This window comes from Pinus tabuliformis, chromosome X (assembly GCF_031772625.1).
Source record: "Pinus tabuliformis cultivar Carrire ecotype Pingquan chromosome X, CPIR1, whole genome shotgun sequence".
Taxonomy (NCBI): domain Eukaryota; kingdom Viridiplantae; phylum Streptophyta; class Pinopsida; order Pinales; family Pinaceae; genus Pinus; species Pinus tabuliformis.
This window is the reverse complement of record NC_142308.1, coordinates 835,498,605-835,642,783: the sequence shown is the minus strand read 5'-3', so window position 1 is coordinate 835,642,783 and position 144,179 is coordinate 835,498,605.

Here is a 144,179-nt window from a genome sequence, read left to right as displayed (position 1 = left end):
CTTTTATCACATAAGCCTTTTCAAAATGTTTCCATGCCAAGTGTTTCAAAAAGAACAAAAAAAACTAAAATGAAAATGGAACAATGCTGTTGCTGCTTTTGTCTGTCAGAGTGCCCTGCTTTGACTTGAGTTGACCGCATACATAGGAGGCTCGATTTGGCTGGGAGATAGGTGTTTGTCCATGCTTGGACATTCTGCTTTTCGCCCATGCCTTTCGTTCTAGCTCATTTGCTGCGCCACATGTCAAATGATAAGCTCATTACAGGATGTGGGTACTTCCTGTAACCAAGTCATCAAAAACTTCCAATTCTTGAACATAAAACCCCTAAATTAATTTCTATGCAATTTAATAACTATAAAACGATTAATAATCAATATTCAAGGATTTTGAGGGATATATGACGAAAATGTATGGATAAATGACATGTTTTTGGGAAGGAAAAAGGGTCTTGGAATGATACCAACACCACACATCAGGAAGCAGAAAGCATACAACAGAGGAGATACAAGCATGTAACAACTGAAATATGAGCATGTAGCAGCAAAGGAACCAAAATGCACCACAACACGAACATTCGACTTGCAGGTAAGTGTCTAACCCTCTCCTATGTTGCATCTGTGTAATTGGAAAATATACATGAGAAAATGAGATGGTTAGGTTGAACGAGAAAATGTGGCCAGTTAACTGGCCACCCTCATCCAGTTGACTGCGCTCATCTGGAGATGCGACCACACGTGTGCCTAGTCAATTCACAAAAAAATCTAAAGGACAAGTAGTGGAGCACCTAAAATCTTCGATGCAATGATGGGAAGTGATTGCGGGAAAGAGCCATGATGACAGGGTAGTGGGGACCAATGGTCCAAATTTGGCAACGTACATTTTTGCCAGCTCACCCTATCACTAGAAATATCTCAAAGAAGACATAAGTACTCCTTGAAACTCCTTCACCACCTTTTCTTCCATTTCATCCTCGTCCACTTAGCTGCAACAAGCTCTATACCACCTCCATAGCCTCTAAACCATCATTCTCTATCATTTTCATCCATCCTCCTACTATCAGCTTTCTACGGGAGCAGTAACAGGTTCTACAGGAGCACCTACAACCAGTTCTACAGGAGGGGCAGTAAGTAGTTTTTAAGGAGAAAACAAGGGGTTTTTGCTCGAATTATGGCTTAAGGAGGTATGTTATATGCATACCCACCTTGATTATTAATATTTGCAAGGAATGATACAGTTTTAAAGAGGAATTGAGCCTGTAGAAGAAGAGGAATTCCATAAAAAAATTTATGCTCGTTTTCCTAAAAAAACACAGTTTTTCTTTGTTTTCCTGTTTCCTTAAAATTATTTTCTCCATCTCTACCTTGGGTGTTCCAAAGGGGTATAAGCACAATGACAAGAGGATTCATGATGAAGGAACCCACAAATTCATCCAGGCTCCATGAACATCCCGAAGTAGTGGCCATTTACACCAAAGCAAATTGGATGCCATTTTTTGAAAAATTCTGAGGGTTTGATGAAGAAGTGGCTCAGGAGTTTGCCATTTCTTTAGTACCTCACTCAAAGACCCATGCCACTGTTAGTTTTAGAGGTATATCCATGGAAATCACCCCAAAATTTATTAGTAGGGTTACTAGCCTTCCTCTTGGATTACCTTGGAGAAAAGATGGAAATCCAATTGGACAATCTGCCAAGAAAAACTTCTTCCAACCCAATGAACATCCTGTAGAAGAGAAAAATGGCATTAGAAGAACAAGCATAACTTACCCTTTGGATGAGTTCAGTTACCAAATTATCAAGTATATTTCCTGTGAAGGGAGGTATAACATAGTTTATGGCTACCATTTTAGACTTCTCCATGAGCTGAGATATGGCATGGACACTCCAACACCTCAGAAACTTAGCATCCCCTATTTTCTCCTGCAGTAGCTCATAGATTATAGCATTAAGTTGAAGGCAGGAGGTCCAAATCAGTTGGTTCACCATGGGTTGATTAAGATATTAATTGAAGAAGCCCTCCATACCTTCACAATCCCCCTAGCATGGGAAATCTTCATAAACATGACATAAGAAGATGATATAAAGGCCCTCACATATGATGACAGTCCTTCTGATAGTGAGGGGGAAGAGAAACAAGGGGAATAAGGGGAGGAAACTGAGGAAAAAATAGAGGAGGAAGACACCAAAACAGAGAAGGAGGAAACTAAACCAGAGGAGGAAGAAACCAAAATAGAGTAAGAGGGAACAAAACCAACAGAGACAGAGAAGACAAAAGGAGAGGAAAAAGGGGCATAAAAGATAGAATTGTCTCCTGAGACCCTAGAAAGAGAGGCAGCAGCTACCCTCACTACCCTCAGCACCCCAATGAAACCAAAACAAAAGAGGAAGAGGCAGAAATCAATGTATTTTAGGGCTTGGAAAAGCACAACGATAAAAACAAGAAAACCACAACCATCTTCAACAGTGCCTATTATACTTGAAGATTCACCCATTGTCAAAGGGGAAGAATATCCCTCCTAAACCCCCATCACATATGAAAGAGGAAGTTCCAGATCTTCCACCTGGAAGGAAAGAGTGCAACTACAGGACTCAAAAACATCTCTACATGAGGCACAAACTATTCTACAGGAGACCCTAACTAAGCTACAAGAGACGAAAAACTTGAGAAAAGGGTAGAAGAACAACCAAAGGGGAAGGAGGAAGCATCATAGGCACAAGAACCTGAGCCCCAGCCTAGTTTGGGCTCTTACTACAATCTTCTTGAGGGGGGAAAAATCATTCCACAGAAATTTGCAATCCCACTTTTATTTGAGATAGAGAAAGAAAGGATAAGGAGCCATAGATGGATGCAAATTGCCAAATCCAAGGGGGTAGAGGATATTGGCCACATGGAGAACAAGCTTAGAGAAATGGGCAAGGAGTTAAGTGTTGTAAGACATAGGGAGGCAATCACAAGAACTCACTCAGAAATAGAAAATGAGTTGCTAAGAAGACATCTACAAGAAAACGAGACAAAATTGGAATGCATGACCAACTGGTCTATGGAGGCACTACCGTGCAGAATACCACCAAAATCATATGGATTATACCTCAAAGACCAATGGCCACAGTTTCAGATCAAGACTTCGGCATAGAGAGGCACAATGCCTTTTTAGGATTATATATAGTTCATGGACCTATGTGACCAAAGCTCTTCAGAAGACAAGGCAAAAATAGCAGAGTTCTATTTGCATAACATGGCCCTCATAGACATGAACATGTGGGACCCGAATGCTAGACTAGGGGACCTACAACTAATGGCCATGGCCTCATGGATGAATCATGAGGAGAAAAGGGCAACAAAAATAAAAATGTTGATAGCAAAAGAGAAAAATGAACCCTTAATGATCAGAGCTGAGCCATCAGACCGCATGACTCTCATCAGCACACGCCAGCTACTTGCAAATAATACTCAAAGTGCCCCTAAGTATATCAATGATTAGGATCAGGCCATTTTGAGGAGATGAAAGATTACTTGGGGAAGACTGTATTCATGCTTGTATGAGGAGGTGGAACACTCTACCACACAGTCTACAAATCAGGGAGTATCACTCCCCAACAAGGATGATGAAGCATTAAGGAGAGTGCCACTATACAAGTGCTCTATGCAGAATTTGAGGTTCAATTGGATTGGACTTAAATTGAGTCCCCCACTACTGATAGGCATGCTGGAAGGTAGAAAAGAGGAAGAAGAACAACAGCAGTGGGAAGAGGTGGACAGAAAGGCAGGATTCCATGACAAAGAAGAGGACCTCACATTACAAGCGTGGGATGTTAGGGAGGCCATCAAGGCCATCAAAGATGAGGAGATGGATTGAGTTGCTCAGAGGATGAGCAACACCTTCAGTAGGGGGGTGATGATGAGCCCCATAAATGGGTAATTATATGGGCTCATTTTGCCTCTTAACTTAGCTTAATCCACCATTCTCATTAGTTTATTGCATGTTCTTTTATTATATTTATGTTAATAGAGTGAGTTGGGTTGGTCATTATGCCATCAAGTCTAATGTGTGTTTATGCATATTTTTGCTCAATTTTGAAGATAAAGTCAAATATTTAATGGATAATTAGTAGCAATAATTTGAAGTAGACAAGGGAGAGGATTTATAGGAGGGTATCCCCTTCATTTATGAATTTCCACTTCGAATTATCCATCATGCAGCTCGGAGCACAAGCAGCCACATCAATGCACCAAAGAGGCAACCGAGCAAGTGGAAGATAACTTCTATTTATCTCAAGTTTTGGGAGCCAAGCCTCCATGATTTTAAGGAATCTATTGGGAGCTTCAGTTGTATAAGTATAGAGGCCTAGGGCTTTATTATGTTGTTGGAAGTTAGTCAAATTTTTGAATTTTTGTTGTAGCTTTGCTCTGCTCAACTTCAAGCTTACTTTTGTTGAGAGTTTCATGTAATCATATTATTATTTTTGATAACGAAGATGAGATAGTGTTCGAGCTAGCACTGAGTTACCTCAGAGGGCTGAAGCTCTTGGGTTAGGGCCCAATCCAAGAAGCCAAGCTCCTCTTGTTTTGTATTCATATGCTTTGTTTTAGTTTATGAATTAGTTGCAGTTAGATAGATTTCTTTCTTGGTTAAGAATAGGTTGCTTTTGGTGATTTAGAAGGATGTTTCCATTTCAGTTTGCTGTAGCAGGTTGAACAGTGATAGGAAAAAGATATAAAAATGCCATCAATAGAGCCTTGGACTTCTTTCCTTCCTTTGGGACCATGAACTGAGGCCAAGACCCTCCTGCTGCCACAAAAAAACACAGATTTGCCTTTTCCATAGGATTTCTAGTGTTGCAGTTTGTTAGAAGGTTAATGCTTTTCTTTAGATCTATTTCACCATGCTCATTTATGTCTTGCAATAATTTTCCTTCCATGCTTTCTCTCATTACAACATTCTTCAACATTTCCTTCCATAGCTCATGATCTAGATTAGCTTGATGCGAAATTTTGTTTTTTTGATGTACTTAGTTTCCTTGCTTGCTTAATCACATTGTTTGATTTTCAATTTTTTGCAGCAAATCTCTCCTCACAACAAGTTAGCCAATCAAACATCACAATTCCTCTTTGATCTATACCCCACAGGTCACCCATAGTTCATATCAAATCTACCTTAGTTTTCTGCACATTTCCATAGACTTTCCTCTCTTTCCTTCAACAAATCCGATCATATTTCTCTCTCCTAATCATTATTGATGGACCCTAGACACCTTAACACATCATCTTAGCCTTCACCTACCCTTTCCACCCACTTTCCTACCTTCAAAACCTCCAAAAATTCTCTCGGCATCCTCCTGTAGACCTCCTATAGACCTCCTGTACATCCCCTGCAGCCTCATGTAGATTTTCCTGTAGGTTTCTTTTTGAAGTCAGATTACAGTAAAAGCCTCCAGAAGGCCACCTGAGCCGTCCTAGGACCCATCCACACCTTCCTAGACCTTTACAAACTCCAAAGTCGCCCTCCATCGCTACCTAATCACTGCCACATTCACAAACAAATAAATTACATGCATGATAATTTCACCTAAAAATACATAAAAATCCAAAAAGATGTTTTTTTCTCATTTCCTTATAGAAATAGCTTGAGTAGATGTTGTTTAATTCCTAAGTAGGTAATGGAATTAGTTGGTTAAGTAGGGTTTTCTAGGTTCACTTCACATTTCAGTCTTATTTCTCTTTATGCAAGTAGAGTAGCGTCTGTAGAGTAAAATTTCCTTTCTTTCATCACATATAAAGCTTCTTCTGGAATTCATAGAATTTGGCTTGAGCTCTTAGTGATCTTGCACTAGTTGACCAAGTGACAGTCTACAGTAAGAAATAGTACTTGTGCATACAACACCGTCGCTTCCAAGTTTGTTACGAACTATCGGGTTGATAAAAGTAAAGTAGGAAGCCAAGGAGTTGCAACATTATTGCTGCAATACTGGTGCTCACCAACATCATCTTTAAACCACGAGATCTATCATTGAATGCATAAACCTGTGGATTTGGGGAGACATGAACAGAGTAAATACAAGAGGTGGTCACTCTTGTTGGACTCCCTTGTAACTCTTGTGGGTATCGCTTTGAGTAGTAGCACATTAGACAGAACCACACACGGACTACCTTCCATGTACCCTCTGGGTATTTTGGAAGCCCCCTAGGCTCACCTAAAACCTTGCCTTATATAAACCGTCAGCTGTCTTACTGTTACAGTACACTAAGAACAACACTTGAGGAGATTACTTGTGTGTATGATAGGGTAGTTAGATAGTACGGCTAAGGGTATGGTTGATCCTCCTTAGTTAGTGCCATGAAAGATTGGGTCGACTATTATTGTTGGACCCTTATGTATATTTTGATCTGTAGCACCTGACACTCCTTTGAGACCATAGTTCCCTCAACTCTCTGAAGATCACCCATTATCTTATTTTCCAGATTAGATCTAGCAGTTGGGGTTATGTCACCACCACAACAATTGATCCACCAATATGAGGTTCTACCGCCACAGTACCATTCAAATCTAGCAGTTGGCATTCTGTCACCACCGCATTCCAACTCACATTTAGTAGTTGGGGTTTTCGTAGGTAGATCTGACCATTTGCGCAGTGAGGCTTATGGCTCCTATAGCCTGGGGAAATTCTTGCAGGACATTGGGTAGGATCAAGTTTTCTGGAATTTGGCCACTGCAATATTGATAAGTGGGGATTAAAACTCTATTCAGAGTAAGAAATAAAAAACGGGGCGCTTATAAGAGACTTAGCCCATAAGAATCAAGATGACGAGCTAATCGTAGTGGTACCATTCACTTGTCAACTTCAATTTTCGGGCATCCCAAATTTTTTCAAAGTGACGACAAGTGACCAAGATCTGTGTATGGTAGAAACCAGAGCTCAAGCCATGTCCAATGAGAAGATTGAGTGCCTTGAAACACAGTTGGATTCTTTCAAGGAACTAGCAGAACAGATGCAAAAATTCATGGAAAATTTAAAAGTGAGCACATTGGGGTTGCATCTGGAGGCACATGGTCTTAATGAAGACCTTGAAAGAGAATCTAACCATCATATTCACTTCCATGGAAATCACCAACATTCCCACCCTCAGCCACCTAAGCTGGACATGTATAAATTTGATGGCTCTAATCCAACAGTATGGGTATCACAAATGGAAAATTATTTCCTTCTTAATGATATCTGAGAGGATCAAACTAAACTACGTGTGGGAGCCCTTTACTTGGACCAAGAGAGATGGAAATGGTGGTAGTGGGATCATAAATTCTATCTCGGGAACATAACTTGTTAGGTGTTCTCAAAATCTCTTTGTGACTCCTTTGATAGAGGCTCTAATTTTTTGGGTCATCTTACTAAGCTCCGACAGACATTCACAATAAAAGAATACATTGCATCCTTTGAGCCTTTCGCCATTTGCACAAAAGGTATAGGAGATGAATTCTACATGGAATGTTTTATAAGTGGTCTCAAAGAAGCCATCCAAGCACATGTCCGGATGCACCACCCACCTACATGGACAAACACTTGCAACAAGGCTATTGAAGTGGAATGTGCTTTAGCTACCCAGTCTCCTTGTCCAAATTTCATAGGCAAGGGATGCCCCACCCAAGCTCAGGGTCCTACCCAAACACTTAAGGTTCAAAAGGTTTCTGCAGCAGAAATGGCTAAAAGAAGAAAATAAGGATTGTTCTACTACATCGACGACAAATACTTCCCGGGGAATAAGTGCAAGGAACCAAATTATTTCAAATTGATGTTACTGATCACAACTTATCTGAGGAAGCCCCACCTCTTGAGGGACCAGTGGATGAAGTTGACGAAACCCAGTAGGACAATGAACTCCTAGATATGCTAGAGGAACCAATTATCTCGCTACATGCTTTGGCGGGCATTTCTGCACCCCAAACTCTGAAAATCAGAGGCTTTATTAAACATCGCCCTATAGTATTGATTGATAGTGGCAGCACTCATAAATTTATCCATCAACGAGTCACCGAAGCTATTCATTATTTTGTCATGGCAGCCTCTAATTTCCAGATCTAGATTGCTAATGGGGGAATAATGAAATGTGAAGGCCACTGTGAAAATATCAAACTTCAGATGGGAGAATACCACCTCAATACCCACATGTTTGCGATTAACATGGGTGGTTGTGACTTTGTCTTAGGTGCTGAATGGACTCGCACACTAGGCCCAATAACCATGGATTTTTAGGAGCTATATATGAGCTTTAAGAAGAATGACCACATGCATACTCTCCGTGGACTCTAGGTAGGTGCTCCTTCTATCATCAACTCACACAACATGGAAAATTTGTTGAAAAATGGCCATCATGGAGTCATCACCCAGTTTAATGCCATCTAGGCCATCGAGCCCACTACTCTTCATATTCATCTTGACATGCAACAGGCCTTGAATTGACACTTGAAGGTATTTGAAAAACCTAAAGAGCTTCCACCCTCTAGAGGGGAACATGATCATAACATCACTTTCATCCCAAGGCACAACTGCAATGAGTGCTAAGTGAACTATTCAAAAAATCATGAGAAATTAGTCAGTTACGACTACCTCTCAAGGAAATGGTCATACGTGAATGACTTACTTAACGCAGTTGAATCCCAAAATGATATCTAACATATTGATATCCTTTCACCCAAAAGAATGAAATTGAAAAAATCATTAAGGAACTCCTTGAAGTCGATGCCATTCATCCTAACATTAGTCCTTATTCATCACCAGTGGTCATGGTGCTCAAGAAAGATGGGGAATGGTGCATGTGTCCAGACTTCAGGGTCCTCAAAAAGCTCACGGTCAAAGACAAATTCCCTATCATGGTTGTTTATGATCTATTGGATGAACTACATGGTGCTCAATTCTTTACTAAGCTAGATCTTCACTCTAGCTATCACCAAATACGCATGAAAGAAGTAGACATTCCCAAGACTTCTTTCCGAACTCATGAAGGCCATTATGAATTCTTGGTCATGCCATTTGGTCTCTGTAATGCCCCATCCACTTTGCAAAGCATCATGAATCGCCTGTTGAAACCATATCTTCGAAAATTTGTCCTCATTTTCTTTCATGACATTCTCATCTACAACCTCACCTGGGAAAAACATCTTCAGCATGTAGACTTGTTCTTGTAACTGCTCCGGAATCATAAATTATTTGTCAAATTGTCCAAGTGCTCTTTTGGCATGGAATAAGTTGAGTATTTGGGCCACATTGTGGGTCATGAAGGTGTTCGAGTGGATCCCAAAAAGATACATGCAATGAAATATTGGCCCCAACCAAAAACCTTGAAGAGTTTGATGGGATTCTTGGGACTCACTGGCTACTATAGCAAATTTGTCCGCAATTATTGTGCATTGTTAGACCCCTCACTAACCTTCTCAAGAAAAAGTCATTCCTCTGGACAGATGTAGCACAACAGGATTTTATGGCTCTCAAACAGGCCATGTGTTCCACTCCCATATTGACACTAACTGACTTCACCAAATCTTTTGTGATTGAATGTGATGCTTTAGGTACTCGTATTGGTGATATCTTAATGCAAGAAGGCCAACCCTTGGTTTTCACCAACCAACAACTGAGTGGGAAACATCCGAGACAATCTACCTATGTGAAGGAGATGATGGCCATCTTACATGCAATATATACCTGGTGACCATACCTATTAGGGTGGCATTTTGAAAACCTCACAAACCATCAAAGCCTCAAATACTTTTTGGAGCCATGTCTATCCTCACCCCAGCAAAATAAATGGCTGGTCAAGATGCTGGGAAATGATTATGAGATAATTTACAAGAAAGGGCGTGACAATGTAGTAGCGAATGCTTTATCATGCCAATTTGAAGATGAAAGCACCCCGCTATCAATCTTTCTTCCCATACTAGATTGGATTGAAGAAGCTCGCAAGGAATGGTTTTCACATCCCTCTCTCTCAAAAATCATTAATAACTTGAGAGAAGATCCTAATTCCTCAGTTGGCTACTCTTGGAAGGATGCGATTCTTCGCTACAAGGATAGAGTATTTATATCGCTGACATCCACCATCAAAATGCACATTTTCGGAGGGTTGCACTCATCTCCCACTACAGGCCATGTTGGCTTTCAAAAGACTTACGCTCACACTTTTCATTATTTCTTTTGGACAGGCATGAAAGCTTGCATTCTTACTTTTGTAGCTAAGTTAGATGTGTGTCAATGCCATAAAGGAGAATCAATCAAGTCACCAAGCACCTTATAACCATTGCCCATCCCTGCCTCAATTTGGATGGATGTTTCTATGGATTTCATTACTGGTCTTCTGAAGTCAGGCAACAAGTCAGTCATGATGGTGGTGGTGGACAAACTTTATAAATATGATCATTTTTTGTGCTCTACCCCACCCATTTACCCCGACTTTGGTGGCTCAAGCTTTCATGGACCATATCTTCGAATTGCATTGCATGCCAACTTCCATTGTGTCTCATCGTGACACGACTTTCACCAGTAACTTTTGGCAATAACTTTACAAGCTACAAGGCACCCAACTCCAACTAAGTACTTCCTATCATCCCCAAACTGATGGTCAAACTAAAGCAATCAACAAATGTTTGGAGACACACCTAAGGTGCTTCACTTTAGAAAAGCAACATCAATGGGTACAGTGGCTACCTCTAACTGGATGGTGGTATAATAATAACTATCATGCAACCACCAAGATGACTCCATATGAAGAAGTGTATGTCCAACTCCCACCTTCACCTACTTCTTATCTCTAAGGTGCAAGCAATGGATCAACTCCTACAAAAATGTGTAGCCATGATAGCTCGTCTCAAAGATAATCTCCATCAAGCTCAGAATCGTATGAAGAAATAGGTAAACCAACATTGTTCAGAGCACACATTTCAAGAAGGGGATTAGGTATTCCTGCGACTGCAACCATATAAGAAAACACCACTCAAAGAAAAGGGTTGCCAAAAATTATCTCCAAAATTCTATAGACCTTATCAAATAATTCAGTGCATTGGAGAAACAACCTACAAGCTAGGCTTGCCACCAACTTCAAAAATCCATCCAGTCTTCCATGTATCATGCCTCAAGAAAGTGGTGGGGAACAATTGCAGAATTCAAACTAGTTTACCTGAATTGGATGAAGAAGGTTCACTCTAGCTCCAACCTGAACAGGTCCTCAATACACGAGAATGACATCTGCATGGCTGCATGATCAAGGAAGTCCTCATCAAGTAAAAAGACACCTCTCCAGAAGATGCGACTTGGGAACCAACCACTATTCTTCAACAATTTCCGTAGTTTCAGCCTTGAGGACAAGGTTGTTTTTTATGGGGGAGGGCATGTTAGGGTCCAACCCTAACCCCTTTATTTATTTAATAGGGTTGAGTCATAGTTATCATTATTTAAAGAGTCAATGAAGCCCATATTAATAATTTTAAGTGGTTGATCCGCATTTAATAAAGGGACCACAGTTAGTTGCAAATGGGCCATGGTATTAAATAGACGGTATTGAGAGAACCATGGTAATGACCCATGGTATTGTATGTATGAATCCCATATAAAGGATAGAGACTCCCCATTGAGGAATATCGAGTCTTATTTTGTAATCGAGCTCTGTTTTGCTAGAGGTTTCCCCCTCAAAGAGGCAAGTGAACATTGCTTTCATCTCTAAATAATCAAACACTTTCTATTTTTCTCATTTTGTTCTTTGTTCTGGGTTGTATTTCTTTGCATATTTGGTATTCTGGAATTTCTCACAGGTCAAGAGCATAACAAGGCCCAATTGGGACAGAGGACAAGGAAGTTAGTGTAGGATGATCATAGTAGTTAGCGTTGTTTTCATACTTAGTGGTAGTATATGGACCAACAATGTCTTGAAGATGGACATAATAATTCATGGGGTAATCTGAACATCTAGTTTTGGGTATTTTGGATGAAGAAGTGATGATTTCCTTTTTTTTTGTTATGGATTAATGCAATAGGCATAGTGTTGAGTGTAGCTTCTTTGGAAGGATTAATATTATGGATTCTTTGGAAGCTTGTAGATGAAGAGAGGATTAGTATTATTTGAGGTTCTCTGTATAGGGAAAGGAGGCCTTCTTATTCTATTGTAAGGATCCTAATTTTTCCATGCTTTTGGACACTCCACCAACTGAATGTTAACTCTCAATTAGTTCCACAAATAGTTTGGAACTAATTTAACTGAACTTAACTCAGTAAACTGAGTTATCTAATTACAACTCACTATTAAACTCATACTGGACCCCTAAAAATTTGGGAGAACGTATACATGACTTAAAAAAGACTTCAAACTCGAAAATCCCAAGCTAATTAAGTTAATTAAAATTAATTAACTATTTACAAGTTGTTATGAGAATAGAATTCAATTTTAATTCAAGGACAAATTAAACTAGAATTTCTTGTTGCCATTTCTCAACACTCCCTCTCAACAAGAAATGGATTATCAACTACGCCGATCTCATCTTTGTGAAACTCGAATTTACATTTTGACAATGCCTTTGTCAAAATGTCAGCATCTTGCTCCTCCATGGGAATGTACTCTAACAACATAATCCATCTCAATACACAATATCTGAGATTCTGATATCACATATCGATATGCTTGGACCGATAATGAAAAACTGGATTTTCAGAGAGTTTGATACAACTCTAATTATCGTATTAAACCATAGTTGGATCCATCTACTGACCAAACAAACCAACCAGGATCTTCCTCACCCAAATGGATTCACATGTCGCCTTACTGGCATCCATGTACCCTTCCTCTTCCGATCTGAGTGCAACCGATCTATGTTTCCTGTTGTACCAGGAAACTACTGCTGACACAATATTGAAGATCCCTCCTGATGTTCTCTTCCTATCAAATGGACTCCTTGCCCAATCTGCATCAGTGAAGCCCTGAATCTTCACTCCCTCTTCTCGTATGTACCATAATCCATACTAAGAAGTGCCCCTCAAGTATCTCAACACATGCTTTTCTGCCTTCCAATACAACTTGGTAGGCCTAACCATCGCATGACTAAGTTGGTTAACTACATAGCATATATCCGGTTATGTGTTCACCCAGTACATGATTGAACCCACAAGATGTCTGTAAACAGTAACTTCCACTACTTCCCTTGAAGTAACACCCTCCTTCCTCTAGTTACCTGCTAGAGGAGTCTCCATGGGTTTGTTGCTCTCCACGTGGAATCTCCTAAGTATCGCATTGGCATACTTTCCTTGAAACACAAAAAAATTCCCCTTCTCCTTTCCATACCTCCATGCCAAGAAATTAATGCATGAGCCCCATGTCCTTCATCTCAAACTCTCTTGCAAGGTCCTCCTTGCAATATTTGATCAACTGCTCATCACATGTGAGTATGAGATCATCAACATAAAGTACAATGATAAAAAAACTTACCTTCCACCACTATGTGGTATAGGTTCACATCTGCTTCACTCTTCGTGGAGCCCAACCCAGTCAAGTAGCTATCTATCTTGGTGTACTAAGCACAGGGTGCTTACTTCAGCCCATACACTACTCTCTTGAGCCAGCACACATGCGACTTGACATGACCAAAGGTTTCAAAACCTTAAAGTTACTCTATGTACACCTCCTCCTCAATCATGTCATTAAGGAAGGTTGTCTTCACATCCATTTGATGTATATTCCAACCCATCTATGTTGATAGTGCCAATATAAATCTGATTGACGAGTACCTTGCAATAGGAGCAAACATCTCAACATAGTTAATCCCTTCTACCATTGACATGACACGGGCCACAAATCTAGTCGCATGCTTCTCCACACTACCATATGAAGCTTGCTTTACCTTGTAAAGTCAACTGAAGCTCACCATTGACTTGTCCTTCGGTCTCAGGACTACATCCAAAACACTGTTATGAACTATGGAGTCATACTCATCCACCATGGCATCAACCCAAACCGACTGCTACACTGCTTCCTTAAAGGAAGATGGTTCTATCACAACAAATTCACCCATAACAACCATGTATCTAGTGTACCTCTCAGGTGAGCTCCTCTACCTACGCTAAGAAGTAGGTGCTCGCACATTCTCTCGAGCATCATCCAACAATCTGTCAGCCTCTCTGGTGTGTTTTCTTCCATCTATGGAAGACTCTACCTGAGTGGATATCTCCACTCCTGGATCCTCTGCATGTGGTTGCTCCACATCAATCTAAGTCTCCTCAACCTTAGGAACTAAAATCTCCTCATTCACATGTATCTCAATCTCTCTCTCAAGGGAAACTCGCATGGCCTTCTCCTCATCAAATCTGACATCCTTGCAAACCACTATCATCCTACTGGTCGGCAAGTACACCCGATAGTTGTGAGGTGTATCAGTGTACCCCACAAATATCCCCAAATCTGTTGTCAGCTTAAGCTTCTTCTGTACATCTTTAGTCACATGGAAATATACTGATGACCTAAAAATCTTGAAGTGACTAAAATCTAGCCTCTTACCGTAATATGCCTCCTATGGTGTCTTCATCTCAAGTATCCAATGTGGGCTACAGTTCTAAACATAAACCGCTGTGTTTCATGCCTCAACCCACAAGTGTAGTGGTAGGCCCTGATCATGCAACATTTCCCTCACTACCCCTATTATGCTTTTGTTCTTCCTCTCGGCCACCCCATTCCGCTAAGGGTTATGGGATGCCATCAACTCCTGTTTAATCCATTCCACTGCACATAAGTTTTTAAAATTGTTTTAGACATACTCACCACCATTATCACTCCGTAGATCTTTAACCTTCTTACCCGACAACTTTCTCCATGAATTCTTTAAAATCACAAAACGTTGTGAAAGTTTGATCATTTTTCTGCATGAAAAATATCTAGCATTTACGAGAATGGTCATCAACAAATATAACGTAATATATGTGTTTGGCCATGGATGTTGTCGAGAATGGTCCACACACAACTCAATGGATTGTCTCTAGAATAACCTCTATTTTACTGTGTCTATTGTGAAAGGAAGACTTGTATTTTCCAAAATTACACCCCTTGCATGTATCAACTTGCTCAAGCATACCTTTGGGAAGAATGGTAGAGATCTGCTACAATATCTTCAAAGCTCCATGATGCATGTGGCCAAATTTCCTGTGCCACAACTCACCAACATCCCGGCTTTGTACCCTTTCTAGTTTTGAGCTCGAAGCAACACACTCCTCTACCTCTAACTTATAGATATTATTCACTTGAATACCTATATTCTTTACTTGACCCGTGGCTATGTGTCAAAGGAACACATTTCATTTTGAGAAGATCACATCATAGCCTCTATCCTCAAGCATGACAATGGATACCAAGTTCTTCTTCAACCTTGTTACACTAAAATTTGTCACCATGACTATTTGCAGTTAGTATGGCTCCATCAACTGTCATACTATCCTCCTCGGAAAGCCTCATACCTCTGCTCTCCATGTCAAACTCCAAGAAAGAGAGAAAGTCATTAAAAATCTATATATCTCTGGGTACGCAGTTTCTCTTAGCCTTACCTGTGTGTACGCACCCCAAGTTCACAATACCTGCGTACTTGTACGCTCTGTCTGTAAAGCAATGGGTGCGTACTCCTGTAAAGGTCAAAAGGCGCAAGTTTCACTCCAAAAAAGTTACTTGTGGTCATTTCTAGAGCATTCTAGAAGCTTGTTTGATGTGTATGAAGCGCCTCCAGATGGTTCATGTATCCCTACCAAAGAGGAACTTATCCCATCAAGAGGGGAGCTATCCCATCCAAAGAGGGGCTTATCCCATTGATGGTGGACCTGAATAACTTCCTCTAGAGCACTATAAATACAGGCATTGGGCCAAAGGGAGGGGAGGTTGAAAGCTAAACATTCCTAAGGGTAGATGCTGCTGGAATTAGGACTCCCTTGTAAAGCTTGAGAGGAGAGATTCCCATCCTTTCCTAGCCTTATTTGAGAGTGGGTGAGCTAATCAAAGTAAAGGAAAACTCTTGCTGGACCCTAGGAGGGACTTGCACAACACCAAGGCTCAGGTTGTAATGGTTCCTTTTGTTACCTTTTAATGCAAATGAACTTATTTTTCTGAACAGATTGTTATTCATGGTTTGTTTCATATACTCCTTGGTCTGTATGATGGATATGTATTGTTTTATGAGTTTATCAGGTGCTATTTAATCTTTTGGCTTGTTAGTGAATGCAGGTTTCAAAGAGAAGGAGGAGCTCATCCGGATCGGCGAGGCTGGACTACTACAAAGCGTTGGACTTAAGGTATGTTAAAGATCCCCTGATTACTTGTATTTGCAATGCATGTTTAGAGAAAGGTAGCTTTATTTGTCTTGTTTGTCACTAGAAAGCTTTTGCTTCTAGGGAGGTCGGTTGTGTCCGCACTAACGATTGTTTCCGCATGACAAAATGGCGACTCCGCTGGGGAATCCATTGATGTGAATGTGTTTTCCTTTGTATGAAATTTTGATCTGAGAAAAGTCGTTTGTTTTCTGGTTTTTGGCTGTCTGACTGTGTTTTTGGGTGGGATAGCTTAGGGTTAAATTAGATTTTAGTTTTTCTTGGTTTTGCTAGAAGTACGCAGCCTCTGCGTTGAGCACAGTGCGTACCTATACACACTGCAGTTTTGTACACAGAGCGTACCCGCACCTGTGCAAACAGGCTGCCTGCGTACCCCTGTCAAAAGCTTAGAAAATTTCAATTTCTTCTTTTTTATCTTTTAGATTTTGTTTATAATTTGTTTTTGCTACCCAGATCCACTGGTTACCTGCCATAAATCTTCACCTAAGCTTGTTTCATTGGCATTCCTGCTTTAAGCTTTCATCAATTGGGTGTTTTGAGTCTCTTTTTGAGAAATTCTTGATTTGTTTTCCTTTGGTCATTACTTGGAGGTTTGTCTCAGTCTTTTCACAATTTTGCATCTTTTTGCTTTTGTTTTTGCAAAAAAATTTCCCCCTCATTCGCCTTTGAGTGTTAATCGCCTTTGAGTGTTTTTATTTGATCTTTGGAAATCTCACCCAATTTTCTCGACTTGCACTTGATTGGTTCTTAGATTACATTAGAATCGTCTTGTGTTTGAGAATTCTCTTGCATAGATCACATTTGCATAAATAGAGTTCTCATTTTCAGAATATTAATGAAAAATGTGCATAGATTACATTTGCATACTTTTCAAGTGAATTGTGCATAGATTACAATTGCATAGTTTACATTCTGAAAATCGTAGATTTAGATCAGTTTTCTTTGATTTGAATTTACACAAAAATGAAAATAAAAAAATTATTTTGGAATTGATTTGCATTAGTTTTTCTTGATAAAATTAGTGCATTAGAGAATTTGTTATATTTTCTCTTAGTGATCAATTTTTGCATTGTTGGAAGTGAATGGAAACTCTCTCCTTACTTTAGTTAGGATTCATCGAATTGAAAAGATTACATTATCATATTTGATTGCATTCAGTTGAGTCGGGTCATAACACCATTGGTTTCATATCCATTTACCCATTTGAGTAATAACAGCCTTAATAACACAGCACTTGATTAAAATTCATCTAGTAATTTTTACATTTCTAGGGCTCTGAAACACCAATATAGCTTAGGCTAGTGTCTTGGAGTAGGAGAGTAATTAACTCTCCAAGACAGCAAAACCAAACAAGTAGCTCATCTTGTGGGAGGATAAATCCAACTGTTACATTTATGCTCTGGGAAAGCTCCTCTTAAAGGAGAAGCACGAGACCGTGTCCAAACCAGTGAGGGGATCAATCCTCCTTCATTGGGAAAGACGCCAGATACGCATGTACTACAAACGGTAAACCTCGGATTATTGTCGAGGAGCCTAGGGTCACTTGTCGGTAAACCTTGGATTATTGTCAAGGAGCCAGCAAGGGGATTGAGCTTGTTACTCTGCCCTTGTGTGCTATCGGGTCGTAGACTGTTCCCCCAGGTGTATTTGTGGCTGTTGGTGACCTTAGTGACCATTATCTTTCGGGTTCTACCCAAGGTGATGGTGGAGGGAAGATCCCACTGTACCTGGAGCAGACGTCAGCTAGACTCACTTGGATTTTCTGGGGGGTTCACTTCACTCGAGACGGTTAAAGTGGAGGAACTTGGTCCAGTCTATTCATTAAGCAGGTTGTCGGGGTAACTGTTCCACCCCGCCACTTCTGTACTGAATTCTGCGATGTTGGATTTCATCACCAACTAGTGTTTTCTGTCCGGAAGGCTACTGTTTGTGTGTGGTTTGACTCCTAGATTTGATAGCGCGTGTTAATTTGTTTGTTTTTACTTTTAGAGACCATAGGTGTGAATTGTGAATTTTACTTGTTAGGTGTGAATTGTGAATTGTTAATTTTAGTTTTAAATTGTTAATAAAATTCACTGAAGTTGAATATAATGGCAAATGTTCCGGAATTTACCAACCTAGGAACCCCTCCTAACGAGAATCCTAGTACTTTTCCTTACTTTGGAAATGTTGGTCCTCCTTATATGGCTACTTTGTCATTACCTGGATTTACAATAGGTTTACCGATATGGTTATTTTCAACTTCGTTGGCCCAAAATACTCCAATTGTTCCATCTCAACCGGATGCTTCACCTCAACAGAGTTCACCATCTCAACATCACCAACCTTCTGTTGACCCTTTACCTTCTTCGCCTAATTTTTCTACCTCCATTTCTTCCTCTTCGCCTGGTAAACACCTTGATGCTAGTAACCAGGAGGCTAAGAAGAAGAAGAAAGGGAAGAAGAAGAAGAAGAAGAAGAAGCAAGATAAGAAAGAAGTCAACCAACCAACCACGATTGTAAGTGTTAGTGGTGTTAAGGAAAACTCCAACATGCATCGTAAACCAAAATACCCTTGCAGGCTTTGTAAGGGTGACCACTTCCTTGTCAATTGTCCTGGTATTCCAAAGGTCTTGGAAGTATGGTCAGAAAAATCTCATCAACTTTCCATTGATCCATCAACCAGTGATAGTCAGGTTCTTGGGAAAAAGGGTAAAGTTAGGTTTCCTTGTAAGTTATGCAAAGGGAGTCATCAAACTCACATTTGCCCTCACATGGATGAAGCCTCAACATTGTTGGAAAAACTTACTGTTCCACAGCAAGAATTTCCAACTGGTTACCGTAAACTTTCTCCCAACCTATCGTCAACTGACGGAGTGTTTGATCTAAATTCAAGTACAGTCAATCACACTCTTCCATTGGAGAGTGAAACTCATGTCACTCAGGTTGATGATCAATTAGTTGATCAAGTGGTCGATTCAATTTCACATTCGGTCGATCCCACTTTCCCTTTGGAGAGTGAACTTCATACCGCTCAGGTTCTTCTTGTTACATTAGATTCTTCTATGCCGGGGGGCATTTCACCTGTTTCTACAGAACCCCCTCCAAGTATTGAGGTCTTTTCCTTTGATTGGAATAGACTGTCAGAACCTCGTCTTCCTTCCTCTATCCCTTTCCAAATCATTGTCAAGGCTGGTAGTAGAGACATACATCGTACTCAGGTAGATGAAGGTGCTTCTGTCAGTATTTTATCCTCAACTGTTTGGAAAGCTTTGGGTTCCCCTCAGCTTGCGCCTATTACGCAGAATCTGAAAGCTTTTAACAGAACCATTTGTGAACCTTTAGGGATCCTTCCTAAGTTTTCTATTACCATGGAAGGTAAAACTGTCCGTATTGATCTTATGGTAGTTCGAGGTCCCTTGGATTTTAATTTACTCCTTGGGAGAGACTATGTTTATGCAATGAAAGCTGTCGTATCGACACTATTTCGCGTGATGTCTTTCCCTCACAATGGCAGTATTGTGACTATAGACCAACTTTCGTTCCCTAGTCTTGTTTCAACTACCAATAATATGACACCCCTAAATGTTCCTGATTCTAAAGTGGTATCTACCCTGCCACGGGTTAATTATGTGGCAACAGGTCCCATGTTTTCAGTTACTGATGTAAGTGAGCCTCTCATTGTTTGCTCATCTTCCTTTGATTTAGATCCGGTAATTGACATGGAAAACTCTATGGGATTATTTGAACACAATATTCTTATCCCTTTTGAGTCCCTTGACATGTGTTCCTTCCAAAGAACTATTCTTCCTTCTGATGAAGACCTCTTAGAAGCCATGATCAAGGTGTGTCCATTGACATGTCTTTCTTCCAGTTGGAAGCTATAATCAGTGAGTGTGAGGAAAGTTCCTTTTACTGTGTCAACCTCGTTAAAAAATGAATTAGTGAGGTGCGAGGATAGTTCCTTTTACTGTGTCAACCTCGTTAAAAAATGAATCAGTGAGTACGAGGAAAGTTCCTTTTACTGAGTCAACCTCGTTAAAAGAAGAATCAGGTTTGAGGATAGTTCCTGTTACTGAGTCAACCTCGTTAAAAAATGAATCAGGTATGAGGATAGTTCCTATTACTGAGTCAACCTTGTTAAAAAATGAATTAGGTATGAGGATAGTTCTTTTCTTGTGTCAACCTCCTTAAAAATGAAACAACTCCCTTTTCAAGTTAAATATTGAAAGTAAACCTTCATTCCATCCATTTGGTTGAATGCAATGAAGCCTGGGGGGCATGTACCTCGCTTTGCATCATTATACTGGGGGCATGTGAACTTTTTGAGCATAGTTCCTTGTCTTGTGTCGAGCTCGTTAAAAAATGAAACAAAGAGTCTTGAGCATAGTTCCTTGTCTTGTGTCAAGCTCGTTAAAAAATGAAACAAGGGTAGGTTAAGTAGGTAGATTGTAGAGAGTAGTCATGAGCATAGTTCCTTGTCTTGTGTCAAGCTCATTAAAAAATGAATCAAGGATTTTAGAGCACAGTTCCTTGTCTTGTGTCAAGCTCGTTAAAAAATGAATCAAGGTTTTTTAGGTATAGTTCCTTGTTAGGTAGATTGTAGAGAGTAGTTATGAGCATAGTTCCTTATCTTGTGTCAAGCTTGTTTAAAAAATGAAACAAGGGTTTTGAGGATAGTTCTTTTCCTGTGTCAACCTCACTAAAAAATGAAACATCTCCCACAAGTCTTTCCAAGATCTTGAAAGTAAAGCTTCATTCCATCCACCTCATTGAATGCAATGAAGCTTGGGGGGCATGTACCTTGATTTGCGTCATTATGCTGGGGGTATGTGAACTTATAACAAGCATAGTTTTTCGTTTCAAGCTTGTGTAAACATGAAACTGAATCCGAGCATAGTTCTTTTCCTGTGTCAAGCTCGTTAAAAAATGAAACAAATCCTCCTCTACTTGAATCAAGAGTTTGACTAGATCTCGTAAATGTTAAGTTGTATATTTAGGTTAGTTATTTCAATTTTTTGCATAATTTTCTTACAGTTTTAGGTCGAGTCTTTCAAATGATCTCGTACATGAACATTCATTCCATCCAGGTTGTACTTAGTTGAATGAAATGAAGCTGGGGGGCATGCGCTCTAGCAGTTATGCTTAGGGGGCATCAAGCACAGTTTTCTCTCTGTTTCAAGCTTGTGTAAAAATGAAACTACTTTGAAGCATAGTTTTTCTCTGTTTCAAGCTTTTGTAAAAATGAAACCTTTTTCGAGTCAATTTCAGTTATTTTCAAGACTCGTTAAACTCATGAAAATACCGAGATTATTTTGCTATCTTTCGTTCTCGTAAAACAAATGAAAATGCCGAGTTCTTTACGTCTTTTCTTGCTCGTAAATTAAATTGAAAGTCGGCCATATGAGTACATTTTTTATCATTTTTTCGAACTCATTAAAACTTACGAAAAAATGAAAACCATGAGTACATTTTTTATCATTTTTTCGAACTCGTTAAAATTTACGAAAAAGTGAAACCTTGGAGTTCTCTTTTAAGCCCTTTTCTCACTCCTAAAACACGAAAAGATTGTCGAGCATTTCTTTTACACTCGTTAAAATGGAATTAAAAGACGGTCCCCTTATAGCCCTTTTCTGACCGTAAAAACAGGAAAAGATTGCCGGATTTTTGTCGTTTCAAATTCGATACTGGAAATAAAACGACGTGTCCTTGATCGCTTTTTACTTTTTAGGTCAAAGACACTAGTTATGAAAGTACTCCTTGGTCGTAAAGATCAAGCGGTTCTCTCAAGTATTATTTTATACTTTTTCGGGCTTGGGAGACACAACTTTACGAAAAAGTTCAACCTGGAGTCTTCTTAAGTTTTTTCAGACTCTCTAAACATGAAAAACGCCGAGTTTCTCCTATACTGGACTCGTTAAAATTTCACAGTAAAGGACCTGTTCGATTACAAACAGGAACGGACCACTCCTTCTTAGGGTTCGAATCAAAACTAAGTTGGACTCATCCGAAGGATGAGCTTATAATCAAGCATATGTTATCCTCCTCAAGCTTGTAAAAAATAAAGAGGTACTTGCCAGAAATGGTGGGGGAAAAGAGAGAAAAATGAGCCTATTTGTTATCCTTTGTCTCAGAAGAAGCCTTATCACCACTCTTGAACACGACACTTTTCATTCACCTGGGTTGGGAAATCCTTTGCCTCACAGTTGATCAAACCACATTGAAAGTCTTTAGCCGGTTATTAACTTTGGGTCAAATGTCACCAAGCCATCTGTCGTGTCGTTATGTGTTCAAGAGGTCTCTGCAATAAACATTCATCTGCAAAATAACCGTCATCCATTTTGACCATCCCTGAGTCAGTCCTTACAACTACATTTCTTCAACTTGATCTATGATTTCGTGTTGTGGGCTTGCCTGCAACGGGTCACTTTCTATCGACATCAGCACATTATCTAGAAAGATGACCTAGGAATCGTCAGTACCTTGAAGTCTGCATGCATCAATGGCAGGTTTCTCACCTTCGACGACAGTTTACATCATTGACTTTTGATTGAAGGATTCCGTGAAATGTTCGACATCAACTCATTCATTCACATCTCATGGATTGTACTGGGTAATTTGAGAACCATTGACATCACTGGTGGTTTCTCTCACGCTTGTTAACAGTTTACATCATTGACTGGTAATCAAGTGGTTTCTACCATGTTCGACATCAACTCATTTTGTTCGCATGGATAGAATCGTACCTGTTCGGGAAGTAGAAATGAAGACCCTGGATCTAGTTTCCACCATCCAGGCTGCGAGGAGTTTTGTATTCATTATACAGTAGACTAACTATAAACAGATGGCTGCGTCCATACTTTGTCTACAAAAGTCTATGATTATGATGTACTGCAGAATCATTCCTGTATCAGAGCAGTAGATAGTCAATTAGTTAAAGTTTTCAATCTGAGTATGGGAATGCCTACCTCAGCGATGATATGATCATATATATGTATTTTGTGTTGAATACTTGGAGGTTCCGACTGGGCTCTCCACAAGATAATCCTTGAAATGATAAAGTACTTCACCCTTCCTAGAAAATATGAAACCCTAATCTACTTCAGGCTTCGCACTTTAGGGGGCAATCTGTTACACTAAAATTTGTCACCATGACTATTTGCAGTTAGTATGGCTCCATCAACTGTCATACTATCCTCCTTTGCAAGCCTCATACCTCTGCTCTCCATGTCAAACTCCAAGAAAGAGAGAAAGTCATTAAAAATCTATATATCTCTGGGTACGCAGTTTCTCTTAGCCTTACCTGCGTGTACGCACCCCAAGTTCACAATACCTGCGTACTTGTACGCTCTGTCTGTAAAGCAATGGGTGCGTACTCCTGTAAAGGTCAAAAGGCGCAAGTTTCACTCCAAAAAAGTTACTTGTGGTCATTTCTAGAGCATTCTAGAAGCTTGTTTGACGTGTATGAAGCGCCTCCAGATGGTTCATGTATCCCTACCAAAGAGGAACTTATCCTATCAAGAGGGGAGCTATCCCATCCAAAGAGGGGCTTATCCCATTGATGGTGGTCCCGAATAACTTCCTCTAGAGCACTATAAATACTGGCATTGGGCCAAAGGGAGGGGAGGTTGAAAGCTGAACATTCCTAAGGGTAGATGCTGCTGGAATTAGGACTCCCTTGTAAATCTTGAGAGGAGAGATTCCCATCCTTTCCTAGCCTTATTTGAGAGTGGGTGAGCTGATCAAAGTAAAGGAAAACTCTTGCTGGACCCTAGGAGGGACTTGCACAACACCAAGGCTCAGGTTGTAATGGTTCCTTTTGTTACCTTTTAATGCAGATGAACTTATTTTTCTCAACAGATTGTTATTCATGGTTTGTTTCATATACTCCTTGGTCTATATGATGGATATGTATTGTTTTATGAGTTTATCAGGTGCTATTTAATCTTTTGGCTTGTTAGTGAATGCAGGTTTCGAAGAGAAGGAGGAGCTCATCCGGATCGGCGAGGCTGGACTACTACAAAGCGTTGGACTTAAGGTAAGTTAAAGATCCCCTGATTACTTGTATTTGCAATGCATGTTTAGAGAAAGGTAGCTTTATTTGTCTTGTTTGTCACTAGAAAGCTTTTGCTTCTAGGGAGGTCGGTTGTGTCCGCACTAACGACTCTTTCCGCATGAAAAAATATGTACCTTGATTTGCGTCATTATGCTGGGGGTATGTGAACTTATAACAAGCATAGTTTTTCATTTCAAGCTTGTCTAAACATGAAACTGAATCCGAGCATAGTTCTTTTCCCGTGTCAAGCTCGTTAAAAAATGAAACAAATCCTCCTCTACTTGAATCGAGAGTTTCACTAGATCTCGTAAATGTTAAGTTGTATATTTAGGTTAGTTATTTTAGTTTTTTGCATAATTTTCTTACAATTTTAGGTCGAGTCTTTCAAATGATCTCGTACATGAACCTTCATTCCATCCAGCTTGTACTTAGTTGAATGAAATGAAGCTGGGGGGCATGCACTCTAGCAGTTATGCTTAGGGGGCATCAAGCACAGTTTTCTCTCTGTTTCAAGCTTGTGTAGAAATGAAACTACTTTGAAGCATAGTTTTTCTCTGTTTCAAGCTTTTGTAAAAATGAAACCTTTTTCGAGTCAATTTCAGTTATTTTCAAGACTCGTTAAACTCATGAAAATACCGAGATTATTTTGCTATCTTTCGTTCTCGTAAAACAAATGAAAATTCTGAGTTCTTTCCGTCTTTTCCTGCTCGTAAATTAAATTGAAAGTCGGCCATATGAGTACATTTTTTATCATTTTTTCGAACTCATTAAAACTTATGAAAAAATGAAAACCATGAGTACATTTTTTATCATTTTTTCGAACTCGTTAAAATTTACGAAAAAGTGAAACCTTGGAGTTCTCTTTTAAGCCCTTTTCTCACTCCTAAAACACGAAAAGATTGTCGAGCGTTTCTTTTACACTCGTTAAAACGGAATTAAAAGACGGTCCCCTTATAGCCCTTTTCTGACCGTAAAAACAGGAAAAGATTGCTGGATTTTTGTCGTTTCAAATTCGATACTGGAAATAAAACGACGTGTCCTTGATCACTTTTTACTTTTCAGGTCAAAGACACTAATTATGAAAGTACTCCTTGGTCGTAAAGATCAAGCGGTTCTCTCAAGTATTATTTTATACTTTTTCGGGTTTGGGAGACACAACTTTACGAAAAAGTTCAACCTGGAGTCTTCTTAAGTTTTTTCAGACTCTCTAAACATGAAAAACACCGAGTTTCTCCTATACTGGACTCGTTAAAATTTCACAGTAAAGGACCTGTTCAATTACAAACAGGAACGGACCACTCCTTCTTAGGGTTCGAATCAAAACTAAGTTGGACTCATCCGAAGGATGAGCTTATAATCAAGCATATGTTATCCTCCTCAAGCTTGTAAAAAATAAAGAGGTACTTGCCAGAAATGGTGGGGGAAAAGAGAGAAAAATGAGCCTATTTGTTATCCTTTGTCTCAGAAGAAGCCTTATCACCACTCTTGAACACGACACTTTTCATTCTCCTGGGTTGGGAAATCCTTTGCCTCACAGTTGATCAAACCACATTGAAAGTCTTTAGCCGGTTATTAACTTTGGGTCAAATGTCACCAAGCCATCTGTCATGTCGTTATGTGTTCAAGAGGTCTCTTCAGTAAACATTCATCTGCAAAATAACCGTCATCCATTTTGACCATCCCTGAGTCAGTCCTTACAACTACATTTCTTCAACTTGATCTATGATTTCGTGTTGTGGGCTTGCCTGCAACGGGTCACTTTCTATCGACATCAGCACATTATCTAGAAATATGACCTAGGAATCATCAGTACCTTGAAGTCTGCATGCATCAATGGCAGGTTTCTCACCTTCGACGACAGTTTACATCATTGACTTTTGATCGAAGGATTCCGTGAAATGTTCGACATCAACTCATTCATTCACATCTCATGGATTGTACTGGGTAATTTGAGAACCATTGACATCACTGGTGGTTTCTCTCACGCTTGTTAACAGTTTACATCATTGACTGGTAATCAAGTGGTTTCTACCATGTTCGACATCAACTCATTTTATTCGCATGGATAGAATCGTACCTGTTCGGGAAGTAGAAATGAAGACCCTGGATCTAGTTTCCACCATCCAGGTTGCGAGGAGTTTTGTATTCATTATACAGTAGACTAACTATAAACAGATGGCTGCGTCCATACTTTGTCTACAAAAGTCTATGATTATGATGTACTGCAGAATCATTCCTGTATCAGAGCAGTAGATAGTCAATTAGTTAAAGTTTTCAATCTGAGTATGGGAATGCCTACCTCAGCGATGATATGATCATATATATGTATTTTGTGTTGAATACTTGGAGGTTCCGACTGGGCTCTCCACAAGATAATCCTTGAAATGATAAAGTACTTCACCCTTCCTAGAAAATATGAAACCCTAATCTACTTCAGGCTTCGCACTTTAGGGGGCAATCTGTTACACTAAAATTTGTCACCATGACTATTTGCAGTTAGTATGGCTCCATCAATTGTCATACTATCCTCCTTTGCAAGCCTCATACCTCTGCTCTCCCTGTCAAACTCCAAGAAAGAGAGAAAGTCATTAAAAATCTATATATCTCTGGGTACGCAGTTTCTCTTAGCCTTACCTGCGTGTACGCACCCCAAGTTCACAATACCTGCGTACTTGTACGCTCTGTCTGTAAAGCAATGGGTGCGTACTCCTATAAAGGTCAAAAGGCGCAAGTTTCACTCCAAAAAAGTTACTTGTGGTCATTTCTAGAGCATTCTAGAAGCTTGTTTGACGAGTATGAAGCGCCTCCAGATGGTTCATGTATCCCTACCAAAGAGGAACTTATCCCATCAAGAGGGGAGCTATCCCATCCAAAGAGGGGCTTATCCCATTGATGGTGGACCTGAATAACTTCCTCTAGAGCACTATAAATACTGGCATTGGGCCAAAGGGAGGGGAGGTTGAAAGCTGAACATTCCTAAGGGTAGATGCTGCTGGAATTAGGACTCCCTTGTAAATCTTGAGAGGAGAGATTCCCATCCTTTCCTAGCCTTATTTGAGAGTGGGTGAGCTGATCAAAGTAAAGGAAAACTCTTGCTGGACCCTAGGAGGGACTTGCACAACACCAAGGCTCAGGTTGTAATGGTTCCTTTTGTTACCTTTTAATGCAGATGAACTTATTTTTCTCAACAGATTGTTATTCATGGTTTGTTTCATATACTCCTTGGTCTGTATGATGGATATGTATTGTTTTATGAGTTTATCAGGTGCTATTTAATCTTTTGGCTTGTTAGTGAATGCAGGTTTCGAAGAGAAGGAGGAGCTCATCCGGATCGGTGAGGCTGGACTACTACAAAGCGTTGGACTTAAGGTAAGTTAAAGATCCCCTGATTACTTGTATTTGCAATGCATGTTTAGAGAAAGGTAGCTTTATTTGTCTTGTTTGTCACTAGAAAGCTTTTGCTTCTAGGGAGGTCGGTTGTGTCCGCACTAACGACTCTTTCCGCATGACAAACCTAGACACATACATAACATTATTCAAGGTGAGTGGAGCCCCATGCTCCCTCTCAAAAGTAATCATGCCTAATATAGAAACACTATACTTCTCATTGTCACCCATCTCGATATGAATCTAGAGATCTTTCTCCTCTAAGTCACTGAATAAATATTTGTTGCCAATCATGTGCAAAGAAGCTCCACTATCTAAGTACCATACACTTCTCATAATTGATGACACCATGCATGCAATGAGGGAAAATTCCAATTCAAATTGTGAGGTCAAAGCATCACCAATTCTCCTCTTGAGGACTTATTCTTAGGATTCTTGAGTGGAATGTTTTTAGCAAAATGGCCCAGCTCATGACAATGAAAGAACTTAACTTTCATAATGCCTTTCTTCTTATCTCCATGATAAAAATTCGATTTGTAATTGGAAGCTTTCCCTTTCCCCTTATTCGCCTTAATCGCTAAGGCACAGTTCTCTTCACCATTAGTCTTTTATGAAGATCCATCCCTGGTGTCCTCTTGATCTCATCCTATATCAAATCTAACCACAGTTGTTCCCAATTTGGCAGCTTCTCCAAACCATTGAAAGAGTCCTGATAACTGTGCCAACTCTTTAGGAGTGCTAGAAGAATAAGACTCACCATATCATCCTTGGAAACCGTGATTCCAACACTTCCAAGTTCATCATGACATTGAGTGAACTTGGTCAAGTATTTTGGAATAGTCTCGCCTCTCTCCATTTTGATTTTTCGAAGTTTGTCCTTCAGTGCCAATTTCCTTTGGTCACTGTTGTTCCTGATACAAGTCTGTCAATGTTTTCCACACAAAATACAGAGTTTCCGTGTAATGAAGACTCGAGACAATGTGGTCTTGAACTTCCTCAAGGATTATCCACCTTGCTTTCGCCACACACTTCTTCCATTTAGCCAAATTCTATGCATTCGATGATGTTGGCTTAGGAATTTCTTGATCGACGAATTCCTTCAAGCCATTATCCTCTAGCACATCCTCGATTCTATTCTTCTAAATTCAAGTTTCCTTCCTGATGCAGGTAAAACTAACAATATTTCAAAATCCCTTAATAAATACTGGAAGCAAGCAATAGGTGTGCACATAAACTCTCAAAATAATTAATTAAAGAAAATATTTATAGAGAAATCATGGCCTAATGATTGGCCTCTCATTCCTCACACTCACTCACACACTTCTACATACATGCCTCATAGGCCCTTCTCAATTTATACAAATGGATCTTAACCAAAAATAGGTTCTAGAGCCTAAACAAACTCTGAAAATATCTCTCATGATCCCTAAAATCTCTCATCTTATCTCTTATCCGTAGATACGAGCTAACTAATTCATAATCTTCTCAAACCTTCCACAATACTCTCAAATCTTCTCCTATTTACAGGAATTATCATTTTCTCTTAAAATCTATGTTAGGCCCCTATAATACTAGTGATTCCCCCCTTACTATTGTCATTGTATCCCTTATTGTTATTAGTGTGCTCCTATTGTCCCAATATTGTTATTAGTATGCCCCATAGAAACCCACTATTGTTATTTTTGTGCCCTTATGTTATTACTGTTATGTCGACTTGATTATATTGTGACCCCTTAGACTCCTATATATCTAAGGGAGGTTTAGTCATTTATATCATCCAAGAATTATTCATTTGTGTAATTTAAAGGAGGTTGCCCCCTCGAAGAGGCTGAATTCTAAGGCGTTGATCTATCTTTTCTATCTTTTTGTGAGCTGGTTTCCTAATATTTGGTATTAGAGCTTGGGATTCTTGGGTTTCGCTGCTCCAAACAGGTCATCATGGAATTTTCACTATAACATTTGTTCTGTGATGTTTCAAAAGCTATAACAAAAACCCATGTGAGTTGCCATCATTTCGTACTTCGGGTCCAACTTTCAGAGCTTGTCTCGCTATATTTGCAGAAATATGATCTGAGGAAGTTAGGGTTTTTACAGACTCCTGAATTACATTCCAAATAGGTGACTTGGGGAAACTTGTCATAACTTTTGTTTTCAACATCAGATTGAAATTTGGTAAGAAGTTTCAGAAAGAGGCCATCCTGTAGTTTTCTGTGTATCAGTTTCAGGTACTAATTCGAAATAGTGACATGGGGCCCATTGTACATGTTCGCCTACTAAACTAGTTTATAATCAGGTCACCGTGGGAGATTTGGCATAACTCTTCCTTGGAGAATCCAATCTTGATTAGACTTGTAGGGTTAGAAAGAGGACTCAAAGGGCTACGACAGGACGTGATTTTAGATATTTGAGAACCATAGCTACTGAGACACAACAGATTCAATATCGAGCTCTTACAAAGTGAAAAAAAGGTGTGTAGTTTTTTTAAAACTTTGCATGAGATTGGTTTGAAAAGTTAGTTTGAAGGAATTCAAAGGGAATAGTGAAGAATTATTAGCATTAAATAATTCCTTGAAGAAAGAAAATGGAAACACCTTGTACTTGAAAGCTCTAGCAAAACTCATGAAGAAGAGGAAGAAATGCAACATGATATATCAAAATTACAAGACCAAGTACAATAAATTTCAATCTCACTAAAGGTAAATGAAGCCATGATGAATGGTGTGGAAGCTAATATGAATGGCATGAAAGTTACGATGGATGGCATGGAAGCTAAGATGGATGGCATGGAAGCTAAGATGAATGGCATGGACGATAAAATGGAAGAATTAAAGATGAATTTGAACACGTTTCTACAAGAAATGGTCACTAATGGTGAAACGGTAGTAAAGGAAACTCATGATGAGAACAAAATAAATGTTAATCATTATTTCATAGACTCTAATGTTGGATTGAAGACCCACCATGTTCTAAAAATTGATATGAGGAAGTTTGATGGCAAGGATCCCAGAACATGGATACTATAGATGGAGGAATTATTCGATCTCCATAATGTGAAAAACACACAAAAGGTACCCATTGCAACTTTTTATTTGGAACCAAATCAATTTGTATGGTAGCAATGGCTTTGCTCTCGTAAAAAAATTGTCACTTGGGCAATTTTTATGGAAGAAATGATAGAACATTATGAGGATACAAAAAGCAACACCCTTTTTAGCCAATTGATAAATCTCAAACAAAAGGGTTCAATGATGGAGCACATTGAGGACTTCCAAAAATTGAATGTAAGGGTAAAAGATATTTTAGAGAAGCATAGGATTGATGTGTTCATAGGGTCTTTAATGGATAATATCAAACATGAGGTTCTCCATTGGGAACCTAATTCATTGGAGAAGGAATTTAGGTTAGAAAGAAAAATGGAAAGAAAAATTATGGAAACCAGGAAGCCTACCACTCACTATAAACATGGAAGTGTTGTTTCCACTAGCCTTCCACAACCTACAAGGTTGACACCATAACAATTGGAAGAAAAAATAGCAAAATGGATTTGTTACATTTGTGATAGCAAATACACTGAAGGTCATAAGTGTGTTGAGAAGAAATTATTCTACATAGATTGTGAAGAGGAGGAAGAAAAGGAACAATAAATTCCATAAGAAGAGGATATACTCCAGGAACAAACCCTAGATAAAGAAGAAATGAATCCAGCCATATCTTGTAATGCATTGGCTAGAATTACCACTCCTAAAACTATCAATATAGAAGGACATATCAAGAAGAAAAAGGTAATAGTGTTGATTCATTCAGGAAGTACCCATAATTTTATTCATTGTAAGATAGCAAAGGAATTGAATTGCTTCCTATATCCAGCACCAGAGTGTGAAGTGATGGTTGCAAGTGGAGGAACCCTCTAGAAAGTGCCATAATATCAAGCTATCCATGGGACAATATGTATTGAATAGCCCAATGATTTCCATTCCAAGAGGTGGTGTTCATGTTGTACTAGGAGTCCAATGGCTACAATCCTTGGATACAATAGATTTTAATTTCAAGAACTTTTCATGAAATTTTGTGGATGGAAAGGAATTTGAATTAAGGGGTATTGTAGGGAAACCGAGAAAGATAATCAGTTCTAATTGTATGACAAAGCTTCTAAAGAAGGAACAACGAGGTGTAATTTCACAATTATGTTTGCTAGAGGTTCCCACATCGAAATCATCTATTTCTCTAGATATCCAAAAAGTCTTGGGCAATCATTCCAAGGTATTTGAGACTCCCAAAGGTCTCCCACCTATTTGTGATCATGATCATGCTATTCATTTGATTCGAGGAAGTGTTGCTCAAAATATCATGCCGTATAGATATCCCTATGCCAAAAAGAGTGAAATTGACCGTATGGTTGCAGAAATGCTAGAAGTTGGTATAATTCAACCTAGTCAAAGTTCTTTCTCTGCTCCAACAGTATTGGTGCACAAGAAATACGGATGATGGTGCATGTGTCTGGATTATAGGGAGCTCAACAAGCTCACTATTAAAGATAAATTACCCATTCCTATCATTCATGAATTATTGGATGAATTGCATGGATCAATTTACTTCACCAAGTTGGACCTTCGTTCAAGATATCACCAAATCAGAATGAAGACTAAAGAAATGTCGAAAATAGCATTTAGAACTCATGAGGGTCATTATGAATTTTTGGTCATGCATTTTGGCCTTACCAATGCACCTTGTACATTTCAAGGTTTGATGAATTCCATTTTCAAACCCTTCCTTAGAAAATTTTTGTTAGTATTTTTTGATGATATACTAATCTAGAACAAGTCTTGGAAGGATCCTCTTGAACATGTTGACAGGGTGCTCAAGCTATTGGAGGAGAAACAATTATATGCAAAAATCTCCAAATGTTTCTTTGGAGTCCAAGAGGTGGAATATCTGGGTAATATTGTATCTCATGAAGGTGTTAAGGTAGACCCTAGCAAAATTAAAGCCATTAAGGAATGGAAAATCCCTACATCCATAAAGCATATGCGAGGATTTCTTGGGTTGATAGGGTATTATCACAAGTTTGTTAAGAATTATGGGAAAATAGCAACACCTCTAACAACATTATTGAAGAAAGATGCATTTTCATGGAGTCCAAAAGCAACAAAGGCCTTTGAATATTCTAAAGAGGAAATGTGCCAAGCACCGGTGTTAGCTACGCTAGACTTCACATAAACCTTTATTGTGGAATGTGATGCTTCAGGAAATAGAATTGGTGTTGTTTTAATGCAAGATGAAAAACCCATTACTTTTGAGAGTCGTCAAATCAAGGGAAAGTATTTACACAAAGCTATTTATGACAAGGAAATGTTGGAAATACTACATGCACTTAAGAAATGACAACCCTACCTAATGGGAAGACACTTGAAGGTAAAAACGGTTCATGATAGTCTTAAATACCTTTTAGAACAAAGATTATCCTCTAACGAGCAAAAAAAATGGGTCACAAGGATGTTGGGTTATGACTTTGAAATCATCTACAAAAATGGGAAGCAAAATATTGTGGCAGATGCACTCTCAAGAAAGGATGAGGATGTGAAAGCATTGTTGTGTGCCATTTCTATTATCCAACGAGATTGGATAAACGAATCAAGGAAGGAATGGAAGAATGACGAAGAAGTGTGGGCACTCATTCAAAAGTTACAACAAGATCCCAGTACATTTGATACATTTAGCTGGAAAAATGATTCATTGTGGTATAAAGATCTCTTATACCTATGTAAGAATTCCCAACTCAAACAAAAGATTGTTATGGAATTGCACACTTCTCCCTTACGAGGGCACTCAGGATTTTTAAGAAGGAATTATTTTGGGATGGTACCACAGGGTTAAGAAGGAATTATTTTGGGATGGCCTTAAATCGGATATTCAAAAGTTTGTGGTGGAATGTTTGGTTTGCCAACAAAATAATGTTGAAACAATTAAGACCCCAGGTCTATTACAACCTTTATCCATTCCAAGCCAACGTCAGGAGGAGGTTTCAATGGATTTTATCATAGGTTTACCCAAGTCTAAAGGAAAGAGTGTCGTCATGGTGGTAGTTGACAAGCTTTCCAAGTATGCACACTTTTGTGCATTATCACATACATTTAAATCCAGTACAATTTCTACTGCATTTATGGAAACAATTCAAAAGCTACATGGAAACCCAAAGATTATTGTAAACGACAGAGATCCCATTTTCACTGGAAATTTTTGGACAAAATGATTTTCCTGTCTCAGTACTTAGTTAGCTCATAGCTCATCTTATCATCCTTAATATAATGGGTAAACTGAGATAGTAAACAAATGTTTGGAAGGATATCTTCGCTACTTTGTATCTAATAAACAGACACAATGGGTCAAATGGTTTCCTCTGGCTAAATGGTGGTATAACACTTCCTTCCATACTACAACAAAAATGACTCCATTTATGGAACTTTATGGATATCATCCACCATCCATCACATCATATTTAAGTGAAAATTATAGGGTTCAAGTAGTGGAACATCACATCGAGCATCAACAATAAGTTCTCCAAGTCTTAAAGGATAACCTCACATTGGCACATAATAGAATGAAACAAAAGGTAGATCAACATCGCAACAAAAGAAGTTTTGATGTAGGTGACTCGTTATTCCTATGGCTACAACCATATAAACAAATGTCCCTCAAGCAAGCTAATAAGGATAATAAATTATCACCAAAGTATTATGGTTCGTACAAGGTGTTGCAAAAGATTGGTAGTATGGCATACAATTTAGAGCTGCATGCAGCTTCCCGAGTGTATCCAGGTTTCCATGTTTCATATTTAAAGAATGTTATAGGTGATAAGCTCCCAGTTCAAACAATATTTCAAAAACTTGATGAGGAAGGAAAAATCATATTGGAACTGGAAGCAGTCACAAAAACAAGAAATTGACAACTATGAAATCGATCAATTTCAGAGTATCTCATCAAGTGGAAGAACTTATCTGCTGAAGATTCCACATGGGAGGATGAGAATTTTACACAGAAGCATCCAAAACTACTCAAGAGTTGAGGACAACACTTTTTAGAAGGAGAGGGGTATGTTAGGCCCCTATAATACTAGTGATTCCCCCATTACTATTGTCACTGTGTCCCTTATTGTTATTATTGTGCCCCTATTATCCCCATATTGTAATTAGTATGCCCCATACAAACCCACTACTGTTATTTTGTGCCCTTATGTTATTACTGTTATGTCGGCTTGATTATATTGTGACCCCTTAGACTCCTATATATAGAAGTGGGGTTTAGTCATTTGTATCATCCAAGAATTATTCATTTATGTAATGTAAAGGAGGTTTCCCCCTCGAAGAGGCTGAATTATAAGGTGTTGATCTATCTTTTCTATCTTTTTGTGAGATGGTTTCCTAACAAACTATAGGAAAAATACATTAATTGATTAATTCATAGCTTTGTAAGCTAACTCCTCTAATAAACAAATGACCCAAGTTATATGCACCTGCATCAGACTCCACAGGTAAAATAAAATCATGGTCTCCCGACCATTCGTCTTCATAAGATGATAAAAATCCTCCCAGATATCAAACTTTAGTTTGTCACTGATCATGTACTATGTTATGTTGTTGATGTTTTGTCGTTGTCTTTTCTTGTCTTCCAGGTTTCCAAAATTTATGTTGTAGCTATCCTCCCTCTGTGCTTATGTCTAATTGTTCAAACATTAGTAATTTATCGTCATCTCTTCTTTTTATTTATTCAATGAATATATCCTGAGATTCTTTTAACACCAGTTTCTTCATATCTTCAATTTAAATATCTAATTTGTTTTCGGGTTGGTGTACATTATTGTTTGTTTGCTGAACTTTATTGTCGATCGCTTTGCTTTTGTTGCACCATATTGCTTGATTTGAAGGTCTGTTGTCACACACTGACTTTGGATTTTCCAACCATTCTTCTAATAACTTTAGTTCTGATACAATATCTCTCATGTTGACATTTGGCCCATCATTTCCAATTCATTAGCAACTTGCTTCATTTATGTATCAATTTGTTGTTCAACAACATATTCTACATCCACACAGCAATGGTTAGATTTAAAAACGTGAGGTTTGACAGATGAGTTTGTCTTTAGGTCTTCATGCAGGTCTTATGAACGATTCGTAGTTCCGTTTGTGGGACTAGAACCCATGTTCATTTCATCACTGTTGTCACCAAGCAATGATCCTTGCTCTGGTTCATAAATGTATATATTTGTCTGGAGTTTCTCTGCTTCTAAAACTTTCAGTTTAAGCTTCTGTCTTCTTTCCACCAATTGTTGGATTGACAATTTAACTGTTCGCTTTATTACCCATTCTCGTCTCTGTCTTTGTAATAGCTCTAGCAACACATCAAGTTGTACCTTTAATTCAACAATCTCTTTCTCATCATCATGAATGCCAATTTCTATGGCATCATCATGTATTTTTTTTGGAATCTGCATCTTTTGTCGTGAACTTCACCTTGTTCACTTTAACTTACAACTTCATCACTTTTCCAAGTTATCTCCTCTGAGCTTAGTCAATGGTTCACTTCACTTGAACCTTACTCCTAAGCAATCCTTGCTCCTCTTTTTACTGCAAACAACAACTGAAATAACTCTTCTGATTGCCTTTACAATTAATAGACTTTGGGTGTCGGGCTCCACTGATCATACACCCATTACAATCAAAGACTCAAACCTCTGAGTTGACTTATGACTTTAAATTTCCTTTTGACTCCAGACTTGTAATTTGACGTCAAATTTTAATGGACCCTCGGTATCGGTTACAACCAAGAATGCACCCTTTTGTACATAACTCAAATTTGGCTCAACTCAAAATAAATCTCAAATTCACTTGTGAAAAAAATGTCAAAACTTTCCATAACTTTATTTTATTTAACTCAACCTTTATAACATAACTCTCCTTTCCTGACTCAGTGTTAACAATCCCTTATGATATCACCCTTTACAAAAGTGCTTTAAAACAAAGAACATAACTCTTTTACAAACTTCCATATAAATCCCCTCTCTCATAATTCTCCTACTTGGAACACATAATTAAAAAAAAGAAATTACACTTTTTAATCACTTTTGTGTCCCGTACATTTATCATCTTCCCTTTTTCTAATTACTCCCAAAACTCATAAAAGACATACTCTTAAATGTACGTTTTATATGAGTGCTTAAGTGCTCATTAACTCTCATAACCTCAAAAACCTTTTTATTACTTCAAAATACCAATAAAATATTAACACTCATAACCACTACTTCAAAATACCAATAAAATATTGCAAGTGCTTTATTGTCTACGATATATATATATATATATATATATATATATATATATAATTTTATTAATATGGAACATTTTCCATATACGTTCCTTCCTTAAAAACACTATGAAATATATATTATATTGTTTCTTACACAATAACTTCTAACTCCACGAACTTCAAAATGGTCAACATTGCACTTACAGTTTCTCTCACGGCACATTAAACCAACATGGGATGGATAGGAGAATACATAGAACTGGATTACAGAACAAGAAGGTAGGCAGTAGGATTTATAGGGCTTGAATTTTTCACCATAGCGGGGTACAAAAGCCTATCTCCAAGGATGAAGCCTCTTATGGATTCTTTAATTATAATTCCTTTCTTCAAATTCTGTAAATTCCTCACGCATAACTGCTTCATGGAGTTATGATGCCATCCAACACTTCATATGTAGGTTCGTTGTTCATTGGTTGATCATCCGCTAAATGAAAACCTCTTTTTATAACAATGTCTCACAAAATTGTTGTCGGCCCAGCAATCGCACATGGTTTTTTTCCTCACAACATGAATTCTTCCACCAAACTCTGGTATGACAGCACCTATAAGCTCAACCTCTGTAAGAAATGACTTTCAGTCTCGACAAGTGAAGAGATGTCGATACTCTGTCTTCAACACATGGCACCCTGGAGCTTCACGATGATTTGATTTCAATCACAGTTCCTGCATAATCCTTTAGTGCCACCGATGCCCAAAGCCACTGGAAAATTTCCGAGCTCTGATACCAAAACGCAGGTACAATTAATCATATTTCAAAACCCCTTAATCAACACTGAAAGCAAGTAATAGTTATGCACATAAACTCTCAAAATAATTAATTAAAGAAAATATTTACACAGAAATCATGGCCCAATGATTGGCCTCTCATTCCTCACCCTCATTCACACACTTCTACATACATGTCTCATAAGCTCTCCTCAATTTATAAAAATGGATCTGAACCAAAATGGGTTGTAGAGCCTTAACAAACTCCCAAAATATCTCTCTTTATCCCTAACATCTCTCATCTTATCTCTTATCCCTAGATAAGAGCTAACTAATTCATAATCTTTTCAAACCTTCCACAATACTCTCAAATCTTCTCCTATTTACAAGAATTATCATTTTCTCTTGAAAACTATAGGAAAAATACATTAATTAATTAATTCATAACTTTGTAAACTAATTCCTCTAATAAACAAATGACCCAGGTTAGATGCACCTGCATCACTTCCAAGGCATACTCGAGCCACAAACTGTAGAATGCCATCTTCCGATCCTGAAGTATGTACTGAAAACTCGAATTTCACTTGTAACCAAAAACTCAAAACTTCCAAATATCCTCTACTATGATGTTCTCAGCTCCGATACCATGTATAAATTCATGTAGATTCACAAGCTCAGGAAATGTACTAAATAAAAAGACAAGAATATACTTCTACCTTCAACAAGGGGAAGCCAATGGATCGATGAAAACAATAATCGACAAGAGGAAGATAATCAAAGACACATAACACAATATTTATCTAGGGAAATTCACATCTATAGACTCTGCTATCTGTATTGCATATATCAGAAATCAAATATGATAATACAATGCTTGTTTTCACAAGAACAATACCAACACTTAGTATAATCAATCCTCAACTCACAAGCAAGCTCTTGGCCAACACTTAACCAATTCTGCAGCTCTCCAAGCCCTTGTTTGCTTGTGCAATTCCTATGGCCGAATAGCTCATATTAATGGAAATCTAGAGCATTCAAAACTTCACAATCCATACAAGGTTCAGTTCCTGATTGCATGCATGATCTATACAACTCAGTAAATCATACTACTAATAGTACACTGTCCCTACACTCTAGTCTCAATTGGGTATTTCTTAGAATCGATATGCATGAGTTTCTGATGTGGGAATCTTCAGTTAACTGGAGTAGCACTAGTGAATGCATTAGTGAACCAACTGATTGTTAGCTCTCTATTAGTTTCACAAACAATTTGGAAGTAATTTCACTGAAATAAACTTAGTAAACTGAGTTATCTAATTGCAACTCATAATTAAACTCACACTGGACCCCTAAAACTTAGGGAGAATGTATACATGACTTCAGAAGGACATCCAAATAGAAATTTCTAATGTAATTAAGTTAATTAAACTTAATTAACTATTTACAAGTTTCTATGAGAATATAATTCAAATTTAATCTCAGTTTCATTCAAGGACAAATTAAACTAGAATTTCTTGTTGCCATTTCTCAACAACAGGATCAAGTGACTATAGCGGGATTACTTGTAGGTATCGATTTGTATGTATGATTTCCTTGCTAGTTTTTTCATGCATGGTACATGCATGTTTGTTTTTGGTTATCTTGTTGTCATTGGCATAAGTTTTGCCAAGTGTGATAGTGGTTTTCAACCTTTCCTTCCCATTGTTGGACAACCATGGTGTGATTAAGTTTCTCTTATTTTGTTGAGCTAAATTTTCAGATGGTTTCGAAACTAAGCGGGGTGGTCTTAGGGGAGAAAAAAAAGGCCTAGGATTCCTTGGACTGGTGAAGGTGGTATTTTGGTAAAGCCTAATTTTGTATACCCTCGTTGGGCCTACTAATCCTCGATCAGTGAATGCCGAGATATATGGTAAATCCTAGAGGGCGAAGATGAAAAAATTCCTCATGGTTTAGGTGGAGATATCTAGAGGCATTCATGCTTTTATAGTCCTAGTGATCCATGGACTAGTATATGGTGGGATTCTGGTAAATCCTAGTAGTGTATATTTCTTATATGGGCCTAGGAATCCCTTGGTTGGATTGTAGTAAAGCATGGTTGTATAGATGAGGGCTTGGGCCTAGTAATCCCTTGGTGGATTGCGGTAAAGCCTGAGGAAGCCCTAGTTTTTTTTGTTGGCATTCTCACATTCATGCTTGGAATATGGCGTGGGATTAATTTTCTAAAAGAAATATATGGTTCAGACCAATCTATGGTCAGGTGGTATGTGGAAGTCCTCGACCTGGTTGCATTTTTCATATGTTAATAAGAGCTAATTTCCTCTTGTGTATTATGTGTAAATGTGTTTGTTATTACGTGGTTACAATGATTGTTCTATCATTTTCATTTTTCTAGTTATATGTTGGTTATAAGCATTGTTTATGATAGAATTGAGTTATGGGTCTTATCTTGTTTTGTTTCATAAATGAAAATTTCATGAATATATTACCTAATAGATGATAATACTTCTAATGTGAGAGGCATCAGACCTTCTTGACGATTCTCAGATAAGTATGAAGTCCCTACGTTTAGATGTGTTTATATGACCTATAGATTACATGTTCATGATGAATTTGATGAAATTTCTGTCATGGCTAGGCCTTGTCAGGTCATGTCCTTGTTCAAGTTTTTCATTAGACGCATTTTAGTCATGTTATTTATCATTTATGTAAGTTTCAAGAAGTTTTGGGTAGACGCTTGAGTCCTAGCACTGAAAAGTGGCTCAAAATTCGGGTTCACTAGCACAACAATGCTTGAAAAAGGCCACAGTCACATGGAGGCCTTGTTGTGGGAGTGACTAGAGGGTCCCAGTCACATGGAAGGATTTTCATGGAAGTGACTAGGAGTTTAGCTTTGTCAAGAAGCAAGTTCTCTCGAGGCTTGGACACCTAGAGGGGTTGGTTGGCTCCTAAACGTTCTGTAGCTCCCGAGGAAGGTTAGTTTGGTTTTGGTTTGTCGATTCCACTTCGTTAATTATACATGGGGATTTGAATCATATGATCATAACTCTTTGGCACATGTTTACCTTGGTGGACCATTTAGCTTTGGTAAATGTGGGAGGAGGGTCTTACAAAGTGGTATTATAGCATGGTTCACCCCTTGGATTGGATGGGAAAAATGTGTTTGTCATGCATACATGTTAGTTGCATATGTTTTCTTTATGCTTATGGCATATGTGCTTCTTGTGTATGCATGGTGGTGGTGATTTTTGTAGTTGTGTCACCATGTGGAAGATTATGGTGATTGTTGTTGGATGTGGTCGTCATGAGTGCATGTTGGTTATGCATTTGTTATGCATGTCAGTGTCTATATGGTGTTATGCACGCATTGTCATGGTTATGGTATAGTCATGCATGGTAACTAGATAATGGTTGAAATGATGTCTATATACTGATATTATTATGTTTATACATGTATTGTGTTGATCTGGTTGATATTGCAGACAAGGTATCCTATCTTTAACTATACTAAGGTATGTTGATTATGTTTATATTTTGGTTTATCTGACATGGTATACTTGAAGGAAGAAGATAAAATATGACTAGAAAGATGGTAGACTATAATACATGAGATTCTCCCTATAGATCAGATGAGCAACATGGTGATGGGAACTCTTTTGACATAGAAGATACATTGAGAAGTTTGAAGGCATAAATAAGAAGTTGCAAATCAGATAATGATATAATCATTAAGGCATGGGAGAAAAACAAATATGTTAATGCATTTATACTTTCAATTTTGTTAGATTTGTAGAGACAAGGATTTCTTAGCATTAAACATGGACACAAGGACAGGAAAACTGAGGCATATGGAAATATGTGTCATGGTTGGCACAAGTAAGATAGGGATGAAATGATTAGAGATCACAGGTTCTTGGAAAATCCTGATAAGAGAGGTGATGGACAGAGGTCCTATTCTAGTTCTAGCTCTTACAGGTACCATTGTCATTATCATTATCATCCTTACAGGAGGAATGATAGGGGCTATTTTCTAGATGATTCCAAGAAAGCCAAGCCACCTACCTTTGATGGATATTTGAAGAAAATTGAAGATGCAATAGCATGGTTACTTGGGATGAAGAAGTTCTTTGAGCTGCATGATTACAAAGAGAACATAAAGTCTGAGATAGCTATCTCCGACCTCATAGGGAAAGAAGACATCTGGTGGGAAGATGTGAAGTGGGTTAGACATCAAGACAAAAGATGAGTTAGCATGAATTCAAGAGACTTTTTAAAAAGACATATTTGTCAGAGAAGTACTATGAGAGTAAATCTAAGGAGTTCTATGAGCTAAAGATGGGATTGATGATGAATGAGGAGTATAGGACAAAGTTCTTGGAGTTGTTGAGGTATGTACCATATCTTAAGGATGACAAAGCCAAAGTTCAGAGATTTGTCAATGGATTTCCATTAGCATTTAAATATTGGATTGAGTATGATGAGCCTTGGTCACTTGAATAACTCATTGGGAAGTTGAGCACAGTTATGAGAAACCAAATTGCAAGATAAAATCTCAGCAATGTTGGAAGGGGAAATACAAGACTAAAGGTAAATGGTTGTCGAAAAGAGAAAGACCCCAGGATGTAGGTGCTGGGTCCCTATAATACTAGTGATTCCCCCATTACTATTGTAGTTGTATCCCTTATTAATATTTTTGTGCCCCTATTGTCCCCATATTGTCATTACTGTGCCCCATAGAATCCCTCTATTGTTATTTTTGTGCCTTTATATTATTATTGTTAGGTCGTATTGGTTATATTGTGACCCCTTAGACTCCTATATATAGAAAGGAGGTTATGTCATTTGAATCATCCAAGAATTGTTCATTTGTGTAATGTAAAGGAGGTTGCCCCCTCCAAGAGGTTAAATTCTAAGGCATTGATCTATCTTTTTGTCAGTTGGTTTCATAACATTTGGTATCAAAGCTTTGGATTCTAGGGTTTCGCTGCTCCAAATAGGTCATCATGCCATTTGCGCTATAATGTTTGTTCTGCAACATTTCAGATGCTAAAAAAAAACCATTTGGACTGAAATCGTTCTGAACCTTGGGTCCAAAATTCAGAGCTTTTCACGCTATATTTGCGGAGATATGATCTGCACAAGTTGGCCTTTTTACAGACTCCTGAATTACATTCCAAACAGGAGAACTGGGGAAAATCGTCATAACTTTTGTTTTGAGAATCAAATTGAAATGTCATAAGAAGTTACAAAAAGAGGACGAACTGTAGTTTCCTATGTATATTTTTTAGACCTAAAGGTCAAAACAGTGACACGTGGCACTTCATACAAGTTTTCTCTTCTAAAAAGGTATATAATCAGGTCATATTGGGATATTATGCATAACTCTTTCCTGGAGAATCTAAATTCGATCAAACTGGTGGCATTGGAAAGAGGAAGCAGAGGGCTACTACAGGTCGCAATTTTAGAACTGGATGATTCGAAATTACATAGATACATCAGATTCAATATCAAGCTCCTACAAAGGGAGAAAAAACATTAATTAATGCCTTGAAGAAAGAAAATGGAAACACCTAGTAAGAAAACTGAAAGCTTTAGCATGACTCGTGAAGAAGAGGAAGAATTGCAACATGATATATCAAAATTAGAAGACCAAGTAAAACAAATTTCACTCTCACTAAAGGTAAATGAAGCCAAGATGAATGGCGTGGAAGCTAGGATGAATGGCATGGATGCTAAGATGGAAGCTAAGATGAATGGCATGGACGATAAGATGGAAGAATTGAAGATAAATTTGAATAAGTTTATAAAAGAAATGGTCACTAATGGTGAAAGGGTAGTAAAGGAAACACATGATGAGAACAAAAGAAATGTTAATAATGATTTCATATACTCTGATGTTGGATTGAAGACCCACCATATTCCAAAAATCGATATGAGGAAGTTTGATGGCAAGGATACTGCAACATGGATATTACAGATGGAGCAATTTTTCGATCTACATAATGTGCAAAACACACAAAAGGTATGTATTGCAACTTTATATTTGGAACCAAATTCATTTGTATGGTATCAATGACTTTGCTCTCATAAAAAAATTGTCACTTGGGAAATTTTTACGGAAGAAATGACAGCACATTACGAGGATACAGAAAGCAACACTTTTTTTAGCCAATTGATAAGTCTCAAACAAAAGGGTTCAATGATGGAGCACATTGAGGACTTCCAAAAATTGAAAATAGGGGTAAAATATATTCTAGATGAGCATAGGATTGATGTGTTCATAGGGACTTTAAAAGATAATATCCAACATGAGGTTTGCCTTTGGGAACCTGATTCATTGGAGAAGGCATTCAGGCTAGCAAGAGAAATGGAAACAAAAATTATGGCAACCAAGAAGCCTACCACTCACAACTATAAAGATGGAAGTGTTGTTGCCCCTAGCCTTCGATAACCTATAAGGTTGACACCAACAATTGGAAGAAAAAAGAGCAAAATGGCCTTGTTACAGTTGTGATAGAAAATACACTAAAGGTCATAAGTGTGCTGAGAAGAAATTATTCTACATAGATTGTGAAGAGGAGGAAGAAAAGGAACAATAAATGTCAAAAGAAGAGGATATACTCCAGAAACAAACCCTAAATAAATAAGAAATGAATCCGACCATATCTTGTAATGCATTGGTTGTAATTACCACTCAAACTATCAAGAGAGAAGGATATATCATGAAGAAAAAGGTAATAATGTTGATTGATTCAGGAAGTACCCATAATTTTATACATTGTAAGATAGCAAAATAATTGAATTGCTTCCTATATCCAACACCAGAGTGTCAAGTGATGGTTGCAAGTGGAGGAACCATAAATTGCTCTGGAAAGTGCCATAATATCAAGCTATCCATGGGAGAATATGTACTGAATAGCCCAATGCTTTCCATTCCAATGGGAGGTGTTGATGTTGTACTAGGAGTCTAATGGCTACAACCCTTGGGTACAATAGCTTTTAATTTTCAAGAAATTTTCTATGGAAGGAAAGGAAGTTGAATTAAGTGGTATTGCAGGGAAACTGGGAAAGATAATAAGCTTTAATGGTATGACAAGGCTTCTAAAAAAGGAACGACGAGGTGTAATTTCATAATTATGTTCACTAGATGTTTCCACATTGAAATCACTTATTTCTCCAAATCTTCAAAAAGTCTTGGACAATCATTCCAAGGTATTTGAGACTCTCAAAGGTCTCCCACCTATTCGTGATCAAGATCATGCTATTCATTTGGTTCCAGGAAGTGTTCCTCAAACATCAGGCCGTACAGATATCCCTATGCCCAAAACAGTGAAATTGAATGTATGGTTGTAGAAATGCTAGAGGCTGGTATAATTCAACCTAGTCAAAGTTCTTTCTCTACTCCAATAGTATTGGTGCACAAGAAGGATGGATCATGGCACATGTGTTCGAATTATGGGGAGCTCAACAATCTCACTATTAAAGATAAATTTCCCATTCCTGTCATTGATGAATTATTGGAAGAATTGCATGGATTAATTTACTTCACCAAGTTGGATCTTCATTCAGGATATCATCAAATCAGAATGAAGACTGAAGACATTCCAAAAACAACATTTAGAACTCATGAGGGTCATTATGAATTTTTGGTCATGCCTTTTGGCCTTACTAATGCACCTTATACATTTTCATGGTTTGATGAATTCCATTTTCAAACCCTTCCTTAGAAAATTTGTGTTAGTATGTTTTGATGATATACTAATCTACAACAAGTCTTGGAAAGATCATGTTGAACATGTTGACAGGGTGCTACAACTATTGGAGGAGAAACAATTATATGCCAAAAGCTCCAAATGTTTCTTTGGAGCACAAGAGGTGGGATATTTGGGTCATATTGTATCTCATGAATGTGTTAAGGTAGACCCTAGAAAAATTAAAGCCATTAAGGAATGGAAAATCCCCACATCCATAAAGCATTTGCGAGGATTTCTCGGGTTGGTAGGGTATTATCACAAGTTTGTTAAGAATTATGGGTGAATAGTAGCACCTCTAACAACATTATTGAAGAAAGATGCATTTTAATGGACTCTAGAAGCAACAAAGGCCTTTGAACATCTCAAAGAGGCAATGTGCCAAGCACTGGTCTTAGCTACATTGAACTTGACAAAAACCTTTATTGTGGAATGTGATGCTTCAGGAAATAGAATTGGTGTTGTTTTAATGCAAGATGAAAGACCCATTTCTTTCGAAAGTCGTCCAATCAAGGGAAAGTATTTACACAAAGCTATTTATGAGAAGGAAATGTTGGCAATACTACATGCACTTAAGAAATGGTGACCCTACCTGATGGGAAGACACTTCAAGGTAAAAACAGATCATGATAGCCTTAAATAATTTTTAGAAGAAAGATTATCCTCTGAAGAGCAACAAATATGGGTCACAAAGATGTTGGGTTATGACTTTTAAATCATCTACAAAAAGGGAAGCAAAATGTTGTGGCAGATGCACTCTCAAGAAAGGATGAGGAAGTGGAAGGATTGTTGTGCGCCATTTCTATTATCCAACCAGATTGGATAAATGAAGCAAGGGAGGAATGGAAGAATGATGAAGAAGTGTGGGCACTTATTCGAAAGTTACAACAAGATTCCAGTACATCTGATACATTTAGCTAGAAAAATGATTCGTTATGGTACAAATATTGCTTATACCTCTATAAGAATTCCCAACTCAAAAAAAAATTCTTATGGAATTGCACACTTCTCCCTTAGGAGGGCACTCAGGATTTTTAAAAACTTACCCCAGGGTTAAGAAGGATTTTTTTTGGGATGGCCTTAAATCAGATATTCAAAATTTTTTGGCTGAATGTTTGGTTTTCCAACAAAATAAAGTTGAAAGAATTAAGACCCCAGGTCTATTACAACCTTTATCCATCCAAGCCAACATTGGGAGGAGGTTTCAATGGATTTTATCATAGGTTTACCCAACTTTGAAGGAAAGAGTGTCATCATGGTGGTAGTTGATAGAATTTCCAAGTATGCACACTTTTGTGCATTATCACATCCATTTAAAGCCAGTACAGTTTCTATTTCATTTATGGAAACAATTCAAAAGCTACATGGAAACCCAAAGATTATTGTAAGTGACAAAGATCCCATTTTCACTGGAAATTTTTGGACAAAATTATTTTCTTGTCTTGGTACTCAGTTAGCTCATAGCTCATCTTATCATCCTCAATTTTATGGGAAAACTGAGATAGTAAACAAATGTTTGGAAGGATATCTTTGTTGCTTTGTATCTGATAAATAGACACAATGGGTCAAATGGTTGCCTCTGGCTGAATGGTGGTATAACACTTCCTTCCATACTACAACAGAAATGACCCCATTTGTATCACTTTATGGATATCAACCACCATCCATCACATCATATTTAAGAGAAAATTCTAAGATTCAAGAAGTGGAACATCACATCGAGCATCAACAACAAGTTCTCCAACTCTTAAAGGATAACCTCATGTTGGCAAAGAATAGAATGAAACAACAGGCAGATCAACATGGTAGTGAAAGAAGTTTTGATGTAGGCGACTGGGTATTCCTACGGCTACAACCATATAAACAAATGTCCATTAAGCAAGCTAAGAAGGATAATAAATTATCACGAAAGTATTATGGTCTGTACAAGGTGTTGCAAAATATTGGTACTATGGCATACAAATTGGAGCTTCCTGCAGCTTCTTGAGTACACCCAATTTTCCATGTTTCATGTTTAAAGAAGGTTATAGGCGACAAGCTCCTGGTGCAAACAATATTTCCAGAACTTGATGAGGAAGGAAAAAATATATTGGAACCGGAAGCAGTCACAGAAACAAGAACTCGACAGCTACAAAATTGATCAATTTCAGAGTATCTCATCAAGTGGAAGAACTTATCCGCTGAAGATTCCACATGGGAGGATGAGAATTTTATACATAAGCAAGCATAACTACTCAAGCCTTGAGGACAACACTTTTTTGAAGGAGAGGGGCATGTTGGGTCCCTATAATACTAGTGATTCCCCCATTACTACTATAATTGTATCCTTTATTAATATTGTTGTGCCCCTATTGTCCCCATATTGTTATTACTGTGCTCCATATAATCCCTCTATTGTTATTTTTGTGCCTTTATATTATTATTGTTAGGTCGGCTTGGTTATATTGTGACCCCTTAGACTCCTATATATAGAAAGGAGGTTTTGTCATTTGAATCATCCAAGAATTGTTCATTTGTGTAATGTAAAGGAGGTTTCCCCCTCGAAGAGGTTGAATTCTAAGGTGTTGATCTATATTTTCTATCTTTTTGTGAGCTGGTTTCATAACAACAGGTAGGAAAGAAAATGTTGCACCTTAAAATAAGCTTAATGGACCTTATCCTAGAGGGAAATAGAATAAAGGTGATGGTAAGAGATATTTGCAGTGTTGGATATGTGACAAGGAGAATCACAAGAGATATTTCTCGTAGTATTAGTGTGGTAGGACTTAGATTTATAGTGCATAGGAAGCACAAACAGTTGGGGATGTTGGCAGAACATTCCATGGATATATGCAACATTGGATAGTAGGAAGGTAGATCACTAGACATCTATTATTGAGATGGAAGGTAAGATTTATGATCAAGTTGTTTCTATTTTGATTTACTTTGGATCTAATTATTGCTATGTTAATCCTAACCCGGTGGACAAGTGTGGTTTGAATAAATAAGTGCATGCAGAATATTTGTTAGTGAAATTGGCTATAGGTACAAAGAAAATAGTTCATAATTCAATAAGATCATGTGCATTTGATTTGAATGGTATGCCTACACCAAAGAATTTGAATGTGCTTCTGTTGGGACCATATAATATGTTGTTGGATATGGACTGGTTGTATCTTCAGAGGACCAAGGTGTATTATTATAACAAGGCCATTGAGTGCTTGGATAACAATGGAGAACAAAGGATCTTGCAAGGTAAGAAGGCAACATCAGTTAGAAGGGTTACAAATATTCATGAAAAGTGCAATCGTGGGAAAGGGTGTGCGTTATTTGTAATACATATTTCCAGTGATAAAGGTAAGATGTTGGGGATGTAGAGGTATTAAGGAGGTATCCAGTTTTACAGTAGTTTTATGATATGTTCTCCACAAATATTTCAGAGTTGCTTCCTATCAGGGAAGTGGACCTTTCTATTGAGTTGGTACAAGGGGCAACATTAGCATCAAAGGCACAATACAAGATGAACACACCAACGTCAGTAGAGTTGAATTTAGAATTGAAGGAAATTCTTAACAAGGGATACATCAGGCCAAGTGTATCACCATGGGGTGCACCAGTGTTGTTCATAAGGAAGAAGGATGGTATTCTCAACCTATTCACTGATTATAGGTAGTTGAACAAGTTAGCCATCAAGAATAGGTACCTGTTGCCAAGGATTAATGATATGTTTAACCCGTTGAAGGGAGAAACAATGTTCTCAAATAATGATTTGAGATAAGGATACCATCAAGTACACATTAAAGAAGAGGACATATACAAGATTTCGTTCCAAGCCAGGCATGGGAATTATTAGTTTGTTGTAGTTCCTTTTGGTTTTACTAATTCTATAGCTACTTTTATGTGCTTGATGAATAATGTATTCCATCCTTATTTGGACAAGTTTGTTATTATGTTTATTGATGATATATTGATATATTCTAAGAATGAGGAACAACATGTTTAAAATTTAGCAGCAATACTAAGATTGCTAAGAGATCACCAGTTGCATGCCAAGCTTAGCAAATAAATTTTCTTTAAGAAAGATGTACATTACTAGGGACATGTTGTTTCCAAGTAAGACATAACAATGGATCTGGAAAATATAAGAGTTATCACGGAATGGGAAGATCCTAGGAATGTGGATGAGGTAAGGTCATTCATGGGGTTAGTAGGTTACTATAGGAGGTTCATCAAGAACTTCTCAAAAATTTCATATCCCATCATGGAATTGCAAAGGAAAGGCAATAAATTTGAATGGACAGAGGAATATGCAACAAGTTTTAAAGAGTCGAACCAATTGTTGAAAAATTCTCTAGTTCTTAAGATTGCAAATCTAGATAAAGAGTTTCTAGTGTGTACAAATGCTTGCAAGAAAGGACTTGGTGGAGTCTTGGTGCAATAAGAATAGGTGGTATGTTACAAATCAAGGAAACTTAATGAGAATGATCAAAATTATGTTACACATGATCTTGAGCTAGGAGTGATCATCCATGCTTTGGAGATGTGGAAGCATTATATTCTTGGCAGTAAGTTTGTATTGATGAGCGATCATAGTGTATTGAGATACTTGTTTGACCAACTGAATCTGAATGCTAGGAAAGCTATTTGGTTGGCCACGATTAATGAGTTCGACTTTGAGATCACGTGTATTAAGGGAAAAGAAAACATGGTTGTAGATTCTCTTAGAAGAAGAGTGTGGGTGAATCATATAGCAACTATGAGTTCTTATGGGACAAATCTACATAATAAAATCTTACAGGTAGGACAAAAAGATGACAGGTACATGGAGCTTAGGCATAGGTTACAAATCGGTACTGGTTAACAAGATGTTGATTATCATCTTAGAGTGGATAGTTTGATCAGATTTAGGGACAAGATCTATGTGTCGGACAACATTGAGCTCAAGAAGCTTATATTGAGGGAATTTCATGCTAAACCATATTCAGGTCAGCTATGATATTGGAAGACATTGACAATGGTGAAGAAGTTATATTACTAGACAAATTTAAAGAAACATATGGCATCATTTGTGGCTAGATGCTTGGATTGTAAATATGTAGAAGGAAAGTGTAAGCATCTAGGTTGATTACTAAAACTGATTCTAATTCCAGAGTGGAAATGGGAGTTCATTTCCATGGAATTCATTACAGGTTTGACGAGGACATCTAGACATTACGATTCCATCATGGTTGTTGTGGAAAAGTTGAAAAATGTATCACACTTCATTCCATTGAAGTCTACATATTCATCTACTGATGTATCAAATGTATTCATCAGGGAGATAATGAGGTTGCATGGTGTTTTGAAGAAGATTGTGTCAGACAAAGATGCTAAGTTCACTTCTAAAATTTGGAAGGAATTATTTGTAAGTTTGGGTAGAGAGTTGGGCTTAAACACAAATTATCATCTAAAGGAAAATCGACAAAGGGAGAGAGTTAATAGGATTCTTGAGGACATGTTAAGAATGTACGTCATGCATCAGCAGCGAAAGTGGGAAGAGTATAATCCATTGTTAGAGTTTTCTTACAACAATGGGTATCAAGAGTCACTGAGGATGAGTCTGTTTGAGGCACTTTACGGAAAAAGTTGTAATAATCCCATTAGTTGGAGCAATCTAGTGAATATGGTGTTTATAGCACCAAACGTGTTGGCATAGATGGAATAGGAAATGCAGGTTATCAAGAAGAATATAAAGGTAGCACAAGATAGGTAGAAAATTTATGCAAATCAACACAAGTTGTTTAAGAAGATTTAGGTTGGGGAACATGTGTACTTGCACATCAAGTCCAAGAAGAGATCCTTGAGGATCAGGTCATGTGATAATTTAGCACCTCAACATTGTGGACCTTTCAATATCCTTGCTAGGATTGGACCAGTGGCCTATAGAATTTCACTACCTCCAACAATGAAAGTCAGTGATGTTTTCCATGTTTAATTGCTTAAAACATATGTAAATGATGTTGATAATGTCATTCATTGGTATATATTAAAGGTAGAGCCAAAAGGATAATTCTGGGTGAAAACTTAGTGTATTTTGCAGAGAAAGATGATCATGCTCCAGAAGTGAGGAATCAAGTAGGTTAAAGTGCACTAGAAGCCCTTTGTGCCCAATGAAGCAACATGGGAGATCATTGATCAGATGTAGGCTATGTATCCTTCCTTATTTTTTGATTTAGGTGAAGAAGTTTTGGTATATGTGTATGTGTATATGGATGTAAATACCACCATGAGTTGTGTTATAAATCTCCAATAAGTGGTATGGGTGTCATGGTTTTTGTTTTTCATGTTGGTTTTCCTTCAGTAGGTTGTTCATTGTAAATATTGCATCAAGCTAAGTTATAAAGCTCCATGGCCAATATGTTTTTCTTTTCAGTGGTCTTGCTAGTTGTAGGTGTCATTGAACACCGATGACGGTGTTCCCCTAAGGGGGAGCGGCCTATAACAACCATGGGTTAAAATCCATGTAATAAAGTTAATAAAGGAAAAATAATAACCAAGGTCATGGGACATTTATTCCAAGCTAAATATTGGGAAAAACATCCTAGTGTGGGTTTTCATTTGGTTTATTATGGCTAAGGAAATGGAAAAGGATTTAGAAAAGAAAGATGCATTAATTAGCATCTAGTTTACGAAAATGAGGGAAATTAGGAGAAAAGGAAGGTGAAAGGTCACAATTTTCATGTGAGGAGGAAAATGAAGGAAAAATGATGGAATTTGAAGAAAAATAGAGGTCTAGTTAATAAATAGGCTTATGAGGATCAATTCACAACCTTCTGTTAGTTTAGCTTTGGAGCTCTCTCTCTATTCTCAATCTCTCATACTCTGCCACACTTAGAGTATTCTTGGAGCACTCCAGCATTGGAGGAAGAAAGGAAAAGGAAGGACAAGAAAGCAAAGGGAAGCCAAGATCAAGCAAGGAAGAGTGGGATCAAGTGGCTACAATGGGATTACTTGCAAGTATTGAGTTGCATGTATGATTTCCTTGCTATTTTTGGAATGCATGGTACATGCATGTGTGATTTTGGTTCTCTTGCTGTCATTGGTACGAGTTTTTCCAGGTTTGATAGTGGCTTTCAGCCTTTCCTTGTCATTTCTGGATAACCATGGTGTGATGGGGTTTCTCTTATTTGGTTGAGTTTCATTTATGGATGGTTTCGAAACTGAGTGGGGTGGTCTGAGGGGAGAAACAAAGGCCTAGGAATACCTAGACTAGTGAAGGTGGGATTACGATAAAACTTGATTGCATATGCCTTCGTTGGGCCTAAGAATCCTTGACCGATGAATGGAGGGATATATGGTAAAGCCTATAGGGTGGAGATGGGAGAATCCCTCATTTTTTAGGTGGAGAGATATAGAGGAATCCATGCTTATATAAGCCTAGTGATCCCTGGACCGATATATGGTGGGATTGCAGTAAATCCTGATAGTGTATGTTTCTTGTTTGGGTCTAGGAATCACTTGGTAGGATTGCGGTAAAGCCTCGATTTATAGATGTGGGCTTGGGCCTAGGAATCCCTTGGTGGATTGTGGTAAAGCCTAAGGAATCCTTGGTTTTTTTGTTGTAAGTCCCACATTCATGCTTGGAATATAGCACAGGGGTAATTGGTTGAAAGAAAGATTTGGTTCATCCCAATATATGGTCCAATGGTACATGGAAGTCCATGACCTGGTTGCATTTTTCATATGTTAATAAGAGACTTTTTCCTCTTGTATATTAGCTGTAAATGTGTTTTTTATTATGTGGTTACAATGGTTATTCTATCATTGTTATTTTGTTGGTTATATGTTGGTTATAAGCATTGTTTGTGATAGACTTGAGTTATGGCTCTCATTTTTTTTCGTAAATGAAATGTTAATGAATGTATGACCTAATAGATGATAATAAAACTTATGTGAGAGGCATCATACCTTCTTTAAGATTCTCAAATAAGTATGAAGTCCCTATGCCCAGATTTGTTTATATGACCTGTAGATTACGTGTTCATGATGTGTTTGGTGGAATGTTTCTCATGGCTAGGCCTTTTTAGGTAAGGTCCTTGTTAAAGTTTTATAATAGATGCCTTTTCATCATGTTATTTATCATTTCTGGAAGTTTCATGAAGTTCTGGGCAAAGGCATGAGTCCTAGCCTTGAAAAAGTGGCTTAGAATTTGGGGCCGTTGGCACAGAATTACCTTAAAAAGGCCATAGTCGCATGGAGGCCTGACTATGGGAGAGAATGGAGGATCCTATTTGCATGGAAGGCTTTCCATGGGAGCCATTAGGGGTCTAGTTTAGTCAAGAAGCAAGTTCTCTTAGGGATTGGACACCTAGAGGGGTTGGTTGGCTCCTAAAGGTTCTGTAGCCCCTGAAGAAGGCTAGTTTGGTTTTTGTTTTCTGATTCCACTTCCTTAAATATACTTGGGGAGTTTAATCATATCATAATAACTATTCATCACATGTTTACCCGGGTGGACTAGTTAGCTTGGGTAAATATGGGAGTAAGGTGTTACAAAAATGTTGAAAATGTTTTAAAATGCAAGTATCTACAACATAGACTCGTAGACCTAAGAAAATTAACATTGTTACTACTCTACTAGTTAGTAAGTATATAACAATGTAAAAATGTGAAATAGTAAAATAAACAATCTACAATTTGAATCAAACATATTGGACAAGAAATGAATCCTGAGGATGCATTTTAGTGAAGTAAGGCAATTTTGGTATGCTTCACAAAAAAACATGTCTAACCATCATTTCAAGGAAAAATTGAAGGAATCAAATTGGAGAGCATTTGTCTACTCATAAGTAACATTAATACAATTAAATTTTTTTATTTGTTCACATATATATTTATGTTGTTCAAGAATACTCCAACCTACATGGATTTCATAGGGTAAAAGGAAAGGTTTGTATGCCTCAAATAAACTCACACCAAGACTTGTAATTAATTTTCAGTGATATAATGATCATTCGATCCTATGGATATGAAAAATTGCACCTCAGAATTGTGGTGTAAAAATTCCCTAATGGGCCTTAGTCTTTTGGTGTAACAACACCCTAATGGGCCTCAGTTCTTGGGTATGGAAGTGGCCTCTTTGGACCTTCTTATGTGCAATATTATAAAAGATTATGAAAAAGATATGAAGGATATATTTTGAGCCCTATGATAGATGTATCATGAGAAACCTATGATAGACATATCATTATAGACCTATGATTGTTTTGTTGCATTGTTAATTCTAATGTTCTCTATACATAATTTCTTATGATGATATGGGGTGAATGCAATGTGAAAATGCTTTAAAATGCAATTATCTACATTAGAGACTTATATCCCTAATAAAATTAAAAATGTTACTATTATATTGTTTAGTAAATATATAAAAATGTATAAGTGTCTAAAATGGTAAAATAAACAACCTACAATTTGAATAAACTAGATTGTCCAAAAAATGAAGCCCGAGCATGCGTTTTAGTGAAGCAAGGAACTTTTGGCTTATTTCACAAAATTTCAAGCCCAAACTTCATTTCAAGGCCAAATTGAATGATTCAACTTGGAGAGTATTTATTTACTGATAATTAACATTAATACAATTAAATATTTTAAATTTTTTTCACACACACACAAACATATATCTATATATCTATATATATATATATATATATATATATATATATATATATATATATATATATATATATATATATATATATATATATATATATATATATATAGTTCAAGAATACTCCAAATTGCATGGATTTCATAGGGTAAAAGGTAGGGTTTTTGTGCCTTAAATAAATGCACACTAGGACCTGTAAGTAATTGGTAGTGACATAATGATAATTCCATCCTATGGGTCTATGAAATCTCACCTTAGTATTGTGGTGTAACAATTCCCGAATGGGACTTAGTCTTATGCTGCAATATCACCTGGAGTGGGCCTTGCTTCTTGGGTATAACAATAGCCTCGTTGGGCCTTCTTATCTCTGATATGAGAAAATATTATGACAAAGATATGAAGGGTTATGTTGAGCCCCATGATAGATATTTCATGATAGACCTATGACATAGATACCATGACAAACCTATGATTATTCTACTGCATTATTATTGCTAATTTTCTCTGCACATCATTGCTTATGATGATATGGGGTGAATGAAATGTGAAAATGCTAACAATATTTTAAAATGGAATTATCTGCAACAGAGACTTCTACCCCTAAGAAAATTAACATTGTTACTACAATATTTGTTATTAAATATATAATAATGTAAAAGTGTGTAAACGAATACAATAAACAAACTAGAATTTGAATCAATCAGATTGGCCAAAAAGTGAAGCCTGTGCATGCATTTTAGTGAAGCAAAGCAATGTTGGCCTGCTTCACAAAAATGCAATCCAAACCTTCATTTTATGGTCAAATTGAATGATTCAACTTGGAGAGTAATTTTTTACTCATAGTTAACATTAATACAACAAAATATTTTTGTTTTTTCACATATATATTTTTTTCGTTCAAGAATACTCCAAATGGAATGGATTTCATAGGGTAAAAGACAGGGTTTGTGTTCCTAAAATAAATGTACACCAGGACCTGAAATTAATTCGCAGTGACATAATGATAATTCGATTATATGGGTATTTGAAATTGTACCTTAGTCTTGTTCTGTAACAACGCCCTAATGGACCTTATTCTTGTTGTGTAACAATGCCCTAATGGACCTGAGTTCTTGGGTATGACCATGGTGTCCTTGAGCCTTCTTATTTGTGATAACATCACAATGCCCTAATGGGCCTTAGTCTTATGTTGTAATAGTACCCTAATGGGACTTAGCCGTATGGTGTAATAACACCCCAGTGGGCCTCAATCTTTTGGTGTAATAATGCCCTAATGGGCCTCAATTATTTGGTATGAAAATGGCCTCCTTGGGCCTTCTTATTTATGATATGAGAAAATATTATGACAAAGATATGAAGGAGATATGTTGAGCCCTATGACAAAGATATCACAACAAATCTATGATTGTTTGACTACATTTTTATTGATAATGTTCTCTATATATTATTTATTATGATGATATTGGGTTAATGAAATGTGAAAATGTTCAATATGTTTTAAAATATTGTTGGTTTGTTTGGTCTTGACCTAGGTTCAGATTTTACTACGCACCAACAAAACCCTGAATCACTGGCCCTTTCGGTAATGACCTACAAAGCATATTGCAGTCTCAGTCGAAGTGACTATGGGAGGATGCAGAACTAGGTTTTTGTAGCCTTGTGGAATAATGGGCTGTGGAATTATTACTCTATTTTCACTTAACACTTTATTCTTTACTTCATGGTGTTGGATTATCTACGTAACCATACCATTAAACACCATAGACAATACTACGTAGAAGTAAAATATAACCAAAATAGTGAACAAAAAGAAAAAGATAAATAACAATCATACACAAGTTATGTCCATCAAAATTGTACTTTTTATATTAATTCTTTGAAATAACGTATGATAACTTGACCTGAGCACCTAGCTGTAGGTATTTGTGCACTTAGCTGCAGACTTTAGGTCTCCATGCACTCAATTGTGGAGCCTTTCGTTCAAGACCCAAACACATATTACTGAGATATTTTCTTATGCTCGTATCATATCATCATTACTTCAGCTTATGTCTTTTCTCATATATATACTAATTACATCAATGGTTACATTAAAATATCATGGTCCAAATACCACGGTCCTAAAAATAATAAACTATTTCCCAAACCTGTTATAAAAAGAAGGGACTTAAATCCTCCTCGAAACCCCTAAAACATTGCACAATACATAGCTTTGTGGTACCGCGCACTCCACTCCCTAAAATGTGGAGCTTTGACCAAATCTTGGGCCACCTTGGGTTGTACCCAACAGGCCCCCAACACTTACATGTGACTCATCCTAAGTCACATAGCTGCTTTTTGTCAAATATTTCCTGGGATGTTGTTGTAGGTGACATTGTACTGTTGTAGTATCTCTGTTTCCTGCTTCTCTTCTATGCACATTTCTTTTAGTAGCGCCTCTATCACTGGTCTTGTATTCTTCCACAACACTGCTCTTTTCTTTTGTTTAAGCTCCTGGAGCTTCCCATCCACTTCTTGTGATAACTGGAGAGCCTAATCCTACCATGGCTGAGTTCTCTCCATAAAAAATTTCTCTTCCCTTCTAAGTTCTTCTATCTACTTCTGAAGTGGCTTGCCTTCATGAATTATGGAAAGCTTCTATGAGACTAGATAGGTCTTCACAGTTGCTTGAATATCCTCTAGTTGCTTCTGCTTCTGCAATATGTTGTCTTCTATATTTTGTACATTCAGATATTCCTGCAGCAAAGTCCAAATCTGCAAGGTCTCATCCAATAATTTTCCACACTTTGCCACTATCTTGGAGATGCCCGTCATTGCAGTATTTAGGTTGATCTCCCTCTATTCGCACACTTCTGGTGGCATGGATGGTGACAACTTCATTTATCTCACTGATCATTATTTCATATTTGAACTGCACATCCGCAATCTTCTTCTTCGATTCCTTGAATACAAGGCCAAGGTTCACGACCTTATCTTTTATTGATTCCTCCTCACAAATATCCATGTCTGGCAATTCCCTGTAAATGGCTTCGATCACCTCTTTCAATCTTTGTTTCTATATCTCTACCCGAACCTTATCCTTGATGTCCTAGTCGAGTTGTTTCTTCAGCGCAAAATGCTCTTGCGCTACGTTAATATTTAACTATGAGGTGTGTTGTTCATGCTCCTTTAGCTCATTTATGATGCCTTGGTGTAGGTCATGTAATACCAGAATGGGCTGCTGCAATGTTCATATTGACATATCCCAAACTTTTTCATATTACTTTACTTTGGTGGAGTCAAACTGGAGATCTCTGACAGGTATCTACATTATCGTCATCCCAAATGTCATCTCTATTAGTCTTTCTAGTTGGAGTCCTTGGCCTATCTGCGCTGGTTGTCTGGATGTATGCACCAATATTTTCAATTCTTCAATACTCTGCTTGACACATGTCAGGAGTGCGTTGTAGAAATCCTCTATTTTGTTCCATGAATCTATTGTGACTACTTGAATTTTCTCCCCATTTTCATCTAGGTCCCCATCAGTAAGGACTAGTGGCATTACGCCATTGGATCTATCTCATTTCTACTTTTTTCTACTCCTCATGGAAGTTCCTCTCTGAATCTTCCTCTTTCCTTTTTCTGTCTCTGTCTGCTCCCTAGCCTACTCTTCATCATGCTCATGCTCCTATTATTGCTCTTGTTCATCCTTGTCTTCATCCTTTTCACTTGGTTACCCATGCTGCAAAGTTTCCTCCTATGTTTCACTATCTCCTGCATCTTTCTCCATCACAATAATCCATTTTGTGGGACACTACTGTATTAATGTCACAAGATCATCTTCGGTGAATAAGTATGGTAGAGGATGCCATGTCTTCATTGTATCCTTTTGAGACTGTATATAGATCCTATGAAATTATTCTTTGAACTTCGTAATAGAATTATATTGTTGGTATAAGCTTGGTGACTGTCTTGGGTTCTGGTTTACCAACATATGTAAATCCACGTGATACCAGAGAAAACATATTATGTTCTCATGTGCTTGCAATGTCTCCTTGGTATACTAGAGTGAGGCATATCGCACAACTTCACACATGATTTCTTCTACTAGACGAAACTATGAATTATCCTACTCCTTCCATGCCAACAATGCTATGATCAAAATAAGCCATGCGTAATGAAAGGTCTTACATTCCTCCTGAGCTTCTCAACAATCTTTCAAGAATTCTCTACATAGATATCCAACCTAGTTGTACTGGACCCCATTGTTGCACTGTGCAACTAGGGAAACAACTGCTATGGGGACTTCATTAACTCGACATTTTTGCATAATCTTCCCAGCTAAGATATCTATGGTGAAGCGTACTCCTTGGTCACTGATCAATTTCTATTGTAGCCTCACGTTTTCTTCACCAAGCCAAATTTCTCCTTCATATTCTTTGTTATCACTTTTTCCTGATCCTTACCCACAAAATCTTTGAGGGGGCCCCTTCCTTGGTATGGAAACCTAGTAATCCTCCATATTAACATCTCATCAATGGGGATCCTCTTTCCCATCTAGAGGCATCCGTCGTGCACCAACACAAAAAATTGTCTTATGCAGGCTACGTTAGGTGTAAGCCTAATTGCTCCAACCCTTTCGCCCTCTGATGTGGTTCCAATACTGTCACTCCACTCTATGGGTAATGGACCTGCTTCAGGTAACTTCTTGGTGCAAAATATGGGTATTTGTTACGATTGTTGAAGTCATAGTCCTCGAACTTCAATTGTGGGACTTTTCTGATAAATTATCCTTCAAATGGTATTTTCTCTCGTAGAAATCGTGTAAATGTGCCATACTTCACATCCTTGGAGTCTTTGACTGGTTTGGTATTGGGTTTCCTCAGTGGTAAATATGGTGGTAGCATGGACAAAATTTCTACACTCTCTATCTCCATCTGTTGTTGTTCTGCTTCTCCCTTGTTGTCTCTTATGGGTTAGGGTTCTCAATGTGGTTTAACAGGCTTCATAGACATATTATCTTGCTTCTTATTTGTTCTTTGCTCCTGAGTCGGTTTCTTCCTTGGTGATCTTTTTTGCATGAGGGCGATGTTATGGGTGTACCAAATGGTGCTATAGATTCAATAATTCCATCTATACCTCTCTATTTAAATATGCATATGAGCTCTTCAGTGTCCATGCAGTAGTGCAACTTCTGTAATTTCTCAATACTTAGTGATTTTTGAGCTCTTAGACAGAAAAGTGCCAAAATCCTGGCAGGAAGCAACCTTTTATAGCACTCCTAATATTCTAACCCCATCATTATCATCTTTCTCATATTTTGTTTATTAACTTCATATCTATCCCTAGATCCTTGCCAACATGTCTCCATAAATGCAAATTTTTTCTCCTCCAATGGTAGTTTTCCTTTTTAATGGTGTTGTAACATAAATGGTTTTGATAAGTTAGATGTTTATAAAAGAGAGTATAAAAAATGAAAAAAAAAGAATAAAAGAATTAAAATATGAAAATAGTTGAAAAAAATGAAAAGAAACACCATCAAAAGAAAAATAAGTGCACAAGTGAGCAATCTTAAATGCCACTTGAAATAAATCTTGTTTGAATCATACAATAAAATAATGATCAAGCATGTTCAAATTTATTTTTTAGGATTAAAAAATAATTCAACCAAACTCTTTAATCTTGGTTGACATTAGAAGATAGGATAGATTAGAGGAAAAAGTGACCTTAGTATTTAATCTTGGTCAATGGTATATTTCTAATAGAATAGGGTTAGGAGTTTCTTTAGGAAATAAAAGGAATGCTTGATCAAATGCACCTTTAGAATTATAATTATGCTTTGAATTTTAGTTAAAAATAAACTAATCATGTCATTAAACATGATTGGCACCACGTAATAAAATTTAAACTTGAGTTTTATTTTACGTCGGGAAATGATTTGATGTATTGTCATTTTGCGATATCCAAAGCGCACTTATCGACGTCCATGATTTTCCCTGCCTAGATCAATAGCGGGAAACCAATTCACACCCCTGCATCCTATTTCACGTCAACAGCAAGGGTGGGGGGTTCGAAAAGTGGTATTTCTTTTACCGGGTGTTATCGGGAAATCTAGTGTCCACTCGGAGTTACTAGTCCCACTAAGACTGGTAGCTATCTTAGAAACAAACAAACTAAAACTAATTTCATTTTCCTTTATGAGAAGTAGATAAGAGTGGAATGAAGGACACCAACCTCAGTCTTGCGCTTGGTTCCTTGCTTGATTCCTCTCCCTTTTGACAGATCCTTGCCGCTTCTCCTTCGTCTACCCAGCTTCACAGAGCACCTGTGGAATCAAAGCAGCATAATACTATCGAAGAACAAAGATCTACAATCATAAACAATATAGGACCAGATGTATATTGACCACACAAATTCATATATCATCACACATACAAGAATGTGGAGGAAAACTTGAATAGATTTATTAATATCAAGAATAGCAAAGAGGATTACAACCAATTGTTCTGACCCAGCGTCATCCTCCAGCATGAAAACCCTTCTTTCACCTCATGAAAATCTTAGATCACCCAACACTATGATATTCCAACAAGAAACCAACAACACTTCCTTACAAGATACAAAATTCTAGCCTCTGGATCTCTGGGATGAGGGATCCATATATAGATGATTGCAGGGGGGTGAGTCAACTTCTGGGATTTTGATTAGTGTCCTCTCTCTGATAGTTCTTCATTCCACTTGGAGATTGATTATCTCTTACTCATCCCTAGGTGAATTCAGAGAGGTAAGTGTCACAGGATAAGTTTCTGGAAGATTCCATGATCATCCACCTCGCAAACTATCTCTTCCATTTGTCCACTCTCGCCCATCGCACCACATAGAAGGGATTTTCAGTATGCATCACACCTCCCGTGTGCATTAGGTGGGATGCATCGCACTTTGACCATGGAGCAGGTGAGATGGTCCATTTTTGACTAGTTCTGAGCAGTTTTTCATGGAGAACTTCTGGGATATGATGTAATCACCTGACCTTGTTCTTTTAGGGTATGGAACAACACTTTTAGGGACTTAGGAGCCCTTGGTTTGTGGACATGTTTTATTTGGATTGCAGTGCCCAAAAATGTCTATAACAGTTGCCCCCTAAAGCATGAGGTCGTTAATATTTTGATGTTGGGTGAAATGCTTTATCATGAGGATCCGAATTTTTTTGGAGCTGGAAGGCGAGCTGTAATAAGATACAATACAATACATTATCATATTTTTCATGATCTAGATGAGGCGGGCATTCCCATGCTCAACTTTATAAATTCATTTTCATGTACATAAGAAAGACAACCGTCTATGCGGGAGACTGATGATTCTAAAAGAGTCATCATCCTTTGATTCGGATGATCATCTATGCAGCAACAATGCACATTTGATGTCTTTATTTTCCTAAATATATCACAGCCCGGATGGATGAAACTAGATTCGGGGTCTTCAAACTCGTTCAAACTTCACTCGGAGTACAAGTCTATCCATGCGAAAGATGTTCTGGAGTCGAACATGGAAAGACATCGCCTGATTACCATCCAATGATGTAAGCTGTTAACAGGCGCGAGAGGAATCACCGATAATGATGATGACCCTCAAGGTACTACAGTACAATTCGCGTGGTGTGAATAAGGGACTTGGCATCGAACATTGCGCAAAATCTTTCGGTCGAAGGCCATTGATGTAAACATGTCACCAAAAGTGAGAAACTTTCCATTGAGGCATGCAAGCTTCAAAGTACTGAAAGGGTTGTTCCTAAGTCGACTTCTTGGATAATGAGCTAGTGTCGACAAGAAGCGACCCACCATAGGAGGGCCTTAATGAATCCCACATCTAGGACATGGAACGAAGTAAATTATTTTGGAGGTGAAAATGATATAATGATACAGAGTTCAGGGTGGCGGTCATGAAAGAATGGAGCGTGAATGTATTGCAGTGGATGAGACACAGGTGAATTCTTTGAGAGACTTCTCTTGAACATATTGGCGACACTGACATGGATTGGTAGCGTTAACCCCAAATATGGATGGTGTGATGGACCAATGGCGATATGACCAGTGAACGGAACAACCCAACTCGACTCGGATACAGAGTGAAAGTGTCATGTTCAAGAGCGACTTGCTACCAATAAAGTTTCTTCAAGCTTTCTTCCCAATTTTCCCCAGTCATTGCTGACTAGTACCTCTTTATTTTTTTCAAGCTTGAGGAGCATAACATACACTTGTTCTATAATTTTCCCTTCGGGCGAACCTGTCGATATATTTTAACGAGCCTAGTGACAGTGAAACTCGTTCTTGTCTGTATGGAAAAGTTTGTCGCTATTCAGTTTTAACAAGTTTAACAACAAAGATAACTCGGTCCTTTTCAATTTTAAAGAGTCTGAAAGGGACGTAAAGGAAACTCCAATAATCCTTTTTCGTCATATAATCCCTTAAGTCCAAAAAAGTATAAAATAATACGAAAGGGATGAATTTTCAGTAATTTTAACGAGTCGAACAAGACACGTGCTTGATCTTTTTGTGTAATAATCCCTCAGGTCCAAAAATATTAAAATCTAGAGGAGGGATAGCACTTCCGGTCACTTTAACGAGCTGGAAAGGCCAATCGCTTAGCAATCTTTTCATGTTTTATGAGTCAGGTGAAAAAAGCTTAAAGGAGACTCGTTTTTGAGGAACAAGTGATAATTTCGGGTAGCAGTTGATTCCAGGTAAGGTTTGGAATTTTCCAATCACGGTAGTGTCACAAGGATGGCTAATAGGATCACTCTTCATAGCTGTTCCTAAAAAGGGGTAAAAAATCAAATGGAGATGAATGATCGGCTAAAACATAGTGGAGGTGATGATGAGAACACGACCAGGGCTCAAAAGCTGATGATAATGCATTCACAATGGTTATTTACCATAATTTTTTTCATTTTTTTAATGATCTTAAACTCTAGGGGAACATTTGCTCATTGCTTATGTTTAATTTTTAACGAGCTTGAACTCCACATAAAAACTGCTCATGCCAGTCGTATAATAAGGATGTCTCATCGATAGGTTCAATTTTTATGGAGATTGCACCATTCGAAACTATGCTCTGGTGCCTCTCGCATGCAAGCTAGGAACGACCAACTACACCTCTCTACTTAACTACCAAGATCACTACCAAGGTTAGGTAGGAAACATTTTCCTTTACTTTGCCAGTGCCATGGTGGCCCCTGCAAAGATGAATGGTCGATTTGACCACTCACCCGACCTAGGCGGTTGAAGTCAGTGGAATCATAGAGTTAACGTTAGTTGGTCATTTCTTGCTTGCTCACAAGAGGTTTGCATGCCCCCAGGTATAGCGAAGTAGAGTTTCTAGGTTACCCCTCAATTTGCAGACAAAATGTTTGTTCTGTCAGGAAAGGCATACCTTTTTACGGAGCTATCTTATCCAATCTAATCCCCTCTTCCTATACGGATGGGGATCAGACGAATCATATATCCTTCGTGGAAGCCTACCCTATACCCAGAGTTTCCCTGCCAAAGCAGACCAGGGTGCATGCCCCCTGGGTTTCAGTCATGTCCTCCTGAATCACTCGCGCTCTTCAGGTGGGCGGACTGGGGACTGATGAGACATTCCTTGCATGAAAAGACCATTTAGGGATGGCATTTGACTATTTGCTATGTGTGAGCCGGGGAATGAAAGCTGGTCTATGAGCTGGACCACTCTACCTTCATGCGGAAAACACATTACTCGAAAGAGTGAGGAGACGATGGCTCCCATGCAATAAATATAGTCATGCCCAAGGAGTAGATTGTAATCTAAAGGCCCTTGGACTACCATTACGTTTATATGAATGGTTTTCCTTCTCAATGTTATGGGCACATTGGGAAGGATCCCTAACGGTCGACTGGTTCCTTTGTCAAAGCCTGTCAAATTTCTCATCTCAGGCATAAGAGATGGCGAACCAAGCGCTTTCCAAGAAGTTGAGGAAAGGATACTCACAGAAGCCCCTTCATCAATGATGGTACCAACCATGACCATTTTGTATACTTATGCAATGATGCAGAATGGTATACTAGCCGTTAAACGGGGTCTGCCTAGTAGATTCCAATCGAAGGAAATCACCAGGCTGCTTGGAGGTGGGACCGAATAGACGGCCGGATATGACTCTGATGAACTTCCTTCCTGCGGTAAAGGAACAGGTAGATTTCCCCCATGTTGATCGGAGTCGGTGTTTACGAAAATAATTTGAACGGTGTCATTCTCATTCTCTTTGGTGTTTGTGTCATCTGAAGATGGACCTTCCGAAGGAAAGACCGAGTCGACTGCCTTCTCAACCTTTTGACTTTCGTCTGGTATGGATTCAACGGGTTTATCTTCAATGACAGATGCTTCAACCGACCACGATGGCATGTCGGTCGGATTTTCAACTAGCAACGGACTTGGCAAGAGTTTCTTATATCCAGGAGGAAGACATAGTGGTGAAGCCAGATGGTCATCCAAAACTCTTTTAGCTTCATCTAGGAAGGGACAATGGTGGACAACGTGATCGCCTTCACACAGTTTACAAGGAAATTTAAATTTCCTTTTTTGTCCAAATGCTTCGCTTTCACTAGTTGATGGTGTACTTTCAACATGGTCTTCAGAGGTTGATGACACCAGGTTGTGCAAACGAGGAGACCAGTCCCTTAAGATCTAAGGGATGTAGGGACAATCTCGGTGATAGTGGTCTCCTTTGCAAATGACACATGGAGATTTAGGCTTAGATGGTGCAATGTGTGGATTTTCACTAAACAATGCCTGGTTACCCCTTTTCGCCTTTGGCTCCTTCTTCTTCTTCTTTTTCTTCTCCTTCCCCTTCTTCTCCTTCTTAGTTACTTGATTTTGGGCCTTACTGGCTTTATCAAGTGAAGAGGAAGGAGGAGAGGGAGAATCAGATGAAGTAGAAGGTTTGGGGGTAACTTTAGTATCATCCAGTTGCTGACTTGATTGTTCAGGAATCATGGTGTTCTGAACGACGGAGGTCGAGAAGAGCCATATTGGCAAGCCAATCGTCAATCCTGGAAGTGACAATGTGGCCATATGAGGTGCACCAACATCTCCCCAAGAGGAGAAAGGACTAGGATTTCCTCCAAGGGGAACTCCTTGGTTGGTGGACTCCATTTTCCTCAACCTAAGACCAACGTGGGAATGGTGATATTATTCTGATTAAAATAAATTTTAGATGATTTGACACAACTTTATTTTTCAATTTTTAAGAGTCGAGAAAAAACAAAAGATGACTCTAGTCGCCTTCGATTTTTAATGAGCCTGAAGTGAAAAGTGCTCAGATGGACCTTTTCCTTTAAGGAGTCTGAAAAGGAACGAAAGAGACTACTCTAGAAATCTAGACAGAGGGATTACCAAACCAATCACAAAACTGCAGAATACTTTTTACAGTGTGGCAGTCAATCTTCCTGAATGCTATGTTCAATGCATTGCGATCGATAGGGTAGCAGACACGGCTTCCTATGGATAAAGGATATATCCTATTGTGGTCTCCCAATATATACTCAACGGTACGTGGGAGCACAAGTCTGTACTGGCATTTGTCATCTCAGAGAGGAGGAATCACCCAACCAACAGTGAAAGCGACAGTTACCAGGCTTTATGACACCGAAATACATCTCTAGCCTAGACTTCTAGATGTTGTGTGTTAGGTTCCAAAGTGTTTTTAGGTTCATTAAATTTATTTTACAGTTGATATTTCTTAAGAAGTTTGCCTTTTAGGTTCACCACGTGATGTAGATGTACAATTCCTAAAATGCAATCTAAGATGATAAACAATCATTTAATCTTCCTTTTGCAATGAAAATCCTAGCTACTAAAGAAAGAGAGATGATATTCTTTCAACATAGAGAAGAGAGCACACACTAGATGCATTGTCCTAAATCAAACCAACAAACAGTATAAATGAAAATGCACATGTATGTATTTGTTTTCAGCCTTCTTAATCTGTGAATGACAAGAAGAATGCTAAGTACAAATCTGAATTATCTTTTCAAAGCAACAGTACTAACAAATTTCTCTTCAAAAAACGAAAGGAAGATAATGATGACACTTTACTATTTTGAATTTAAAACTGCTTTCGACACTTGAAAAATGACTAATTCAAATCAAATACAAGAGTAACTATATAATCGACCATCAAGAACAATAGAATTCTTTTCTTTGACTGAAAATGACACTTGCAACACTTTCAAATCAAAAGCTGACAGTTCGACTATGCTACTACTTTGTAAAAGAGAAATGAAAATGGCGAAAATACATAAAAACATTTACAGTTCTTTGCACAATGAAGGTGGAATGATGGAAAGGAAGGGGATTTCAACAACGGTATATTGATCATGGACAACAAAACTCCTAAATAGAGCTGAAGGGAGTGAACAAAAAAACCAAAATCTGAGAGCAGAAGAAGTCTTGTCTGATCAGTGCACCTGCAACACAGGGAAAGTGCGATGCAGTGCACTTATTTCACATGTGAAGTGCGATGCATCCAGATTCCAAAGAGTAAAAGGTGCGATGGTCCAGGGACGAGACTTCAACTGGGTTCCGGGTCACATTTTGTAGCTCATTTCAGGGATTTAGGCCGGGCAAGTGATGTACAGTAAATAGAAATCATAGGGGCTGATCTAATGAGGTTACTAGAGCCACCACTAGGGCAATTATAAAGTTTGCAAATCGATTGTTCAGTTTATAAAAAAAACCCGGAGATAGACTAAAGCAGCATTGATCTACTTTTCACTTGCATAGAAAATGCAGTTCGAAGGCTAGCTGGCTTGACTTCAGGCTCCGTCTGTAAGTTTATAAAACAAACAAATATAGACAAATAAACAATCTATTCGCTCCCCAACGGAGTCACCATTTTTTTATCGGGAAATCTAGTACCCACTCGAAGCTACTAGTCCCACTAAGACTGGTAGCCATCTTAGGAACAAACAAACTAAAACTACTTTCGTTTTCCTTTATGAGAAGTAGATAAGAGTGGAATGAAGGACACCAACCTTAGTCTTGCGCTTGGTTCCTTGCTCGATTCCTCTCCCTTCTGATAGACCCTTTCCGCTTCTCCTTCATCTGCCTAGCTTCACAGAGCACTGGTGGAATCAAAGCAGCATAATACTATCGAAGAATAGAGATCTACAATCATAAACAATATAGGACCAGATGTATATTGACCACACAAATGCATATATCATTAAACATACAAGAATGTGGAGGAAAACTTGAATAGATTTATTAATATCAAGAATAGCAAAGAGGATTACAAGCATTGTTTTGACCCAGCGTCATCCTCCAGCATGATAGCCCTTCTTTCACCTCATGAAAAGCTTAGATCACCCAACACTATGATATTCCAACAAGAAACCAACAGCACTTCCTTACAAGATACAAAATTCCAGCCTCTGGATCTCTGGGATGATAGATCCATATATAGATGATTGCAGGGGGGTGAGTCAGCATCTGGGATTTTTATTAGTGTCGTCTCTTTGATAGTTCTTAATTCCACTTGGAGATTTATGATCTCTTACTCATCCCTGGGCGAATTAAGAGAGGCAAGTGTCACAGGAGAAGTTTCTGGAAGATTCCATGATCGTCCACCTCGCAAACTGTCTCTGCCATTTGTCCACTCTCGCCCATCGCACCCCATAGAAGGGATTTTTAGTATGCATCACACCTCCCGTGTGCATTAGGTGGGATGCATTGCACTTTGACGATGGAGCAAGTGAGATGGTCCAGTTTTGACCAGTTATTCATGGAGAACTTCTGGGAGATGATGTAATCAGATGACCTTGTTCTTTTAGGATATGGAACAACACTTTTAGGGACTTAGGAGCCCTTGGAATATGGACATGTTTGATTGGGGTTTCAGTGCCCAGAAATGTCTATAACACCAGGCCCCACACAACATGGCACTCTCGAGAGAGTTCGCTGTTATAGACATTTTTGGGCACTACAACCCCAAGCATGAAATTTCCATAAACCAAGGGCTCCTAAGTCCCTAAAAGTGTTGTTCTAACCCCTAAAGGAACAAAGTCAACTGATTACAACTTCTCCCAGAAGTTCCCCATGAAAAACTACTTAGAACTGGTCAAAACAGGATCATTTCAGCTGCTCCATAGGCAAAGTGCGTTGCATCTCACCTAAATACACTGTGTGGGTGTGTTGCATTTCAAAATTCCCTTCTATGGGGTGCAATGGGTGAGAAATGACAAATGGAAGTGTCATTCCGCGAGGTGGAGAGGCATGGAATCTTTCAGAAACTTCTCCTATCACACTTGCCTCTCTGAATTCGACCAAGGATGAGTAAGAGATCATCAATCTCCAAGTGGAAGCAAGAACTATCAGAGGGAAGACACTAATCAAATCACAAGCTGACTCATCTCCCTTACAGATATCTATATATGGATCCCTCATCCCAGAGATCTAGAGGCTGGAATTTTGCATATTGTAAGGAATTGTTGTTGGTTTCTTGAGACAACATCATAAGTGTTGGGTGATCTAAGCTTTGTATGAGGTGAAGAAGGGCTTACTTGCTGAGAGGATGATGCTGGGTCAGAACAACTGGTTGTAACTCCGTTGGCTCTTTCTTGTTTATCAATAAAAGCTATTCAAGTTTTCCTCCATACTCTTGTGTCATTTATGTTTTATGCATCTGTATGGTCAATTTACATCTAATCCTAGATTGTTTATGATTATAGATCCATGTTCTTGTATAGTTTTATGCTACTGTGATCCTACAGGTACTTTGTGAAGCTGGGCGTACAAGGGAGAAAGTAGCAGAAGACTATCAAGAGAGAAAGGAATCGAACTAGGAGATTAGCGCACGACAGAGGTTGGTCTTCTTTGTTCTTCTCTCATCTATATTTCATAAAGGAAAAATGAAAGTAGCTTTACTTTCTTTGTTTCTAAGGTAGCTACCACACCTTAGTGGGATAAGCAGTTATGTGTAGAAACTTTTCCCTGTAACAAAATGGTGACTCTGCTCGGGACGAATTAGTTTGTTTGTTTATCTTCCTTGTTGTTTATTTTATAAACTTACAGACGGAGCCTGAAGCTGAGCCAGGTAGCTTTCGAACTACATTTGCTATGCAAATGCAAAGTAGATAAATGCTGCTTCAGTCAATCTCTGGGATTTGTTTATGACTTAAACAACTGATCCACAAACTCTCTGATTGCCCTCATGGTAGCTCTTAGAACCTCCTTAGATCTACCCCTGATTGTTGCATTACTGATTACCATTTGCTCGGCCAAAACCCATGAACTGAACTGAAAAATGTGACCCGGAAACCAAGCAAAGTCTCGTCTCTGGCCCAGTGCAGGTACTGTTCTGTGAATCTGAAATTCAGCGCACTTCCCGAGTGTAGTAGGTGCACTGCATTTCAAATTCCCTGTGTTATAGGTGCGCTGATTAGACTAGGCATCATTCAGTGTTGGTTTCTGTGATTCATTCTTTTCAGTTATATTCATGAATTTTTCTGCTTTTAATCAGTATATCTCTATTTGAAACCCCTTTTCCTTGCTGTTATTCCGCCTCCTTTGTGCAAAAGAACTGTAAATGTTTTTTTGTATTTGTTGAGTCATTTTCAGTTCTCCTTTGCAAAAAGTAACGTAATTGTACTGTCGTCCTTTGATTTCAAAGTTTTGCAAGTGTCGTTTTCAGTCATAGGAAAGAGTTTAGTTGCTATTGATAGTTGATTATCCCGTTACTATTGTATTTGGTCTGAATTTGTAGTTTTTCTAGTGTCAAAAACAAGTATTCATTTCCAAATCATAAAATGTTGTGATTGTCTCCATTTTTGATTTTGAAAAGAAACTTGTTAATAATTTTCGCCTGAAAAGTAATACAGATTTGTGCATTAGCTTTCTTTTTACCATTCACACACTAAGAAAGCCGGAAACAAATACATGCATGTGCATTTGCATTTAGACTGTTTGATTGGTTTGATTTAGGACAGTGCATTTAGAGTGTGCTCTTTGCTCTTTGTGAAAGGATACGGTCTCTCTTTCCTTAGTAGCTAGGATTTTCATTGCACAAAGAAGATAAAAGACTGTTTATCATCTTAGATTGCATTTTAGGAATTATACATCTACATCTCGCGGTGAACCTGAAAGGCAAATTTCTTAAACAAGATCAACTATAAAATAAATTCAATGAATCTAACAATGCTTTGGAACCTAACACACAACATCTAGAAGTCTAGGCTAGAGACATATTCCGGCGTCGTAAAGCTTGGTAACTGTTGTTCTCACTGATGGTTGGGTAATTCCTCCACTTTGAGACGATAAGTGCCAGTACGGACTTGTGCTCCCATGTACCGTCGAGTATATTTTGGGATACCACAATAGGCTTAATCCTTTATCCATAGGAAGCCGTGTCTACCGCCCTATCGATCGCAATGCACTGAACACAACATTCGGGAAGATTGACTGTCGTATCGTAAAAAGTATTCTGCAGTTTTGCGATTGGTTTGGTAATCCCTCTACCTAGATTTCTAGAGCAGTCCCTTTCGTTCCTTTTCAGACTCCTTAACGGAAAAGGTCCATCTGAGCACTTGTCACTTCAGGCTCATTAAAAACCGAAGGCGACTAGAGTCATCTTTTGTTTTTTCTCGACTCTTAAAAATTGAAAAAACGCGTTGTGTCAAAGCATCTAAAATTTATTTTAAACGGAATAATCATCACACTTTCCTACATTGATCTTAGGTTGAGAAAATGGAACCCACCAACCAAGGAATTCCCCTTGGTGGAAATCCTAGTCCCTTCTCCTCTTGGGGAGATGTTGGTGCACCCCATATGGCCACATTGTCGCTTCCAGGATTGACAATTGGCTTGCCCGTATGGCTCTTCTCAACCTCTGTCGTTCAGAACACCACAATTCCTAAACAATCGAGTCAGCAACTAGACGAACCCAGAGTTACCCACCAACCTTCTACTTCCTCCAATTCTTTCTCTCCTCCTTCTTCTTCACTTGATGGGGTTGGTAAAGCCAAAAATCAAGTACTTGAGAAGAAGAAGGAAAAGAAGAAGAGAGAGAAGAAGAAGAAGGAGCCAAAAGCGAAAGGGGGCAACCAAGTGTCGTCTAGCGAAAATCCACACACTGCACCGACCAGGCCTAAATTGCCATGTGTCATTTGCAAAGGAGACCACTATCATAGAGATTGTCCTTGCATCCCTCAGATCTTAAGGGACTGGTCTCCTCGTTTGCACAACCCAGTGTTGTCAACCTCTGATGATCATGTTGAAAAAACATCGTCGACTAGTGAAAGTGAAGCCCCAGGACAAAAAGGAAAATATAGATTTCCTTGTAAACTGTGCGAAGGCAATCATGCCATCCACCGTTGTCCCTTCTTAGATGAGGCTAAAAGAGTTTTGGAAGATCATCTGGTTTCATCGTTACGACTTCCTCCTGGATATAAAAAACTCTTGCCGAGTCCTTCACTAGTTGAAAATCCAGCTGACCCACCCAGGTGGTCGGCCAAAGCGTCTATCATTGAAGACAAACCATCTGAACTCATACCAGACGAAAGTCAAAAGGTAGAGGCAGTAGTTGACCCGGTCTTGCCTTCAGAGGTTCCATCTTCAGATGATACAGTCACAGAAGAGAATAAGGATGACACCGTCCAAATTCTTTTCGTAAGCAAAGACTCTGATGAACATGGAGGAAATTTACCCATTCCTTTACTGCAGGAAGGAAGTTCGTTAGAGTCGTACCCGGCCATCTATTCGGTCCCACCTCCAAGAAACCTAGTTGTTTCTTTCGATTCGAATCAACTAGGTAGACCCCATTTACCGGCTAGTGTACCATTCCGAATTAATGCTCAAATATATAGAATGGTTATGGCTGGTACTATCATAGATGAAGGGGCTTCTGTGAGTATCCTTTCCTCGACTACTTGGAAAGCGCTTGGTTCGCCATCGCTTTTACCTGAGATGAGAAATCTAACAGGCTTTGATAAAGGAACCAATCGACCGTTAGGGATCCTTCCCAATGTGCCCATAACATTGAGGGGGAAAATCGTTCAAATGAACGTAATGGTAGTTCAAGGACCCCTGGATTATAATCTACTCCTTGGACGAGACCATATTTATTGCATGGGAGCCATTGTCTCATCACTCTTTAGAGTAATGTGTTTTCCGCACGAAGGAAGAGTGGTTAAGCTCGTAGACCAGCTTTCATTTCTTGGATAACGCATAGCAAATAGTCATATACCATCCCTAAGTGGTCTTTTCACAAAAGGAATGTCTCATCAATCCCCAGTCCGTCCACCTGATGAGCGCGAGTGATTCGGGGGACATGACTGAAACCCAGGGGGCATGCACCCTGGTCTGCTTCGGCAGGAAAGCTTCGGGTATAGGGTATGTTTCTGCGAGAGATATATGACTAGTCTGTACTCCCGTCCGTGATTGGAAAAGGGAGTTAGACTGGAATAAGATTCCCTCGCCAAAGTTATGTGAGTGGAGTCGTCTCCGCCACTCGCCTTTGTCTATTTCGGTAGACATCGCCGAAGAAATGTTTTATTTGCGCTGTGAATAGAACAATGTTTGGTAACCTGAAAGAGGCAAACCTTTCCTGATAAAACAAATGTTTTGTCGGTAGAAAAAAAGGTAACCTTGAAACTTTATTTTATACCTGGGGGCATGCAAACCTTTTGGCATGTAAGCGAAGAGCGACTATTTATTTTTTTAAATTTGTAGGTCCTATAACCCTTTAAACTCATAGGATTAGTCGTTTCCTAACTTGCATAAAGAAAGGATGTGGGGCAAAACTCTAAAAATTGTCGTTTTAAATGGGACATTCTTATTATACGACTGGATTAATCAAGCAGTTTTAGCACATAGTTCAAGCTCGTTAAAAAATAAACATAAGTCATGAGCAAATGTTTCTCCCCGCGTTTAAGCTCATTAAAAAATGAACTATTTTCCTGGTAAATAACCATCGTGAATGTAGTACTTCAGCCTTTAAAAGCCTTGGTCATGTTCTCATCATCACCTCCACTCAGTATTGGCTGATCATTCACCTCCATTTGATTGTTTACCCCTTTTGAGGAACAACTGCGAAGAGTGATCACACTAGCCATCCTTGTAACACTGCCATGACTGGAAAATTCCAAACCTTACCTGGAATCAGCTGCTACCCAATTTTATCACTCGTTCCTCAAAAGACAAGTCTCCTTTAAGCTCTTTTCAACTGACTTGTAAAATATGAAAAGATTGCCGAGCCATTGGCCTCTCCAGCTCATTAAAGGGACCGGAAGTGCTATCCCTCCTTTAGATTTTAATCTTTTTGGACCTGAGGGATTATTACACAAAAATATCGAGCGCTTGTTTTGTTCGGCTCGTTAAAAGTATCGAAAATTCATCCCTTCTGTATTGTTTTATACTTTTTTGGACTTAAGGGATTAGATGACGAAAAAGGAATTTTGGAGTTTCCTTTACATTCCTTTTCAGACTCTCTAAAATTGAAAAGGATCGAGTTATCTTTGTCGTTAAACTCATTAAAACTTAATAGCGACAAACTTGTCCATAGCAGACAAGAACGAGTTTCACTATCACTAGGCTCGTTAAAACATATGTATGGGTTTGCCCAAAGGGAAAATTATAGAACAAGCATATGTTATCCTCCTCAAGCTTGACAAAAATAAAGAGGTACTGGTCAGCAATGACTGGGGAAAAATTGGGAAGAAAACTTGAAGAAACTTTGTTGGTAGCAAGTCGCTCTTGAACATGACAATTTCACTCTGCATCTAAGTCGGGTTGGGTTGTTTCATTCACCGGTCACATCACCATGGTCCCATCACACCATCCACATTTTGGGTTAATGCTACCAGTCCATCACGTCAGTGTCGCCGATATGTTCAAGAGAAGTCATTCAGAGAATTCACCTGTGTCTCACCCGCTACAATACATTTACACTCCATTCTTTCATGACCGCCACCCTGAACCTTATGTCATCAGATTGTTTTCACCTCCGTTAAAATCATTTGCTCCGTTTCGTGTCATTGATGTGGGATTCATTAAGGCCCTCCTATGATGGATCGCTTCTTGTCGACATCAGCTCATTATCCAAGAAGTCGATCTAGGAACACCCTGGTCAGTACTTTGAAGCTTGCATGCCTCAATGGCAAGTTTCTCACTTCGGGCGACAGGTTTACATCAATGGCCTTCGACCAAAATATTTTACGTGGTGTTCAACGCCAAGTCCTTTATTCACACCACGTTAATTGTACTGCAGTACCTTGAGGGTCATTATCATTATCAGTGATTCCTCTCGTGCCTGTTAACAACTTACATCATTGGCTGGTAATCAGGCGATGTATTTCCATGTTCGACTCCAGAACATCTCTCACATGGATAGACTTGTACTTCGAGTGAAGATCGAACGAGATTCAAGACCCCAGATCTAGTTTCATCCATCCGGGCTGTGATATATATTCAGGGAAATAAAGACATCAAATGTACATCATTGCTCTACAGATAATCATCCAATCAAAGGGATGATGGCTCTACCAGAATCATCAGTCTACACTCAGACGACTGTCTGTCCTATGTACATGAAAATGAATTTATAAAGCTGAGCATGGGAATGCCCGCTTCAGCTAGATCATGAAAATATTATGAATATAATGTATTGTATTGTATCTTATTATAGGTCTCCTCCCAGCTTGAAAGAACTTCGGATCCTCATAATAAAGCATTTCACCCGACATCAAAAGATTAACGACCTCATGCTTTAGGGGGCAACTGCTATAGACATTTTTGGGCACTACAACCCCAAGCATGAAATGTCCATAAAACAAGGGCTCCTAAGTCCCTAAAAGTGTTGTTCTAACCCCTAAAGGAACAAGGTCAACTGATTACAGCTTCTCCCAGAAGTTCCCCATGAAAAACTGCTTAGAACTGGTCAAAACAGGATCATTTCAGCTGCTCCATAGGCAAAGTGCGTTGCATCTCACCTAAATACACTGTGTGGGTGCATTTCATTTCAAAATGCCCTTCTATGGGGTGCGATGGGCGAGAAATGACAAACAGCAGTGTCATTCCACGAGGTGGAGAGGCATGGAATCTTCCAGAAACTTCTCCTGTGACACTTGCCTCTCTGAATTCGACCAAGGATGAGTAAGAGATCATCAATCTCCAAGTGGAAGCAAGAACTATCAGAGGGAGGACACTAATCAAATCACAAGCTGACTCATCTCCCTTACAGATATCTATATATGGATCCCTCATCCCAGAGATCTAGAGGCTGGAATTTTGCATATTGTAAGGAATTGTTGTTGGTTTCCTGAGACAACATCATAAGTGTTGGGTGTTCTAAGCTTTGTATGAGGTGAAGAAGGGCTTACTTGCTGAGAGGATGATGCTGGGTCAGAACAACTGGTTGTAACTCCCTTGGCTCTTTCTTGTTTATCAATAAAAGCTATTCAAGTTTTCTTCCATACTCTTATGTCATTTATGTTTTATGCATATGTATGGTCAATTTACATCTGATCCTAGATTGTTTATGATTATAGATCCATGTTCTTGTATAGTTTTATGCTACTGTGATCCTATAGGTACTCTGTGAATCTGGGCGTACAAGGGAGCAAGTAGCGAAAGACTATCAAGAGAGAGAGGAATCGAACTAGGAGATTAGCGCAAGAGAGAGGTTGGTCTTCTTTGTTCTTCTCTCATCTATATTTCATAAAGAAAAAACGAAAGTAGCTTTACTTTGTTTGTTTCTAAGGTAGCTACCACACCTTAGTGGGATAAGCAGTTCTGTGTAAACACTTTTCCCTGTAACATTCGCACCGCCCTCGTCCTAAAATGGTTACTGTCAACCCCCGCTTAGAAATCCACTATCGCTCCTCTACTCGACCGACGGTTAGTACATCAACTCCAACACATTTCTCTCCACCTATCATATGCTACCACTTGTCCATCTATTACCCGTTGCGACATTCTCATTATCATTTTACCGTTACACTCCTATCTGTTACCATGCTCTCGTTATGAATTAATGAACCTAAATCCCATTTGGTAATGGTTAAATCCCAATGGTAATCGACTGAGGCCTATAAAAATAAATTTGATACATTTTGCGTGACTCCCTAGCTATTTTGATCACTATTATAAATTGCAAGTATTGTTCAGAGTTTCTGCACTCCTACTATTGAACACCTGTCAAATTTTGACAATTAAGAGCTCAGATACCCTTGACATAGATTTATTTGTTTATCAAGGTACCTATTAAATCCAAATTCTATCCTCCGATATTGTTTCTCTTTCAAAATCCACATTCATGACACCAAAGGGAAAATCCCAGTCTTTTAGTAGTAAATCCAAAACTGATGGCAACCCTAAGGCTTCTGCTACCCTAGACCTAGATCATATGCCATTAGTTGACCAATACTTGAAGATTGTTGACACCGAGTGTGAATTCGACCTGTTCGAATTACATCACTGATTAAAGAAAAATTATCTTGATCAGAAGGATGAAATTAACCTTTAGGAATCATTATTGCCTATGTTTATCTTTCCTCAGACACACTATTTCCCTAATCAAGCCATGTGGTGTCAAGCTAGGTATAATCCGTTGAAAAGGACCATTGTGGCTCAAAATGGAGACATTCTCATCTCCATTACACCAAAAACCATACAACAGATGATGTTGATTCCTCATAATGACTCCCATAGCTATATTTTTGCAACTATTCTAATAGACATATATCATAAATTAACCTTTCCTTAGAGAGTTCAATTTTTTTAGTTTTTTGTCCTAGAATACTCTTAACCTCCTAAGAAAAATCCCCCTTACCCAACTTCCATGTTCCATGAGAAATCCCAGCAGATAATTTTTCTAGTTTCTTTCTTTTTAGGGTATCCATCAGACCAATGGTTAGATGATCCTTTCTTGGGATTTATATCTATTTTCTCTACTGAGAACAAGCCATAATTCATGTATAATTTTAGTCAATTTTTGGCTAATAATATGCATAAACAGATGATGAAAATTACTACTGAAGGCATATTCAATTATGCATCTATTCTAGTCTACATGTTTTCTTTTCAGCAGGGAGAGAAGTTTCCAATAAACCTACACAAGAAAGATGATGAGGGCATTAATCAAGCAGTGACATAGTGGAACTCGTTAGTCAGAAGAAACTCAACTAAGTTTAAGTTTTCAGAATTCATTGACATTTTTGTTCATACAGTTGCAGGGATTCTTAACAGTCAGGATGAGCTTAGGATTAGTGTGGAAATCAAAAGGGTTTTACACTTGAGTGAGAAGACAAAGAATGGAGACTGGTAGTTATACCAAAATTACAAAGAAATAAGACTATATGGATGTGATTTGGCTCCATGCAAGGTGCCAAAGTATGTTCTCATGAGAATTTCTCTCTAGAATATATAAGACAAATGATAAATATGGATGAAATACATTTTGTATCAGGTAAAAGGATGTCAAAATTCAAAATCAAGACACAAGTAGGCCCATTTATATGAAATACTACAACAACAAGTGATGAAGCAAACTCCATTCTCAAGCAGTTCAACTTTTAGCCTAGTTTCACTTGGTCATATGACTCATTTAGTATTATTTCTAATCTAAGGGCTAAACTCAAAACCACAACTTATAATCATACACCCAGGCGAGAAATTGAGAAATTTATGAATCAAGACCAGTGGAAGGAGAATACATTTCAAGAAGTAGAAGAGAAAAAATTTTCTACAACTACCCTCCACACTCATGTAACTCATGACAAACAGGGGAAAAGGAAAATAGAAGAACCCTAATCTCCAGCCTATATAGAAATAAGTGCTCAAGAATTTATTATTCAGTAGAAGAAGCAAAAGACACAACTCCAATATGTGACCATTGAAAATGATGAAGAGAAGCAAGCTATTGTTATGATTTGTTTGCAATTTTCTATAGGGTCAAAAGAACACCTCCCTGACACCCCATCCTCTTCGCCCTTGTAGAATCCTTCACACAAGTCACAATCAACAGAATTGGCTGAACTAGATGACCCAAATATCTTTAGAAAGTTTTTGAATATTAAGCAGAAGAATGAAACTGTAAAGGCCAACACCTATGCTTAGTTTTTGAAGCAGACTTCTAGCAGCCAACATAGGTTGTTAACAACATTTGACAGTGAAAAAGGAAGAATGCTAATGGCATTCTTACAGCCTCAAGTTCCATATCCAAAAACATCTGCAGGTTATAAGAAAACCAATTTCTCATTTCATACAAACGTAATACATCCTATCGATAAAATAGATATGCATAGACAGTCTACAGAGATTATTTTCTCCACCATGACAAATATTGCCATAGAGCTTTCAAAATTAAGAACATCTCTCTCAAATTTCCAAACTCAGTTGAAATTGGAAAATATTTCTTCATTAGAAAAGGACACCAAAATTAAAACATTGGAAGATTCGCTGATTAAGCTAGGATATGATCCCAGTGATGTCAAAGAAGTGAAGGATATCATCAAGAAGAAGAATACATATATTGTAGCACTTAGAAAACAGCTGAAATTACCTTCTACAGAAGATCCATGGCAAAAAGATTGAAGAAAGTGAAGACATATGTTCAAACTGATCATTGAGAAACATATAGAGATGAAGGAGATGGAGGAACAGATTGAGAAACTCCTTAAAGAGAAAGAAGAGGCTGCACAGTTAATTATGGATCCAGTGACATCCATACCCATGATAGTTCCAGATACAATAGGAGATTCAACATCAAGACCTGATGATTTAAATAAAGTTTTGCAGGTCTTGTCTCTTTAGAGAGAGTAAAATAACAGGCTCCAACAAAATCTCAAACATGTAGAAGCTCAAAAAATTAGGTTAGAACAACATTGGGGCAAAAACCAGCAGAGGCCACTTCCATGATCATAATATTCAATTTAAAGACTAGGTCACAACTGGAATAGATTCAGATTGAAGATAGAACATAGACCATTCTTGAGATGAAAAATGTGTTACAGAATAGGAATTTAATGACCCAATTGGAGACTAAGTCTGAAGCTTTGGAAAATATTGTCCATACATTTCACACTAAATTCAATTTACTAAATCAAAGAGGATTTCCATGGCTAGTACCACCAAATGAAAAAATTATCAGCGTGGAAGATTACTATGAGAAGCTTTACAACATTTCCACAAATACATCAAATTTTGTAGGTATTAAGGGGCATGTCACAAGGAAATCATTTATTGAAGCATTAGAGTTTGATTTAACCATCAAACATGAAATCAAGCATATCTTCATCAAGGAACCCAGTTTTGAGAAGTATATGAGGTATATACAAAGCTTATAAATCTTTCTATATCAACTGATGAAAGATGGGATGATTTATGTGATACCATTGAGTATTTTTTTTTTTTTTATCTCCAACAGACAACAACAAAACAATGTTTTGGGGACCAAGTCATCAACAACTTCCTCAAAGATATCCCCAACATCTCAATAGTTTAGGTAGTTCTATATTTTTGTAAAATTTTTGAAAAAATAGTTAAGATGTTTCTAGAGTCTTATATATTTTATAAATAAACAGTAACTCAATGTATTAAGGGTTAAACCCTTACATGAGTTTTTCTAGAGCAGAATTGTATCAAACTGAATTCACTTCACATTAATGAAAGGATTCTTGATTTTATTCAAACAAGTTGTTTCTTTGTGAGTTTGTCTTAATGTTTTCACTTCATTTTTTTTATGTTACATGTATTTAGGTTTTGTGAAGATAATTGGGTAAGAGAAAATTGAATATCAGTCTATCTTAAAGCCCCATGAAGTTATACTCTATTTTATGGAATAATTTATTGGATTGTTTGTCTTTATAAGATCCTCTACATTTATAAATTGCCAACCAGCTTCATAAGGTTAAATATATCTTCTTGGGCTGTAAACATTGTTTACTTGAATCCTTCCATATTATTAACTAAAACTTCAGTTTGCATATTTAGGAAATCATACCTTCTTATAATTCTTCCTTTCCATAAACTATAAATCAAATTATTGTTCAGAGATAAATAGTCAACCCTTTCATAGTATGCAGTACTAATAAGGTTTAAACACCTGCCTTAACCTACTCATCACATTGGTCATCCAAAAAACTTTTAAAACAAACAAAATATTTTATATGCACTAGCATATTTAATTAACCTAGAATTATCTCAGAGGACAACATCATATTGGCATCATTGCTGGGGACGAAAATGGAATTATTTTTCCCCATGGCAATGATAAAAATCTTCTTGTAAGGTGAATAAAGGAATAGTAGGTTAAAATATTTCACCTCGCAACTTCACAAACACAAACTTACTCCTTCAAGACATACTAGGTCTCATTCTAACTCTAAAATTGTCTTTTCATGATCTGATCTAGAGGGATTGGTAAGAGAGGCCTCCTTAAGAAGGAGACTTGAGGTTTCTTCCTCTTTTATTGTACCTTTACAACCTAAGGGTATTTTAGTCTTTTATCACTTTAGGTATATACCATCTCCATTAGATTTGGATGACCTAACACCTATGGTTTTATAGCTACTATCCAAAGGAGTTGATCTGCAGTCAGCTCTTTTAGTCCATTCATTGGAATCATATAAAATTCCTGAAATACTTTGAGATTCACCCAGGTCAAAAGAAGAATTGGATGTACATTTACCTGAGTTAAAGCCTATTGATTTCATCTCCCCCACTCATTATACTTTTCCATCTACTTCTGTTGTACCTAAGGAAACTTTTTCTATATATTCAAATCCTTTGTTTGAAAATAAAGAAGAAGTTGAAACAGAGGTCTAGAAGTTAGTCATCAAAACACCTTTTAAAACTTTAAGAGATCCTCCACCATCTTTTCCTCCTCCACCTACTATTACATCTCCATCTTCACCTACAACTTCATCATCCTCTTTCTCATCATCTACCACATCTTCTATTGATTAATTTCCGTCTTCATCTTCAAATATGGTTTCTTTTTTACCTATTGTTCAATCTAGGTATGTTGCTTTACAACTTCATAATATACTCAATAATTTTCTGGATGGGTATTTAAAACACCTGCCAAGGTTTAATGGAGAAACTGGTTTGTTTGTTGAAGATCATTTAGCCGCCTTCTTGGATTTTGCTCACAACATGAACATTGAACATGAACATGTATATATGAGACTGTTTGTTCAATCAGTAGAAGGGAATGTTAGAATTTGGTTTAGACTACTAAGAGTTGATTATATTTGATCTTGAAATGAATTAACTACCATATTTAAGAATCAGTGGGGGGTTAAGAAGGATCATGTTTACTTTCCCACATAATTGGTAGAACTGAAAAGAAACCATGGTGAGCCAATGCAATATTTCATAAAAAGATACAATAAAATTTATCATAAGATGGCACCTGACTGTAAACTGTTAGTGTCAGTCTTTTCATATTGCCATTAGGGATCAAAATATGTTCTTTTGCATTTTCATAGTAGGTGTCCCATACTGTAAACGATTCATCACTCCATTAGGTCATGATATATGGATCCACTGATGGTTGTTTTCTCTTCAGATCCTCCCTCATAGACTATACTTACTGATCCTTAATCTGCAGTCCATTTCATTAGGTTCTAGGGTTTGATTTCATTAGGTCTAGGGTTTCATTACCAATGTCAAGAAACTAATTTTCAAATGTGAATAAAGGTCAGCAAGGGTATGAGGATGATCAATAAATCAAGCATGATGGCTTGGAAGTCATAACCTACTGAAAATATTATTTTTGTAACCTAATGTAATTTTCACCTCAAAAACATGTTTTTGAGGTGAAAATAGAGTATTTTGAATTTGTTTATATTTCTTATGTAATTTTAAGTTTTTATATGTAATAATGGATCCCAGCTACATCTAAGAACCTCTCCTCGCTGCATGACAAAGAAGCACTACAAAAATCAAGTCAGTTTGAGCATTATCCACCTGCAAAGACACAATGAGAAAAGGCATTAAAAAACAAAGTTTTGAAAAAGGCAAGGAACATTGGAAAATGGGTTTTTCTAAAGTGAAAAAAAAAAAATTGTACTCATATATAAACCCTCACATTCCATTTTTTGAGTCATTTTGCTCATCTTGCAAGCAAAGAAGTCTAAAGGTAAGATCAAAAAGGTAAAATTCAAGTGAGTTTGGGCAGAAGAAAATAGGTACTATGTGTAGGGAGTAAGGCATTGCGCTTTTGGAGAAAATAGGCTGGCACTGTGCATAGGGGATGAGGCACTGCACATGGAGTAGGGCGTTGTACTCCTGGCGATTTTCAGCAGTTCAAATTTACAAAGGCGTTGCACGTTTGGGCAAAGGCACTATGCGTTGGGCAAAAAGCCACCAAATCATCCATAACACCAAAATATTCACCAAATTCTCTACTATTTCCTCTTTTACAAGTAATTTTCCCTTCTCCACTTTACTTTTAGCTTGCACAATGAAAGTTATAGACATTTTCTTCACACTTAAAATCAAACCCTAGTTTCTTCTACAAAACCCTAACTGCATTGTTTCCCATCACCCTCACTAGAACTAAACCATCTTTACAACATTACCCATCCCCTCATCCATATCCCCTCATTATATCCCTCATCCTAAAAACCCTTTCCCTCACTGTCATACTTCATATTTTGTCTAAATCTACCCTAAAAACATCCCTACAATCCTAAAGACTCCCACTCATTCCCTTCAACCCTTTCTAAAGGTGTGCAACTAAAAATCTTGTAAACATGGATAGACAAGATCATGGATATGAAGAGGAAAAAATAGCTAGTGAAATTTAAGCAGATGGAGCCAAGTAGCAGAAAAGAACTCATAAGGGAGGCAAGATCACAAGAGAAGAGCCAACAAACCTAAGGGACTTGCAGGCTTCTCAGTTGGATGTTTCATTTTTTAGATATCAGGGATGCTATGATTTTTTTGAACAAGTGGAGAGAGTACAATTTCACCCAGAGCTCACTAGACTCTTTGTAGCTCATATTCAAAACAATAAAGTGACTCTTGCTGGGGTAACTTTCATAGTGTCACCATCTATCATTTTAGATGCCACCAGGATTCCAAATGTCGGTGAAAAGTGGTATAAGGCCCAAGTTCTTGATGAACATTATTATGAGCCTTACATTAAACCTCAGTACAGAAATCAAGTGAAGAGGCTTTTTCCTTTCAAATTTATTGATAACAAGTATGCACCCTTGATGAGAATCATCATCAAATACTTCATTTGTGAGGGCAGGTTTTCCAGGTTGTACACTTAGCACATCAGGCTCCTCATGCATTTTACAAGGGTGAAGATGTTAAAACTCCTATACTTTTTGTTTAGAAACATTGAGAAAATGGCTTACCTTGTGCAGAAGAAGCCATTCCCTCAGCAGATGAGCAGCATATATCACTACTCCTTGATCAAAATTATTGTTCTTCATCATCTCAGTCTCCTCAACATCCCTTGGGAGACATTTATTGCTCATTACATGTTTAAAGGTCCCTAGATTCCTCCATCAATGTTTCAAGAAACAGGTGGGCCTTCTAGTCATGTGGAAATAGGGAAAGAGATCAAGGAGACAAGAACTGCTGAGGTGCCAGTTTACTTGACCTATCAAAGGGGCACAAGGAGATTATTTGCAGCTACTAGGAAAGTTTTCGCTCCACGGGATGTGGAAGGGACCTTTCCTTTTTCAGTAGCCTATAGGCAAATTCTAACTCCACAGGATGTGGAAGGGGCTTGGCCTTCTTCATTGACACAACAGGTACAGGTACAGTAGTTACACAAGGGAAAGGAAAAGATGCCATATGATGATGAGGAGGAAAGGGACTTTGAGTTGACAGAACATGATGAACCTGAGGAGCATGACATTGAGACCAATGATTTAGAGGCTAAGGAGAGGGAAAAAATAAAGGACATCATCATATAGGAAAAGGAAGCTCAAATACAAGCTTTGATGGACAACCTAGAGAGGGCCAATTATGTCGTCACATACTTAGAGAAGGAAAACAAATAGTTGAGTGATAAACAATTCCTCATGGAGCTAGAAGTGCTCAAAGAAAAAAGGGAAAGTGGCAAAGAGACACAAGTTACATTGACTCCTATTGAGCAGTAGATTGAAAATGGAGACTTGGCTTGAGAGAGTCAATATACACCTTGAGAAGTTGCTACAGAAGGCCAAAAAAGACAATCAGATGCTACGACACATGGCCTATCATTATAGGACTCGCAATAGGATTTGCAACATAAGAATCAAGAAGTTGAAAGTTAGGTTAAGGTGAGACTTAAATGGAAAGAAAGAGGAGGATAGACTTAGAATGTTGGCTGAGGCTTCCTTGGCTCATCAAAGTAGATGATGTTGGTGCTTCACACAAATTTAGGGCAAGTTTTGGGCAAATTTCATCATTTGTAAATTTTGAATTTTAATACACAAGAAAACTGCCCAGAAGTGTGCTGCGCTTTTCCTAGGGGCACTCAATGGAGGAGTGGCTTACATTTTTGGATTCAAGGTAGTGAGGACATGCACCATAGAAAGTCTCAAAAGTTTTGGAGCAGAACTGGTCCACCAAAAGGTCCAGAAACCCTAAAAATGACCTTTCTACCACTTTTTGGACACACAGAAGTGGTCTTGGGCGAATCATGTTTGGAGGGGTCGAATGAGCTCCAAATGAAGAAATTATAGCTGTTCTGGAAGGTGGACTTGAATACCTTTCTAATTAGCTATCATGGGATCAATTTTGATGCCGGGAAGGCCTTAAAATGGGACCTGAAAGTGGCACTATGCGTTGAGCCAGTGGCACTGCGCGTAGAGAAAATTTTGCACAGGATGCCTATTTTTCCAGTTTTCGGCTATGATCATGGATTCTCTCTCATGGTGGATGATTTACTATTGTAAATGATGTCATGGCTTGTAAATATGATGGTTAAATAGTTGTAGAGGGTAGATTCATTGCTTAGGAGTTAGTTTGAAGTCAAATGAATTAGTTTTTCACTTTTAGTGGCAAGTTGTTGATGATGCCTATATTCCTGTTCCTTATTTAGTATCAGTTAGATCAGCTCCTCATCTCAGGGATTCGACATTTGAATATGGGAGGAGTTTGAATGCTTGTCTATATCTTCTTCTTATTTCTCTTTGTGAGCAGTTGGACTCAGTTGGATGCTCAGAGCTTGATTGTACATCATTGTGAACAGTTTGGCAAGGAGATTAATAAGATTTGTAGCTATTTTTATGGGATCCCTGTGGTATGGAGTTTTAGTATAGTTTATTCTTTTTGATAACGTTTTTACATGTTTTATGTATGCCATCATTCATTCCATTTCTTCTAGTTGAATGTTTTCAAGTTTGATAGGTATAATCCATTATATCAGTGCTCTGCCTTGGGAAATCAGCCAACGTTTCTGTTACACTAAAATTTGTCACCATGACTATTTTCAGTTAGTATGGCTCCATCAACTGTCATACTATCCTCCTTGGCAAGTCTTATACCTCTGCTCTTCATGCCAAACTCCAATAAAGAGAGAAAGTCTTTAAAAATCTATATAACTCTAGGTACACAGTTTCTCTTAGCCTTACCTGCGTGTACGCACCTCAAGTTCACATTCCATGCGTACTTGTACACTCTGTCTGGAAAGGAGTGGGTGCGTACCCCTGTAAAGGTCAAAAGGCGCGAGTTTTACTTCAAAAAAGTTACTTGTGGTCGATTCTAGAGCATTCTAGAAGTTTGTTTGACGTGTATTGAGCGCCTCCAGATGGTTCATGTATCCCTATGAAAGAGGAACTTATCCCATCAAGAGGGGAGCTATCCCACTCAAAGAGGGGCTTATCCCATTGATGGTGGACCTGATTAACTTCCTCCAAAGCACTATAAATACAGGCATTGGGCCAAAGGGAGGGGAGGTTGAAAGCTGAACATTCCTAAGGGTAGATGCTGCTGGAATTAGGACTCCCTTATAGAGCTTGAGAGGAGAGATTCCCATCCTTTCTTAGCTTCATTTGGAAGTGGGTGAGCTGATCAAAGTAAAGGAGAACTCTTGCTGGACCCTGGGAGGGACCTGCACAACACCAAGGCACAGGTTGTAATGGTTTCTTTTGTTTCCACTTAATGCAATTAAGCTCATTTTTCTCAACAGGTTGTTATACATGATTTGTTTCATATACTCCTTGGTCTGTATGATGAACATGTTTTATTTTATCAGTTATTCAGGTGCTATGTAATCGTTTGCTTGTTAGTGAATGCAGGTTTCAAAGAGAAGGAGGAGCTCATCCGGATCGGCGAGGCTGGACTGCTACAAAGCGTTGGACTAAAGGTATGTTATAAACACCTAATTACTTGTATTCTAAATGCATATTTAGGGAAAGATAGTGTTTAATTGTCTTGTTTGTCACTAGAAATCCTTAGCTTCTAGGGAGGTCGGTTTTGTCCGCAAAATTGACTCTTTCCGCATGACAAAATGGCGACTCAATCGCAAGATTATGGTAGTAAAAGTCCTGTTGATGGCAAAGAAGCAGAATCTTCTCATTCTAATCCATCAACCTCAGCTCCCAGTTCCGATCCACTACAGATCGAGAAGCCTAACCCGGACTTAGTAATCAAACCACCCACCAAGGGTGTACTTCGAAGGTCTGCTTTTAATCCACATGCGAGAGCGGTCCAGAATTACAACATTGTTGAGGATTTAGCTGTTTCACCCTCAGCAATGTCGGCTTTGGAAGTGCTGCAATCATGCCCAACACAACGCAAATTACTTTTGTCGGCTATAGGAGTTGTTGATGTTCAGGACCCGAACCTAATAATCTTTGATCTAGAAAATAGTACACCACGTTTACCCCATCAAATGGCTTTCCAGATTCCAGTGATAGTAAAAAACAGACCTATTCATCGGACTATAATTGATGAGGGAGCTTCCACGTGTATTATGTCGATACAGTGCTGGAGATCGCTTGGTTCTCCTTCACTAAATCAATCCCCGACCATTCTTAAGGCCTTTGATGGCCGTGGGTTCCATCCATTTGGCATTCTACAGGATTTGCCTATAGGGGTTGAGGGAAAAACCGTTAGTCTATATGTGGAGGTGGTTGATGCCCCTCTAGACTACAACCTTCTCTTGGGTCGAAGTTGGTCTTACGCTATGACGGCGGTCGTTTCATCGGTCTACCGAGTAATAAAGTTTTCATATAATGGCAAGATCGTAACAATAGACCAGCTGGCTTACTTTTCATCTGACCCAGCCCCTTCAGAGAGTATCCAGCATGTCGGTAAAACGACTATCCCTTATAAGGATGTTGGAGTAGGATTAGTTAAAGATGCCGGTTTACTGGGAAATTTTCCTTTTCCTCCAATCAACGCCTTGTCTTCATTTGCATCTATTCATATGATTACTTCAGACACCATTGTTTATGACGATCCTTGGATCGTTCCTTATGAATCTGAGATAGACTCATTTGGTGATGTAATGCCTTTGAGTCCATACGAAATTGCCTATGAATCCGTGCAGTCTTTTACCAACCCGAGTTCAACCAAAATTGACCAAATGAATGTGGTCTGTGAGGAATCACTTTTCACGTCAAACTCAGAGTTAATAACGTTTCCCGAAGTTGTGTCATCTGACGAACAACTTTGTGAAGTCCTGTGTGTAGACGATTTACCATGGGAAGATCTCCATCATAGATCTTCGTTTTTACCTGAGGATGATCATTTTGAAAATGATTTCTCATCAATCTTTACAGCTGAATATGTCAAAGAAGCTCAGAGTCCAATGAAACATCCTGATTCAGAGCTGAATTTGGGAAACATTTCTCACACTATTCCCATTGACATTTCAGTCAAGCCCGGAATTGTTGAGCACATTCATATAGGTGCCTCGTGTTAAGATGACGAAATTCAGACATACAAGGCCCTATTTCAAGAATTCTGTGACGTGTTTGCCTGGTCCTATGACGAAATGCCAGGAATTGATCCCGCGATTGTTGTCCATGAGATCAAGACTTACCCGGACGCTAAACCCGTCCGGCAATGTTTGCGTCAGATTCACCCACGAAAAGCGGCTGCAATTAAAGCAGAAGTTGAGAAGCTGTTGAAAGAAGGTTTCATTTATCTGATCTCGTTAACAGATTAGCTATCGAATATTGTTCTGGTTAACAAAAAACAGGGAACAATAAGAATATGTATCGACTATAGGGATATTAATCGTGCTTGTCCCAAGGACAACTACCCAACACCCTATATCGATCAAATAATTGATGATTGTGCCGGCAGTGAAATATTTTCCTTTATGGACGGTTTTTCCGGTTACAACCAAATCAATATTCTACCTGCCGATAAACCAAAAAAGGCTTTCATTTGTCCATGGGGGACATTTGCTTATTGCAAATTACCTTTTGGACTTAAGAATGTCAGAGCCACTTTTCAAAGGGTGATGTCTTATGCGTTTCATGACATCAAACACATTGTGCAACCGTATCTCGATGATTTTTTGACTCACTCATTACATCGAGCTGATCACCTTGTCCATTTACGGGCAATATTCATGAGGTGTAGGCATTATCGGATTCGGTTGAACCCACACAAATGTGTCTTCTGTATAGAAGTGGGACGATTGCTGGGATTTGTAGTTTCAAAAGCCAGCATCCGCGTCGATCCCTCGAAGGTAGAAGCTATCATCAAATTGCCTCCTCCTTCGAGTCTTCGCCAACTCCAAAGTTTGCAGGGGAAAGCAAACTTTTTACGCCGATTCATTCCTAACTACGCCGAGATTAAAAAGGGTTTTACCCGGTTGTTGAAACAGAATGCTCAATTCTCTTGGGATGAGATAGCTCATAAATCTTTTGATGCACTCAAGCACGCGTTAACCCATGCACCGTTGCTGCATCCTCCATACTACAACCAGGATTACTTTTTGTACCTCGCCGCCGCTCATTCCACCATTGGAATGGTCTTAGTACAGGAAGACGAATTCGGAACGGAACATGTGATATATTACCTTATTCGAACCTTAAATCCAACTGAGCTCAAATATTCACATGTGGAGAAATTGGCATTGGCAGCCGTTCAAGCTGTCCAACGTTTTTGTCGCTACATTCTACTCCGTAAAACTACAGTTATTTCGGATTGCAACCCTATGACCTACATTTTGACTAAAAAATTGCTAGGGGGCAAGTACTCTAAATGGATCGTTATCCTGCAAGAGTTCGACTTGGAGTTTGAAAAATCTAAATCTAAGAAATCTTTAGTTTTTGCCGAGTTAATGTGTGACTTCCCGCGTGCTGACACAGAAACTGTGGCAGAGGAACCCATTGTGGACGAATCTTTGTTTCTCATCAGAACTTTAGATCCGTGGTATGGGGATATAATTGTCTATCTCCAGACCCAATCCTTTCGGCCCGAAGTTTCAAAGTCGGAACGTCGGAAAATTCGATTGCAGTCCCTACAGTACAAAATTATTGGAGATACTCTTTATCGCCGTGGGGCAGACTTGGTTTTTCGCCATTGCTTAACTCACGAGGAAGCTGAAAGGGTTTTGAATGACTGTCACTCTGGAGCGTGTGGCGGTCATATGTCTGGGTATGCCACAACCCAAAAAATATTGCACACTGGCTACTTCTGGCCGTCCTTATTTAAAGACTGTATTATTGCGGTCCGGAAATGCCACAACTGTCAAGTGTTTGATCGCAAGATGCGTGCTCCACCTGCTCCTCTCCACCCTATAATTGCCGTTGGCCCTTTTTCCAAATGGGGTATCGATTTTATTACATGTAACCCTCACTCGGCCGGGGGGCATGCGTATTTCATCCTTGCGGTTGATTATTTTACTAAGTGGGCCGAGGCGATACCTACATTCGAGGAAGATGGCAAGACAACTGCAATTTTCGTATTCAATCACATTATTGCTAGGTTTGGTGTCCCACAAGCGATAATCACTGACCATGGGTGCCATTTTCGAAACGTTATGATGACAGAACTTACAGGCCAGCTTGGTTTGCGTCACGATAGCTCAACTCCTTATTATCCACAAGAAAACGGTTTGGTTGAGTCCATCAACAAAGTTTTAGTTATCATGATTCGACGAATCATTGGTATTCATCGGTCGAATTAGCACAACATGTTATTTTCCGCGCTTTGGGCGTACCGAACCTCAGTGAAAACATCAACAGGGTTCACTCCTTTCCAACTAGTTTATGGTTTGGAAGCTATGCTGCCCATTGAATGTGAAATCCCGTCACTTCAAATGGTTTTCGAATTACTTCCAGCTACTTCCGAAGAGGAGAAGCGTTTATTATACTTAGCTCGATTAGATGAGACTCGACGTGATGCTGCATTAGCGATCGAGACTCATTCAAAACGTATGAAAGCTCAGTATGATCGAAATGTGACCCCTCGAAATTTTTCAGAAGGAGACCTAGTGCTATTATATGATCAAGCTAACGATAAATTAGGTGCTGGAAAATTCGTTCCTATGTGGCATGGGCCCTACATTGTCAAGTGAAAGCTAGCAAAGGGGGCCTATGAGCTGGTAGATTTTGACGGGGACTCTTTGGGTAAACCCAAAAAAGGACTTTACCTAAAGAGGTATTATGCTTAAATGATGGGTATGGAGATTTTAGTTAGGTTAGGTTTTTCTTTCTAGCTGGTGTGTTTGTTAGTTTAGACAGTGTGCTTAGCTTAGAAAGTGTGTTTTTCGTCGTTATTCTGCTTATCTTGGTTTTACGCTTGATGTTTGCAGATGTCGATGCCTCTCCAAACATACATTGGATTTGCTGATGGTGCTTGTCGTAGTACATGGAATATCTCTTCCACAGCTTGGGTTATTTATTTGCCCTCTGACGAGTTAGTTTCTATGCATGGGGTGAGCCTCGGTCAAACAACAAACAACATTGCAGAATACAGTGCAGTGATTGAATTATTTTCTCAATCTATTTCATTTGGGATTCGGAGTTTGATAGTGAGGTTAGATTCTGAACTCGTTGTATTACAGCTTAATAGAGTGTATGCCATTAGAAATCCAGTGTTATTAAGGTTATTTTTGAGAGTGCGTCTCTTGGAACGTGAATTTGATTACATTGAATATCAGCATATTCCAAGGTCTTTAAATACATTAGCAGATGCAATTGCTTCTCGAATGTTAGACAAACATTTGCGATAATCATACATGTAAATTTAAAAACATTTAATCACACATGTTTAACAAGATAAGCTAGTAATAATGATATATATATAGGAGTGTGTCAAAAAATACATCGTCTTCGATCATAGGTTGAAAAACACCTTATGATCGGCAAAAATGATAAGTACAAAAAACAAAAATGTCACATGTGTCTACAAAACGACCATCCAATCACTGGTGATGCTCTCTATACGACACCACTGCACGCGCCACCCTACACAAGAACCTCCTAAAAGGTCCTGGGACTGCGACTACATAGCGCTGAAGCCTGATAGGAATATAATCTATAGTAGTCTCTGGTATGTCTGCCGTAAGACGCTCTAGGTCTTGTTCCAACTCAGCTAGGGTCTCTGTGGCATTGTCCCGTGGGACTGGTGCCGCTGCAACTCGTTGTCTCCTCTTGAAAGGCCGGAGATTGGCTGGACAACGTGGGCCTACATATTCATTTTGAAAATTATTACTGTCAGTTTTGAGACGATATAAAAAAACAAAAAAATTAGATAATTTAAAAACTTGTGAAAAATGAAGTACCTGCGTCGTCCCATTGTTCTCCCGGTGGAAGAACCATGTCCGGATCTCCATGAAAATCAACTCTGACATAAGGAAAATCCTATATTTAAAAGATCTGGTCCTCCAACCAGTGAAAATACTCCGGTCTAAATCGGACAACCTCCGTGCCCTCGTCAGGATGACGGGCCATAACCGCAACCCATCGCGTCAATTTGGGCTCTTGGGGAGGCCCAACCTCAATAGTGAGATGCTGTGGGATCAGCATCGAAACCCTCTCTAAAGCAAAATTCACAACTAAAGCCCCATAACCAAAGGTCTTCAGCTGTCTGTTTTTGGTTTTAGTCAGTTGGCTCTTTAAATTAGCCAACACAGCATCACACTAGTTGAAAATGGTGCCCCGATAGCAATCAATCGCCATCCGCATCTGGGATCCAGTGGCAATGTGCAAAGCGGCAGCCCCGCAAAGTCTGGTAACTATAAAAGCAATGACCATAAGTTTAGGGCGGGATATAGTTTTGATCTCTATCCCCTTCTCCTGGTTTTGCGTGTTGCACAACTCTAGTCGGAGACTAGCAATGGACTGACCACCCGGCCTAGTCCCGGACAGAGTCAATTGTTCGCCCCTCTTGGGCAAACCAGCGAGAAAGTAAATATCTGAGGGCTCTATCTCGAGCTGGTGCCCTCCAATGTAAAAGCACTAGTCCTGGACGTTCCATCTCTCTACCAGCCACTCTAGAGAGCGCACCTGGGCCCTCACGCCAGGTATGGCCCAGTATTTGTAGAGGCTGCATGCCTTTAAAGCATCAATGGACGGTTGATGATTAATGGCGACCAAATCAACATCTTCATGCTCTCTCTCGTGCCAATCAAGCATGGTGGACAATCTACACACCAAAAAACATCTGTTAGAGTCAATGAAATCAAAAAATTTTGGTCCATTTTGAAGAAATTGGGGTTTAAAAATTCGTTTTGCGGGGTACGCACCCCACCTTTAGGAACAGGGCGTGCGTACGCAGGTTCCCTTAAGGCAAGGTGCGTACGCCCGGCATTTTCCCAACTGAGAAAATGTCGGGGTACACGGGTCACCAATGGAGCACCTGCGTACCCCGAAAAGTAGACCTTGAAACCCCAAAACCTCCAAAAAATGAAACTGGGGCCTAAAAGAAAATTCTAAACGGATGGAAATGAAGAGGAGGATGTTGTAGAATACTTGATGAGACGACGTTCGGTTTCGACGGTCGGATTCTCCGTAGTGTCCACGGAAAATTTCTTGCCAAAAGCCCTTTTTCTCTCCTCAACAGTAAAATGGTAAAAATGAAATGGTAAAAGCCCTTTTTATAGGTTTTTTGGGTAAATAAATGCTAAATTTGTTTATTTTTCACCATGAAAAGGTATTTTTCAAAGAATTTTTATCTATCTTTAAACAGGTATGAGTAATGTGTTGGTTTTTGTGCAAGATAAAAGGATTTTCAGGGAAAATTGTCATTTTTCACAAACAAAAACATCAGAGTCATCTTTTAAGCCCTTTTCTGACTCCTAAAAAATGAAAAGATTGCCAAGCGTTTCTTTTACACTCGTTAAAATGGAATTAAAAGACAGTCCCCTTATAGCCCTTTTCTGACCGTAAAAACAGGAAAAGATTGCCAGATTTTTGTCGTTTCAAATTCGATACTGGAAATAAAACGACGTGTCCTTGATCGCTTTTTACTTTTCAGGTCAAAGACACTAACTATGAAAGTACTCCTTGGTCGTAAAAGATCAAGCGGTTCTCTCAAGTATTATTTTATACTTTTTCGGGCTTGGTAGACACAGATTTACGAAAAAGTTCAACCCTGGTGTTATAGACATTTTTGTGCCTTACAGCATGAAGCATGAAATGTCCACAATCTAAGGGATCCAAAGTCCCTAAACATGTTGTTCCTACCCCTAGAGGAACAAGGTCAGCAAACCACAACACTGAATAAAATTTCTCCACCTGAAAACACTCAAAAACAAGGCAATTCTGGATCATGTCAACTGCTCCACTGAGCATCTGCGCTGAATGTCAACTGCTCCACTATCTACCTGTGCTGAATGTCAACTGCAAAGAAGGCTACCTGCGCTGGGCGAGTTGGGACATGTGGCACAGTCATTCCTCAAGGTGTCAATGCCCAGGAAGCTTCCAAAATGACACTTGGATCAAGGAATTCGACTGGTGATGAGTAAGAGGGTCTAGATCTCCAAGTGGAAGCAAGAACCTCCAAGTGGACTCAAGAACTGAAGAATAACTGAAGTGAGAGAGGACACTAGTCAGCTTCATGCCAGCCTCAAGCTGACTCATCCTTTCTCCAAAACTCCTATATATAGATCTCTCTCATGAGGTCTAAGGAGGCTGGAATCTTGTGAATGTAAGGAAGTGCTGTTGGTTTGAGTTTAGAACTATTGGGTGATTTGCTTTGAAGGAGGTGAAGAGGAGATTTCTTTCTGCTGAGAAGGTGATGCTGGATTGGGCCTCTTATGGTTGTATCACTTCCTGAACTTTACTTCTTCCATTAATAAAGCATTTGAGGTTCTTCTATATGCATGTGTCTCAATGATGTATTGCTATACTTGTGTATTTGATTTATTCTAATCCTTGAATCAATTATGAATGTATGCTTCTTGTAGTTTCCCTCTCTTGCCATTTTGCAGGATCTTGGTGTAGCTGGGCCAGTGAAAGAGCAAGGAGCTGGGAGCAAGCAGCAAGGAGAGAAGATTGGATCAACCATTAGCGAAAGACATTGGTTAGTGGATCTCTTTCTCCCCTATTTTACTTTCATAAAGAAGAAATCTTAGATAGCTTTGCTTCGATTGTTGCTGAGGTACTATCACCCTTAGAGTGGGATAGGGTCATTCTGTATTGGATACTTTTCCCAACAACAAATTGGCGACTCCGCTGGGGATCGTATCTTGTTGGTTGTTTGTGTTTTTGCTATTCATTTCCTAAACACAGGGAGTACCGAATCGAACTGCATTTGGATCTTTCAAATGCAAAGTAGAGGGCAGCTACTCTAGCTCAGTTTCTGGGCATGTTTATGATTTGAAGAGCTGATCCACAAGGACTCTAAACAGCTCTTAGTGATAGCTTTTCATCCTCCTAATTACCCTTTAGTGTGTACTTGATTGATAGCTTTGATTTGGCCAAAAACTGTGAATTTTTTAAGCAATCTGTAACCCGGAAACCAAGAGAAACGAGAGTTTCTCTCTTCATTGCAGGCACTGTGAAGGCAGTCTGCATTTCATCGCAGGTCCCGAAGGGTCTACCTGCGCTGAATGTCAAATTGACAGTGTACTACCTGCGCTGAACCAGTTTTGCCTTGTGCAACTGGGGTTCTCTGCTTTCTATTGCCCTGTTTTCATCCTTGTTTTTGCAGCCTGTTATCAGTTAATGTACCTATCTGGAACCATCTTTCCTTGCCACTATTCCGCCTCGGTTGTATAAAGAAACTGTATTTGTTCTTTGTGTATTTCTTACATCATTTGCAATTTCCCATAACGAAAGTGAACTAGTCTTGCTGTGGCCTCTTAGATCTAGACCTGTGATAAGTGTCGTTTTGATCTTAAGAGTTAGTTTGTTTGCTGTTCATAGCTGATTGAGCTTTTGCTTTCGTCATATGGTTTGAATTTTTGCATTTCTAGTGTTGAAACAAGTAAATCTTAAGGTGTCTTTTGATTTTGGACAAAGCTTGTTTGCTTTCACTTGAAATTGAATTCAAAGTTATACAACAACTTTCTTTTTGTAGTACATCAACATTAAGAAAGAGAAAAGAAATACCTGCATTGTGCATGTGCATTTTGACAGCTTGTATGTTGATTTAGGGAAAAGTGCATTAGTGTGTGCTCTATGATCTGTGTGAAAAGATGATGTCTTTCTTTTCCCTCAGTAGTTAAGATTTTCAAAGTTGAAAGATTGAAAAGCTTGCTTATCATCTTAGACTGCATTTAGGAGTTGTACCATACATCTCGTGGTGATCCATAAAGGCAAACTGCTAAACAAGATCAACTTAAAATAAATTGAATTTACATAACAACGCATTGAAACATAACGCAAACACATAGAGGTCTAAGCTAGAGACGTGTTCCGGCGTCGTTAAATGTGATATCTTAGCGTTGAGTGGTTGGGTGATTCCTCCACGGTGAAGTGATAAGTATCAATACGGAATTGTGCTCCCACGTACCGTTGCGTATATATTGGGAGACCCCTATAGGAACAAAGCCTTTATCCATAGGAAGCCGTGTCAGCTGCCCTACTAATCGCAATGCAGTGAACACAACATTCACGAAGATCGACCACCCGTACCGTAAAACGTATTCTGTGGTTTTGCGACACCCTCTGCCTAGATCTCCAGAGCAAATTCTTTTGGCCTTTTTCAAACTCTATAACTGAAAAAGTCCATCCGAGCATTTGTCACTTCGGGCTCGTTAAAACATCGAAGGAGACTAGAGTCATCTTTAGCTTTTTCTCGACTCTTAAAAAGTGAAAAAGCAAGTTGTGTCTAAAGCGTCGTTATAAAATTTATTTTAAACAGAACATAATCACCTCCTATTCCTGCGTTGATCTGTAGGTCGAGAACATGGAACGCACCAACCAAGGAATTCCACATGATGGAAATCCTAGTTCTTTCTCCTCTTGGGGAGAAGTTGGTGCACCCCACATGGCCACATTGTCGCTTCCAGGACTGACAATTGGCCTGCCAATTTGGCTATTCTCAACCAATGTAGTTCAGAACACCATGGTTCCTGAACAGTCGAATCAACAGTTAGATCAGTCTAGAGCTGCCCACCAGCCTTCTACTTCCTATAACTCTTCCTCCAATCCTTCGTCTTCGCAAGGTAGAGCTGGCAAAAGCCAAGCTCCCATGGAGAAGAAGGAGAAGAAGAAGAGAGAGAAGAAGAAGAAGGAGCCTAAGGCGACTGGGGGCAAGCAAAAGACATCTGACAAAAATCCACACACAGCACAGACCGAGCCTAAATCGCCATGTGTCATATGTAGAGGAGACCACTTTCATAGAGATTGTCCCTGTATTCCCCGGATACTAAGGGACTGGTCCCCTCGTTTGCACAATTCGGGAGCATCAACCTCTGATAGCCATGTTGAATGCTTACCGTCAACCAGCGAAAGTGAAGGTTCAAGACAAAGAGGGGGAGCAAGATCCCCCTGCAGACTGTGTGAAGGCGATCACGCCATCCACCGTTGTCCCTTCTTAGATGAAGCGAAGAGAGTTTTGGAAGATCATCCGGCTTCACCGTTGAGACTTCCTCCTGGATACAAAAAACTCGTGCCAAGTCCTTCGTTGGTTGAGAATACAGCTGGCCCGCTCAAGTGGTCAGCTGAAGCGTCAGTCATTGAAAATGAACCTACTGAATCCAGACCGGACGAAAGTCCAAAGGTCGAAACGGAAGTTGACCCGGTTCTTCCTTCAGAAGTTTCATCGTCAAATGACACCGTCACTGAAGATTCATCTTCAAATGACACCCTCACCGAAGAGAATAAGGATGACACCATCCAGATTCCTTTCATCAACACAGACTCTGATGAGCATCAGGGCAATGCGCCCATTCCTTTATCACAGGAAGGAACATCATCAGGGTCATATCCGGCCGTGTATTCGGTCCCACCACCAAGCAACCTGGTTGTGTCCTTTGATTGGAACCAACTAGGCAGACCCCGGTTGCCAGCCAGTATACCATTCAGAATCATGGTCCAAATATACAGAATGGTAATGGCTGGCACTATCATTGATGAAGGGGCATCTGTGAGTATCCTTTCCTCTATTGCTTGGAAAGCACTGGGTTCCCCGACACTTTTGCCTGAGATAAGAAATCTCTCGGGTTTCGATAAAGGAACCAGTCGACCATTAGGGATCCTCCCCAATGTGCCTGTTACATTGAAAGGGAAGACCGTTCAAATGAACGTGATGGTCGTTCAAGGACCCTTGGATTATAACCTACTCCTTGGACGAGACTATATATATTGCATGGGAGCAATAGTCTCCTCACTCTTTAGAGTAATGTGTTTTCCACACGAAGGAAGAATGGTCAAGCTCGTAGACCAACTTTCATTTCCGGGATCACGCATCGCAAATAGTCACATACCAACCCTGAATGGTCTATTCAATCAAGAAATGTCTCCACCCCCAGTCCTTCTTCCCGATGAGTGCGAGTGATTCAGAAAGATGGGACTGGAACCTAGGGGGCATGCATCCTGGTCTGCTTCGGGCAGAGAAAACCTTGGGTATAAGGTAGAATTTCCACAAGAGGATATGACTAGTCCGTACCCCATCCGTGGATGGAAGAGGGGTTGTTCTAGAATAGGATTCTTTTTTCAAGGTTACGTGTTTGACAAGAGTCATTCACCCTTGTCTATTTCGGTAGACAGTGCCGAGGAAATGTTTTGTTTGAAATATTAACGAGACAATCTTTGGGTAACCAGAAAGAGGCAAGCCTCCCTCAATAACACAAATGTTTTGTCTTTGAGTAGTGTTCTTCTCTTGTCGCAAGTAGCTGTTCTCTTGCGATCTTGCGAAAGATCTGTTAAAAGTTGGGCTGACGAGAAGACAAGTATCGCATAAGACCCGTTAAAAATAACGAGAAGACAAGTATCGTTAACATTAGACTGGCAAGACGACAAGTAGCTGTGAACACCCAAAGAAAAACAGAGGTGGGAAGGAGGAGGGGCAGCCTTGAAATTGTATTTTATACCTGGGGGCATGCAAACCTTTTGGAGTGCAAGCAAAGAGCGGTTATTTATCTGTTTTTTTGGATTAGTCGTTTCCGAACTTGCATAAAGAAAGGATATGGAGTAAAGCTTAGTGAAGATGAAACTCCTTAAAAAATAGAGATCTCACAGGGGACATTTCTTATCTTATGACTGGTATATCGAGCAGTTTTAGCATAAAGTTCATGCTCGTTAAAAAATAAACACAAGATCCGAGCAGTTTTAACGCGGTCTTCATGCTCGTTAAAAAATAAATAAAAGTAGTGAGCAATATTTCCCCCAGAGTTTAAGCTCATTTTTAAATAAAAAATGAACCTATTCCAGTAAATAACCTCTGTGATCGTAAATTTATCAGCCATAAAAAGCCTTGGTCATGTTTGCACCTGCCACCTCCACTGTCATTTGGCCGATCGTTCACCTCCATATGATTGTTTACCCATTTTGAGGAACAGCTGCGAAGAGTGATTTCACCTAGCCATCCTTGTGACACTGCCGTGATTGGAAAGTTCCAACCTGTACCTGGAATCTGCTGCTATCCCTGTTTATCACTCGTTCCTCAAAAGACGAGTCTTCTTTGAGCTCTTTTCAACTGACTCATAAAATATGAAAAGATTGCCGAGTTTTGGCCTTCCAGCTCGTTAAAAGGACCGGAAGAGCTATCCCTCCTCTAGATTTTAATCTTTTTGGACCTGAGGGATTATTGCACAAAAAGGTCGAGCGCTTGTTTTATTCGGCTCGTTAAAGTTATCGAAAACTCATCCCTTCTGTATTGTTTTATACTTTTTCGGACTTAAGGGATTAGATGACGAAAAAGGAATTTTGGAGTTAACTTTTTGTACCTTTTCAGACTCTCTAAAAATGAAAAGGACCGAGTTTTCCTTGTCGCTAGACTCGTTAAAATGATTAAATAGCGACAAACTTGTCTTTAGACGAGAAAGAGTTTCCCTATCGCTAGGCTCGTTAAAACATAGCGATGGGCTTGCCCGAAGGGCAGGTTATAGAACAAGCATATGTTATCCTCCTCAAGCTTGACAAAAATAAAGAGGTACTGGTCAGAAATGACTGGGGAAAAATTGGGAGAACCTCAAAGCTTTAATGGTAGCAAGTCGCTCTTGAACATGACACTTTTCCTCCGTATCACATCGGGTTGGGTTGTTTCATTCACCGGTCTCATCACCATGGTCTCGCCAAACCATCCACATTTGGGGTAATGCTACCGATCCATCGCATCAGTGTCGTTATATGTTCAAGAGATGTTGTTCAAAAAGAGTCAACCGTGTCCCATCCACTGCCATACATTATCCTACATCCATCCATGACCGCCACCCTGAATCATATGTCACAGATTGTTTTCACCTCCATTGAAATCATTAGCTCCGTTCCGTGTCACTGATGTGGGATTCATTAAGGCCCTCCTTTGACGGATCGCTTCTTGTCGACTTCAGCTCATTATCCAAGAAGTTGATCTAGGAACAACCCCCTCAGTACTTTGAAGCTTGCATGCCTCAATGGCAAGTTTCTCACTTCCGGCGACAGGTATATATCAATGACCTTCGACCAGAAGATTTTGCGTGGTGTTCGATACCAAGTCCTTTATTCACACCACGTGGATTGTACTGTCGTACCTTGAGGATCATTATCATTATCGGTGATTCCTCTCGCGCTTGTTAATGGTTTACATCATTGACCGGTAATCAAGCGATGTCTTTCCATGTTCGACTTCAGCGCAATTCTCACATGGATCGACTTGTACTTAGAGTGAAGATCGAACGAGTTTGAAGACCCCGGATCTAGTTTCATCCATCCGGGCTGCGATATATATTCAGGAAATATAAAAACATTTGACATGTACATCATTGCAGCAGATGATCATCTTACTCAAAGGATGATAATTTCAGCAGAGAATTATCAGTCTACCATCAGACGATCGTCTGTTCTATGTACCAAAATGAATTTATAAAGCTGAGCATGGGAATGCCCGCCTCAGCTAGATCATGAAAGCAGAATGAAAAATAATGTATTGTATTGTATTTTATTATAGGTCACCTCTCAGCGATTGAATGAACTTCGGATCCTCCTGATAAAGCATTTCACCCGATAAACGACCTCATACTTTAGGGGGCAACTGTTATAGACATTTTTGTGCCTTACAGCATGAAGCATGAAATGTCCATAATCTAAGGGATCCAAAGTCCCTAAACATGTTTTTCCTACCCCTAGAGGAACAAGGTCAACAAACCACAAGCACTGAATAAAAATTCTCCACCTGAAAACACTCAAAAGCAAGGCAATTCTGGATCATGTCAACTGCTCCACTGAGCATCTGCACTGAATGTCAACTGCTCCACTGTCTACCTGCACTGAATGTCAACTGCAAAGAAGGCTACCTGCGCTGAGCGAGTTGGGACATGTGGTACAATCATTCCTCAAGGTGTCAATGCCCAGGAAGCTTCCAAAATGACACTTGGATCAAGGAATTCGACTGGTGATGAGTAAGAGGGTCTAGATCTCCAAGTGGAAGCAAGAACCTCCAAGTGGACTCAAGAACTGAAGAATAACTGAAGTGAGAGAGGACACTAGTCAACTTCATGCCAGCCTCAAGCTGACTCATCCTTTCTCCAAAACTCCTATATATAGATCTCTCTCATGAGGTCTAAGGAGGCTGGAATCTTGTGAATGTAAGGAAGTGTTGTTGGTTTGAGTTTAGAACTATTGGGTGATTTGCTTTGAAGGAGGTGAAGAGGAGATTTCTTTCTGCTGGGAAGGTGATGCTGGATTGGGCCTCTTATGGTTGTATCACTTCCTGAACTTTACTTCTTCCATTAATAAAGCATTTGAGGTTCTTCTATATGCATGTGTCTCAGTGATGTATTGTTATACTTGTGTATTTGATTTATTATAATCCTTGAATCAATTATGAATGTATGCTTCTTGTAGTTTCCCTCTCTTGCCATTTTGCAGGATCTTGGTGTAGCTGGGCCAGTGAAAGAGCAAGGAGCTGGGAGCAAGCAGCAAGGAGAGAAGATTGGATCAACCATTAGCGAAAGACATCGGTTAGTGGATCTCTTTCTCCCCTATTTTACTTTCATAAAGAAGAAATATTAGATAGCTTTGCTTCGATTGTTGCTGAGGTACTATCACCCTTAGAGTGGGATAGGGTCATTCCATATTGGATACTTTTCCCAATAACACTTGGAGTCTTCTTAAGTTTTTCACACTCTCTAAAATTGAAAAACGTCGAGTTTCTCCTATACTGGACTCGTTAAAATTTCACAGTAAAGGACCTGTTCGATTACAAACAGGAACAGACCACTCCTTCTTAGGGTTCGAATCTAAACTAAGTTGGACTCATCCGAAGGATGAGCTTATAATCAAGCATATGTTATCCTCCTCAAGCTTGTAAAAAATAAAGAGGTACTTGCCAGAAATGGTTGGGGAAAAGAGAGAAAAATGAACCTATTTGTTATCCTTTGTCTCAGAAGAAGCCTTATCACCACTCTTGAACATGACACTTTTCATTCACCTGGGTTGGGAAATCCTTTGCCTAACAGTTGATCAAACCACATTGAAAATCTTCAACCGGTTCTGGGTATTAACTTTGGGTCAATTGTCACCAAGCCATCTGTCGTGTCGTTATGTGTTCAAGAGGTCACTGCAAATAAACCATTCATCTGCAAAATACCCGTCATCCATCTCGACCATCCCTGAGTCAGTCCTTACAGCTACATTTCTTCAACTTGATCTATGATTTCGTGTTGTGGGCTTGCCTGCAACGGGTCACTTTCTATCGACATTAGCACATTATCTAGAAAGATGACCTAGAAATCGTCAGTACCTTGAAATCTGCATGCATCAATGGCAGGTTTCTCGCCTTTGACGATGGTTTACATCATTGACTTTCGATCGAAGGATTCCGTGAAATGTTCGACATCAACTCATTCATTCACATCTCATGGATTGTACTGGGTACTTTGAGAACCATTGACATCACTGGTGGTCTCTCTCACACTTGTTAACAGTTTACATCATCGACTGGTAATCAAGTGGTTTCTACCATGTTCGACATCAACTCATTTATTCGCATGGATAGAATCGTACCATTTCGGGAAGTAGAAATGAAGACTCTGGATCTAGTTTCCACCATCCAGGCTACGAGGAGTTTTGTATTCATTGTACAGTAGACTAATCATAAACAGATGGCTGCGTCCATACTGTGTCTACAAGAGTCTATGATTATGATGTACTGCGAAATCATTCCTATATCAGAGCAGTAGTTAGTTTGTTAGTTAAAATTTTCAATCTGAGTATGGGAATGCCTACCTTAGCGATGATATGATCTTATATATGTATTTTGTGTTGAATATTTGCAGGTTCCGACTGGGCTCTCCACAAGATAATCCTTGAAATGATAAAGTACTTCACCCTTCCTAGATGATATGAAACCCTAATCTACTACAGGCTTCGCACTTTAGGGGGCAATCTGTTACACTAAAATTTGTCACCATGACTATTTGCAGTAAGTATGGCTCCATCAACTATCATACTATCCTCCTTGGCAAGTCTTATACCTCTGCTCTTCATGTCAAACTCCAAGAAAGAGAGAAAGTCTTTAAAAATCTATATAACTCTGGGTACGCAGTTTCTCTTAGCCTTACCTGCGTGTACGCACCTCAAGTTCACATTCATGCGTACTTGTACGCTCTGTCTGTAAAGGGGTGGGTGCGTACCCCTGTAAAGGTCAAAAGGCGCAAGTTTTACTTCAAAAAAGTTACTTGTGGTCGATTCTAGAGCATTCTAGAAGTTTGTTTGACGTGTATTGAGCGCCTCCAGATGGTTCATGTATCCCTATGAAAGAGGAACTTATCCCATCAAGAGGGGAGCTATCCCACTCAAAGAGGGGCTTATCCCATTGATGGTGGACCTGATTAACTTCCTCCAAAGCACTATAAATACAGGGATTGGGCCAGAGGGAGGGGAGGTTGAAAGCTGAACATTCCTAAGGGTAGATGCTGCTGGAATTAGGACTCCCTTATAGAGCTTGAGAGGAGAGATTCCCATCCTTTCTTAGCTTCATTTGGAAGTGGGTGAGCTGATCAAAGTAAAGGAGAACTCTTGCTGGACCCTGGGAGGGACCTGCACAACACCAAGGCACAGGTTGTAATGGATTCTTTTGTTTCCACTTAATGCAATTAAGCTCATTTTTCTCAACAGGTTGTTATACATGATTTGTTTCATATACTCCTTGGTCTGTATGATGAATATGTTTTATTTTATGATTTATTCAGGTGCTATGTAATCATTTGCTTGTTAGTGAATGCAGGTTTCAAAGAGAAGGAGGAGCTCATCTGGATTGGCGAGGCTGGACCGCTACAAAGCGTTGGACTAAAGGTATGTTATAAACACCTGATTACTTGTATTCTAAATGCATATTTAGGGAAAGATAGTGTTTAATTGTCTTGTTTGTCACTCGAAAGCCTTAGCTTCTAGGGAGGTCGGTTTTGTCAGAAAAATTGACTCTTTCCGCATGACAGTTTCATGTTTTCTATTATTTAAGAAGGATCCATGATTGTCACATGCCCTTCTTAGCTCCTCACCAGTCTTAAATGCCTCAAATTATCAAGTCTAAAGTGCTAAAGCCTATGTATACCTTGCCCCATCGAACACCCTGCATTTCTGAGCTAATTTCTCAGACCTAAACTACCCAGCTCCTCCTGATCCGGTAAAACACCAACGAAATTCAATCAAAACCTTCGAGCTACTATACCTAGCCTAAAATCCTTTACCTGATCCAGTCATCTTGACTGAGATCCTTACAGAGAGAGCCCTCTCCCAGCCTAATAGGGCTAGCTACTTGGCTAAGCTTGGTTTGTGGTTACCCTGGCATTGCCTCCCTTTAGCCTGAGGTCAATCTAGGTGATAACATAGTGGCGACCATACCGGGGAACGTAGATTTATGTTCCTCAGCAAAATGTATCGAGTTTAGATCTGATTATTGATGTTGGACAATGATCAGACACTGGAAGTTTGAAATCATTCACTTGGTGATTCTAAATCAGTTTCGAGATCAAATCCAAGGACTCCATTGGAGGATGAACCTGACCAGTAGAAACATGAAAGGTAAATATGGAAAGATCAGGTATTCAAGTGGGAATTTCATGCAAGACATTATGTTCTTTGTTATAAAGTATTTCTTCTCTTTTCCCGAGTATGTCAAGAAGGCTTTACAAAGTATATTATATTTGAGAAAATATCATAGACCTGCATTTGATTCTTTCCCTTTGAAGATTGTGAATACAAAATGTTCGCATGACTTTGATATTGATCAAGACCCTTCTTTTGAATCTTATGATGATGGTCTTCAAATTGATGAGTGTCAAGAGACCAAGACTGATTCTACACCTTTTGTACATATTCCTATACCTTGTAAAATTCCAGATAGATACAAGCCTCTAATTTTACCTCCTATAGCCCATGCTTTCCCTAAAAATCATTACCTATATCTACCAAGATTTGATGGTGAATTTGACAATATCACTGCTGAGAGACATGTATTGAATTTTGAGTCTTTTTGTGACCTTTTCGAAATTGATGAAGAGGATGTCAGTATTAGGTTTTTTGCTCTTTCTTTGCAAGGCAAAGTAAAGAGTTGGTTCAAAACCCTGTCTGATGCAAGCATCTTAGATTTCTAGTAGTTCGTCAAAATTTTCCTTGACAAGTGGGTGGTCAGACAGAACCCTTTCTTGATTCTAGAAGAGTATAACTAGCTAAAACGACAGCCTGGGGAGACAATACAACATTTTTCTCCTAGGTTTAACCAAGTCTATTTTTTGATGCCTGTTAATATAATACCTCCTCCTGAATCTGCTCTCTTGCACTACCCGGAAGCCTTTGATCTAGAAATAGAGTTTCAACTGAGGGAAAGGAACCTTGCAACACTTGAAGAGATGCAAAATAGTGCAGTAGATGTAGAGGCTAATTTGCTAATGATAAGGGCAAAGTTGAAGGAAGAAGAGATGAAGAGCATAGATCTAGAGGAATCAACATCTTTAGAGGTAAAGCTTGACATTTTGGTAAGTGCAGTGGAAGAGATGATTCAAAATATCAACACAAGGAATGAATATGTTTTTCAAGACCATGGCTTGCTGATTGAGGAAGAACAAGTGGCTGATCCAAAACATTTTCTTTCTTATCCCAGTTGTCATAGATCTGATAATGATTGTTTTATAGATCATCTTGGAGAAGAGAGATCCGTTGATATGACATGTATGCTTGATGATGTGTTTTATACTGATGATTTGCCTAAGTTTGATCAGTATGATGATGATGATTTTCTCCAAGTAGAAGCTAGCCTTGAAGACAAATCAACAGCTGGTTTGTGGAGGGAGGAAGTTCACTTTCAACAGCTCGAATACAGTGATTAGCCGATGCATATTAGCTATGGAAGTGAGGAGGAAAGTGAAGAAAATTTTGAAGTAAGTGAAGGATCTTTGCCTCTTTGTTTTACTTCATTTCAGTTCATCAAAAACCACTTTCGCGCAATCAGAAATCAACCATCGATAAGTTTTGATATTAACCATCTAGTGGGTAATGAAATCCTTGTTCAAGACTTCCCATATCTAGATTTTCCGCCCCTGAATTCCATTGAATGTCAGGTTGTAGATGAAGACTCGGAAGCTGGAACATATGATCAAATGATGCAAGATGATTCTGTACCATTATGTTTTGAATCATTTCAGTTTTTGAAGGGAATTTTGCATAGTATATCTTCAAATGAGCAGCCTGTTGAAAATCATGCAATCTCATTGGAACCAATAGAAAATGGGTTGCAACAGCCTTTTCAAGTTTTTCACGATCCAATGACTGATATGTTGGATGATATCTGCAGTCAAAGTCCTTCTCCATTAGCTAACAGTGAGCTTGAAAAAATTATTGATACAAATTTGATCTGGCAGCTGGTTTCTTTGTCATTTTCAACAGGAGTCTCATCACAAAGCTCGGATGAAAGTTTGCATTCATGGTATGAGGAGAAGTAAAGTAATCCATTGGATGAACTAAGTCCCAGTGCACATGAATTTCAAGATCATCATGCAGTATTTTTGGAGTCAAATAGAGCATCCATATTATTCAATCTGGGAAAATTTGGATCTGTTTACAAGTTTTCACGGGAGTTGCATTTCAGTAGTTGTCTCTTCTTGCTCATAAACAAGCACTTGCGGAGAATTCAAACAGCAACTAGAATTCTTACTTGGTTGAATTAGTTGTCTCATTTCACCTGATTAGGTGATGAATGGAACAGTTAGAGTAGGTTTTATTGAATAAGCTCCATTTCGAGCATATTTTCCATTTTTCCAGTTGTGTTTTAGTATTGAGTCAGTTTTTAGTTGAGTAAAAGTCATTTTGTGTCTTTGAGTCGTCAATATTTAGTCATCTATTTCAGATGGAGTGTTTTTTACTCCATTCCCAATGGATAAGGCTACTAGGTCTATGGTTTTCTTGGCACCTCCAAGGAGCTACCATCCCCATTGGTGCCAATGTTAGTGTCAGTCTTTTCATACTGCCATTCGGGATCAAAATATTCTCTTTTGCATTTTCATAGTAGGAGTCCCATACTGTAAACGATTCATCACTCCATTAGGTCATGATATATGGATCCACTGATGGTTGTTTTCTCTTCAGCTCCTCCCTCATAGACTATACTTACTGATCCTTAATCTGCAAGCCATTTGATTAGGTTCTAGGGTTTGATTTCATTAGGTATAGGGTTTCATTACCAAGGTCAAGAAACTGATTTTCAAATGTGAATAAAGGTCAAAAAGGGTATGAGGATGATCAATAAATCAAGCATGAGGCTTGGAAGTCATAACCTACTAAAAATATTATTTTTGTAACCTAATGTAATTTTCACCTCAAAAACATGTTTTTGAGGTGAAAACATAGTATTTTGAATTTGTTTATATTTCTTATGTAATTTTAAATTTTTTATGTAATAATGGATCCCAGCTGCATGACAAAGAAGCATTGCAAAAATCAAGTCAGTTTGAGCATTATCCACCTGCAAAGACACAATGAAAAAAGGCATTAAAAAACAGAGTTTTGAAAAAGGTGAGGAACATTGGAAGATGGGTTTTTCTAAAGTGAAAAATCAAATTTGTACTCATAATCTAGATACAATCAACGCTGGAACTACCTTTCAAAGAGCTATGGGTTGAGAATTTGTGGGTAAGACAAATAATTTTTTTGTCATTTATCTTGATGACTTGACTGTTTTTTCTAATTATTATAAAAAAAAATTAAAGCACTTAAGGAATTTTTTTGACAAGTGTAGGAAGTTTGGGATTTCTCTTAATCCCAAAAAGTCACTGTTTGCAATCAAAGAAGGAAACTTTCTTGGCCATATTATTTCTAAGGAAGGGGTTTTCATTGATCCTAGAAGAGTTTCAAATATCCAAGCACTTTCATTACCAAGGAATAAGAAGGAAATTCATACTTTTCTTCAAAAAATCAATTTTTGTAGAAGCTTTTTACCTAATTATGCTGAAATAGTTAAGGATATCACTACTATGTTGAGGAAAGATCATGAAGCTGAATGGAAAATTCCAGCAAGATATTCTTTTGACCAGATTAAAAAATCCATTTCAAAAGGCCCAATACTGGCCATTCCAAACTATTCTGAACCATTTAACATCTTTTCCTTTTCCTCTGAAGCTACCTTAGTTGTTGTTCTTTTGCAAATGAACGAGAATGGAGATGACCAACCTATTTCCTTTTTCAGTAAGGTTATGAGAGATGTTGAGCTAAAATATGATACTATTGAAAAACATGCCTCCTATTCCTTGGTTCAAGCATTGAAAGCTTTTAGAGTCTATGTCCTTCACTCATCCATTATTGCCTATGTCCCTAATAATGTTGTTACAACTCTGTTAACTCAACCTGATACTGATGGAAGGAGAAGAAGATTGATTAATAAGATATTGGAATTTTATCTTATAATCAAAACTACAAAGTTAGTAAAGGGTCATGGCCTGGCTAAAATCTTAGCTGAGTCAAGTTGTAAAGTCTTGGGAATAAATTATGTTTTTGAAATTCCAGCAGAGGAGAATCCACAAGAACCTTCTCAATATTCAATAGAGAAGAATACACAAGAACCTTCATCTTCAATCTAATCAACTCCAATTCATATTGATGAGAAATTTTTGTTATCTGAATGGTACACTGATATTGTGCATTTTCTTATAGATTTCAAGTGTCGATCTGAATATACAAAGAATCAATGTAAAACATTGAAGTTGAAGGCCATAAAATATTGTATTATTAATGAAAATATGGATTGGAAGGACCCACTTGTTGAGGGACAAAGTCCCCTAGGGTTTTGGGTCAACACCCTAGTAGAGCGGGGGTTATCTATAGTAAAAAACAAGCATTCCACACAACCACGATACTTAAATAAGAAAACTACGCAAAGAGAGGTGCACCTAGGGGTCCTTCGTTCGGGTAGATCCAACCAGGGTTCAAACCCTCTTGGAGTTCCTTTCGATCCTTGAACCTGTAAAACAACCAATTCAAATAAGCATAGAAATATATGGACCAAGTATCATATAGAAATCAACTTTGTAACATATTGAAAGATGGTTAGTTATACAATTGAAACAATTATGCATATGTAAGCCATAACAATAACATCATATGCATAAAGAAGATTGATTTCAGGAACAAGACAAATGTTTCTTTATTTCAGATAACTAAAAAAAGGCAAGGAATGATATCACTTGAATCTTCCTCTTGCTGGCTCCAAGTGGAATCGTCCTTTGGATCCGTCCAATCCCAAGTCTTCAAAAGGCTCCTTCCATGACTCACACAAAAGTATCTCAACTAGTGAAATTACATCATAACTCAAGGAAACAAGGGTTTCTTGTAGTGGGGGAAGTGCTGGAAGCACAAGGATCTTCATACCTGATCAGGGATAATCTCAGTAGAGTAATTTTCTGTCTATTCTCTCCTCCTTAAGGCCTTCAAATTGAAGCCTTTTTATACTTCTCCTAAAGTAGTTTTTTAGTTTGGAATTCATTGGGAACAGTTGGGCCACCAGCACTAATAGGTAATCAACAGGTAAAACCTATGATCTCCACCCAAAATTAAGGAGATTTAATTTTTTTAAGTGTTTTAAGTCATAGACACGGGTTGGGTATACACTGACCCGTGTACACGTGTTTAACTCAGGGAAATGTCGCGTACAACGAGTAAAACATTGTTTTTTAAGTATTTGGACCAGGTCTGGAAGGAGGGGTTTCCCTAGGCCATAAATGCAGCATTACAAATATCAAGGGTGATATTTGGAGCTATAACACCACTCAACATCCTTTTTACTTTGCTTAGCAAAAGGAATTATTGATCAATTTCATGCAGTTATTTGTGGAGGACATTATGCTTGGAAAGCTACAATGTATAAGATTTTAAGAGCAGGATTTTATTGGCCCACATTGTTTGAAAAAGTAGGAGAAAAGGTTAGAAGTTGTACCCAATGCCAATGTTTGCTAGAAAGAAGATATTAGCAACACTTCCTCTAGTCCAGTACTAGTTCAAGCACCTTTCCTACATTGGGGATTGCATTTCATTATGGAAATTCATCTAGCATGAAGAAGCCAACGTAGATGGATATTGACTGCCACATATTATTTTACCAAATGGGTAGAGACAATTCTAGTTATAAATGAAACTAACACTATAGTTATTAAATGTATTGAAGAGATTATACTATCTAGGTTTGGATGCCCCCAATGGATAGTTATAGACAATGCATCAACATTCAACAGTGTCAAGATGATTGATTTTGTCAGAAATACCAAATTTTGTTGCATCATTCTACCCCTTACTATCCACAAGGAAGTGGGCTGGCAGAGTCCTCAAATAAGAGCCTTGTTAAAGTCATTAAGAAAACACTGGAGGACCACAAAAGGAGTTGGGACAACCATTGCATATATGCAATTTAGGAAAATAGAATCTCTCCAAAGAGGTCAATAAGTAAATATCCATTTCATATTGTTTATGGTAAGGAAGCCATACTTCCTACACATCTATTTTTTCCTGTCATGAGTTTTTTACAAGAATAAAATGAAGAAACTAATGATTTCTCTAGGAGAATCAATCAGATTATAGAACTTAATGAAAACATAGATGAATTTGATTATAAGATTTAGAAATATCAGAACAAAATGAAAAGTTTGTTTGAAAAAAATGCTAGAGAAAGAGATTTAGTATTAAGATGGGATACAAGAAGGGAAGATAAAGGAAAACATCAAAAGTTTGATAATCTATGGTTTGGACCTTTTAGTATTACAGAGGTTAAAGGAAATAATACTTTTATCTTGCTGAACTTGGAAGTAAAATATTCCTCACTTCTTGTCAATGGGAAATATTTTAAGCATTATATCTAATATTGAGATTCCTCCATTCATTCATCATTTGTACATCATCGTATTGCTTTTATTTTTATATGCACTGAGTGATTGTTTTCAACACAGACCCCATTAGCCCGAGGAGAAGGCACATGGATCTGCAAGTTCTCTACATCTTGCAGGAGGAAGCAGTCCCTAATTGGAGTCGATGTTGTAACATAAATAGTTTTGATAAGTTAGCTATTTATAGAAGAGCGTATTAAAAAATTAAAAACAAAAAAATAGAATAAAAGAATGAAAATATGAAACTAGTTGAAAAAAGTGAAAATAAACCCCATAAAAAATAAAAAATAAAGTGCACAAGTGAACAAGCTTAAATGCGACTTGAAATAAATCATGTTTGAATCATATAGTAAATCATGATAAAAAATGTTTAAATTTATGTTTTAGAATAAGAAAATAATTCCACAAAACTATTTAATCTTCGTCGACATTAGAAGATAGGATAATTAGAGGAAAACATGACCTAGGCATTTAATCTTGGTCAATTGTATATTAGTAATAGAATACAATTAGGAGTTTATTTAGGAAATAAAAGGCATGCTTGATCAAATGCGCCTTTAGAATTATAATTATGCTTTGATAGATTTATTTTAGTTAAAAATAAACTAATCATGTCATTAAACATGATTGGATCCATGTAATAAAATTTAAACTTGAGTTTTATTTTACGTCGGGAAATGATTTGATGTCTTGTCGGTTTTCAATATCAAAAGCACACTTATCGATGACCATGATTTTCCCTACCCAGATCAACGACGGGGAAACCAATTCGCACCCCCCTTCTTATTTAACGTTAATGTCGAGGGGGGGGGGGTCCAAAAAGTGGTGTTGCTTTTAACGGTCCCCACACAACGTGGCACTCTCTTGAAAGTTTGTACCACCCTCATCCTAAACCACTTACCATTGAGCCCCCCCCTCCGAAATACGCTATCGCTCCTCTACTCCCCCCAACGGTTAGTACATCAGCTCTGACGCATTTTTCTCCACCTATAATATTCCTCCACTTGTCCAACTATTACCCGTTGCTAAATTACCATTATCATTTTCCTGTTACACTCCTATCTATTACCATGATCCTATTATCCATTAATGAACCTAAATCTCGTTTAGTAATGGTTCCATCCCAACGGTAATTGATTGAGGCTTATAAAATCAATTTGATACATTTCACATGGCTCCCCTGGCTATTTTCATCACTCTTCTAAATTGCAGATAATGTTAAGAGTTTTTGCACTCCCATTATTCAACACCTGTCAAATTTTAGAAACTCAGAGCCCAGATAACCTCGACATAGATTTATTTTTTTATCCATGTGTTGGGCACCAAATTTTCTTATCTTTTCCTCACATTTCCACCCATCATTTCATCATTTTTTCACTAATTGACATGCATTTATTATGATAAACCTATGAAGTAACCCTCCTTTCTCATGTCTCTTGGAATATTTAATTGATGAAGTAAAGTCACGTGGGTTTTGCCTATGTGAACTACTAAAACTTGTTATGTCTACATATTCCAGTGAATAGGTATCGCTTTCACAGCATGTAGCAAGAGTTACGCGATTCACAACAGTTGTTTGGCAATGCTGAGACAACATCACCAACTCGCAGTTGTTTTCAAGCCTATTTTCAATCATTTTTGTTTGTTCTTTCTTTCTTGGTAACTAGTGCTGTTCTAAACTATTGTATATTTTGGGCATATAGTTGCCAGGTTTTGGGGAATATGTTATTACCCATGTATTGTATAAAAGGGTATTTATTCCTTTGTGAAGGGTTAGCCACGCAGAGATATGTATTGTAACAGCTTCTTTATAGATTAATAAAATACAAGAAATTTTTTTGCTCTATCTCTAGTTGTAAATTAATGCAACCCTGATCAGAGAGTTGGGCCGACTCTTCTGATCAGGTGTTGCGTATTTCCTTTTGTGTATGTTGTTTTGCTTGTTGTATTTATTTCTTTATTACTGTTACAAATCTCTATAGATTGTTGTGAATGCATTTTACCTTATGCGATTTAATTTCTATTACTGTTATAACGATGTTTTGATTTCTTAATCATGAATCCTTGGTTAATGTAAGGATGTAACTTTGCCCCTACATATACCTTGCACATTACCTTGAAAATTGCACACGCTCGGATTGATGATTTAATGTAGGAAAGGGTTGAATAGTTTAATCACACTTAGACACCAACATCTTGGTGTTGTCGCCGAGGAAGGCTAACAAGGTGCAAGACACGATCTGTATCAACCAGAGGATCAATCTCTTGTCCTAGGGTGGAAGTACTACCCTGGTCTAAGTCTTGAGCGTAGTATTTCGATTTTCGTTGCTTTTATTGTTTTTGGGCGAAGTTATTTGCTTCGGTTAGCTGTTTTGAATTTTTCTGCATTATTAAAAGCTAATCTCTCGTCTTGGGGAGGGAATGGTCCTTTGACACCCTGCTTTAGGTCCCGAGCTTTATATTTCCTTGTATGTGTGTTCTATTCTTGTTTAGTTTCTTGTCCTGGGGAGGGAAGGGCCTTTTGACACCCCGCTCTAGGCCCCGAACCCTCGATCTCTTTTTAGTTCTTTTCCTTTCTTGTTTTCTAAAAATAGATCTCTCGTTCTAGGGAAGGAATGGTATTTTGACACCCTACTCCAGTTCCTAAACATAGTGACTTAATTTAGATAATTTCCTCTCATCAACTTGCATGAAAAGAGATTCTAATAAAATGGGCAGAGGAAGAGCCCCAAAGAAGGGAGGACAGGATTTGGGAAGGAATACTTATATCCAGCAAATCATCACAAAAGCTGAATCAGAGGCATCTTCTTGTGTTGTTGTAAGGCTAGGTATTCAAACAATATCTGAGGGAAAATTTGTAGAACAAGCAATGCTATCCACAGTACGCTCTTTTGATTCAACACAACAAACCCTTCCAGTAGCAGAAGAGGTATGCAACAGTATACCTGATAAAGGAGTACTACTGCTGGTAACAAAGGAAGAAGAAGTTGCAAGAAGAAGATCTAAGGGACCATCCCATTCCAGTAGGGAAGAAGAAGTTGCAGAGAAGGGGTCTGAAAAGTCAAGCCACTATGACAGAGAGGAAGAAGTTGTAGGGGTACTTATATCACCAAGGGATAAATGGAGTGTTGTTAAAGCAACTCAAACTCCTCCGATAAGAACCCTTCCATCACTTCGTGTAGAACTTGTTGAAATCCCTATTGATTATTGGAGGATATTCATGGCACCTACAACCTCTACTATTGACTTCCCAATTGGGGATCTTGGGGTTGGCACACCAATGAAGCCCATTCCTTTAACAACTTTACCTAGCTTTCATGGGCTGACCTTGGAAGATCCCAACACGTTCCCATTTGAATTTGATATTGTATGTCGGGGATATTTCTATATAACGGATGCTCAAAAATTGAAAATCTTCCCTGCTACACTAAAAGGGACAACCCTACAATGGTTTATGGGTATAGGATTTAAGAATATCTCCACATGGGATGAGATGAAAACCTCTTTCGTGGATAAGTATCAAGACTATTTTAAATCTTAGGATATTAAGGAAGAACTTTTCAAGTTCACGCAGAAAGAAGACGAGAACATGGAGTATTGTGTGGAATGGTTTAAGTACACATTATAAACATTAGGTAATTCTACCTTGGATAAGGACATTTTAAAAATTATCCTTCTCCAAGCCTTTCGAGAAGACTCTCTGGAGCTGTTAAACATAGTGGAGAACGGAGACATATCAAAAGAGGATTTCGATACCATTTGTGAGTTGTCCATTCAGTGCTAGAGGGGGGTTGCAAGGAATAAGAAGGGAATTTGGTCAACCAAAGTATTTGGTGGGGGTGTCACGAAAGCATAAATTGGAAATCTGTTGGATAAATTGGGCACCTAATATCCTGAGTACCCTGTCTACACAAATGGACACACTACAAATAAAACAGAAATAGATGGAATTGGAAAATAATATTGCTATATTTTGCCCAAAGTGTAGAAAGAAGCATCCACAGAGATAATGGCCATTGAAATCCATAGAGGAATGTACAATCTATGAGCTGAATCATGCAACAAATTCATGCCCCTCCTTGACAGGATTGAAAGCGGTTTTTCAAGGGACAGGCGAAGAGATGGAGTAGAAATACTTTATGGGATCCAAAAAGCCATGGAAACCTCATCCACCAACTGGAAATCAAGGTATGTTTCCATATCCATCTCAGTATTTCAATAATTTTAGTATGGGTTCTCAGTCCATGCCTCACCCACCTATGTGGCCCCAATATCAGTTTCCACCCTGGCAACAATGGGCTCCTCAAGATACTAAAAGTTCTTCATGGGCTTTGAACTGGTGTGGACCCTCTCCTCCTGGGAAGTTTCCCGAGTCAATGCCACAACAACAACTCCAGTTGCCCTTTAATATTCCTCCTGGTAATCAGGCTGTTCATCCTCAACTTCCTATCCAACCCATTCTAAATACTAACAATAAAGGGGTTCATCAAGTTGACACCCTCAACCTACCTTCATACAACATATCCATCACAGAACTTTATGATATGAATTTGAGATCTGGATGGGTAGTAGATGCTCAACCCTCACTTGTTATCATTACAAAAGTTGGCAGTGAGGCAAAAGAATTAGAAACAGTAGAGGGGGAATCAAACCAAGTTAGTAAAAATCAGACATCTCCTCAGCGGCTAATTACTTAGGAACACAGAGTTGAACCACCCTATCCGAAAAGATTGGCCTTGAGTAAACAAATCCCTCAAGCTGAGTTTGGCTTGTTAGGGGAGTTACAAAATTTATTTGTTAAGATCTGCCTATTATATGCTATGAGGGACATACCTATATATGAAAAACCTCTCAAGGAATATTGTGCTAAGAAGCCTAAAAGGAAATCAAGGGACCCACTCACCATTCATGTGATGGGAAAGCTATCAGATCTTATGATGGGAAAGGCCATGCCTGTGAAATATGGGGATCCCAAGAACCCAATTATAACCATGCAGATTAATGGAGTATAAATTCCAAATGTGTTGGTAGATTTGGGCGTTGCCATAAATGTCATTAGCACTGAAACTATGCATGCACGGGGTCTTCGAAACCTGAAACATACACCACCTGTGTTAGAACTGGTAGGTTGATCTATAGTTAAGCTAATAGGAAAGTTGGAGGATATCACAATATCAGTCGATTCATGGCATTACCCTGTGGATTTCCTAGTGCTACAAATGCAGTCCCCAGCTGGTGGCCATCCCCTGATTCTGGGAAGATTGTGTCTGGCAACTGCAGACACTTATATTAGGTGTCATTCTTGGCACATGGTTATCTCAAATGGGTAGGTTACTAGAAATCTTGTGTTATACCCTCCTGCAGAACCTAGCCCATCAATGAAGCCAGCAGGCCACAAGAAAACTTTACTAGGGGAAGAGTTTGAATATGAAAATGAGGAATTAAGACCAGTCCTTACTATTGGGCAGGCCCTTCAGTTGAAAACAGAAACAAAAGATGACACAATTACCACTTTTATTAGTGATCCCTATTCTATTTCAGATTCAGATCAATGAATCGTAGAGTCTGTCTTGAGTTGTGAAACGCAGGAAAATATTAAAACATCAAATGGATTCGAAGAGCTACCTATAACTGTGTCCCATGACGAAATTTCTGTGAAGATAGAGCTAATGAAGACCCTAAATATTAATCCAGATCTGTCAGAATCCCAGATGAAACAACTCCTGGATGTTCTTTGGAAACACAAAGAAGCCATTGCCTGGGACTACACATACATGAAAGGGATTCCTGCCAATCTATGTACCCAACATATATACATCAAAGAGGATTGTCGTTCTTTGGGATAGCCCTAGAGGAGGATGAACCCTGATTTGAAAAACATTGTCAAGGAAGAACTTCAAAAGTTGCTGGATGTAGGATTTATTTACCCCATTTCGGACAACCAATGGGTTTCCTCGTTGGTGATTGTCCCCAAGAAAGACGGTAAATGGCATATATGTGTGGATTACAGAGAATTAAATAAGGCAACACAGAAATGCCACTTTCTGTTACCATTCATTAATGGAGTCCTAGATAATTTGGCTGGGAAGAAGTTCTTCTCCTTCCTGGATGGATTTAGTGGGTACAACCAGATCCAAATAGCTCTCAAAGATCAGGATAAAACCACTTTCACATGCCCTTGGGGAACCTTTGCATATCGGGTCCTCCCATTTGGTATATGTAATGCACTTGCAACGTTCCAAAGGGAAATTTTGAGGATTTTCTCTGATCTGGTAGATGATAATGTTGAGATTTATATGGATGATTTCACTCCATACGGGACTCATTTGAAGAAGGGTTGGAGAATCTAGAAAAAAATCTTGAAAGATGTAAACAGGCGCATGTATATTTGAGTACAGTAAAATGCCACATGGTTATGGAGGAAGGAATATTCTTGGGGAATTTACTTTCAGTTGCAATAATTCGAATGGATCCAGCTAAGATAAAGGTAATATTGCACTTCCCGATACCTAAAACACCCACACAGGTACGTAGCATTATTGGTTGTGCTAGTTATTACAGGCGCTTTATAGAAATTTTTGCTAAAATAGCACATCCACTTTTAAAATTGCTGACAAAAGATGAAGATTTTGTGAGGACAGATAACTATGATGCATCCTCTATGAAGATCAAGGAACTTTTCTATAGCACTCTGATCCTTCGAGGGCCGGACTGGACATTACCATTCCATATTCATGCTGATGCCTATTAGACAATAGTTGGGGCAGTTTCGGGATAGCAAGTGGACAAGGTACCATATGCAATTTACTATGTTAGTAAGACCTTGGCTCCTGCTGAGTTAAACTACACAGTTACTGAAAAAGAATTCCTTGTCATCATCTACACAATCAACAAGTTCCTCAATTATATTACCGGTTATCCCACCTTTGTACATAGTGATCATGCAACAATCAGGTATCTGATGAATAAACCCATTACTCCTCTTCGTATTACAAGATGGATTTTGTTACTTCAAGAATTTGATATTACCATAGTAGATCAACCAGGAAAGGACAATGTGGTTGCTAATTTTCTGTCTAGACTAGAAAATAATGTTGAAGGTACACCCATAGAAGATAGTTTTCGAGATGAGCATCTCTTTGCAATTTATGCTAACAATACGTGGTATGTAGATATTGCTAACTATCTTGCTACAGGGAAGGTACCTCGTCACTTGTCATATAGGGAACAATGGAAAATTATTCATCATAATACCCCATATTCATGGATGGCAGGGTACCTTTTTCACACAGGGATTGATCAACAAATTTGGCACTGTGTATTTGAGGATGACTTCTATGGGATACTGAAGGTTACCCATGATGGCCCTTGTGAAGGACATTTTTCAAATAAAAGAACAGGCCACAAGGTGCTACAAATGGGATATTACTGGCCTTCTATATTTCGTGATGCTCGAGACTATGTTCGAAGATATGACAGTTCTCAACGCATGGGACAACTTGGAAAATCAGATGAGATGCCACTACAACCCCTGGTAGTCCTCGAATCTTTTGAGAAGTGGGAAATTGATTTCATTGGACCTTTCAAACTACCTTCTCATCAAAATGTTGACATTCTAGCTTGCACTAATTATGTGACTAAGTGGGTGGAAGCCAGAGCTACTGCGAAAGCAACATTATAGGTGGTTGCAGATTTTCCTTTTGAAGAGATTTTTTCTCGATACGATATTCCAAAGGAAATTTTTTCAGATGGAGGGGCATAGTTAACATCCCACATGATAGCAAGGCTTATGTATAAATATGGGGTTAAACACAGAGTGACAACTCCTTACCACCGCTAGGCGAATGGACAGGTAGAAAGTAAAAACAAGGTATCGGAAAATATCTTGACAAAAATTGTATCAAGCCATTGCTGGGATTGGTCTTAGAAACTTCCAGAAGCTCTCTGGGCATATAGGAAAACATGGAGGAATACAAACAGTTTTTCACCATTTGAGTTAGTCTATGGGAAATTCCCCTTGTTTCTGGTATATTTTGAGATCAATACACTTAGAACAACTTTGGAAGTAGGATTAGACTTATCAGAGGCCCATAAACATCGGCTGAAACAACTCAACAAATTAGATGAAATCCATTCAGTGGATGTCCAGAAAACCACTACTATTAAACATCAAAGAATGAAGTGGCATGATAAATTTATCAAGAACAAGGTGTTTGATACAGGAGATTGGGCACTGCTCTATGACTCCCGTTTCAAAGATTTTAAAGGAAAGCTTCACACTCACTTGATGGGACCCTATGAATTGGAAGTTGTGTTTGACAATGGAACAGTCAAATTGGTTACAATAGATAATACTCGTACTTCTTTCTTAGTGAATGGAAACTTTCTGAAATGATACCACCGTCCAACTTCTAAGGATGCCTTCATCAAACATCACTCTGATAAATCTGGTTTGATGGTTGTTGGTGCAGAGAATGCTCTCTCTGTCTTATAAAATAGTAATAATAATAATAATAATAATAATAATAATAATAATAATAAGAATAAGAATATGTTGTTACTACTTACTTATTTTTCTTTTGTAGGGATAATGATCAAGATATGACAAGGAGGAAATGAAAGAAAAATTTCCAAGTAATATTTGGTGCTATTACTCCATTGTTTCTATTACTCCACCGAAATTATTGTTACAGGAATAAGTACCCTAGGGCTTTGGGTTGAAACCCCAACAGAGCAAGAGCAAACAACAATAAGAAACATTCATACAACTCAGGCAACATGCTTATCTAAACAAAATATGTGATAGCGATCATATGCAGATGTCCTTCGTTTAGGTAGTTCCAATAGGGTTCAGACCCTTTGCATCTCGTGATGATATTCAAATCTACAAATCAACCAATCTGGACATACATAACAGCATATAGATAAATAATTTTAATGAAATCAACTTTATATCATATAAGCAAGATGATTAGTTATACATCAAAATGACATTCATACATGAATTACAACAGTATCTGATGCATAAACAAAGTTAATCTCAGGAACAAGACAATGTTTCTTTTTATTGTAGAAATCTATAACCAACACGGAGATAATTCACCTGAGTCTTATTCTTCCAGCTCCAAGCGGAACTGTCCTCCAGATCTGTCTAGTCCAGTCTTCAACAACATCCTTCCATAACCAATACCATGATATCTCAAGCAAGTGGGAGAATATCAACACTCAAGGAAACAAGGGTTTCCTGAACTTGGGGAAGTGATTGAAGCATAGGGATACTTCAGACTCAGTCATGGGATAATCTTAGTATAGTAATTCTATCTCTTCTCCTCCTTAAGGCCTTCCCATAGAAGTCTACTTATACTTCTCCCAATTAGTTTTTTAGTTGGGAAACAGTTGGGCCATGGGCACTAGGAGGTAATCAATAGGTAAAACCCGTCAACGTTTCCCATAGTTAAGGAATTTTAATTTTTTAAAGTGTTTTAACACATATTCGCGGGTTGAGTATTGACTAACTCGCGTGTACATGCTTTTATCACAGGGAATAGTAGCGTACAAGAAGTAAAACACTATTTTTAAAATATTTGGACCAAGTCTGGAAGGAGGGGTTGTCCTAGGCCATAAACCAAGCATCACAAATACCAAGGGTGATATTTGGAGCTATAACAGATGCCCCCTAATATATGAGGTTATAAGGGGTACATGATGGTTGAAATGTATTAAGTATATGGAAAGGAAACCTGTTGAAACTGAGAAGGACTTCACCAGATTTCAACCTGACAAGCCATCAAAAAGATATTGGAAAGAAATAGCTGTCTAAGTCGAGCATACCCATGCTCAGAGAATGTAAAGCATGTCTGCATATCAAGTATAAGTGATTCCACTATGTATACAAGCATAAAAGACTGAAAGTACATAATGGATCATCTGATCGTAATCAAACAAGTACATGTCAGAATATCACATATAAGAAAATGATTAATGAAGCTGAAAGATGAAGCTGATAATTGATGTCAAAAACTAATCCCAGTAGTACCAAGTGAACATGATGGAATAAGATGATACTACATCACAACTCGGATGCCAGCATATAAGATGTCGCTGTGAAGGACTGCAACATATAATGTGGATGGTGTCGACTAGCAACAATAGGAGCAACTGACAAGTGAACCAAAGAATACTGATGCAACTTGAGGTCTTCACTGACTGTCGTGGTACATTTCTACACAATGGAAATAAATGATCTGAAGTCTACCATGTGAGAAATTGTTTGATTACAGGTCATTGATGTATACCGTTAACAAACACTAGACTACTCACCGATAATGATAATGAGAGTCAAGGTACCCAGTACAATCTAAGAAGTGCGAATGAATGAGGTGAAGTCAAACACCTATAAGAATCTATCAATCAGGGGAAAATGATGGTTTCCCACTATCTATAGTGAAGGAATTTTCCACTGATGACTGTAAACCCCAAGTATTGCCAAATGGACTTTAGATCTTTGCCCCAGAGTAATGAGTCATAGTCGATAGGAAAAGATCGCTAGAAGGAAGGAATTAAGGCATCCTTCATCAATATAGCATGAGTTTAACCCATAGGCCAATAATGTGGAAGGAATTAGACGAAAAAAATGTAGTAACCCGACTGAAGCATGTTTCTGGCATACACAAGATGTAGCTAGTGCACGATAGAAACCCTCTGAACCAACCAATAATGAAATCTGACACAGAGGCGAGGAATCCACCAATAGGGTCAAATGGAAACCAAGGCACTGCACGAATCCGAATGTGTGATAATGAAAGCTGATGTCGAACACAAGGGAAACCACTCAGTCAAAGACCCATGACACTAATCGATGTTGAGCACAAGGTGACCTATCAATAATGAAAATAGGGCCAGGGTGTGGCTCTAGGCCTGTCCTTAGAGAAATATGTCTTCGTCGATAAGGACAAGACCCACCAACAAGAATTCAATGGAGACCTTCTCAAACCATCATGGGCAAAGGACCAATATAACTGATGTGATGACAAACAAGACACTGAGAACCAGGGATGGCCGACGGAAAAATAGGTCAAGAGACACCATAGAGAGGCCGACTCAGGCTTACTTACCTTGAACAAAAGTACGATAGAGAGGCTGACTCAGTGATGACATATGGTAGCATATGATAGCTCTGTATAAGTTCGCCATATAGGAGGCATGAATGAACTCTCCATATGATTGGAAGAGGTGACCAATCAGAGGAGAATTGGCTCAATAACAAGGTTAAGGCATACCTAAGTCAAACTAAATCCTACCCAAAATGGAGGAGAGACTTTATTTTGAGTGCTTTGTTCAAGGGTGACACAACTGACTCTAGCTACCAACAATATATGGCAATGTTGTCCCATTCCTGCTATTTTTGGAATATATAATCTTTTTTGTCTTTTTCTTTAAGCCATAAAAAGAATAAGAATGCTATAATATAGTGGAAAGAATGATTGTCAGAGAAATAGATGATCTAGTTCCTGGGATGGGAACAATCATATGCTCAATGCAGGGAGGAGAAACTGGTCAAGGACACTCAAAGGGATATTCCTTCCACGAGTCAAAGGGTGTGTCAAGTTGTAGAAGCTAAGTGATTGCATGGTTGATCTTGCAAAAGACATGGTCAAATAATTGGCTTAAACACAAGTCCAAGTGAAGTCGACTCAAGGCCAAAAGGTGCAAATAGTCAAAATGCAATGCAGTAGTACAACTGAACACAAAGGATCCTCTAGGGTATAAGGCCAGAAATAATCATAGAAGCAAGGAGAATGTGTCCTCAATCCACAAGTCATGGCGGGACGAAAGAGGACTCCTAAGCCTGAGAACAAAAAATCAGCATTGGTGCCAAGTGGCAACAAGGTACTATCTAGGGCACCCATGATAAGGTAGGCTCTACCACACAAGTCATGATACTCCTAACCAATGAGAAGGTTTTGCACCGTAACTTGGTGGGGTTGATCATAAGGCCAAAATGGGAAAGGAAACTGATAAGTGCACAATGCAGGTGAAAAAACCTAACCTATATGCTAGTTTCGAGAACCAATACCTATCAGAACGGATCAACCATAAAAATTTCGAAAGGAGAAATCTTCCAAATTTTGTAAACATAAATAGGAACACTAGACAAGAAGTTAATACATCCCACATATAAACTTTATATAAAATATTGTGTTATAGAATACAAAACTTGAAAATGAGTATCTTATATATACAATATGGTACAGGGAACCACGCAACCTTGCGGCTTATGCATAATAGTTCTTCTGGACAAACCCCCTGCAGGGCTCAGGCCAAGGACTCCTTTGGTAGTCAAAACTCATGGCTTCAAAGAGTTCCTCTTATGAAGGCAAATCAAGTTCTAATAAATCATGAGAACTACAAGGATTAAAATAGGGAATTAAGGGGTCCCATGTCCCTATAGGAAGAATCTCTCAGTCAACTATCAGGACCAAGTCCCAAGAAGGAGAATAATAAGTCAAAGGACCCTTCTCGAAAGTGATTGAACATTGAGGATTCAATGCCACATAATTCACTCATGGTGGGGTAGAGTCTACTTGAACACTTGGAACAAACCAAGGGGTATTTTACAGTAAATTCAAATTAAGGTGGTGTTTATCAGATGCAAGATGATCAATAGTGACAATATTCCCTTTATGAGGAAAACACATCACTCGAAAGAGTGAAGAGACCACAACATTCATAGCATAGACATAATCACTCCCAAGTAGCATATTAAAGTTTAAAGGTCTATCAACCACCATCGTATCGATTAAGATAGTCTTCCCACCTAAAGTAATAGACAATTGAGGAAGAACACCCATAGATTCACCAGGTATTCTATCATAGGCTAACAACTGACTCTAAGCTATCAACAACTTTGGGGAACCCAAAGCTTTCCAAGTCAAAAAGGATATAATACTTGTAGAGGATCCTTCATCCACCATACATCGATAGATGTTTGTGGAATTAACTCTAACCCTTATTTGGAAAGGTGCAGCGGAAGGAAGACAAGGCTCGACAAGACTATTCCAATCAAAGGAGACACTTCTAGAACTTGGAGGGGGAACACTTGAAGCAACTGGAATGCCCCCTATTCCAGAAGAATCTGTACTAGAAATCATGCAAACTCTGTTGTTAGGAACTTCATTCCCCAAAAGAGGAGTGTAATCAGCTAGAGATTGCATTGGCTCAACCACATTATCAACCAATGGTTGATGAGACTGATGAGAAACCATATCAGATCTAGGAGTAGAAGAACTTTCAAACTTAGACCATATCCTTTGTACCTCTGGAATACCAGGGCACAAATGAGTAAGATGGTATCCCTTGCATATCTTACAAGGGAACTTAGGTTTAAAACTTCTACGTCCATATTTCTTATCAACATCCATTCCGCCAACAAGACTAGTAGTGGTTTGCGGATAGTCCCGAACATGACTTGCAGAGGTCAGCGACTCTTTGCTAGTATGACTTGCAGTGACTAGACTTATGCCCCCAACATGAATTGTAGAGATTGAAGGTTCATCTCCAACATGACAAGCAGAGGTTGATGATGAATTGCTAGTATGACTCGCAATGACTAGACTTGTGCCCCCAGCATGACTTGCAGAGACTAAAGGTTCATCTCCAACATGACTAGTAGAGGTTGATGATGAATGGATAGAATTATTCTTCTTCATATTCCTATTTCTACTATTTTTAGATCTCTTATTACAAGAAGGAGGGGAAAGAGGAATCCTATATTTATCTTTAAAAGAAGATGAATAATTAACATCCATGTGATGCCCTTCAAACAAAGCATTCATATGAGAAGCTTCAAGAACATCAGGAATATTCAGAGTGGACCATAGCTAAACTGGTAGCCCAACACTCAATCCAGTAATATTCAAAGTGTCCATCAAGGGAGTACCAATGTTTCCAAAGAAAGGAAAAGCATAAGTTTCCCCTTTTTGGAGGGTACCTTGGTTGGTTTCCATGGGAATATGGGCCATATCTAACTTATTTGCAGATCCTTCCCTTACGGGAATGTACAAATCAATTTTTGAGGAAGATAGATGCATAATCAAAACCTTTTCCCTTGAGGAGACAGGTCTGCAACCTTCGAAAGAAATAACAAAAGCCTTCCAAAATCGGCCGAGTGGTAGGTTAGTCACTCAAAATCTAAAGTCCAAAAGTGATTAGACAAAATACCTAAAGCCAACTATATACAAGGAGAAAAGATCACTCAACTATAAATTCCCCATAGATACAACCAATTAAGAAACTTCCAAGTATTTCCAATCCGGGTGATGAGTACTGGACACCAAAGTACAAGAAAGTGAAGTAAGGGACCTTCTGAAGACAGTCTGGGATAATGAAGGCCTAGGCTTACTAGTGAAGGTATCAGATGTAGTTATGCTGACCTCTAGACAAAAACCTTTTTTGGTGCTAGCCCCCAAGCTTCAGAAGGGTGCCCTCTATAAGTACTTATGAATGTGATACAATGTCAACCTCAGGTGCCACAAGATTCCCCTCTACAGCCACATGCATGGATTCCTAGGATAGGAAAATATGGACACCAACTCGTATCAGAAGCTGGGCGAAATAGTCGTGAGGTAGGATCCAACAAGTTAGAGAGGGGGTATCTCTCGTCCTTATCTTCACTAACCCTCATGCTTTATTCCCAGTCACGGAGCTTTCTGATCTCCCTAACACTATTGGATTTCACTCTTTAATCAAACTTCTATATTTTACAATTTAGAGCGGCCTTGGAGAGTTAAATCTCCTCTCGCCTAATCTAAGGCCCTAAATAAACCTAAACTTGTTGGTGTATTCTGATGACAATATAAAAAATCACTAGTTTATTTTAATTAGCACTTGATTTTAAAGGCTATTGGTGAGCTTCAGTATTGCAGCAATGATGCTGCAATTCCTGGGGCTTCCTACTTTTCTTTTATCAACCCGGTAGTTCATAACAAACTTGGAAGCGATAGTGCTATATGCACAAGTACTAGGTCTTACTGCAAGCTATCACTTAATCAGCTGGCACAAGTTTTCTAGGAGCTTAAGCCAACTTCTATGAGTTCTTAGAAGAAGCTTTTAATTGTAATGGAAGAAAGCTAACTCGAAAGAGGCTATTCTACTTGCAAAAAGATAATGGAAACTGAAAGGTAACACAAACCCTAACAAACCCCATTTTTACCCACTAACCCTACTTTTGCAAGAAAAGAGATGGAAACTACTGAAATGGATGCCATCAACCATTGAAAAGGTAAAATGCATTTATTCAAGCTACTTCTAAAGAGAAATGAGAAGAAATCATCTCTTTGTACTTTTGTGCATTTTTATGTAGAATTATTACGCTGGTGTTTTAACTAGTTGTGACTGTGTAGAGATTTGGTCGAAAAGGGAGATGGAGATGGCTTTTACAGGAGGTGGAGAAGGTGTGTAGAGGTCCTAAGAAGTCCCTAGTACCCTTTTGGAGACTTCCATTGCGATCAGACTTCGAAAAATCACTCGCATGAACTTCTACATGAGGCTGCAGGGGATCTATAGGATGTTCTACAGGAGGAGGTCGAAAGTGGTTTCTGAAGGTTTGAAGGTGGAAAAGTGGTGGGAGAATGGAAATAAAGGCTATATGGAGGTGTTAAGGGGTCTAGGACTTTGTCAATGAGGATAAGGAAGAAGGAGATGGTTGGATTTGTTCAAAGGTCAAGAAAGCAATTTTTCACGAAAACGCAGAAATTAGGGCAATTTAGGGAAGTATGGCGAATGAGTGGGGGAAATCTTGAGAGATGAACTAGAGTAGGCTATGTTATGGAAGAATGACAATCTGGAGTGTTCTACAAGTGAGCTACACAATTACTTTTCAAAACTGACCCAAGCAAGAACCGAAAAACAGAGTTTTGCCTATTTTGACCCAAAATCTGACCTAAAACTAGAGAAATGCTGAACATAAATTTATGGACAGAAAAATATGTGGGAAAGCCTTGGTAAATGAACAAGAAAGGATCTAATCATGTGAATCTAACTGAAATCAAATTCTCCAATTCGAATTCTCACACTAGCAATTGCATTGGAAAACAAAAATAGTGTTTTTGGTGGCAACAATAGTGCCTTGATCTCAAATCATGGTCCCAAGGAGGGAAAACGGATATCAAGGCCTACTTGGTATTCTTTTTGGATCTTTTCCTGTTACTACAGAAAACTATCTAATCAACCTGAAGCAAGAACAATTATTCTAACCATCAAAAGCAACCTAATTAGCAAAGCAAGATTTAACCTAAACAACAGAAATTATCTCATGAATGCAAGAAAAAGCATATAAATACACAAAGGAGGTGTTGGGAAACTTGGGTTGGGCCCTAACCAAGAGATTTAGCCCTCTAAGAAAGATCAGTGCTAGTTCAAAGCTAGATTCATCTTCATTAATCAAAAAATAATAGTTACATCACCAAACTGTCTGCAAAAAGAGCTCGAAAATGAGCTGAGTACAAGGCTATACTAAAGTGTGAAAATAGACTATCAAATGGCTAACCTACTGAGGCTTGAAGCCTTCTTATTTATAAAAGTGAGTACTCCCAATAGTCCTCCTAAACTTCAGGAACTCGGGTACCTAAAACTAAAGATAACAACAACTTCACTAGACCTGCGCGGCTTCCCCTTGGAATCATCATTGTGGGCCTTTGTACTCGGAGTTGCTGATGGATAACTCAAGGAACGAGTCATTAATGAAGGATACACCCCTACTATAAGTCCTCTGCTCTGTTTCCTCAAGTTTGGCTGCCAATATTCTCATAAATTCCCAGTCTTTGTCCAAAAATGTCCAAAAATTTGCAATAAGCACTCATTAGACTATGTGGCAAAGTGACTATCCCCATTCACTCTATTGACATAAATATATTCAAAAACATTCACAAAACTATGGAGAATGGTGGATTAAATGAAAACAATAGGTAGAATGAGCCCATATAGTTACCCATTTCTGGGGCTCATCATCACGCCCCTGCTGAATGGGTTGCTCATCCTCAGAGAAACTAATTCAGTTCTTCATCTTTAATGGCTTTAACAGCTTCCCTGACATCCCAAGCTTCTGATGTGATGTCTTCTTCTCTATCATGGAAACCTGCTTTTCTGTCCACTTCCTCCCATTGTTTCTATTCTTCCTCCTGTTTAACCCCTTCCGACAGTCCTAACAGTAGTGGAGGACTGTATTTAAGACCAATCTAGTTGGCCTTCAAGTTTTGCATTGATTGTTTATATAAGGGCACTCTCCTCATAGCTTCCCTCGTTCTGGTTGGGGAGTCATACTCCCTGATATTTAGGCTACAGGACAATGTATTCCATCTTCTTGTGCAATCATGAAGGTAGTTATCGCCAAATAATCTCTCCATATCTTCAAAGTGAGCAATAGCCTGTGCTTGCCTTTCAACATAGTCAGGGGCAACTTGAGGATTAGATGCAAGGTGCTAGTGGGCATATATGAGGGCTAATGGATATGTTGGTTCTGACCTTACCATGAGGGGTTCACTTAACTCCTTTGTCATGATCTTCTAAATTTCCGCTGCTCTCTTTTCTTCATGGCTCAACCAAGAAGCCATAGTCATGAGCTGTAGATCTCCCAATGCAACATTTGGATCCCATAAATTCATATCAGGGAGTGCCATATTGTGTAGGTAAAATTATTCTAATTTGGCTTTATCCTCTGTTGAACTACTATCACATAAATGCATAAACTAATTATAATTTTGGAATGCGATTGTGCCCCTTTGGGCCAATGTTTTAATCTGGAATTGGAGCAACTGGTCTTTGAGATACAGTGCATAAGATCTAGCTGGTTATCTGCACTGCAAGGCCTCCATTTCCCAACTGTCCATGCAGGCCATTTGGGCTTCCTTTTCCTGCAATTGTTGTTTCAAAATATGCACTTCAGTTGCTCCCTGAGACTCTTTTTCTTGCAGCTGTTTCATTATAATTTCAACATCAGTCTGTGGCTCTTCCTCTTGCTGCTATTTCTCTGCTGCTTCATTATCTGCTAGGGGACCTTCTTGCTGTTGCTACCCTTCCAAGATTGGCAACTTGTCTCCCTTTTGAGTTTCCCATTCCTGTAACTGCTTTTTCAACAGTTCATTTTCTTCCTATAGTTGGGCTCTTCTAATGCCCTCTATGTGCCTTACCATGGTCAACTCCCCTCTCAACTCTTTCAACTTGTCTTCCATGTGCCCTATATATTCAACTCCTTTAGATTTAGCAATTTGCATCCAGGTGTGGGTTCTGACCCTTTCTTTTTCTAATTCAAAGAAAAGAGGCACAACGAATTTTTGTGGGATGATCTTCCCACCTTCTAGAAGATTGTAATAGGAGCCTAAATTAGGCTGATGGCTTGGCTCAGGTATTCCTTTTCCCTTTCTTTCATCTGGTGACTGTTCTGCTGCCTTCTTTTCTAAATTTTAAGTTTCTTTCAGCTTGGCTAGTGTTTCTTGTAGAGAGGCTTGTGCCTCCTATAGAACTGCTTTGGAGTCCAATTTAATTCCTTCCTTCCAGGTGGAGGTTTTGGGACTTCCTCTCTCGTAGGTGATAGAGATCTTGGAGGGAGATTCTTCCTTCTTTTTAGTAGTTTCATCCTCAATGATAATTGGTTCTTTTGATGGTGGCTGGGGCTTGTCCACCTTAATCTTGGTGCTCCTTCTAGCTTTGAAATACATAGAGGTTTTCCTTTCTCTTTTTCCCTTTTGTTTTGCTGGAGTGCTTAATGTAGCAAGCACAGTTACTGCTTCCCTTGCCAATGTTTTAGGGGATGTTTATTCCTGCTGTTCTTTTCCTTCATCCCCTGTAGTCTTTCCTATGTCTATTGTTTTTGCTTGTGTCTTTGCTATCTCTGGTGGTGCCTTCTCCTTTTCTTGTTGATTCCCTGCGTTTCCCATGGCAGTCTTTTTCTGGGCTTTCTTGGGATTTTTCTTCTCAGCCTTTGTCCTTTTCCTCTTCTCTATTTTTGAGGTTGTCTTCTTTTCTGCCTTAGGCTCAACAGTGGTTCTGTCAAATTTCTCCTCTTATTTTTGTTTCTCCTCTATTTTTCCTTCTATTTGAATGTCTTGTGCTTCCTCATTACTGTTCTTCTCAAGTTCCTCTATCTGCTCCTCCTCTTCACTGCTAGATGGTCTAATGTCCTCAGTTAAAGTTTTGATGTCATCTTCTCTGGACATATTCCTGAAAATTTCCCAAGCTATGGGGATGGTATGTGTGTAAGGCATCTTCTACCAACAGTTTGATGAGCCCATGGTGGGCTAGCTGGTATGGGACCCCTGCATTTATCTTGGTGCCACATTCTATAAAAGACTAGAGGAGGAAATATGGGAGACTGAGTTTTCTAGCTGGCGGTAGGTCCATCCCATATCTCAATTCATGCAATAACTTGAAGTGATAACCATAAATTATGTTGAAGCTCCCTTCACAAGTGATATATTTCATTATCTGGTAGCTGACTTCACTCCATGGAGGAGGTAAGCTTGTCCTTCTGACCCCATTTTTATCCTCTACAGGATGTTCCTCAGGCTGAAAAAATGTCTTCTTAGCAACCTGTCCCAATATTTTTTCCTCCTTGCTCCAAGGGAGCCCAAGTGGAAGACCTGTGATTCTATTAATAAAATCAGGTGTAAGCTCTAGGGTCAGACCCCTGAAACTGACTGTAGCATGTGTTTTCGAATGGGATTTTAAGGACATCAGAAATTCTTCAGTCACCTCCTCATCATATCCATGAATTCTCTCAAATAAGGGCATCCAATTTTCCCTGGTGAAGAGGGCCACCACCTTGGGGTGCTCATGGAATTTGTTGGAGTTCAAAGGCTCTTTTCTCACGAACCCTCCTAGCATGGTATTTAATAGTTTCTAAAAATACTCAGGTGAGGAAGAAGGCAAAACCAAAAACCTAGGGATAGCTAAATTTTGTCTTTTTCTAAAACCAAAGAGGGAATTTTCCCATGTGCTTTCTCTTCATAACATCAATTTTCAATTTTTCCTCTCTTCAAACTATTTTCAACTTGAATTTGCTTCTCGATTTTTGGGAAAAATCAATACTTTTGACATAACAGAGGGTATATATAACACAATGTTTTTTTCTTCAAAGAGTGGATAGTCTTGCGAATTTGGTTTTTTCAAAGGTTGGATTTTATGGTTGCATATTTTTTCTCCACAGAAGAATGTGAGGAAGAAGAGGATAGATTTTGATGCAGAGAAGAAAAATGGAGAGACTATGTAGAACTTAGAGAAAAAGAACTAGCAGAATTTTAAGCTTCACTTTCCTTTTTTTCAACCCAATACTGTGTTTTTAATCCTCCACCTGATATAAATATATCATATAAAGAGCGGTTTCCTGAGCCTACCTCTTTTCAAGCTTGAATTTTGACAAAAATCTCGGATTTTCTGTCTCCAGAGCTGCTTTCTGCCCTTCCTGTACAAATCTTCCTGTAGATAGTGTTCCTTCTCCTGTAGAATGCAGCAGTGCTCCTGCTGAGCCCGATAGGTGGGAGGGTTTTGAAAAACTGGAAAGAAACTGGTAGAAAATGATTGGTTCACTGTTCTAAAGGTGGTAGGTGAGTACTACAGTCGAAAGCTTCCTAAATGGAAATGGAACAAAAGGGTGGTGGAGGCTTATACCACGCTATACTTAACTATTGGCGTAATCTATGGTGAGGAGATGAGGTGGCCAGATGGGTACATTATCCCCATTCAGACCATTAGTCCTACGCCAATGTCATTATTTTTCTTCATGTCGCCTGATTGCCATCACCTCCCTTACTCCCGTTATACATCGCAACCAATACCGGTTTCGAATGTTTCCTTCCCAAGTTGACATGCCACACATGCTGACTATGTATCTAATCGACAGTTTGAATTTGATGAGGCTCATTTGAATTCCATGAGGGTGTGTAACTGAACGAGGGTGGCCAGTTAGCTATCCACTGATTCCATTTAATCTTGACCATTTCCACAGTTCATGCAGTTTTAAAATAATATTCATGCAATCGAGGAATAGGTTTAGGCACTTACCTGCTTAGTCGGTGTTGTGCTATGCATGCTTTAGTCTTTGGCACTTCATTTCCTTGTTGTTGTTGTTGCTGGTGCTCTGCATGCTCAACCTTTGGGTTATGTTGATGATTTTTTGTTCAAGCTCTACTCCTTGCATGCTTCATGCATCCTGCTGTGCTAACCCTATCTCTGGAGTATGTTTTTCAAAGGGATCCATTGCTACAAGAATCCTATAGGATTTCTTTTAGCTGCTTCTCCTTCTGATATTCAGGTTGATGCTTGAGTAGGGCTAAAAACCGTTGAAGAAGGTAACTGCTAAAGAGGGTCTCAAATGAAAAGAAATAGCAGCAGGAAGGTATCAGGAAGGAATAAGTAAGAATGTTGATGCTTTATTTGTCATCAATTTTTGGGTTTACAGAATGAGAGAAATATAATTTTTGTATTTGTTTATGCAAGGAAAGAAAAAACAAGTGGAAATGTGGGTGTGCAGGTGTGAAATGGAGAGTTAGGCTGATGGATGGTGGCAGGGAGGCTCGCAGAGCTTCTAGACAAATTTCCAAGCCTCGGGCCCTTCTCTGAAATTGATTTTGGCCTTTTTGTAGTTTCGAGGGGATCCTCCTGTAGAATACACAGAGTTTCCTTTAGGATGCGAAATTTTCAGAACAAATGAGACCAAGGCTTGGGAAAGGATAAAGACGATGGAGGGATGGAATATGAAGAGTGTATGCAGCATGGCCATGTCTTTTTCTTCTTGTGTGACCCTCCTGCAACCTGTAATTTATTCAAAAAGAGTTAGGTATTTTTTCTTTCTTTTTCTCTCTCTTTTTTTTTTGAGACAACTAGGGTGCCTCCAAAAGCTTTTCACCCTCACTGCCTACCCTAGGTGTCTCCAAGAGGTTTTCACCTAGGGATCTTTTATTCCATTTTCTGTTTTTTTTTTCTTTTCTTTTTTTCTCTATTTTTTTTTTTTTTCTCTCTCTTTTTTTGTTTGTTTGTTGTTTTCTCAGGGTGTGGGTGGAGTGGAGACAGGGACCTGCTCCACTACCAACACTAATTTACCCAGATTCTCAATGAACTCTTTCTTGGAAAGGGGATTCCTGTAGATCTTCAATCTATGCCCATTGATGAGCATGGGGATGGCTTCTTCATCAACGGTCCAGATAAGGACTGAACCATTGTCATTGCATTTTTCTACTGCATATGGTCCCAGCCATCTTGTCCTCAACTTGCCCTTGAAATCTTTGTATCTCGAATCATACAGCAGCGCCAAATCTCCTTGTTGGAATTGTTTTTCTTTGAGGTGTCTGTCATGCCATATTTTTCTTTGCAGCTGGACTACCTCTGAGTGGAGAAGGGCCTACATTCTCTGTTCATCCAATCCATTTAGTTAAAGCAATCTTTCCTTTTATGCATGGCTGAGATCTAGGTCTAGCCGAGCTATCATCCTTAATGTGTTCTATTGAAATTCTCTGGACAACAAAGCCTTCTTCCCATATACCAGCTCATAGGGTGTGAAACCTGTGGTGGTTTTCCAAGTAGTGTTATAAGCCTAGGTGGCCTCAAGCAATCGGTATGCCTAATCGTTTCGACTGTTGCTCACTACCTTAGTCAAAATCCCTTCTAAAGCTCTGTTAGTGACTTCCACCTGTCCATTTGCTTGTGGATAATAAGGGGTGGAATTTCTATGCTTAATCTTGTGATGTGTGAGAAGGTCCTCAATCAGATTGGAGGTAAACTGACTTCCTTGATCTGTGACTAATTTTGTTGGATAGCCAAACTCGTAGAAGATATTTTCCCCCAAAAACTCAGCTACTTTTTCTTTTGTTGCTGCTTTGATTGCCTTTGTTTCTACCTATTTTGTCAGGTAATCCATGCACACAATGATGTAAGACTTCTATTTTGAAGGAGGGTTGATAGGACCCACAAAGTCCATGCCCCACTTCTCAAATGGCTCGAGAGTAAATTGAGGCTGCAAGGGCATCTCATCCCTTGGAGTAGGTTTCCCCATCCTTTGACATTGGCCACATTGGCTGATGTATCTCCTAACATCTTGATGAAGAGTGGGCCAATAGTAACCTGCCTATAGAATTTTGGAGGCAGTTCTCTTTGCTGCAAAGTGGCCCCCACAGGGACCATCATGACAGGTTAGGAGGATGTCAACAACTTTCTCCTCCCTGACACATTGCCTCAAAATCTGATCTGGGCCAAGTTTAAAAAGATTGCCCGCAATCCAAGTGAATGGGGCACTTTTCCTCACGATCTTGCTCTTCTCTTTTGAGGACAGGTGTGGCGGAAACTGTGCTGAAACCAAATAATTTTCTATATCAACAAACCATGGAGAGAGTATTGAAATAGCAAATAGGTGTTCATCTGGCATTTGATCATCCACCATTCCTTCTTCACCTGCAGGCAGATCTAGTCTAGATAGAAAATCGGCAACAACATTTTCCTTACCTGGCTTATCAATAATGGTTAAATCAAATTGCTGCAATAAAAGTAACCATCTAATGATACAAGCATTTACATCAAGTTTATTTATCAAATACCTAATGGCAGCATGTTCAGTGTGTATGAATGTTTGATAGCCAGTGATGTAGTGTCTGAACTTATTTAGGGAATGGACTATAGCCAAGAGCTCTTTTTCAGTTACAGTGTAGTTTAATTCTGCCTTGGACAGGTTTTTACTGAAAAAATATATGGCATACGGTAGCTTCTCTTCAACCTACCATAAAGCTACTCCTATAGCTTTGTTCGAGGCATATGTGTGAATGTGGAAAGGTAGGGCTCAGTTTGGATCTCTCAAGATTGGGGTAGTTATCAGCTTACTTTCAAGGCATCCAGAGTCTCTTGACAGTTGTCAGTCCATATGAACTCAGCATCTTTTCCCAAAAAACAAAACAATGGAGAGGCTAGATTACTAAAATCCTTAATGAATCTTCTATAATACCCTGCTAAGCTTAGAAAACTTTGAACATCTCTTACCTTTTGAGGAGGTGGAACCCTTTGGATGATAGCAATATTGTTGGGATCCACCTGTAATCCTTGCTAATAAATTGTATGACCTAGCATGGCCCCTTCAGTCATTAGGAATTCACATTTATCAAGACTGAGGGATAGGTTCATTTCAATACACTTGGCTAAAACTTTCCTCAGGCTAGTCAAATCTTCCTAGAAGTTAGAACCATAAGGGGTAAATTCATCCATATAGATCTCCACTAGATCATGAACTAGTTTAGCAAATACGCTCAGTACTTCTCTCTGGAAAGTGGTAGAAGCATTGCACAACCCAAAGGGAAGGACCCGATAGGCAAAGGTACCCCATGGACAAGTGAAAGTGGTCTTATCTTGGTCTTCCTGGCTGATTTGGATTTGGTTGTACCTGCTAAACCCATCTAGGAAGGAAAAAAAACTTCTTCCCTACTAGGCCATCTAACACTTGATCTATGAAAGGAAAAGGGAAATGGTCCTTCTTGGTGGCCTTGTTTAGCTCCCAATAATATACATAGATTTTCCACTTCCCATTTTTCTTTGGCACTAGCACCAAAGGAGACACCCATTTGCTGTCAAAGATGGGGTAGATGAATCCTACATCCAACAACTTTTTCAATTCTTCTTTGACAATGTCCTTAAGGGCTAGATTCATCCTCCTTTGAGGCTGCCTGACTAGTTTACAATCTTCTTTAATATAAATGTGATGAGTACAGACTAAAGGGTGGACTCCCTTCATCTCCTTATAGCTCCAAGCAAAAGAATCCAAATGGTTGTTCAATAAGCTACACAGTTCCTTCCCATGAGAGGGGGATAGGGATGAGTTGATCTTTAAGGTTCTTTCTAGGCCAAATTCCACATTCTTAACTTGGAGAGGGGTCGGATCAGCCACACAGAGATAAACTAAAGCATTTTCTTAGGTTTCTTCCACCAACTCCTCTAATGGCAACACACTGGGGGGTGGATTTTGAATCTAATTCTCAATAAGATCATCCTTGGTTTGTGGACCCCCTTTGGTAGCTTCCACTTTGCACATAGGCGGAGTAGACTTCATCCTCATCTTCCTCCTCCAACCAGAGAGGTAAGTCATGTTCTAGTGGATGTTTGGTAGGAGTATATAGGACTAGCTATTTGGACATATGCCCATTCTTGATGGTCATGCTCCCAGCTCATTCCACCATTGGAATGGTCTTAGTACAGGAAGACGAATTCGGAATGGAACATGTGATATATTACCTTATTCGGACCTTAAATCCAACTGAGCTCAAATATTCACATGTGGAGAAATTGGCATTGGCAGCCGTTCAAGCTGTCCAATGTTTTCGTCACTACATTCTACTCCGTAAAACTACAGTTATTTCGGATTGCAACCCTATGACCTACATTTTGACTAAACAATTGCTAGGGGGCAAGTACTCTAAATGGATCGTTATCTTGTAAGAGTTTGACTTGGAGTTTGAAAAATCTAAATCTAAGAAATCTTTAGTTTTTGCCGAGTTAATGTGTGACTTCCCGCGTGCTGACACAGAAACTGTGGCAGAGGAACCCATTGCGGACGAATCTTTGTTTCTCATCAGCACTTTAGATCTGTGGTATGGGGATATAATCGTCTATCTCCAGACCCAATCCTTTCAGCCCGAAGTTTCAAATTCGGAACGTCAGAAAATTTGATTCCAGTCCCAACAGTACAAAATTATTGGAGATACTCTTTATCGCCGTGGGGCAGACTTGGTTTTTCGCCGTTGCTTAACTCACGAGGAAGATGAAAGGGTTTTGAATGACTGTCACTCTGGAGCGTGTGGCGGTCATATGTCTGGGTATGCCACAACCCAAAAAATATTGCGCGCTGGCTACTTCTGGACGTCCTTATTTAAAGATTGTATTATTGCGGTCCGGAAATGCCACAACTGTCAAGTGTTTGATCGCAAGATGCGCGCTCCACCTGCTCCTCTCCACCCTATAATTTCCGTTGGTCCTTTTGCCAAATGGGGTATCGATTTTATTACATGTAACTCTCACTCGGCCGGGGGGGCATGCGTATTTCATCCTTGCGGTTGATTATTTTACTAAGTGGGCCGAAGCGATGCCTACATTCGAGGCAGACGGCAAGACAGTTGCAATTTTCATATTCAATAACATTATTGCTAGGTTTGGTGTCGCACAAGTAATAATCACTGACCATGGACGCCATTTTCGAAACGTTATGATGACAGAACTTACAAGCCAGCTTGGTTTGCGTCACGATAGCTCAACTCCTTATTATCCACAAGCGAACGGTTTGGTTGATTCCATCAACAAATTTTTAGTTATCATGATCCGACAAATCATTGGTATTCATCGGTCGAATTGGCACAACATGTTATTTTCCGCACTTTGGGCGTAACGAACCTTAGTGAAAACATCAACAGGGTTCACTCATTTCCAACTAGTTTATGGTTTGGAAGCTGTGCTGCCCATTGAATGCGAAATCTCGTCACTTCAAATGGCTGTCGAATTACTTCCAGCTACTTCCGAAGAGGAGAAGCGTTTATTATACTTAGCTCAATTAGATGAGACTTGACGTGATGCTGCATTAGCGATCAAGACTCATGCAAAACGTATGAAAGCTCAGTATGATCGAAATGTGACCCCTCGAAATTTTTCGGAAGGAGACCTAGTGCTATTACATGATCAAGCTAACGATAAATTAGGTGCTAGAAAATTCGTTCCTATGTGGCATGGGCCCTACCTTGTCAAGCGAAAGCTAGCAAAAGGGGTCTATGAGCTGGTAGATTTTGACGGGGACTCTTTGGGTAAACCCAGAAATGGACTTTACCTAAAGAGGTATTATGCTTAAATGATGGGTATGGAGATTTTAGTTAGGTTAGGTTTTTCTTTCTAGCTGGTGTGTTTGTTAGTTTAGACAGTGTGCTTAGCTTAGAAAGTTTGTTTTTCGTCGTTATTTTGCTTATCTTGGTTTTACGCTTGATGTTTGCAGATGTCGATGCCTCTCCAAACATACATTGGATTTGCTGATGGTGCTTGTCATAGTACACGGAATATCTCTTCCACAGCTTGGGTTATTTATTCGCCCTCTGATGAGTTAGTTTCTATGCATGGGGTGAGCCTCGGTCAAACAACAAACAACATTGCAGAATATAGTGCAGTGATTGAATTATTGTCTGAATCTATTTCATTTGGGATTCAGAGTTTGATAGTGAGGTTAGATTCTGAACTCATTGTATTACAGCTTAATAGAGTGTATGCCATTAGAAATCCAGTGTTATTAAGGTTATTTTTGAGAGTGTGTCTCTTGGAACGTGAATTTGATTACATTGAATATCAGCATATTCCAAGGTCTTTAAATACATTAGCAAATGTAATTGCTTCTCGAATGTTAGACAGACATTTGCGATAATCATACATGTAAATTTAAAAACATTTAATCACACATGTTTAACAAGATAAGCCGGTAATAATGATATATATATAGGAGTGTGTGAAAAAATACATCGTCTTCGATCATAGGTTGAAAAACACCTTATGATTGGCAAAAATGATAAGTACAAAAAACAAAAATGTCACATGTGTCTACAAAACGACCATCCAATCACTGGTGATGCTCTCTATACGACACCACTGCACGCGCCACCCTACACAAGAACCTCCTAAAAGGTCCTGGGACTGCGACTACATAGCGCTGAAGCCTGATAGGAATATCATCTATAGTAGTCTCTGGTATGTCTGCCGTAAGACGCTCTAGGTCTTGTTCCAACTCAGCTAGGGTCTCTGTGGCCTCGTCCCGTAGGACCGGTGCCGCTGCAACTGGATGTCTCCTCTCGAAAGGCCGGAGATTGGCTGGACGACGTGGGCCTACATCTGCATTTTGAAAATTATTACTGTCAGTTTTGAGACGATATAAAAAACAAAAAAAAATAGATAATTTAAAAACTTGTGAAAAATGAAGTACCTGTGTCGTCCCATTGTTCTCCCAGTGGAAGAACCATGTCCGGATCTCCACTAAAATCAACTCCGGCATAAGGAAAATCCTGTATCGAAAATATCTGGTCCTCCAACCAGTGAAAATACTCCAGTCTAAATTGGACAACCTACGTGCCCTCGTCAGGATGACGGGCCATAACCGCAACCCATCGCGTCAATTTGGGCTTTCGGGGAGGCCCAACCTCAACAGTGAGATGCTGTGGGATCAGCATCGGAACCCTCTCTAAAGAAAAACTCACAACTAAAGCCCCATAACCAAAGGTCTTCAGCTGTCCGTTTTTGGTTTTAGTCAGTTGGCTTTTTAAGTTAGCCAACACAGCATCACACCAGTTGAAAATGGTGCCCCGATAGCAATCAATCGCCATCCGCATCTGGGATCCAGTGGCAATGTGCAAAGCGGCAGCCCCGCAAAGTCTGGTAACTGTAAAAGCAATGACCATAAGTTCAGGGCGGGATATAGTTTTGATCTCTATCCCCTTCTCCTGGTTTTGCTTGTTGCACCACTATAGTCGGAGACTAGCAATGGACTGGCCACCCGGCCTAGTCCCGGACAGAGTCAATTGTTCGCCCCTCTTGGGAAAACCAGTGAGAAAGTAAATATCTGAGGGCTCTATCTCGAGCTGGTGCCCTGCAACGTAAAAGCACTGGTCCTGGATGTTCCATCTCTCTACTAGCCACTCTAGAAAGCGCACCTGGGCCCTCATGCCAGGTATGGCCCGGTATTTGTAGAGGTCGCATGCCTTTAAAGCATCAATGGAAAGTTGATGATTAATGGCGGCTAAATCAACATCTTCGTGCTCTCTCTCACGCCAATCAAGCATGGTGGGCAATCTACACACCAAAAAACATCTGTTAGAGTCAATGAAATAAAAAAAATTTGGTCCATTTTGAAGAAATTGGGGTTTAAAAATTCGTTTTGCGGGGTACGCACCCCACCTTTAGGAATAGGGCGTGCGTACGCAGGTTCCCTTAAGGCAAGGTGCGTACGCCCGACATTTTCCCAACTGAGAAAATGTCGGGGTACGCGGGTCACAAATGGAGCACCTGCGTACCCCAAAAAGTGGACCTTGAAACCCCAAAACCTTCAAAAAATGAAACTGGGGCCTAAAAGAAAATTCTAAATGGATGGAAATGAAGAGGAGGATGTTGTAGAATACCTGATGAGACGGCGTTCGGTTTCGACGGTCGGATTCTCCGCAATGTCCACGGGAAATTTCTTGCCAAAAGCCCTTTTTCTCTCCTCAACAATAAAATGGTAAAAATGAAATGGTAAAAGCCCTTTTTATAGGTTTTTTGGGTAAATAAATGCTAAATTTGTTTATTTTTCACCATGAAAAGGTATTTTTCAAAGAATTTTTATCTATCTTTAAATAGGTATGAGTAATGTGTTGGTTTTTGTGTAGGATAAAAGGATTTTCAGGGAAAATTGTCATTTTTCACAAACAAAAACATCAGAGTCATCTTTTAAGCCCTTTTCTGACTCCTAAAACATGAAAAGATTGCCGAGCGTTTCTTTTACACTCGTTAAAATGGAATTAAAAGACGGTCCCCTTATAGCCCTTTTCTGACCATAAAAACAGGAAAAGATTGCCAGATTTTTGTCGTTTCAAATTCGATACTGGAAATAAAACAACGTGTCCTTGATCACTTTTTACTTTTCAGGTCAAAGACACTAACTATGAAAGTACTCCTTGGTCGTAAAAGATCAAGCGGTTCTCTCAAGTATTATTTTATACTTTTTTGGGCTTGGGAGACACAAATTTACGAAAAAGTTCAACCCTGGAGTCTTCTTAAGTTTTTCAAACTCTCTAAAATTGAAAAAAGCCGAGTTTCTCCTATACTGGACTCGTTAAAATTTCACAGTAAAGGACTTGTTCGATTACAAACAGGAACAGACCACTCCTTCTTAGGGTTCGAATCTAAACTAAGTTGGACTCATCCGAAGGATGAGCTTATAATCAAGCATATGTTATCCTCCTCAAGCTTGTAAAAAATAAAGAGGTACTTGCCAGAAATGGTGGGGGAAAAGAGAGAAAAATGAGCCTATTTGTTATCCTTTGTCTCAGAAGAAGCCTTATCACCACTCTTGAACACAACACTTTTCATTCACCTGGGTTGGGAAATCCTTTGCCTAATAGTTGATCAAACCACATTGAAAATCTTCAACCGGTTCCGGGTATTAACTTTGGGTCAATTGTCACCAAGCCATCTATCGTGTCGTTATGTGTTCAAGAGGTCACTGCAAATAAACCATTCATCTGCAAAATACCCGTCATCCATCTCGACCATCCCTGAGTCAGTCCTTACAGCTACATTTCTTCAACTTGATCTATGATTTCGTGTTGTGGGCTTGCCTGCAACGGGTCACTTTCTATCGACATCAGCACATTATCTAGAAAGATGACCTAGAAATCGTTAGTACCTTGAAATCTGCATGCATCAATGGCAGGTTTCTCGCCTTTGACGACGGTTTACATCATTGACTTTCGATCGAAGGATTCCGTGAAATGTTCGACATCAACTCATTCATTCACATCTCATGGATTATACTGGGTACTTTGAGAACCATTGACATCACTGGTGGTCTCTCTCACACTTGTTAATAGTTTACATCATCGACTGGTAATCAAGTGGTTTCTACCATGTTCGACATCAACTCATTTATTCGCATGGATAGAATCGTACCATTTCGGGAAGTAGAAATGAAGACCATGGATCTAGTTTCCACCATCCAGGCTGCGAGGAGTTTTGTATTCATTGTACAGTAGACTAATCATAAACAGATGGCTGCGTCCATACTGTGTCTACAAGAATCTATGATTATGATGTACTGTGAAATCATTCCTATATCAGAGCAGTAGTTAGTTTGTTAGTTAAAGTTTTCAATCTGAGTATGGGAATGCCTACCTCAGCGATGATATGATCTTATATATGTATTTTGTGTTGAATATTTGTAGGTTCCGACTGGGCTCTCCACAAGATAATCCTTGAAATGATAAAGTACTTCACCCTTCCTAGATGATATGAAACCCTAATCTACTATAGGCTTCGCACTTTAGGGGGCAATCTGTTACACTAAAATTTGTCACCATGACTATTTGCAGTTAGTATGGCTCCATCAACTGTCATACTATCCTCCTTGGGAAGTCTTATACCTCTGCTCTTCATGTCAAACTCCAAGAAAGAGAGAAAGTCTTTAAAAATCTATATAACTCTGGGTACGCAGTTTCTCTTAGCCTTACCTGTGTGTACGCACCTCAAGTTCACATTCCATGCGTACTTGTACGCTCTGTCTGTAAAGGGGTGGGTGCGTACCCCTGTAAAGGTCAAAAGGCGCGAGTTTTACTTCAAAAAAGTTACTTGTGGTCGATTCTAGAGCATTCTAGAAGTTTGTTTGACGTGTATTGAGCGCCTCCAGATGGTTCATATATCCCTATGAAAGAGGAACTTATCCCATCAAGAGGGGAGCTATCCCACTCAAAGAGGGGCTTATCCCATTGATCGTGGACCTGATTAACTTCCTCCAAAGCACTATAAATACAGGCATTGGGCCAGAGGGAGGGGAGGTTGAAAGCTGAACATTCCTAAGGGTAGATGCTGCTTGAATTAGGACTCACTTATAGAGCTTGAGAGGAGATATTCCCATCCTTTCTTAGCTTCATTTGGAAGTGGGTGAGCTGATCAAAGTAAAGGACAAATCTTGCTGGACCCTGGGAGGGACCTGCACAACACCAAGGCACAGGTTGTAATGGATTCTTTTGTTTCCACTTAATGCAATTAAGCTCATTTTTCTCAACAGGTTGTTATACATGATTTGTTTCATATACTCCTTTTTCTGTATGATGAATATGTTTTATTTTATGAGTTATTCAGGTGCTATGTAATCGTTTGCTTGTTAGTGAATGCAGGTTTCGAAGAGAAGGAGGAGCTCATCCGGATCGGCGAGGCTGGACTGCTACAAAGCGGTAGACTAAAGGTATGTTATAAACACCTGATTACTTGTACTCTAAATGCATATTTAGGGAAAGATAGTGTTTAATTGTCTTGTTTGTCACTAGAAAGCCTTAGCTTCTAGGGAGGTCGGTTTTGTCAGCAAAATTGACTCTTTCCGCATGACAGTTTCATGTTTTCTACTA